Raw genomic sequence first — 144179 nt, 5'->3', positions numbered from 1 at the left:
CTCAGAACTGTAATATTGTTGAAGGTTTAGCTGTTTCACCTTCAGCAATGTCGGCTTTGGAAGTGCTGCAATCATGTCCAGCACAACGTAAATTACTATTGTCAGTTATAGGAGTTGTTGACGTTCAGGACTCGAACCTTATAATTTCGATCTAGAAAATAGTACACCACACTTACCTCATCAAATGGCTTTCCAGATCCCAGTGTTAGTAAAAAACAGACCTATTTATAGGATTGTGATTGATGAGGGAGCCTCAACGTGTATTATGTCGATACAGTGTTGGAGATCGCTTGGTTCTCCTTCGCTAAATCAATCCCCGACGATTCTAAAGGCCTTTGATGGCTGTGGGTTTCATCCTTTTGGCATTCTACAGGATTTACCTATAGGGGTAGAAGGCAAAACTGTTAATCTAGATGTGGAGGTGGTTGATGCCCCTCTAGATTACAACCTTCTCTTGGGTCGTAGTTGGTCTTACGCTATGACATCTGTCGTTTCATCGGTCTTTCAGCTTATAAAGTTCCCTCATAATGGAAAGATCATGACTATAGACTAGCTGACTTACTTTTCATCCGACCCAGCCTCTTCTGAAAGTATTCAGCATGTCGACAAAACGACTATCCCGTATAAGGACGTTGGAGTAGGACTAGTTAAAGATGTTGGTTTACTGGGAACTTTTCCTTTTCCTCCTATCAACGCATCATCTTCTACTGCAACCATTCATATGATTTCGTCAAACACCATTGTTTATGATGATCCTTTGATCGTACCTTTCGAATCTGAGATAGACTCATTTGGTGATGTTATGCCTTTGAGTCCATATGAAATTGCGTATCAGGCCGTGCAGTCGTTTTCTGACCCATCTTCAACCAAAATTGACTTAATGAATGTGGTCCATGAGGAATCATTTTCAACATCAAACTCGGATTCAACAACGTTTTCCAAACTTGTTCACACTGATGAGCAAATTCGTGAAATCCTATGTGTCGATGATTTACCATGGGAAGATCTTCATCATAGATCTTCGTTTTTACTTGAGAGTGATCGTTTTGAAAATGATTTTTCATCTATTTTTACGACTGAATATGTCAAGGAACCTCAGAATCCAATGAAAAATACTGATTCAGAGTTAAATTTGGGAAACATTTCTCGAACTATTCCTATTGATATTTCGGTTAAGCCTGGAATTGTTGAAAACATTCATATAGGTGCCTCGTGTACGGAAGATGAAATTCAAACATATAAGGCCCTATTTCAAGAATTCTGCGACGTGTTTGCCTGGTCATATGAGGAAATGCCAGGAATTGACCCCGCAATTGTTGTTCATGAAATCAAAACTTACCCGGATGCTAAACCCGTCCGGCAACGTTTGCGTCAGATCCACCCAAGAAAAGTTGCTGCTATTAAAGTAGAAGTTGAAAAATTACTCAAAGCAGGTTTCATTTATCCGATTTCGTTAACAGATTGGGTATCAAATATTGTTCCTGTTAACAAAAATCAAGGGACAATAAGAATATGTATCGATTATAGAGATATTAATTGAGCCTGTCCAAAAGACAATTACCCAACTCCCTATATCGATCAAATCATTGATGATTGTGCCGGCAGTGAAATATTTTCCTTCATGGATGGTTTTTTCGGATACAATCAAATCAATATTCTACCTGCTGATCAACCAAAAACAGCTTTCATTTGTCCATGGGGGACATTTGCTTATTGCAAATTACCTTTGGGCTCAAGAACGCCAGAGCAACTTTTCAAAGGGCCATGTCTTATGCTTTTCATGACATCAAGCACATTGTGCAACCCTATCTCGATGATTTACTTGCTCATTCATTACATCGAGCTGATCATCTCATCCATCTACGAGCAATCTTTATGAGGTGTAGGCATTATCGGATTAGGTTGAATCCACACAAGTGTGTTTTCTGTATAGAAACGGGTTGGTTACTGGGGTTTGTTGTTTCGAAAGCCGACATTCGCGTCGATCCCTCAAAGGTTGAAGCTATTGTCAAATTTCCTCCTCCTTCGAGTCTTCGCCAACTCCAAAGTTTGCAAGGGAAAGCAAACTTTTTACGTCGATTCATTCCTAACTACGCCGAGATTACAAAGGGTTTTACCCAGTTGCTGAAACAGAATACTCCATTCTTTTGGGATGAGATAGCTGAGAAATATTTTGATGCACTAAAACACGCGTTGACCCATTCACCGTTATTGCATCCTCCCAACTACAACCAGGACTACTTCTTGTATCTCGCCAACTCCCATTCCACCATCGGAATGGTGTTAGTTTAGGAAGATGAAATCGGTTCGGAACATGTGATATATTACCTAGTCGAACTTTAAATCCAACTGAGCTAAAATACTCACATGTGGAGAAATTGGCATTGGCAGCTGTTCAAGTTGTCCAACGTTTTCGTTATTACATTTTACTACGTAAAACTACAGTAATTTCTTATTGCAACCCTATGATCTATATTTTGACCAAGCAATTGCTAGGGGGCAAGTAATCCAAATGGATTGTGATCCTGCAGGAGTTCGACTTGGAATTTGAAAAGTCTAAGTCGAAGAAATCTTTACTTTTTGCGGAGTTAATGTGTGACTTCCCGCGTGCTGACACAGAAACTGTGGCGGAGGAGCCCATTGTGGACGAACCCTTGTTTCTAGTCAGCACTTTAGATCCATGGTGTGGGGATATCACTGTTCATCTCCAGACCCAATCCTTTCGGCCAGAAATTTCAAGGTCAGAACATCGAAAAATACGATTCCAGTCCCAACAATTCAGAATTATTGGAGATAATCTTTATCGCCGTGGGGCGGACTCTGTTTTTCGACGTTGTTTAACTCATGAGGAAGTTGAAAGGGTTCTAAATGACTGTCACTCTGGAGCGTGTGGCGGTCATATGTCTGGGTATGCCACGGCCCAAAAGATAGTGCGCGCTGGCTACTTCTAGCTGTCTTTGTTTAAAGATTGTATTAATGCGGTCCAAAAATGCCACAATTGCCAAATTTTTTATCGAAAGATGTGAGCTCCACCTGCTCCTCTCCACCCTATAATTGTCGTCGGTTCGTTTGCAAAATGGGGTATCGATTTTATTATATGTAACCCTCACTCGGACAGGGGGCATGCGTATATCATCCTTGCGGTAGATTATTTTACCAATTGGGCCGAGGCAATGCCTACACTTGAGGCAGATGGCAAAACAGCTGTGATTTTCATGTTCAATCGTATAATTGCTAGGTTTGCTGTTCCACAAGCGATTATCACTGATCATGGGCATCATTTTCGAAACGTTATGATGACTGAACTTACAGGCCAGCTTGGTTTGCGTCACGATAGTTCAACTCCATATTATCCACAAGCTAATGGTCTGGTTGAAGCCATCAAAAAAGTTCTAGTCGTCATGATCCAACGAATCATTGGGATTCACAGGTCGAATTGGCATAACATCCTATTTTTCAGTGCTTTGGGCGTATCGAACCTCAGTAAAAACGTCAACAGGGTTCACTCCTTTCCAACTAGTTTATGGTCTGGAAGCTGTGTTACCCATTGAATGCGAAATCCCGTCATTGCAAATGGCCATTGAGTTACTTCCAGCCACTTCTGAAGAGGAAAAACATTTGTTATACTTGGCTCAGCTAGATGAGAATCGACGTGATGCTGCATTGGTGATCGAAACTCATGCAAAACGTATTAAAGCTCAGTATGATCGAAATGTGACCCCTCGAAATTTTTCGGAAGGAGACCTAGTCTTATTGTACGATCAAGCAAATGATAAATTAGGCGCTGGAAAATTCGTACCTATGTGGCATGGTCCTTATGTTGTTAGGCGAAAGCTAGCAAAAGAGGCCTATGAATTGGTAGACTTTGACGGGGTATCTTTAAGTAAACCCAGAAATGGTCTTTACCTGAAGAGGTATTATTCTTAAAATCTAGGTGTGGAGATTTTTAGATAGGATAGTTTTCTTTCTAGCTGGTGTGTTTTAGTTTAAAAAGTGTGCTTAGCTTAGAGAGTGTTTTTCGTCATTATTCCTGCTTATCTTGGTTTTACTCTTGATATTGCAGATGTCGACGCCTCTCCAAACATACATTAGTTTCGCTGATGGTGCTTGTCGTAATACACGGAATATTTCTTCCGCAGCTTGGGTTATTTATTCGCCCTCTGACGAGTTGGTATCTATGCATGGGGTAAGCCTCGGTCAAACAACGAACAACATTGCCGAGTATAGTGCAGTGATTGAGTTATTATCTGAATCTATTTCATTTGGGATTCGGAGTTTGATAGTGAGGTTAGATTCTGAACTCGTTGTATTACAGCTTAATAGAGTATATGCCATTAGAAATCCAGTGTTATTGAGATTATTTTTGAGAGTGCGTCTCTTGGAACGTGAATTTGATTATATTGAATATCAACATATTCCGTGATATTTAAATACATTAGCAGATGCAATTGCTTCTCGAATGCTAAGTAGACATTTGCAATAATCATACAGGTAAATTTAAAAACATTCCATAACATGTTTTACAAGATAAGCCGGTAATAGTGATATAGTATAATATAGGAGTGTGTCAAAATATACATCGTCCTCGATCATAGGTTGAAAAACACCTTATGATCGGCAAAAATGATAAGTACAAAAAGCAAAAATGTCATATGTGTCTACAATAGGCGATCATCCTATCACTGGTGATGATCTCGATAAGAAACCACTGTACAGGCCACCTTACAAAGGAACCTCCTGAAAGGTCTTGGGACCCCAATCACATATCGCTGTAGTCGAAGAGGAATGTCATCTATCCCGGTCTCTGGAATGTCTCCTATCAAATCAAGGTTAATTTTAGGGGCGAATAATCGCCCAAAGGCGAAATTGAAGGCTTTTTATATTTTAATGGGGCGAATTTTTAATTAAAATAATATTTTTTTTTTATATAATTAGCCCATATTTTATTTAAAAATTAATTTATTTTTTTATTTTAGCCCAGGGCGGATAAACTAACCGAATTGTATTTGATCAAAATAGCCCCATTTTGATATTTGCGGAATCGTATTTGACCAAAATCGCCCCCATTTTGATTTACAGTTTGGATTTTCTGGTTTGGGAGTGGTTTGTGAGGGTCGATTTGGTCCCGGGAGTGGTCTGTGAGGGTCGATTTGGTCATGGGATGTTAGATTTATTTTGAAATGGAGGGCGGCTCCCTGTTTTGAGGGATTCAGCCCGCTGTTTTGGTGTATATGGCTCCCTGGGTTTTTGTATAAAAATGGTTTTGAAATAAGTTTTTTCATCCTAGTTCACAAATCTAGCAGCAGCAGTTTCGGTGGGATATTCTTGCATTTTCAGATTTCAATCCGCTTATTCTTCTCTGGTTTCAGTATCCATTGTTTCTTGGATTTGAATGGCTCATGCCACTGCAGCAGCAACAACAACAGTCGGTACGGAAAGTTATCAGTACTTACCCTAAATATTACAGCATTTGGATGTTTGCAGTCTGCCAGTATCCCAAGATGAATATTGTGATGGAGAAGGCAACTTCCTGCTTCTGATTCCCATGTATTGTTCGTGTTGGTTTAAATAATATTTCTGCACCATTTTTGCAGTAACTTTCTGGTCATTGCTGTTTTATCTGTTGCTTATATCACGCCTATTTCGTTAAATGTCCGTTTCTTTTTCCTTTGGTTTTCCCTTTCATTCTGTTAGCTTTCTTATAGCTGTAGATTGTGCTCATTTTTGTGCAATCCAGATGTGTTCTTGGGTGTTTTTGGTCAAAATACGCGGTCATTTTTATTTTCAGGGTTATTTTATCAGATGATAGGTTAATTTAAAATTTCAATTCGCTGAATATGTTGTGCTTCTTTGGCACAGTACGTCATATTGTTTATTGCGGTGATAAGGGCCAGAGCAGTTGGTGCCGGCAATGATTGTTGTATTGTTCATATTTTTCATTCAGGTTGATCTCGGTACAATTGTCTCAAATGTCTTTTATGGTGAGAGGGAGCGTTATAGTCATGTTGCCAAGTATGGGCTGGTTCATAGGGTTGAGTGGGGGAATTGGGCGTTTTCTTGCCTGAGTCATGGGTCAGTTAGCACTATTTATATCAAATGTGGCCTGAATGCTGTTTGAAACTGGAGATACTGATGACCTCAATGATGTGAAAAATTGGAGATACTGTATGGCCTTAATGGTGTTTGTAATCAAAATCTGGATTGAACACAGTGTCTGTATAGACTGTAGTTCAAGTTTTGTATAGACCTTTTGAAAAGTTTTCGAGGCAAGAAATCTGTTGTATTAATATTGTCTGATTTGTAATAGAGAAACTGCTATGAGGTGCTTTGGACTACTTGGGAATGAATTTTTGTCTCAGATGTCGATAGTCTGTACTGTGGTAGACAATAAGATGATTTCTTTTCTCAGGGATTGCAATTGCTTTCCGGAAGATGGGGTATACCTATTCATGGTACTTCTTTCGACATCAAGTTGATAAACCTTCCCTTAGACTTGAGTTTTGTTTGGTTCTTGTTCGTTGGGTGATGAATAAAAATGTAATATTCATTTGTATTTGTTGATTTTATACTCATGGAACTTGTTTCTTATTGTACTCAGTTCTTTTGATGCAAGAAAGAACAACAGACTAGTTTGAGCTTGAGGTACTTGAAGCGGCAGCAGCTCTCTTCTCAAGCGGTATGTGTTCTAGTTCTCAAGTGTAATATGAGTAAATTTAGAATGTACTGCCGTTTGACAATACTTGTAAGCACTTTGAAGCAAATGGGCCTGAATGCTGGAAGGAAGCAAATTATCTTGCCTAGTAAATAACTCGCTTCCTTGATCATAAACATGATTGGGACCAGGATATTTTCCACGATCAAAGGTTGTTGGAACCTTCAACATAGGAAATCGCAAACATATGCATCGAGTGGCCTTGTCACATAATTTTGGTGTATCATATTGTGAGCTCAAGTTAATATGCAATGATATTTCTATCCCTAATAATCTCTGATGGAAGAAATTCTACAGCGTACTATACTACTATTGTGGTTCTTGTGTTGATAAATCTCCTTTGCCCATTGAAATAACTACTTCAGCTAATTCTTAGTAACGATGGTCACACAATGCCCTATGAATAGTAGAATTTCCTTAAGAATCTGCAGTCCAATGAAAGAAAGTCCATCCATGTGCATATCGAAAGTTAATCCTAGTACCATCATCGATTGCACACTCAATTTGTTCCCACTGCTCTTCGCTTGCTGCTTTCAAACACAAAATAATATCTTTGACTATAACATCTTCATACATAGTATGATCAAAATTTGAACTTGGTTTTATTCCAGAGTGAAGCATGTGAGCAGATTGAGCATGCAACAAAATTTCCTCGTAGCCTTGCTTGGCATCCATAGACTCTAGAAGCGTTTCCATTCCCAATATTAGATTTCTCCTTATTATCCACAAAATTACCCTTACAGAATCAATTAAGACAATGTCATCTTTGTTGTTCGGGTCAGATTCACTAGAAGTATTTGAATATGGAAATTTTCCCATCTTTACAGAAGTATCTATATCCCACAATAATGCACAAGTCTCATCAAACCCTGAGGCATCAATGTTATCCAAGGAAAAATCCATAGCTTCTTTTATCTGATTTCTTTCCAGGGTGAAGGCTTTCAATGTGTCTTCAAATCCGCCTTTTTGTTTGTCAATTGAGGAGCGCTCTAGATCAACCCACCCACTCTTTCCAGCAGTATAAGTTGCACTACAACCTTTCTCCTTTTCTAGACTTCTCATGCCTTCCTGTTGGGATAAAAGTGGTGGTATCCATTGTCCACTTTCAGTTACCATGGTGAAAAGCCTTGTCTACGGTGTTTGAAGTAGTTTTTCTTGAGAAAATGAATAGGTCGGAAAAATGTAGTATGTATGCTCCTTTAATCTAAGGTCAACTAAGAAATTCATCAATTGAAGGTCACGTCCCCTTCCCATTATTTCTTGCTTATAAGCACAACTACAATCAACCACACACATTGCCATGGTGTCGATCATGTTCATTTGATGCTCATCGTCTTGGAAAGGAAGTGTAACCAATTCACCCTAGCTAAACTCTTGCATTTCATCCTCGGCTGCCTTACCATCTTCTTTGGTCATGAAAACAATGAAACTGATGTTCCATTGCCTTATTCGTTCTTCTTCCATTCTCGGCTGCCTCATTCTATTAATGGCATTAGGACTAGGCCAATCTAATGTCAGTGAAAGACAATTCTCATCCACCTGGCGCACTAGACTTTTTATATAAGGATTAGTTGTCTGAAGATCTTCATTATCAAGTATACTAATTGGCCTTCTACTTGAATTAATCTCATTGGCTAGTTCATCGAACCAACCTACCAGTTGTGAGACTACCTCAAAACTCAGATTTGCAAAATCCAGCTCTATGTCTGAAGATTCTTTTTGCACGATTGTTAACTTTGGATGTGAAATGACCAGGCTATGTTCCCTTGGAGTAGTATCTATAAGCACAGAATAGCTGGTGGAAATGAGTTCAACCATGGACTTGGAAGGACCTCCATTATCCCAAGGCAATTTTCTACTCCGACAAAAACAGATAATTGTGGTATTTTCTCAAACAAATGTGTAGCCTACTTTTGCAGGAGTCTTTCAATTCTCTCTTGCCTCATTAAGAATACAACAATGTCACCAAAATCCTCCCTTATAAAATTATGGAAGACAGTTACCAATGTTGTGTTAATATAATCTGGTTCTACGTTGTCAATATGTAGAATTTATACAACATATCGTTGTTCATTAGCCATGAAGTTTGCCAAAACATTCAGTGCATCTTCATCTGGAGCTATAAGAAGTTATCCTTTTGTTCTATTCTCAAGTGACTGCTTGTTATTGGAAAGCTTAATCCCATGACAATGTTCTTTGAAAACCATATGTGTGAACATGGATTCAGAATCCACATATTGGTTTTGTTCTTCAGAAATGCATGTACCTGCAATAGACCTCAATTTAGCCTCTGCAACATTTTTGAGCATGACCATGGCAATTCCCACCTCGTTTATTGTTTTCTTATCATTTGGAAAATTGAAGGAAACTGTTTGAGAACCTTTGACATCCCCTGCATTATATATCAGTTGGATCCCACAAAAAGGAGCAGCAACCAAATTTACCATATTCCATTCCATATAAATACCCCCAGAATTTGTCAGAGCCTGAGGATGATTTTCCTAAATTTGAAGGTAGTTCTGGTAACAAGCAATTTCTTCGTCCACTTTCCCCATAAATTTTCAATGCATCACCCAGGTTATTCTATACCTCCAAAAAGATGGAGTCCAGGATGATAAAATATTTCTAGAGTGGTAATGCCAACTCTTGTTCATAAAAAGCGTTGGATAAATACCCGAAGGCAAATAGATAGTCAATACACAATTGGATTGTTGGTTGGTAGCGCAAAATTACATCTTGAAGCTCTCTCATAGCCTTTAATACATTTCCTTGGCTCAATTGAACATCCAAATATAGGCTTCAACCTGATTGCCCCCTTATAATAAACAAGGGCCTTCTGTAAACCCCCTGCTTCCATTAATAGCCCAGCCAAGCACAAATACTCCAGTCCAAATGATGATGATGCTACGGGTCCCTCAAAAAGTATAAAAACTTCATTCACTAGGCAACGCAATTATTGCATAGTTCTAACTGGGGAAAAGGAAGCAAATTATCTTGCCTAGTAAATAACTCGCTTCCTTGATCATAAACATGATTGGGACCAGGATATTTTCCACGATCAAAGGTTATTGGAACCTTCAACATAGGAAATCGCAAACATATGCATCGAGTTGCCTTGTCACATAATTTTGGTGTATCATATTGTGAGCTCAAGTTAATATGCAATGATATTTCTGTCCCTAATAATCTCTGATGGAAGAAATTCTACAGTGTACTATACTACTATTGTGGTTCTTTCAGAATTGTGGTTCTTTGTCATAGTAGTATAGTACGCTGTTCCTGAGATTACCTTTGGTTCTGTTCTGAGATCTGTAGAGAATTGTTGAGCAAGGGGGAGGATAGCTTCATCTTAAAGCATCCCTCTACCCAACGTTAAGCTTGATGGGAAGAATTATCCTATCTTCAAGTGAAGGGTGCTAAACATATAATTGAAGAATTGATTGTTAAGACTTGTGGAGGGTAAGAAGACAAATTGCACTGTTGCTAAAGAATTAGTAAAGCTATAAGACAAATTGCACTGTTATATAGAGTGTCTATACAACAATCTATATATTACAACTAAGTACAATGAGTCTCTCTTTGTGGTTAATTGTACTATACCTTGGGTGCCAACATTCATAATTCTTGTTGTTGAACCAAGCTCTCCAGTTGCAGCAATAAGCTCGACACCTTTGTCTTATTGATTGCATTCTTTGAACAATGTTACTCAAGCCAATCCTTAAACCTTGGATTGATCAACCGATCTCTAAAGAACATTGCATCATGATGTTGTTCATCCCCTCTTCTACAATTTCTCTCTTATAGATGCATTCTTTGATTGTTCAAGGCCTCCTCCTTAATGACATTTGAGGGATAATTTTGCCTCCTTCCTTGTCTTAACATAAACTTGGTTTTGTTATCCATCTTTCACATGGCTGCTAGGATCCATGGTCACTTCTGAAAATTGCTTGCAAGGTTATCTTGGCTTCATTATGCATTGTTTTTTCCTTTTGGAAACTCATCCTTCCTTGAGGATTGTCTAGCATCTACTACCTCAATTTGGATTTCTTGGATCAATTTAGTGCTCTCGTTCTCCTTTTGGACCAGTTGTCCATTCTCCTCACATGCAAAGCATGCATTCACATAAAATTCACCAATTTTAAAAATAAAAGGTTACCTGGCCTCTTCTGATGCCTCCAACATCAAATTTTGTCTTCCTTCCATGCTTTAGGAAGGTACTCCTTCTCTTTCTTCTATTCTTATGACAACTATGAATGATTGTCCCTCTCGAAAATCCTTATCATCTGCATCTATACACATAGCATCAGTATCATAATCACCAAGCTCTTTAGCCCCATATGGTATATATGTTACGAGCACTTCTAGCTAACCTCCCATGAGACTTTCAGATCTTTACCTAAATCACCAGGCCTTTTCACAAACTTGTTAAAACTTGAACATCCAGATTACGACTGGATAGTGGCATCAAAACTATTTGTTTTCTTTTCTGAAGTTCGATATAAAGATTAAAGAGATTCTGGATGGGTAACTTTACCCTTAAATTCCTTTTCTGGCAGTGGCCCTTTCTGCATTGACAATTCTTACTTAGACAATATGTTCATTGAATTCTCCATAGGCATGAAAATAGATAATTTCTGCAAACTTCATTCTTACCTCTGAAATCCTGTTTATGGTTAGAATAAGCACCAGATTTTCAATATGGCTTCTTCCATTTGCCCAATCTATAATCAGTTTTGAATCCCCCATATCTTAGAGACCATCAATTCCTTTTTAAGTTGCACATTTCAGAAGTAACCATAAAGTGTAAAACTCAGCTCTATTATTAGTCCTCTGGTCTGTTGCATACTTGAAAGAAACATAACGTTTTTCTATTAAATACAAAATGCTACTAGTTTCACATTTCCTTGGAGTTCCTTGATAGGCACTGTAAAAAAAAACCAGCCTTATTTTTGTTGATCTGTGGAACCTTAAGAATTCTTGGACGTTTGACTTTTTCAGGTTTTCATGACCCTCCATAGGCATATCTAATTTGATGGCATACCTGAGTTGAAGGATTATCTATATCTTGGAATATCATGTGATAAAAGAAATTCTTGTATGTAGTGATTTGACCTTCGAAGTAATATATGCAACATATCTCAAATAAAAATTCATTTGTTGTCATTGGTGGCTTGCCAAGTCAATGAAAGCAAGGTGTTGTTATTACTCCCACTAAGGTTCAAGTCCTCCAATGACATGCTCATACCCATGATAATATGTGTGCCAATGCTTATGAGAAATGGGCAGATCCAGGTGTAAGTTTCATCTAATATTGGTAGAATAAACAACCCACACTCGTGGCATTTTAACCAAAGGGTTCTCTCATAGAATGGCAGTGTTTTTTATTTATTCACTATCCCCATGATAATGTGTGTGCCAATGCTTATGAGAAATAGGTAGGAAGTGTAAGTTTTATCTAATATTGGCAGAATAAACAACCCCCACTCTTGGCATTTTAACCAAAGGGTTCTCTCATAGAATGGCAGGGTTTTTTATTTATTCAATATCCCCATGATAATGTGTGTTCCAATGCTTATGAGAAATAGGTAGGCCCAAGTGTAAGTTTTATCTAATATTGGCAAAATAAACAACCCCCACTTCTGGGGTTTTAACCAAAGGTTTCTCTCATAGAATGGCAGGGTTTTTTATTTATTCAATATCCAAAATAAAGCAATTGAAGCTTCATTGTATTGATCGGAGGTACTAAGTCAACCAAAAAATATTTCCTTATCTATTTTGACCACTCATCAAACATTCAACAATCAAGTTCTAGATGAATAAGACCACCACCACCTCATGCATCATCCGCTATTGAGTACTGTTTCAGGAGTTCAATTTAGACATCCAAGATAATCTCAGAAAGATAACATAATTGCAGATCATCTATCATAGTCAGTGAATTGAGTAGAAGGGAACCCTGATATGGTCCTGGAGTGCACCTGTTTGCAATCAGCAAAAGGACACCATGGTTCGCTGATATAGATAACTTTGGTGTTGGTGGGGTGTTGCCACAACCTTTTTTGAAAATGATCACAGATCATTGGTGAAACAAAGTGCTGCCTTGAATTTCCAGGAGCTTGTACAAACAAGATATTGATTATGTTCTGCAGAGATGTGAAAGAGAGGATGAGATCTATCACATTTTGAGCATATGCCATGGAGACCTTTCTGAAAGACATTTTGCAGCCCAAAAGACTACACACAAAGTGCATACTGTTGGCCATCTGTTTTCAGAGCTATAGAAAAGTACGCATGGTCATGTGATTATGTCTAGAGAATGGGAAAATTTTCAAAAGACAGGTGCTACACCCTTGCAGCTAGTTCTAGCCAGACCCTTTTCAAGAAAGGGTATTGATTTTGTAGGCCCTATTTCACCTGCCTCAAGGAATATGAGCTGTTCTTGTTTTCCTTGATTATCTTCTAAGGAAACTGGTCTAGAAATGAAAGAAGCCCCATCAGAGGATGCTGGTCTCTAAGTATATTTTTTGCTACTGGTCTAGAAATGAAAAAAGCCCCATCAGAGGATGCCGATCTCTTCTAAGTATATTTCTTGCTACAAGCATAAGCAGTAGCATATGAAAAAACAATGAAAAAAATGCAGGCTGTCATTTCAAACAAAACACATAATTCAAAAAACAAATACAGAATACCCCTAACTACTTCAAAATGTTAACCAATTACAAGGGGATGGGAAAAAACAAGTTGACATCAATTTTCTGTCTAATGGGAATGAACATTTTTCATATCCACTAAATTTTTTAACGATATCGCCAATGCTTGCAAAATATAAATTAAATTATGATCGTGACTCATGCATGTATTCAACTTGTTAATTGGAAGAACATTAAAATTGATATAGGTTATGACTAGGTATATACCATATAATTAGGCAATTTTCCTTCTTTCGTGCTGTCCTTGAAACATTTCCAATCATAGACCTAAACATGCCAGATAGGTTTTTCAAATATCTTAGAATGAGCAAGTGAATTTTTGACCACCAGTTAACTGATTTTTTTACAACAAAAAAACTGTATGTTTGCTAGTTCAGAGACAAGTGCCATGAGAAAGTAGCCATAGAACAGAATTAGGAAGGTCGCCATAAAATAAAATTCACTATATATACCGTATAATTTGGGCAATTTTCCTTGTCTTTAGTGCTGTCCTTACTAGATTTTCCACAAGTTCTTACAACAGTCTATATATTACAACTAAGTACAATGTGGAGAATAGGAAATGGAGAGAAAGTGAGAATAGGTGAAGATCCCTAGGTGAGGTTTAAAAGGCTCTAGGAGATTAATGAAGAAACTATTGAGACCCTGCATAACAATGGCACACAATCAAGCTGATATTGTGGATCCAAATTTGACCACCATGCAGAAACAGCACTAGATATCAGCAAGGTCAACAGGTTTGGAAGGATATTCGTTTGACAATCGAGTTGGCTATGTTAACAACTTAACATATTGCAACTAAGTACAATCAAAATTAGAGATAAGGAGGATGAATTAAATTGGTCTAACAACCTTGATTCAGTCGGCTACACAGCAAAGCTTGGTTACAAAGCAGTGCTCACAGAGAAAACACAAGGGGAGCCAGTATGCTGGTAGAGAAGCATATGGAAAATCAAAGACGAAGTCAAAACTAAGTTGTTTAGAAAAAAGATATTGAAATTTAACTGAGGATATAAACCTAGGATACCTACCACAGTCCGGGTAGAATTTGAATATTTTTCTAAATTCTTAACCAGACCATATAAGGGTTCCCCTACATATTAGCATCACTAGTTGTACTTTGTAGTCCCATTTACCTATATGTCAGGCTTTATTTAGACTTAAATAAAATTATCTTGCCTTATCTACATTGTTTCTCAGCCTTATATCTTATGCTACAAAATTAGATAGAACTTTGTAATAAAGGCAGGACAACCTTTCAATCTGAGTCTTGACTTGCAGCATCCTACAAGTTGGTCAGGCTTAAATTTTTTTGTTGGCAGGTATTGAACGATGATACTATATCTATAAAATATATTTCTTCTATACTAACTGTATTGCCTAGAATATTTTGGTCATTGAAGTTGTGGGTTGGCAGGCTCTAATAGCCCACTTGGAGCACAACCCCTTGAAAAATTCGGCTTTAAGAAGAATTACATGAGAAAATTGCTGTCACTTAGATGTCAGTAAAAACAGGTAGGTCTTTAGACTTTTGATCATAGTTGAGAACATTCCTGAGATAACTTTCTTTGATACTCCAGACTATAAAATTTCTGAGAATGCTGCAAAATGGAAAAACTGGAACTAGACATGCTTAAACCTTCTGCACTCCTCAAAATAGTTCCGCTTACACTGTTTGATTTATAAAACAGAGAATGCCAAGCCAACTCAGCAATGGCATTCATCAACTCCTATATCTTCAGACTTGATTGTTTCTCTTGAAGTCTCATCTTCCGAAGGCTAGTGATTGGTCAGAAAGAAGCCTTGACTTTCAGTAGATGAGCTTTTCTCTAAACAAACCTCTTGATGTGGAAGTAATAGTGGCTTTCCTTGACCCTGTCAAGACTTCCAAATTAAGCTTTCCATCTTATTATATTTTAACCATTTATTTTTCACATGCTAAGGGATGGAGGCTCTACCCTTTCCATACTTAGATTTCTGGTTGTTCAAATTTCTTCCTCAGGTAGCAATACCCTTTCATTTGGCTTAGCATTAGCTTTTGAGTTTTGGGCATGGTAGACATACTGTAAGCTGGCTTGGGAGGAGGGGACCAGGTCCTGAATCCTATCAACCAACTTCTGTAGGAAATTAGGAATAATTCAAATAAAGTGATGTTGTTTCAATGTTATACAAATGAATTATTATATTTTATGTCTTAAAATTTAATAGTTTCCCATTATCATTGTTAAATAATTTTTGTGAAATTCCATTTTGCCTCAAAATTCAATTTCTGATATATGTTCTTTCAATGTTGACTCAACAATTATTTTGCAAAGTATAATTCTATTTTCTATGAACAAGTGAATTTATATGAAGCATATCTCAACGCTTGAAAACTGTTGATGCAGGTTTGCAGATCGATTGGAAATTTTACTTGTGGAATATTTAGTGAGATGTCAAAAGATAATCATGGGAAGAAACCATCAAGGCAAACAAATGTATTATCATACTTTCAAAAGGCTCCATCCAAAAATACACATCCTCTTCATGATTCAAGCTCCTTTGAACAATCTGTTACTGAGAGAGAGGTTAACTCTTGTGGAAATGCATTTGATATCCATACGATGGATGAAGAAATAGGTTCCTCAAGTGGTCAGGGTGAGATAAATGCAGTTTCAACAGAAATTGGTGATGAAAATGTTAAATATTTTTCCTTGGAAAGTGACACAATCCATTCGCGGAAAAGGAAAAGAGGCCAGTGGGCCATAGGAAGACGATTCCAAGAAAATTGGGTCTCAAGTTTTCCATTTATTGAAGAAATACCTCCTACAAATGAGAAAGAGCTTTTTCGACAAGTTAGATGTATTGCGTGTAGTTGGAAAACTCAAAAGGAAGTGAAATTTCAGATGAAGCTAGATACGGTACAAAAGCATGCAGGAAAGGTGTATGAAAAGAAAATTGTAAATGGTAAAGAGAAATCTATTGTTAGATGGAAATATTCCGAGGAATGTCGACATGTTGAATATGCAGAAGAATATAAAAAATATTTATTATGTAAGAGGAAACTTGAGGCGGACGGAGGAACCATCATATCTCTATTTGAAAAGACGATGGAAAGAAATTTGTTATCCAAGACGATACAATTGAGCACTGTATTTCACATCTTATCTAAAGGTCGTCCTATGACAGATTATCCAGATCACATGAAATTACTATCTTTTCTTCAAGTGCCAAACTTTCCATCTTCTCATTGGTCTGTAACTAGTGGTTGGGGATGGGCAGGATATCTAGCTCAAGTAGAAAAGGATGATTTGAAAGAGAAGATTGCAAATGCTAGGTTTTTGGCATTGTCTTTAGATGAGGTTACAGCTATAGATAATACTTCATGGATTTGCATGAGCATTTATATGGTTAATGACCATATTAGACATTCCTATCTACTTGGGATTAATAAGATGAGAGAGACTTCTACAGCTGAAAATATTTATGAACTTGTTCTTAATGGATTGAAGGAAAGTGGTATGGATGAATTAATGATTGCAAAAAAGTTGGTATGTGTTGGAGCAGATGGAGCAGCGGTAATGCAAGGACAAAGGAATGGCCTTTGTGTTAGGCTACAACTATCAGCTTCACCATATATGCTTAATATTCATTGTATGGCTCATAGGATGAATCTTGCATTTAAAATAGTAAGCAAGTTTCCATCAGTTTCAAAAGTTGAAGATCTTGTACGTGAGACTCATGCATACTTTTCTCGTAGTCCCAAACGATATTTAGAGTTTCAACAATTTGCAGATGGTATTATGGATGGAAAAAAACTACTGAAAGATGTTGATACAAGATGGATCTCAGTAAATGGACCAACTCAAAGACTATTTAGTGAGTTCAAATCTTTGGTAGGGTTGATGTATGAAAATCGCTATAATGTAGACAAAGCTCAAGATCTTCTTTCTCAACTAACTAATATAGAGACATTATTGACATTGGCTGGAATTCTTCCTATGCTACATGAAATGAATGTCCTCGTGAAAATGTCTCAGAATCGCACAATGTATATTGCGGAATACACAAATGCAAGAAAGTCAGCATGTCTTGCATTGGATAATTTGTATATGATGCCAGACTCTTTTACTGGTCCAGAGTTTAAAAGTTGGACTGAGATCATCAATATAGAAAATACTGAAAATTTTTTGACCTTTGATGAAAAAGGGATACTATGTATCGTAGTGCGTGGGTATATGGTTCCCTTTCATTATATTAGTAAGACAGGACGAATCACCAAAGATTGCCCCGTGTCAAGAGACCAATTTGATAATATTGTGATTTCAGTGAGACAAAATTTGATAGAAATTGCAAGATCACTATCATTAGAGATAAGAGAACGATTTCCTCGAGATGAATTGTTGGAGGCCATGTGTGTGGTATACCCTCAATATTGGAATAATTGTCAATGTCGAAGAACTTTAAAAGCTGATTTTCAAAAAAGATTAAAATGTTTAGTAGACCATTTTTGCAAGAAAGTCTGGATACATGGAGAACAAATTGAAGGTATTTTAGATTCATCAAAATTGTATCAACAAGGTGGACGCTTTGCTGAAACAATGTGGAAGCAATATCCTTTTTTGGAGAATCCTAATGAAAATGGTGCTATAACAAGATTATGGACTACTTTAAGTGCTAGCCAATACCTGCAAGAAAACATATCAGAATATTTCAAATTAGCAGATTTGTGTCAAACCATGATTTTGGGATCAGTGGAGGATGAGAGAATGTTTAGTGCATTATCATTCTTGAAGTCAAAGTTGAGGAACAAGCTTGATAAACATGTGGATACATGTTTAAGATTATATGTAACAAAGTATGACATTGACAATTTTCCATATGAAAGAGCGCTAACTCTTTGGCGATCAGATTGTGATAGAAGGGGAGAAAACAATATAATAAATCTATCTAATGAACTTGATATAGAACATAATGTTTTGGAGGCTCATAATGACAGTTCATTTAGAGAAGATCATGTTCACAATTTAGAAAATGAGGACCAAGATGAGAACTGGGAAATTGAAATACCCTAGGACTCTTATTTTGGTATACATGTTCCATTGATCATGCAAAATTACTATATGTCAACTTCAGGTAAAAATAGGTTCTATATTTGTATTTTTCATTGTAACATTGCAGCAACATTATTTTGATGTGTGTTATTTTAAGATTGATGTTTCATATTTAATCATTACATTGTTTGTTTCTTATCTGTGACAGGAAATAAAGCTGGATTTGGTGAGGTTGGGACCTATTTCTTTTCATTTGCTAGCCATTTCTTGTCAGTGATTTGTCAGCCATGTTTTCAAGTCTTTTAGGTACTAAGTTGTTCGGGTCCCCACATGTCCTTAGGACCATTAAGGGATGAGATAACATGAGTCAGTCCAACTCATGCCCCGAATTTACTTTTTACCTATTGATGTAAGTGTTTTGTTACCACTTATCACCAACAAAATTCTACCATAACATAAACCAACTTGAAGACGACACTTCTCATCTTCCTTTTACATAAATGCTCTATGGATCTCCCTACTATACTTTTCCGAGACCAACGTCCCTTCTTGGTAGGTCTCTCCACCATACCACTAATCACACAATAGTAACTACTGCCTTCTATAAATCTCTCTAGTCTCAGTTATTTGTGTCCCTGTCACACTCGACCAATATAATCTTGCAGGTCTACTTTTTTATCATATCTTTATTTTTTGTTATTTTGTGTATTTAACATTAGTACCATCCAAGAGTAACGAGTTAGTGTCCTTTGGATTTGATCTTTGATTTGAAATGAAGTTAGATTTGATGAAGCTGGGACCTATTTCTTTTCACATAGATAGTGTCCTAGTATTAAATGATAAATAACTAATTTAAGAAGTCTAACGCTAAGCAACAATGGGCTTATTCAAGTACATGAAATTGCGTTGATGTCTAGCTCTAATATCTTAGAAAATTTTAGCAGTTTGTTTGCTGCTTGTTTAGAGGATTTTGTCAAGTTTGAAATTTTTGGTTTATTTTGGTCATATTTTTTTAGTCGCTTGACTTATTTCATGCATAGATCGACAGATCTAGTTTTATTTTTATAATTATTGTTGTTTTCTTTATATATTTGGTGGTTTGAGGAAATATATTTGATTTCCTTTCACTTTGTGGCATGATTTCAACATCTTCACCTTTTAGAATATAGTAAAATATTATTCTTATTTTATGTTTTCTTGGAAAAGAATTATTGATATTTGGAAAGGGAAATAAGCCCTAGGTAGCTAAGTGAAGAGAAAAATGGTCTATGTACTAGGTTCCTGCGCATTCATCGTAGGAGACCTATTGGCATGAGACCGACATTCCTTTTATGCAATTACACTTTTTCAAGGCGGAGCTGAGTTTGCTGACTTGGGAAGAACACTGACAGCTGATCATAATGCTAAGGAGATTATAATGTTGGTTTCAAAAACAAGATTGTGAAAATTGTTTGCACTAGTTCTTCTTTTGGTCATATTTACTACCAAATTTGTGTCTTGCTGATTTTTTACATTTGTAATGACCTTGTGCAGAGATGGTTTGAAGAGCCCGATGTTAGAGTGTGAAGACTCTCTACAAACCACAAGGACTACATTTTCTTGGAGGGCACTCGATGTTCTTGGTGTTGCTGAGTCTCTTCGCTCGAAGCGTAAATGGATACAATGGTATGGCCATAACATCACTTAATTTGATCCTCTTTACTAATCTCCTAATATCATTTCAATACATCAAATTGCTTTGTTTTCATGGAATCCAAAGATACATCAGTAATGTTATTTTGTCTTGGAAATACTAAATTATTTTGTTTTGATATCACCCAGTTTGAGTTGTTCTTTGCAACTACCACTTGATCATTTAACAAGCATTTGAAATTCAAAGTGAAATAAAGCTCTTTTAGTTTTTTTCCAGAAGAAGATTAGATGTTGATTGATTTCATTTTCCAACAAATGTGGTATTTAAGTTACTTTCTTCTTGCAAGTCGATTTTACCGTTATTAGTACACTGCTAGTAGATTTGTTTGACGTGATCATTTTCTTCAATTTCAGGGTCGACTAGCTTAATGATAGTGTCCTTTTGCTTCAGCTCATGTTCATTCATCAGTTCTCAATTGATTCTCTCTGTGTTCAAAATGGATTCAAGTAGCTTAGGAATTACATCGATTTCCATGTTCATTCATCAGTTCTCAACTGATTCTCTCTGTGTTCAATGGATTCAAGTAGCTTGGAAATCACATCAATTTCCTTTTATATTGTATTAAAATGTACAGGAATGTCATAGTGGAATTGCTTTCCACAACAATACTTCTTTGTAACTATGGACTTTATCTCAACTCAACTGGATTTCATTTCTAACAAGAGATTTCCTTAATAAATTCCTCTTGACAAATTTTTCTGTTATAAAACTTTGCAAAAGCATACCCTTGGTATAGCTCACTACACAAGAAAATTCATTTTTGAAGCATAATTCTTATACTTGCAACTTTCATTTCTCTGTATAGACTTTCTAGAAAATAAATTGCGTGTAAAGAGTCTATATTCCACTCTTGGATTCATTTTGTTCGAGAGTTATGTGAAGGACTAACGAACCTAGTAGTCACAGGACGAAACAAACCCTGAGGCAGTAAAAATTTGTACATGGGTCCACATTTGCTCCCGTTATGGTCCTTACAGAGAGTGCATTGAAGGTAGGTATGTTGCAGTTGGTAGAATATGATGAATGTGCTCCCTTCATGTTCTCTAAGACGACAACTTACAATTATTTGACAATTTCCTCATCCAAATGATTTTGAATGAGTAATTTCATCTAAATTTAACTGATTTTCAAACTGGGATTTAGTCTTCTTAATTTAACTGATTTTCAAACTGAGATTTAGTCAGTGTTATTGAGGAGTGAAATAGAAACTGATTTTCTCTTGCAGAGAATAACAAGGATTGGTGTGAGCTTATACTCTGCCTTATAGACCTTCAAATACAAATAAGCTCTTGTATCCCTATTTCAATCACATAATTTAAATGAATATAATGTCATTTTATTAGAAAAATGCAATGAGTATGAAATAGATCATCAGAATGGCCACTGTAGCCCAGGCTGGTGAGAACTTGAGTATTTTATATCTGACTAAACACATGCACATGAAAAGAAACATCACCTGACACAGACATGAACAAGATAGAATCTAGATACTAGAATTTTGGGGAAAAACAATTGTGCCTTAACAGAGAACTTCTTATCCTACACCACACATTTCACTCTTTCAAGGTGGAGTTACAAACTGAACATGCAATGACTGAGCTGCATGGTCACCAAAGTTGTAACACACCCAAAAAAACAATGCTTCATATCGGCTTCTCAATTATGTGTGTTTAGCATTAGTGATATAGTCTCTTCTGAACTTTTATTTCAAGTAGAAATTTGATTAAATTTCAGAAGTGCAAGAAATCACAGAAAACCCTCCGACAGTAAATTGATAGGAGAAATCTTCAAAAAAACCTGGAAGCTGTCCTGTTCATATTGTCCTGGACTTTTCAGCCAAGTTAATATGTCTGTAAAGAATACTATTTTATCCTGAGAAAAGATTGACACTTTGTTTATCACCAGATGAAAATAAATTAGAAGCAAAACATCAGGTTGGTGACAAATCCAAAACAAGTTGCAAGACTGTAACCCAATCTGCAAAACATCAAAAAACTAATTGTCCCAGAGTGGGATGCACTATGGGAAGCTGTGCTGTCCCATCTTTTACTAGTGTCAGCTTCATAGCACCTGCTTCCATTTCCAACAGCTCTGTCTTTAAGAGAGCATCGGCCTCTATCTTGATAGTGTTGTCATCAAGAGATTTGTAGCTGATTTCCATTTTTAATCTTTATGGCAGCTGTTTATAGTCCTGTAGGACTGAACGTATGGATGTTGCAAAGCTTCATTAGCTGTTATTCTTTTGTTTCCATCCACTTGTAACATTTGTTTCAGCAAATCCACACCTTCTAGACACCCAACATTTTTAACAAATCTTGTGAGGGATGGGAAAGGCTTTCCCGGATTTGGAAATATGATATCCAACTACTCCTTTACAGATTTCCCACGAAATAGCGGCTCACCGATGAACAATTCTGCCGACATGTTATTTGTTGCTTTTTTCTAGACTAGCTCTCACAAAGCATTTGAGTTGTTCCTGTTCCTGGTTGGTTTTTTTATAATTTTATAGACAAGTTCCATGTCATGGAAATGTGAAAAAAGATAGTGATATTGCCACCATGTGGCTCTTATCATATATGGTTTTATACTTCTTCAAAAAATTCTCTAAGAGTTCACAATGCTAAAATTCACTAGGACTTTACAAAGTTTTATTATTTAGTGAAAGACTTGCCAAGTTCTTACAAGATTTTATAATTGAGTAAAATATTCGCCATGCCTGGTGAGAGATTCGCCAGAAAATTATATATACATATTATATTATTGATAAAATCGCCTTCCATTTTTCCTATATACCATGGAGATTCGCCCAATTATTATATTTATAAATTTGGGGGGGGTTCTTAAAATTTTCCCTGTATCAAATGCTCTAGATGGCTCTCCAATTCGGCCAAGGTCTCTGCTGATTCGCCCTATGGGGCTGGTGCCACTGCAGCTGGTTGTTTCCTCTCGTAAGGCCGGAGAGCGGCTGGTCGCTATGGACCCACATCTGCATTTGAAACTTTTACTATCAATTTTTGGACGAGAGAAAAAAAAATTTAAATTAGGAAAATGCTGAAAATGATTTTACCTGAGTCATCCCATTGCTCTCCTGGTGGAAGAGCCATGTCTGGGTCACCGTGAAAATCTACCCCAGCGTAAGGAAAGTCCTGAATAGAAAAAACTTGGTTTTCCAACCAATGGAAATACTCAGGTTTGAATCGAACGACCTCCGTCCCCTCATCAGGATGACGGGCCATAACTGCAACCCATCGCATCAGTTTGGGCTCTCGAGGAAGTCCAGCTCCAACAGTGAGGTGCTGTGGGACCAACATTGAGACCCTCTCCAGACCAAAGCTCACGACTAAAGCACCATATCCAAAGGTCTTCAGTTGTCCGTTCTTGGCTCTAGTAAGTTGGCCTTTTACATTAGCCAACACAGCATCGCACCAGTTGAAGATGGTGCCACGAAAGCAGTCAACTGCCATCTGCATCTGGGATCCAGTGGCTATATGTAGTGCTGCACTCCCGCAAAGCCTGGTAACAATAAACGTGATTACCATGAGTTCAGGAAGGGATATGGTTTTGATGTCTATCCCTTTGTCTCTAGTCTGGTTGTTACAGAACTCTAGCCGGAGGCTATCGATAGACTGGCCACCTGGCCTAGTCCCAAATAGAGTCAAGTGTTCACCTCTCTTAGGCAAACCAGTTAAAAAGTATATGTCTGCCGGCTCCATTTCGAGCTAGTGACCACCAATGAAGGAGCACTGGTCCTGTATGCTCCACCTGTCTACCAGCCACTGCAGAAAGTCCACCTGGGCCCTCATGCCAGGTATGGCCCAGAATTTGTACAAGCCGCATGCCTTCAATGCATCAATCGAAGGTTATTGATTTATCGTGGCAAGATCTATGTCCTCATGCTCTCGTTCTCGCCAATCAAGCATGGTGTATACTCTACATCCAACAAAAAGGCGAATTAGAATACAAAAAATTGAAAATTTTGGGTGAATTTTGAGAAATTTAGGGTTAAAAACCCTTGTTGCGGGGACCGCACCCTCTCTGTTAGAGACAATGTGTGGGTCTGCACCTTGCCTTCACGGCAGGTGCGGACCCCTGACTTTTTCCCCATTGCGAAAAAGTCGGTGTCCGCAGGCTACCTGTGTTGTGCCTGCGGGCCCCGCGCGCGGGTTTCTAGCCTAAAACTCGTCTAAAAAATGAAATTAAACCCTAAAAACAAATTTGAAACAGATAAAATTGAAGAGTAGGATGATGTGGATTACCTGGAGGAGACGGCACTCGATTCCGACGGACGGATTTTCCGAAATATTCACGGGAAGTTTCTGACCAAAAGCTCTATTTTCTCACCCAAAACTCAAACGGTAAAAATGAATTGACGAAAGCCCTTTTTATAAGTTCTTTGAATAAATGAGTTGTTAATTTGTATATGTTTCACTTTAGAAAGGTAACTTTTGCAACATTTTTATCCATTTTAAACAGGTATGAGTAATGTTTGAGTTTTTGTTCAGGATAACGGATTGTTCAGGCGAAATCGGTCATTTTCGACGAAAAAACATTAGAGTCACCTTTAAGCTCTTTTCTGACTCCTAAAACATGAAAAGGTCGCCGAGTTTTTCTTGTTAAACTCATTAAAACGAAACTAAAAAGACAGTCCACTTACAACCCTTTTTTGACCGTAAAAACATGAAACGATTGCCGGATTTTTGTCGTTTCAAATTCGATATTGGTTATAAAACGACGTGTCATTGATCGCTTTTTTACTTTTTCAGATTAGAGGCACTAATTATGAAAAGTACTCCTTGGTCGTAATGATCAAGCGATTCTCTCATGTATTATTTTATACTTTTTCGGGCTTGGGAGACACAAATTTACGAAAAAGGTCAACCATGGAGTCTTCTTAAGTTTTTTCAGACTCTCTAAAATTGAAAAACGCCGAGTTTCTCCTATACTGGACTCGTTAAAATTTAACAGTAAAGGACCTGTTCAATTGCAAACAGGAACGAACCACTCCTTCTTAGGCTTTGAATTTAAACTAAGTTGGACTCATCCGAAGGATGAGCTTATAATCAAGCAAATGTTATCCTCCTCAAGCTTGTCAAAAATAAAGAGGTACTTGCCAGAAATGGTGGGGGAAAAGAGAGAAAAATGAGCATGTTTGTCATACTTTGTAACCACTCTTGAACACGACACTTTTTCACCTGGGTTGGGAAATCCTTTGCCTAACAGTTGATCAAACCACATTGAAAGTCTTCAGCCGGTTTTTGGGTATTAACTTTGGGTCAATTGTCACCAAACCATCTGCTGTGTCGTTATGTGTTCAAGAGGTCAGTGCAAATAAGCCATTCATCTACAAAATATCTGTCATCCATCTTGACCATCCCCGAGTCAGTCCTTGCAACTAAATTTATTCAAACTTGATCTATGATTTCGTGTTGTCGGCTTGCTTACGACGGATCGCTTTCTATCGACTTCAGCTCATTATCTAGAAAGATGATCTAGAAATCGTCAGTACCTTGGGATCTGCATGCCTCAATGGCAGGTTTCTCGCCTTCGACGATAGGTTGCATCATTGACCTTCGATCAAAGGATTTCGTGGCATGTTTGACATCAACACATCTATTCACATCTCATGGATTGTATTGAGTACTTTGAGAGCCATTGACATTACTAGTGGTTTCTCTCACACTTGTTAACAGCTTACATCATTGACTGGTAATCAAGTGGTTTCTACCATTTTTGACTTCAACACATTCATTCGCATGGATAGAATCGTACTGTTTCAGGAAGTGGAAATGAAGACCCTGGATCTAGTTTCCGCCATCCAGGCTACGAGGAATTTTGTATTCATTATACTGTGGACTATTCATAAATATATGGCTGCATCCATACTGTGTCTACATGTGTCTATACTTGTGATGTATTACAAGATCATTCCTATATCAGAGCAGTAGTTAGTTTTCTAGTCAGTTTTGATCTGAGTATGGGAATGCCTACCTCAGCGATGATATGATCTCATATATATATTTTGCATTGAATGTTTTTACAGGTTCCAACCAGGCTCTCCACAAGATGATCCTCGAAATGATAAAGTACTTCACTCTTCCTAGATGATAAATGAAATCCTCATCTACTACAGACTTCGCACTTTAGGGGGCAATCTGTTACACAAAAATATCATCACCATGACTATTTGCAGTCAGTATGGGTCTATCATCACTTATACTGTCCTCCTAAGCAAGTCTCAGACCTCAGCTCTTCATGTCAAGCTTTGAAAATGAGAGAAAGACATTAAAAATCAACAAATCTCTGGTTCCGCACTTTCTCTCACTGTTGCCTACGGTCCCGCACCCCCTGTTCACATTACCTACGGACCTGCCCTCTCTGTCTTTAAAGGAGTGGGTGCGGATCCTTATGAAAGTCAAAAAGGCGCAAGTTTATTCTAAAAAACTCACTTTGGGTTAATTCTAGATGATTCTAGAAGGAATTTTGACGTGGATTGTTCGCTCTTAGGTGGTTCATGCATCCCAAAAGAGAAGGAGCTAATCCCTTTGAAGGAGGGCTTTATCCCTTTGAAGGAGGACCTAGTAACTTCCCTCCAATGCACTATAAATTAAGGCATTGGGCTGGTTGCTAGGGAGGTTAGAAGCTGAACATTTTTGAGGGTAAATGCTAGTGGAATTGAGACTTCCTAGTTAAGCTTGAGAGGAGAGATCACATACCTTTTGGCTTCAGTGGGAAGAGAGTGAAACTTGTCAAAGTAGAGGAGACTTCTTGTTGGACCCTGGGAGGAGCTTGTACAACATCAAGGCACAGGTTGTAAAGTTCTTCTTTGATTTGAATTAATACAATCAGATTCATTTTTCTCAACAAATTGTCTTATGTCATTTGTTTCATGAATTCCTTGATCATCATGATAAGTATGCTTTATGATATTGGCTTTTCAGGTGCTATTTAATTTGTTTGCTTATTTGTGTTTACAGATTTGCTACAAGGGAGCTCATTTGGATCAAAGGAGCGAGGCTTCCACAAACTTGCATTGGACCCAAGGTAGGCCTAAAACACTTGTTTGCCTTTGTTTATAAATTGCATATTTAGAGAAAGATAGTTTTTGATTGGCTTGCTTGTCACTAGATATCGTTTGATACTAGGGAGGTCGATCTTGTCCGCAAAATCGACTCATTCCGTGTGACAAACCTGATGATATCCTTATCTCAGATCAATATTTGAGAATATTGTTTCTCCCTTCACTTGATAAATCAAATCATCAATCCTAGGCAATGGATACTTGTTCTTGATGGTCACCTTGTTCAACTACCTATAATCAATGCACAAACTGAGAGTACCATACTTATTCTTTACAAACAACATTGGTGCACCCCAAGGTGACACACTTGGCCTTATGTATCCTTTATCAAGCATTTCCTTTAATTGAAACTTCAATTCCACCAACTATGGAGTGCTCATCCTGTAAGGTGTTTGTATGCTGGTGTTTCTCCTGATACCAACTCAAAAGACAAATCTACTTCCCTGTGAGGTGATAAATATGAAATCCCTGTAGGAAACATATCATGAAATTGCTGCAAAACCAGGTACCTCTTTAGGATTTCATCATCCTCCACATTCTTCCCTTTTTCACTGGAAATATGGACTGCAAACAATACACACCCCTTCCTGCTACTGTGCTTCGCTTGTATAGTTGTAACCATTCTCACTAACGTAGGCTTCTTCTTTCCCTATAATATTCTCCTTTCCATCATCATCTAGGCACTCAATAACTTTCTCATAACAATCTACCTTGGTCTTGTGAGTGAATAGCCAATCCACGCCAAAAAGAATGCTATATGATCCCAAAGGAAGCACATTTAGATGTGTTGATGTAGGCCATTCAGCTCAAATGCACAAGCTCTCACCCAATGATGAACTCTTCTCTAGGTCCTTATAACCAACTACACCAAACAATATTCTGCATGCACTTATTTACTCAAGCCACACTTATCCACTAGGTCAAGATTAACATAACTATAATTAGATCTAAGATCAATCAAAATGGAAACAACTCGATAAAAAAGCTTACCTTCCATCTCAATAATGGATGCCTGATGATCTGCCTGCCTGTTATCAAGTGCTGCATAGATCCGAGGAATTTTTTAACCAACATCCCCAACTGTTTACGCTTCATGATCACTGTATATATGAGGTCTGCCACCCTGATACAATGGAAAATCCTTCTTTAGATGGTATTTTCCAAAAGTTCAACACTATAATGTTCCCCTACCATTACCTTTATTATGCTGCTTTCCAGGCTAGGGCCCATATTCTTTCTCAACTCCATTAAACTTCTTGTAAGGAGCCACATTTTCTTTCTTACCTGCATCTTGAGGTCTTCCTCACTTATGAAGCCATTTTCCTATAGTCTTCTCATTCCATTTACAAGCTGTGCTTTTCCTCAGGCTTGTGATTTGACTTATCATAACAATGATTCAGTTTCCTGATGGCTTCCTCTAATGACCGAGGCTCATCGAAGTCAATCCAATCTCTAAATGCTACTGGAAAGCTATTGATGAACCTTTGAATGTTTTATTTCTCTTCCTTAATGTAAGGCACATACCTAAACAACTCCAAGAATTTTCTTGTATACTCATCATCTGTCATGGAACACATCTTCAACTCATATAACTCATTAGCCATGTCATCATAGTATCTCTTAGACAAGTATTTCTCCTTGAAAAGTCTCTCAAACTCATCCCAAATCAACTCCTATTCTCTTATGATTTTGACATTCTCCACATATTCCCACCATATATATGATTTCCCAATGAGACTAAAGGTATCTATATTGTCTTTCATGTTCTCTGAGTAGCTATGCAATCTAAAGAACACTTCATCTCAAGTAGCCATGCTTCTGTATCTTTTGACTTCTTCATCTCTCCATCAAAAGTAGGAGGCTTGACTTTCTTGAATTCCTCTATAAAGTACTCATTCCTCCTATGGTGTTGGCAATGGTGACGATGATGTCTCCTAGAACAAGAACTAGAATAAAACCCATGCATAGTAGTCCTCTTGTTAGGTGTATCCAAGAATCTATCACTCTTCACTGTATCCTCCCTATCCAACTTGTGTCTCCTCTGAGACCTGCTACCATTTTCCCCTTTAATATTCCCCTCTTGTCTATGACTGATCCCTATTAGTCCTTGCTTCTGCAAATATGAAAGACTCTGAAGGATCACTGCATTAACCTCAACTTTATTTTCTTGAGCTCTGGCAAGCCTTTCATATGCCTCAATCAACCTATTATTCTTTACCTTGCAACTTATGATCTATACCTTCATACTCTTCAATGTATCTGCATGATAACCATAACCATCCCAATGCGTGCATATTAAGCACATATTTAATTAACATGCATGCATAACCATATGAATTTAGCCCATCCAATCTAATTGCTTGAACCTAGAAGCTTTGATACCACCATGTAACCCCTCCTACCACATTTACCCGCTTCCACATGCTCTCTAGGGTAAACATGAGTTGAGTGATTCTATGGCACGACCTAACCTCCAAGTTCTAATTAAGGAAGTGTGGCATAAAAATGTAAAACTTACTAACATCGCTCAAGGACTATAGATCACTCAAGATCCTAACAACCATCCCAGGTGATCAATCCCTGAGATGGAACTCTTTTTTCACGAGGTTTACTCCTCAACCACACCCATAACATTGCATGCATGCGGTTGGGAGGCTATAACTGCACCCATAATCATGTCTCCATGCGATTATGACCCAATTCCCTCAGTTTAGTGCATGCAGTCACAAGATCTATGCCACTTTTTCAGTCTAGCCTCTAGACGACTACTTAGAACTGCCTGTAACTTTCCATAATCATGACAATGATGATGACAAGGCTAACCATTCAAAACTTGAACAAGATTTTGACCTATACATGCCTAATACGTGATACTCATTTCGTCAAACATATGATAGACATATAAGCTACAAGTCATGAATGCATATCTGATTATAAACTTTTGAACTTCATATGAGAATCACCAAAAGGATCAATGCCCTCTCAAACTAGATGCAACAACACTTGTTAGCCCATGTATTCATCAACCATTCAATAAATTATAGAATCATGAACAAGAGACATAGTTAGAGCACATCATAGAACCATGCATATGGAAACATATAACTAGAATAAAAAGCATGACAAATCTACCATAAAATCATCATAATTACAAGTACATGTGCTCATGAATCACATTAGGAAAATAGCTCATGTTAGCATATACAAAAGCCAACCAATTTAGGGACTTCCACGTACCACTCGACCATAGATTGGGCTGAACCAAATCTCTCTTTTAGCCAATCACCCTCGTGGAATATTCCAAGCATGAATGTGTGATCTCATGGGATAAACCAAGACATAATCAAATGGTGAATCTGGATGTTAAACCACCTCCACCCTTAAGCCATCGTGATATCACCTAAACTGGTCCCGAGATCACAAAACTAGAACAAGCTTAGATGGTTCAGAATTCCTTCACCATACGTTGAGGAATTTTCCTGTATCCACCCACCTATCTAGGGCTTCCCAAAGAAAACCATCTCCACCCCCAACCCTTGGGATTTTTTCAAGACCACCTCACCTAGTTCCAAAAGCTTATGGCAACCCAAATCTCAACCAAGAATTAACTCCATCAACCATGTATATCCACAAAATGGAGAGGAAAGGCTGAAACCATTGTCAAACCAGGTAAAACCCATGCCAATGACAACAAATGCACCAAGTTAATAAATGCATGTACCATGCATTCACACTCCAGCAAGGAAATTACACATGCAACCTGTTACATGCAAGATATTCCTACTGAAGTTGTTAATCCACCCTTTTCCTTGTGCTCCCTTACTTTCATTTACTTTCCCTTTGCTTCTTTTTTTCAATCCAAGTGAATACTAGAGTGCTCCAAGAATTCTCTAAGTGTGCAAGAGTGTGAGAGAATGAACTAGAGCTCCACCCAAAACTGTCAAAAAGTTGTGAACTATTTCTCTAATGCCTTTTTATCGTTTATGCCTCTATTTTCTTCATTTTCCTCTAATTTCCTATACATGCAAATTTGTGTCTCTTCACCTTCCTTTTCTCCTATTTTCCTTTATTTCTCATAATTAAATGCCATTTAGTTCCTCTTTTCCTTTTCTAATTTCCATAGTCATTATTAAACTGCAAGTGATGCCCACTATAATGTTTTGCCCAACATTCAACTTGGAATGTGTGTCCCATGACCTTAGTTTTACTTTTGCCTTTAATATCCTTTATTACATGAAAATTTAACACATGGTTGTTACATAGACTTTATTTTTAATGCTCTGATACTCAATTTTCTCAATTTTTAATTTTCTAATTTGTTCTAGCAAATTTGATTATGGCTCTTCAGGTGAGATTTTTCTTCATCTTGTTTTGATAGGACTTTCTTGAGTTTCTTCTCAAGAACTTCCTTTTCTTGTTATAATTTTTCATTTTATTGTTTTGTAACCTTTGTCTTCTTGATTTGTGTAAGCAATTTTTTATTATGGTCCTTTGAACAATAAATTTCTTCATTTTTATTTGTGATAACTTCTACAAACTCTTTTTTCATCCTTAATATTGGTTTTTGATTTTTATTAAATGACCACCTTCGAAATATATTTAAAATATTTTAATGATGGTATTATCGAATTTTACCCCATTGCAATTTCATGGAATGCCATCATCTTCTTCTTATTGGGAAACACCAAAAACATTTTCTACATGTTTCAAATGAAAATACCCATTTTTTCAAACCAGGATCAACCAAGAGTTATGTCAATTTTTTTTTTTTAATAACTAGTTGTAACATTGAACTAAGATATATATATTCATAATCATCACTTGTTACTTACAAGTCTTTAAATTCATATTGTCTCTTGAAATAAGAAGCATTTTTATGTTTAATTATATTTTTGTCTAGAATTAATAATTAATTTACCAAAGTGATTTTAAAATAATTTTCCTCATGGTTCTTATAGATAGTGATGTTAATCTCTTTTCCTTGAATACTTCCTTTTAATGTAAATAATTTGCAACATCCAATTGAGTAAACTTCATAAGAGAATATTCCTTCTTCATTTCAAACTATCCCTTTCTTTCCTAACTTACCTTTTGAATGTAAGGGTATATAAAAGAAGCATGTAATGATATATATAAGGCTTCTTGGTTAATTAAAACTTTGAATATACTTAAAATATTTAAACATGCTTTAATTAATGACGTCTTTACTTTTATTTCTTTATTATACATTTTAAAATTTCCATATATGTATAATTGAATTATCTTAAAAGTCCTCATTTAATTATGCCCTTTAGTCATTTTTTTAATTTCTTATACTTTTTAAATATTTCTCTTCCCCCACCCTTGCCTCCACACACACATTGGTCCTTAATATTTTTTTTCCCTTTTTCTTCTTTTCCTTTATGTGTATTTATATCTTTTAATTGGATCTTTTAAATATTTTATCTTTTATACACACTATATGTTCCTTCAACTTCAGTGCTTAAACCTATAATTAATATAGTTAAATTGTCAAACCTTTAACACATGGAAAGTCATATCTTAAAAATTTTAGGTGGCAATTGTAAAAATAGTTTGGATTTTTAATCAATCGGTATTTTGATTTCTATGGTAGGGAACCAATTTGACAGCTACAATGTGGATCGTTAGTTGTGCAATATGAAAATTAATTAAGACCATATGCATTTTTCATTGAATTATAAAAAACAAATAGGATGGTTCATAATGAAATTTGGTGGTTGACACAATTCCAATTGCATGTGGGAATTATAGGAACAAATTATTCAAATGTGTGGGGATAAGATAACATTCTATGTGTATAAGATTCAAATATCTGCTAAAAGGAAGCCTCACATACCTAAAATCCTTTAGGAAACCATTTAGTGATGATCCATTAATGTCGATCCCTACGAGATACAAGGTAAATGACCAATAATAAAAATGGTCCCTAACGTGAGATTATAATACTATCAATATGAATGAAAGTGTTAGAAGTCAAACACTAAAATTAATCATTTAATTATAACCCTATAATGAAAATTTAGGCTGAATGCAAGGTAAACCACCAATGAAAATCCATGTTAAGGTAAGGTGGGCCATGGACCACCAATAAGGCTTAAAGACTCCAGGGTACTCAATATCTAAATCAACCACTTAAGCAAATGTGTTGGAGTCAACCAAGGGGGAATATATTAGAATGAAAGTAATGAAAATTTATTTCAACTAACACAAAGAAAACAAAATATAAGTAGAGTAAAAATAAGGTAACAAATATGACAAGACTCCAAAGTACAAATTATTAGACTAATAATTCACTCTTCTAAATTACAATTTAAATTATGATCAACACAATAGAAGGATTGAATATAAAGGGCCTTCAAATGAAAACCAAGCTACCTTCATATCAAATACTTCAATGAAAACATATCATAATTCAACTCAAAGATTTCTGAGACCAAATAGTGCCCTGAGTTAGCAGGACACTTTATTTGAGTCGATATAAAACACATATATGATTAAATGACTTTGAAAAATAATCATCCAAAACAAACCCTAATGGCCCAAAAAATCACCTCAAAAAAATATCAACATAATAAGAATTAAAGACAAATAAACAATCCTAAAAGATTAATGAAGAAGGAAAAAATTGAATTGATTGATCTAAGGAAAAGATAAATGAAACTGCGACATAATAATTGAACCTACCTATGAGCTAAAAAATAGAATGAATTGAACTTATTGACTTATTGAAAAGACTTGGACTTCCTTTTCCTTTTTCTATTTTTCTAGAAATAGATTATACCTGCTGTGATTAATCAATTTATTTGAATTATCAATACAACTATTTTTTTTTGTAAGCTTGGTAGGACTACATCTTCATCATGTCCAACTTCTCACCACAATCGGGGGGATAACACAAGATTTGATCCCAAGACTTCTGGTTCAGTGAGATTTCATTTCCACGACAATTGCCAATTGAGCTACCCCAAGAGGACAATTATTAATGCAACTATGAAATTGATCTATTTGATATATACATTTTTGTGGATATTTCATTGCATAGTTCATCACGACAAATATGATAAAAAAACCAAAATCAATACAATTATGAAGGTTAAATTCCTTTAGGTATTTGTTGAAGCCCCGAAAATCGGGTCGACAACAAGGGGGATACCCGCCCAGTCCTTACCTTGGTTGGCAGCTCCTTATCTGTTTGGTATAGCGGGTCCGACTGGGGATAATGGGACCAGTTTCCCAATCTATGGGTGTGTGTGTGTAGAATTGGATGTTGCTGATCTAACAATCCCTATCTAAGCTATTCTAATTCTAATTTTAATCTAATTCTGTGCTATTGTAATCTAATAAACATCACATCTAAATCTATGCTAACTCGGGATGTAATTCTTCTATTATGCGATCTAAAGAGATTTCAAATAACAACTGGTAATAAAGATCATTCAATGATTATAAGAAAGGAAATCAATTAAGATGAACCACTTCGCATAAAAAGTTAGGCGAAACAGTTGTGAACAACATATCGCATAATAAGCTATTCATACATTAAACATAAATAAATAGCTACCACCGTACAAAAGTGCCAAATGATAACTCAAGCATTCATGCAATAATATATAAACAACTAAAAACTGTATATCACTTTAACATATAAGCAAAAATGGTCAAGAGATAAAAGTACCATTTATGACTGGTCCTACTCATAAGCTTCAAGAAACAATGATTTATCTCTCCTTGCTCTAACATCTACTATGAGTACAAAAGTGCAACATCAGTAGCAGATATCAAATGCAAACATCAACAAACCTTGATCCATTCATTCACCAAAACCTCCTCTGAGGGTGCAAAAGTGCATGTTTTGAGGACAAGTTTTTGATAAATTTATGGACCCTTCTCTAAATGCATGAGAAGGGTTTAAATACTACTAACTAAATAACTTAATTACACAGATTCAGGATACGGTTTAAATGACCGCCCTTTTTCTAAGCAAAACTATTTCTAAAAATTAAATCTAATATCTAACTATTTCTGCATTTGCTCCTTAATGTTGCGAGCATTCAATATTTGCCTAGGTAGAGTCGGCTGAATGTCTTCCGCTTTTGGTTGAGCTAAGCAAACAGAAATGGTAAGAGTTAGCACCATCTTTTCAGCAAAATAGAAGATATACTTGAGAATCATCCTCTGGCTATGTGGATTTACTGTGTATGCCCAGTAATAATCCAAGTTCCACTTGGTTAATCCTCGAATTGCTTCTGCCTTTGCTTTCTTGCGTTTTCCGGGCTTACGAGTGACTGAGCAGTTAGAGACTTTGCTTTTTGAGAAATTTTCTCAACAATGCGCGATTAACGCTATCGGAAACTGCCTCCGTTATTTGATCCGGGCCTTTCTGATGCGTTTTTCGCCTTTAGCGCCTTTTCCTTCACCGGGTATAAGCTTCAAAATTTTGTAAACACACTGCTTTCGTGAGCTTCTGACCTTGAGCATTAAACTACCTGTTGATATCAGCATTGTTCAACTACTCACTCAACCATGGCTGTGAATGAAAGATCTGTAATGAATAGCTCAGCAGTGCTCTATGAATTTGCAGCTCTGTTGCATGCGATATCCGCTCATGAGGGCGTCTCTTCCCTGTTTTTGAGCATTTGGAGCTTTACCCTTTTCCTTTATTGCTTCCTGCACATTGCTTCATGTTGTTTCTGTTTTTCATTCCTGTAGTTCACACATGAGGAGAGAGTAATGATAATAAAAATCGACAAGAAAGCTCTAAGCTCTATGGATGTACAAAAACATGCCACCTGACGTGAACTAACTCTTCGAAAAACACAAAACTGTCTTTCATTAACACTTGGCGTATCATTCATTAATTTTCATTAAAGCGCATATCCAATTTTTAGTTTATGGACAACTTTTCTTGAATGTTGAGCTGGGGAAAATCTGCGATGGAAAGTTTTTGCGATTCGCATCGCAGCATCGCATCATCGCAGTATCGCATTTTTCATTAAGATGTGTTATCGTAGGGTCGCTCGATCGCGCTTATCGCAGAATCGCAGATCGTTGTATCGCGCGATCGCAAGATCGCAGATCGCAGTATCGCGCTATCGCAAGATTGTTATAATCGTTAAATGGTTATGTGTTTTTTATGCGATATTGCGATATGCGATATCACATATCGGCTATTGGCGATTTTTTAAGGTTTTCGAATATGAGCGTTTCTTAATGCATGCGATGCGATGGAATTCGCGTCGCATTCTCGCAGTTTATCATTTTTAAGGGAATGCCCTATCAGTCTTTCCGCGATGCGATGTTTTCTTAAGGAGTAAAATACATGAGTTTTAATTGAATTTTTGAATTTTTACTAAGGGTCCCCACTTACTTAGTGTTATTGCTAATACTAAATAAGGAGGGGGGTTGTTGGTGGCCACAACAATTGGCGATTCACTTGGAAGAACCAGTTATCTCTGTTTTCCTATTGAATTTTTCAAACTTCAAAAACAGAAAATTTTTCAGAAAATTAAACTTTGTTATGGAAAGATAGAGTACATTATGCTCTAAACTGTCAATGATATTTTGTTTCAACCTCTTTCTACTCTAATTATTTGCTTCCTCAGGCTAGTCCTTGTATTTACATCAGCCATTACTTGGTCTTGTAAAGATAAAATAAAGTCTCCTCTGTAAACCAGTTTTAAATATGCTCATTTGTCGTAGGTAGAGCCTCTGCTACCAGCAGGCGTTTATAGGCTCGACAGGGTTACCTGTTACCAACAATGATCCTGTATCCTACTTAAGGTGACCTACAACTTCCAAAGAAAAATCCATATCCACACTTATTGCTTTGATTTTCTTTTTTATTCTTAAAGAACAATGTCTTGGTTTGGTAGCCAAATTATGACACAGTCACTCACTTGATTTATAACTTTGCTGAACAAGCTGGCTCGTGATGAGACCCCTTGTCTTTTGATTGCAACAATCTTGAGTCATTTCCCTGTTGTGGTGGACAGTATTGGCAAAGTCAGCAAGTTATAATATCTGTGATAATGATAAGCGGGCTCGTGATGAGACCTCTCATTCTTCAAGATAAAGTGTATCCTTGGATTATTCCTCTGAAGGCTGCGATTTTCTTAGCAGGGAGGAAGTCATTGTTTCCTTAAGATAGCTCTGGATGACAATAATAGAGTTTTTGGAAACAACTGTTCTACAGAGAATCTTCATTTTGTTATTGATACCTTTCATTGTACTGAGATAAAACAATTTCTTCACTAAAGGTTGCTTTCATCAAATTCTTTGAAGTTGAAACTAGTATCATATCTAGGCTAAAGTTTTTAATTGTATCTGTCAATAATAAAGATCAGTTTTCCAAAAGATTTACTATTTATACAAGCGAAAAGTTCAAAATTTGAAAGAGAATTGGTGTCTTTTTCGTAAATGCCTAATGTAACCATTCACAACGGGTTTTATTATGAAAAGAAAAACTATTCTACAAAAATAAAAGAATAATCTTCTATGGAAAATATTTCTTGAGAATTTGTCCATTAACAGGCAAAGGATCCCTCTTACCTGCTAAATCCTGTAACAAAAAAGTTGATGGACCTATGATTTCAACAATCTGAAAAGGACCAAGCCACATCCTTTGAAATTTTGTATGTTTTCCCTTTTCTTCATGAGCCTTGGCCCACTTTAAAACTAAATCTCCCATCTGAAAATATTTTCTGGTAATTATGTTTGAATCAAAAGAGGATTTTACTAGTGCTTGATGATGAGCATGCGTTTTCTTAGCTTGTTCTCGTTGTTCTTCTAATTTAATTATTTCCATTTGTCTTAGCTGTAAGGAGGAAGTGGGTACTTCATCAATGTATTGTACTAAAGACAAAGAGGGAATGGCTAAGTGAGTCGGAAGAACCACTTCTTTCCCATAAACTAAATTAAAGGGAGAAGTGCCGATAGAAGCTTTTTGCGTTATCCTATCTGCCCATAAAGCATATATCAAAGCCTTGTGCCAATTCTTTTGATTTTGGTCAACTGTTCTTTTAATAATCCTGATTAGGTTTTTATTTGTTGATTCAGCTAACCCATTACCTTGCGGGTAGTAATTGGCCGAATATTTAAGTTTTAATCCTCTTTTAAGTGCAAATTCAGTCATTGCATTTCCAGAAAAGTATGATGCATTATCAAACATTAAAGCGGATGGCAATCCAAATTTGGTGATTATAAATTGATCTATGAACTCAATGATATTTTCAGAATTAGCCGTCTTGAGCGGAACTGCTTCTACCCATTTAGTAAAATAATCTGTTGCCGTGAGGATGTATCTATGCTGCTTAGAAGAGTGAGGAACGATCTCTCCTATTATGTCCAAGCCCCACTGACTGAAAGGTTGCTCGATGTTTACCGACTGTAGTGGCAGGGACGACTTCTTTTGTCTTCCAGCAGTGGTTTGGCAGACTTGACATCTTCTCACGTAACTGTGCAAGTCTTTGAACATCGTGGGCCAGTAATATCCTGCGCGTAAGATTTTATGTGCAGTAGCATCTCCAGCATAGTGTCCACCTGCTGGCCCATCGTGGAGTTCCTGCAAAACTTTTTCAGCTTCAGCTTTCTCAAGACACCTAAGAAGAAAAAAATCATAATTTTTTCTAAAAAGAATATCATTTATGAGCTGATATTGTTTAGCTTTCAACCTTAGGGCTATTTTCTTAGTATGATCAAGGTGTGAAGGAGCATACCCGTTCTTAAGATAATAAATGATATCAGCATATAGTGATTCTACATCGTTTAGGCTTACCTCACACATTTGTACCTCTTCAGATGGAATTTCAGAAATTTGCGATGCTCCGGCCAGCATTTTGCAGAAGCCTTGACCTCTTACAATGTTTGCTGGTTTGATCTCAATGTCATATTCCTGTAAGGCAGTAACCCAATTGGCCCTTTTCTCACCCACCTCCTTATGTACTAGAATATTCCTTACCGCTGGAAACAGTACTATGATCTTAGTATGGGTTTTAAGTAAGAAAGGTCTGAAGTATTTGACCGCTTTGAAAACAGCATAACCCTGTTTCTCCACGTCTGAATAATTTAGTTCAGCACCCTGTAAATTTGAGCTAAAAAATGCAATTGGAGCTTCTGCTTTTTCTTGATTTGCTTGAGTTAGAATCGCAGCATATGACTTATCTGAGGCAAATGTGTATAAAATAAAAGGTTCTGAAAAATTCGGAGTCGCTAAAGATGGAGCATTAATAACTGCTTGCTTGATCAGGTTGAATGCTTCATGTTCATCTTGACCCCATTTAAAATTTGAATTCTTTTTAATCATGGTTTACAAAGGAGACACGATTCGTGAAAAATCTGGAACGAATCTCTTTACAAAATTGATTTGACCAAGGAAAGATTGCATGGCTTTTTTGTTATGAGGTAGGGATATTTCAGAAATTTCTTTGATTCTGTCGCGATCAATGTGAATACCAGATTTTGACACTATGAATCCTAGAAGCTTCCCTTCACTTAGTGCGAAAAAAGATTTCTTTGGGTTAAGTGAAATTCCATACCTTAAACATCGTTGAAAGATTTGTTTCAGGTCTTTGAGATGGTCGCTTCGCTTCTTCGAGTACACTGTTATATCATCCAAATAAATTACTATAGATTTATTGACTAAACCTTTGAATGCGATGTCCATGGCTCTATGAAATGTGGTACCAGCATTAATCAAACCAAATGGCATCTTCCAATATGCGTATGTGCCCCATTTAGTTCTGAATGTGGTTTTCAACTGATCATCAGGATGTACCAAGACTTGATTGTATCCTGAAAATCCATCCAATAAAGACATTAATTCTGAGCCCGCCACTGCCTGCAGTATCTGCTCCATAGGTGGAAGAGGAAAATTGTCTTTTTGACAGACTTTGTTAAGGTTCCGAAAGTCAATGCAAATCCTAATATCTCCATTTTTCTTTCTAACGGGTACCATATTGGAGACCCATTTGGAATGTCTGATGGAAAATATTATCTTGGCTTTTAGTAACTTATTAAGCTCAGTTTTTATCTGATTTTCTAAATTGGGGTGGATCTTTCTCAACTTTTGTTGGACAGGTTTTTCGTTATCGATCATGGGAATAGTATGCTGGATGATGGAAGTGTCGTATGTTTTCAGCTCATCATAATTCCAGGAAAAAACATTTTTATATTGTCTCAAAAGACGAATATACGCTAGTTTCTCTTCAGGGGCTAGGCCAAGGCCTATATTAATGTTTTTTGGTTTAGCATCGGTCCCTAGGTTTACTAATTCGTAGTTCAAGGTTGAACTGTAGAGTTTTGAATTGGTAGACCTCTTAAACCGATATTTCAAATCGTACAAGTCTTCTAACTTGACCACCGACCTAGGTATAACATTATTAGTGCTATTTTGTTGCAATTGTCGATCGTGCTGGTCTTCGTCAATTATTTGATTGGAGTAGGTTCCTTCAGACGTAAGGAAATTTACGATATCAAGATCGTCATTGAATACTCTCCAATTTGTGATGTTGTCAGGAATGGACGGTCTAAAGATTAATTCTATTGAGAATCTATCTGGACTAAAATCTTCGGAGGGAATAAGCTTAGAAGCTACATTAGCCAAAAGGTCTGCACTTGCGTTTTGGAGTCTGGGGATTGAAGAAATATTAAACGCTATGAAATGCTCAGTCAGATCTTGTACTAAAGATTGATAGTGTTTTAAGTGACCTGATAAGCAATGTATAGTGTTACGTACCTGTTTAACCACAATCTCAGAGTCTCCAAAAACTTGAAGATACTTGACATCTAACCCGATTGCTTTGTACAGGCCTTGAACCAAAGCCTCGTATTCTGCTGTATTGTTTGTGCAATCGAATTCGAGTCTGCATGTGAGCATGATCTTATCTCCTTCTGGACTAATCAGAACGCATCCTGCTCCTGCTCCTTCGTTAGATCTAGAGCCATCAAAAAATAATTTCCAAAACAAAGATTTATTTACAGGTTTATCTAAAAAATTGATACATTTCGAACTATCAGTTCGAGAAAAATTTTCGACTTGGGACAAAACAGAGTGTTCTAAATAGGGTGACGCATGAGCATTGAAATTGCCGAGGAAAGAATCTACCGAGTAATTCCCAATAATGCTACTATTATACACTACTGGTTCATTTTCTCCCTCTAACTCCGTTACTATGTACTTCTGGTGTAGCTCTCATTCAACTTTTATTTGATTCGGTTTACTGTTGTAGGGCAGCCACATGTGCGACTAGTCAGTTGCGAAGTATCCATGGAGTTTTTCTGACCAATCCCTGCTAAGAATTAAGCCATAGAATTCTGGGATATCAGCAACTAGAATGTCAATAACCTGACATACCTTCGGGTTGGATGACAATCTTATGGTTACTTGATTTAGTTCGCCAATCACTTCGACTTGAGATCGATCTAGCTGAACTATGCACACTACGGATTTCTGTGGTTGAACATTTAACTTGGCACATATAGATTTGGGTAAAATATTTGATGAAGCACCGAAATCTACCAAACAATTGTGCACATTTTTATTGAAGATTTCATAAGTAAGGAGAAACGGGGGAGTGTGAGATCTTGATCTTCCTCCAATTAAGGCGATGTCATTTGGATCAATCTTATTGATCACGTTAGTTGGAGGTCTTCCCATGTTGTGGGAAGCTTGAGAAAGTACAGTGGCAGGCAAAGGTGCAACTGGCACGGCATGTAATTCTTTCATCATTATCTTCTGTTGATGTTTTAACTTGCTCAGTTCGTAAAGGGTGATATTAGCCCTAGTCTTCTTCATGTCATCAATAATATTGTACTCCATTTCATTCGACACTATCAGTGTTTTAGATGGAGTCGTTTCATCTTCTTGGACTGGGCTAGTTTGAGTCGCTTTAGATGGCGTTTTCTTTGTTGCGACTTTATCCTTTGTTGCAGATCTTGCGCTCTTCAGCTTAGGGGCAGTTTGGGGAGGATCAAGCTGATTTTTGCTTCGTGTGCTAACCGGAAATACTTCTTGATCTTCTTCTTGTGGGAGGATGAAATCCCACGTTCCTTGTAATTCCACAACTTCTTCGTCATCAGTCTGCCCTTTAGTGACAATTTCCTCTTCCTCTTCCTCGGATTCAGCATTTGAAATGGCATTGGGTGGCTTTGCATCCGTTGAAGGACCTCTTTTAAAAGCTTTGTAGGGCTTTTTCGAAGAAGTTTCTGCTACTTGCTTTTTTATGTCGACCATCTCATTGGACATGGTCTTTAGAACTTTCTGCAATCCTTCCAAATCAAAAGGATCTTTTGCTTGCTTCTTCTTGGAGTCTTCCTTGAAGGTGACTTTTTTGGACTTACGTTCCTCTATCGCGGATCTCTTTTCCAGGGCTATTATTCGTTTCTCTACTGCTATCGCCTCTTTCATGTTATCAGCTAAGGTTATTTTATTTTCCCTGTCCATGAAGATTGATATATTCGATGGCAGAGCGGTAATATACCATTCACATCGTACTTCTTTGCTGGGCTGGGAAGCAGTAGGAATTTTGTTGAAAATTTTGTTGAACCGTAAATTGAAATCCTTGATAGGCTCTCTAGCTTCGGCTTTAAGATTGGACAGGTCATTGATTAGCATTGCCATTGATCTGTCATCACCAAACTTGGTTAGGAATTGGTCCTGGAAGATGTCCTAGCTTGTGATGGATCCGGAGGGTAATGAAAAGTACCATGACCCGGCTGTTCCTTGCAGTGTATAGGGAAAAAGCCGAACAACAACATCTTCATTAGTAACTCCATTGAGATTGATGGAAAGCATGAAGTTGTTTATGTGCTCTTCTGCTAGCATGCCTGCCTCGGGATTGAATTTAGGTAGCCATTTCTCAGGATGGGCCAGTATTTGACTCAAGGGTGCAGGCGTTAAGACTGCCCCAGTGTTATTCCATGGAGACTGGGCCATTGTTGAACTGCTAACAGAGGAAAGTGCAGAAGATGATCCTTGTGGCTGGGAGGATGAGGATACTACGATTGTAGATGATTGAAGAGGGGTTGTGGGGGTTCCAGTGGAAGGATGGATGATGATCTGGAGTGGAGGTGTGGATGGTTGACTTCGCGGTGAAGTAGTTGAGATGGACGATGCTGACGAAAGAGCCTCACTGTCAGACTCTTGCGGTGATTTCCTTGCTCTTTTCCTGGTGGGAAGAGGTAATTCGGTTGGCTGGATGCCAAACTTTTCACTCTTTAGCCTGGTCAGGGGATGAGCAGGGTTGTACTGCGAAGTCACGTTGCCTTGAGATTTATCAGACTTCTGAGGAGAAATGGAAAATCGCTGAAGTTTGTGAATCAGGGATTCGACTTCAGGAAGTTCAACGGTAGATTGTTCTGAAATATCAGGGTGTGGAGCAGTGATTGTTACTCGAGTGAATTCTGACTCTGGATTTAAATGTAATGGGGAAGTCAGGGGAGATAATGAGGGCGATTTACTCTCAGAATGGTATTCAGATTTGGATTTACTTGCCATTCATAGTTCGTGCCCTCCTTCTAGCGCCAAATATGTTGAAGCCCCGAAAATTGGGTCGACAACAAGGGGGATACCCGCCCGGTCCAGACCTTGGTTAGCAGCTCCTTATCCGTTTGGTATAGCGGGTCCGACTGGGGATAATGGGATCAGTTTCCCAATCTATGGGTGTGTGTGTGTAGAATTGGATGTTGCTGATCTAACAATCCCTATCTAAGCTATTCTAATTCTAATTTTAATCTAATTCTATGCTATTGTAATCTAATAAACAACACATCTAAATCTATGCTAACCTGGGATGTAATTCTTCTATTATGTGATCTAAAGAGATTTCAAATAACAACTGGTAATAAAGATCATTCAGTGATTATAAGAAAGGAAATCAATTGAGATGAACCACTTCGCATAAAAATTTAGGCGAAACAGTTGTGAACAACATATCGCATAATAATCTATTCATACATTAAACATAAATAAATAGCTACCACCGTACAAAAGTGCCAAATGATAACTCAAGCATTCATGCAATAATATATAAACAACTAAAAACTGTATATCACTTTAACATATAAGCAGAAATGGTCAAGAGATAAAAGTACCATTTATGACTGGTCCTACTCATAAGCTTCAAGCAACAATGATTTATCTCTCCTTGCTCTAACATCTACTAAGAGTACAAAAGTGCAACATCAGTAGCAGATATCAAATGCAAACATCAACAAATCTTGATCCATTCATTCACCAAAACCTCCTCTGAGGGTGCAAAAGTGCATGTTTTGAGGACAAGTTTTTGATAAATTTCTGGACCCTTCTCTAAATGCATGAGAAGGGTTTAAATACTACTAACTAAATAACTTAATTACACAGATTCAGGATACGATTTAAATGACCGCCATTTTTCTAAGCAAAACTATTTCTAAAAATTAAGTCTAATATCTAACTATTTCTGCATTTTCTCCTTAATGTTGCGAGCATTCAATATTTGCCTGGGTAGAGTCAGCTGACTGTCTTCCGCTTTTGGTTGAGCTAAGCAAACAGAAATGGTAAGAGCTGGCACCATCTTTTCAGCAAAATAGAAGATATACTTGAGAATCATCCTCTGGCTATGTGGATTTACTGTGTATGCCCAGTAATAATCCAAGTTCCACTTGGTTAATCCTCGAATTGCTTCCGCCTTTGCTTTCTGGCGTTTTCCGGGCTTACGAGTGACTTAGCAGTTAGAGACTTTGCTTTTCGAGCAATTTTCTCAACGATGCGCGATTAGCGCTATCGGAAACTGCGTCCGTTCTTTGATCCGGGCCTTTCTGATGCGTTTTTCGCCTTTAGTGCCTTTTCCTTCACTGGGTATAAGCTTCAAAATTTTGTAAACACACTTCTTTCATGAGCTTCTGACCTTGAGCATTAAACTGCCTGTTGATATCAACATTGTTCAACTACTCACTCAACCATGGATGTGAATGAAAGATCTGTAATGAATAGCTCAGCAATGCTCTGTGAATTTGCGGCTCTGTTGCATGCGATATCCGCTCATGAGGGCGTCTCTTCCCTGTTTCTGAGCATTTGGAGCTTTACCCTTTTCCTTTATTGCTTCCTGCACATTGCTTCATGTTGTTTCTATTTTTTCATTCCTGCAGTTGACACATGAGGAGAGAGTAATGATAATAAAAATCGACAAGAAAGCTCTAAGCTCTACGGATGTACAAAAACATGCCACCTGACGTGAACTAACTCTTCGAAAAACACAAAACTGTCTTTCATTAACACTTGGCATATCATTCATTAATTTTCATTAAAGCGCATATCCAATTTTTGGTTTATGGACAGCTTTTCTTGAATGTTGAGCCGAGGAAAATCTGCAATGGAAAGTTTCTGTGATTCGCATCGCAGCATCGCATCATCACAGTATCGCATTTTTCATTAAGATGTGTTATCGCAGGGTCGCTCGATCGTGCTTATCGCAGAATCGTAGATCGTTGTATCGCGCGATCGCAGATCGCAGTATCGTGCTATCGCAAGATTGTTATAATCGTTAAATGGTTATGTGTTTTTAATGTGATATTGCAATATGTGATATCGCATATCGGCTATCGGCGATTTTTTAAGGTTTTCGAATATGAGTGTTTCTTAATGCATGCGATGCGATGGAATTCGCGTCGCATTCTCGCAGTTTATCATTTTTACTCATAAGGGAATGCCCTATCAGTCTTTGCGCGATGCGATGTTTTCTTAAGGAGTAAAATACAGGAGTTTTAATTGAATTTTTGAATTTTTACTAAGGGTCCCCACTTACTTAGTGTTATTGCTAATACTAAATAAGGAGGGGGGTTGTTGGTGGCCACAACAGTATTATATTTGTTAATTATTAATTTTGTGCTTATGCATGAAATTGATAAAATGCAAAAAAATATGGAATAACAAATATAATAAAACACTATCCATAATGAATACACATATTTTCTATAAGAAACTCTTATGGGAGAAAACCTAACTAGAAGATGAGGTTGTTTTGCTCTCTTTTCTTTGGAATGGAAATAATGCAAGTAGAAAGGAGAAGGCAATCTCTATGGAGTTAGTAAGACAGTCAAGTGATGGTTAGCCCTACCAAGCTTTATTGGAAGGCGGAAAATCATGTAGTGAGATACCTCAGGGGCACTTCTCAGTGTGGATTATGGTACAGACAGACAGTGCAAGTGAAGCTTCAAGGCTTCACCAATGCAGATTGGGCAGGGACTTCATCTGACTAGAAGAGCACATCAGGAGGGATCTTCAGTATTGATTCACTGACAGTTTCTTGGTACAACTGGAAACAAAGATCGATTGCACCCAATTCGGTAGAGGCAGAGTACATGGTTGCGATTCAGGCAGCATGTTAGGCCATCTGGATGAGGAAGATATTGGTTGATTTGTTTGGTCAGCAGATGGATTGGTCCAAGCATATTGATATCCAATATCATCATCTCAGAGATTGTGTATTGAGGCAGATTATGTTGTTAGAGTACATTCCCATGGAGGAGCAAGATGCTGACATTTTGACAAAGGCATTGTCAATATGTAAATTTGAATTTCATAGAGACAAGATTGGGGTAGATGATAATCCCTTTCTTGTTGAGAGGCAGTGTTGAGAATTAGCAACAAGAAATTCCAGTTTAATTTGTCCTTGAATTAAACTAAGAATCAAAATTGAATTCTATTCTCATAAAAACTTGTAAATAGTTAATTAAGTTTAATTAACTTAATTAACTTAGGAATTTTGAGTTGGAAGTAATTCTGTAGTCATGTATATGTTCTCGCTAAGTTTTAGGGGTCTAGTATGAGTTTAAATTGAGTTGGAAATTAGATCACTCAGATTACTGAGTTAAGTTAAGTTAAATTAGTTCCACACTATTTGTGGAACTAATAGAGGACTAACAGTGAGTTGGTGCACTAGTGATACTCCAGTTAACTAAAGATTCCCTCATGAGAAAATCATGCATGTCATTTCAAAGAAAGACCCAGTTGAGACTAGAGTGGAGGGATAATGTACTATCAGTTGTGTGATTTACTGAGTTGTAAATATCATGCATGAAATCAGAGAAGGACCTATGTTTGGATTCCACACTTTTGGAAGCCATGATCAGAAAGTTCAAGATCGCAAACATAGGCATCCTTATGATCTGAGGAATTGTAAAGAGGGGATGATTGAAAACAAGAAATTTCAACCTCCATATTCTTAGAAAGATGAGATAAGTGATTTCGGAAATTAAGAGTAAAATATTTGTCCTCTCTGCCTTCAGATGAAAAACTGACATTCCATGTCTTTTAAGAATGATCATAAACTAATTCCTCACAAGATTTAATAGGGATGATAGGATCGTGGAAGATGTCAAGATAATGAGGGAGAGGTACAGAAGGATAAGAATCATCCTTCATCGCAAATTATTATTCAACTATGGGCTCCCACACGTAATCATCGTAAATGATATCACAAGTTGGGTGCTCAACATGAAATCCATCCAAAACCCACCCTTCAGGAAAGGTCTCCATGCTCTACTAACTAAGGATCCTGCAAGCAAAGATGACGAAGAGCTGTTAGGCATTCCTGAGAGGATTTTTCTTGTATAAATGGGTGGTTGTTTGTCAAAACTTTGATGTCTCTTTCACCCAACCTTTAACAATATCTCTTGTGGTCACATAGCTATTGGTGGCATAAAAATTATGAGCCAATGAGTCTTACTGGCTTGGGAAAATGATACATATGCTGATAATATTCTGCCAAAAAGGTAGAAAGCTTTTGTCCACTGGTATTTCTCAATGCCATGGCCTTCTCTTCAATGTGTGAAACAATCGATCTGATGAAATATGAACATGGGAAGGTTGGGTATCTACAATCAACCCTGTGTAGTCCTAACTTCCAGATACTAAGATACCTGTCGGTCCTCTAGATCTCCCTCAAGGATCTTTCCTGAAAGAGCTTCATTCACTTGCTTCCATGTTATTGTTGACTCCTTTTCTATAAATAGTTTAGTGTTCGCATACACTTGCAAGTCTACAGGGGTTTGCTCAATTGATTCCCCAATACTTATTTTAGTGGTCTCTTTTGAAGAAGCTCTCTTTGGTGCCATGGTAACACTGAATACTGGAGAGAATTGCTCAACAACTATGGTACCTCTATGACAGAAAAGGCAGTCATGGCAAGCAAACATTAGATTTTGAAAATCTACCTTCAAAGACGATTAAGCTCCAAGCGAGAAACTAGTGAGAGGGATTGCACAATTTACATGAACAACTGAGGAGGAATGGTTGTGGGAAATGTGTATTGCATTGTCCCAGTAGCCAAGGGTGAAACCTGAGGCTTAAGATTGTGCAATGTGTAGTTCATCCTAGGAAGTGACTGGGAGAGACTGCGCATTGTGCAGTTTCAATGGCCAAGGTGATAGGACGAGCCTTGGAACTGCACAATGGAAGTTGGGCCATCTTTTACTACACAATGCATAGTTCTAGATGCCATGATCTCGGCTTGAGCCTTAGGATTGCGTAGTGCCTAGATGGGCATGAAAAAATATGGCCAAAGAAAGTGCATCTCTCCCCGGAGGAAGTGTGGAAAATGAGCAGAACTAAGTGATGATGTGAGATTGAGTGAAATACTAACTAAGTGTGAATGGATAATTGTGAATCAAGTGTAGAAGATGAACAAATAGAAGGAAAATCAAGTATGTGAGGAGATTCGCCGCAACGACGACCATTGGTGCAAAGAAAAAAATCAATGCGATAACGGTGAAAGGAAAATGGCAACTTAGAAAAAAATTCTACAAGCTAAAATAATTTGAAACGAAATCAACCATGAATAGAAATAAGCAAAGAAACACTCAACATAAGCGAAACGACAAAAATCAAAGAAAAAGCGGCAAAAGATGATAAAAGTGAAACTCACATGGAAAAGCAACAACGACCACATCGAAGGTTCCTTGATCTCCTCAAGAATGCTAGAACTCCAATATTGATTGTGAAAATAATATCTTGAGGAGTCAATTAAATAGATTTGAGCAAATTAGGGTTTATGACGCGCATGCCTAAAATCAAGGAAAAACTAACACTTGGTAGAAACTTCTAAAAATAGAAAGTGTGCCAACTTCGGGAAGCTAATAATAGATCTTTATTTTCTAGGGATGAATTTTTTTCTTTTTTAGGAAATTTTCCAAGCACACTATCGGGAAAGATTGCGCAATTCTGGGGAACTGGGCAACTTTTGAGCCTAGTGCACTACGTAGTTTATGAGCTCAATGAGGGATTGCACAGTTTCTGGGCTCGGTATTGGGCTGCTTTCCATGACTGTGTAGTTTTTGAGCTCAAGGTTGACTTCCTGTATAGACTACACAAATCCAATCATCCAAGCTTACTGCCCTCGAGGATTGCGCAGTTTCTGGAGGCAAGCCCATAATTTTGTGTGACCAAGTCGGGAGGTTAGCTTGTGACTTAGAATGATCAACCTAAGTGTAAAACGAGCAAACACAAGCACAAATGAAAAGGATAAGTCTCAATCAATGAATGAATACCTGAATCAGTGTAAGATAGGCTCCCGTGGATAGGAAGGAAGGCTCCAAAATCAAAGCATAGGAAAAATTTTGGAGGGTGGTTATAGCTGTTTCCATTCTCTTTATCAGAAGCACACATACAAAGCTAAGTTAGAATAAGTTGTTTTGATTGGGGATGAAGAGTATATAAATGCACAAGTAAAATAAAATGTTAGAGTCTTAGTTTTCATCTCTGGTGTTTCTTCGTTGCTAGCAAGCCTGAACAACACCCTGACGAGTCACTTCAGGAACAAAAACATTACTCTGCTACCAGTGAGCCTAGAAAATACCACGACAGAGTTGCTTGCTTCACCTCTCTGCGTAGGAAGCCTTTCTCTTCTTTCACCCTTTATTTCATTTTCATTTTTTTCATTTTATTTGTTCAAAGAACTGTGCATATGAACTTATTTATTTCATGGGGGTGGAAGAGGGATCCCTACTTATTGAGAGTAGAAGAGGTTGCCCTTTAGAGAAGGACATTTATATACACCTTTACCATACTTGTTAAGGCTTTCCTCCCCTCCTTACTCTACTCGACTTAGTTGACAAGGATTAACAGAAAATAGAAGACCGATTAGAGTAGGCGGTACTACTTAAAAGTGCAAGCATCGTGATTTCAGTGTGACCTTCTCCGAAAAGGAACGTATTTTCCATCAGAGTATCATTGACTAAAATAAATGAAAGACTCATGTAAAAAGAAGGAATATTCAAATAACCAAGTGTTGATAGCAATAAAAATTCCTCTTGGACTTCATCCTGCTTGTTAGAGAATCCAAACATGGTCTCATGTGAAAGCTATCCTATAAGTGAAAGAAAAAAAATAGAAGAAAAGTACAGAGAGGAAACTAAATGAAATAAAATCCAAGAAAACAAACAAGAAAAGAAAACAACTACATCTACTCCTAACCTAACAGTGAATAGGCCAGACTCACGTGAAATGATACTTCCAGTGTAGCCACCAACGCATTAGATGGGAATGTTAGCGATGGAACGCATGTCAAGAAAGATATTCAAACATGACAACAAACAAAAAAGATAGTACAACACAAACCACAATGTTTGAAGTTTAAAAGTGACATGCGCAAAAAAGTAGGAAAGAAACGCACGTGGTAGACATTCTGCGGATGCTTTGTGGTGTTTAGACACACTGCAAATCGAAGACATGCAAGAACAAACTTTCAAACCATGAAAAGGGGAGAACATAATGAAAGAAGAAAAAATTAGTTTCACAACAGTGCTTGCCAAATATGACTCATCCAATGACTGAGCGACAGGATCATATAATACAGATGGAGGATAAGAAAATTGTAAAACAGATTTATTTTCAATGTGCGCAGTAGAGTGATGAGGATCCTTGAAAGATTCAACACATTTATTATTGGAAGTGGAACTGACGGTAAGACTACGAGAACCTAACATAACCATCAACTCAAGATGAAGTGCCTAGAAAACTTGGGGAAGTTCCAACACCTCAGAAGATGGATCATCAAAGATCAGTGGCTTGGAAAGATCAAGAGCAGAAGAATCAGTATTGTGACCAAATGAATCAATGAAAATGTCACGAAAACCACTATCAAAAAGTTAAAGAATGAAAATAGAGGCATCCTCATGATCTGATGAATGATAAAGAGGTGAATATTGAAAACAAGAAATTTCACCCTCCATATTTTCAGAAAGATGAGATAAGAGATTTGGGAAATCAAGAGAAGAAGATTCATCCTCTCCGCCTTCAGATGAAAAACTGACATTCCACGTGTTCTGAGAATGATAAAAAACTAATTCCTCACAATATTTAATAGGGATGACAAGATCATGGAAGATTTCAAGATAATGAGGGAGAGGTGTGGAAGGAGAAGAATTATCCTTCATCGTAGATTCTTGTTTAGGTATGGGCTCCCACACATAATCATCGTAAATGATACCACAAATTGGTTGTTCACCACTAACTCCATCCAAAACTTGATCCTCATGAACATCAAAAGAAGGATTTAAAATAGGTGAACACAACAACTCACAATTCAGAGGATCAAAGGAACCAAAGGATAGAGGACGAGGAGAAAACAGTTCATCGTAACCATCAAATTCGCAGTCCAAAACTACGATGAAATTCTGAGTATGTGGGGTGGGAGAAGATGGTGGCATATCGGCGGATGAATTCTCAAATTATACCACCTCAACCTGTGGAACCAGCGTTATTTGATGACAAGGCGCTGGAGGGTCACTTGGAACAACAACTTTTTGCATCACAGATTTAGAAGCTCTAATACTGAGGTTCGTTGGGAGGGCTTAAAAAGATGAAAGCTCATGTGGATTATTTGAAATGTGAACAAGATATAGAAATATTTCTACCAAGAAAGTCCAATCAACTTCATCTTCGAGAAATTCAAAGAAAAAATGAATAAAACGATCGTGAAAATCCAGGGTAGATTCATACATATCAAAAGCAAAAAACAACTGTGTGACAAGGTGTTTGAAAGAGTGAATGGAGGATTTAGGCAATGTGTTACACCATTCCCTTAAACACCCTTTGAACATGAGAATGAACAACCTACAACCAACATCATCGTAGTGGACGTTGTGCTTCGTGCAAAAATCAAGAAAATGAGTGGTGTGATCAAATAAGGTTGTTTCACCCTGGCCATTGAATTTAAAATTTGACAAGTCATCAATAATTCTAGCCGACACTTTCAGATTTGTGTTTCTAGAAAAACATGTCGGGGTTATGATTTGGGGAAAAGTCATTAAATGAGTTATGTAATTCAAAACATACTTCAAGTGCTCAACTTATCATATGGCCCATCCTAGCGCCAGAAATGTTGACGGTGTTGGACCCGCCAACATTTAGGGGATATCCCCGATATGAAGTCCCAACTAGACCTCACATCATTTGGAGTAGGAGTCCTAACAGTGGGCGGTAATGTTATGCGTTGACTGAGAAAATGCGCAGAGTGAAGTACAGTAACTTTGGTGAGAGAAAGTGTGTGACCCTGTGAAAAGTCAAGTGTGATGCATGAAGGTTCCAACAAACAAAGGGAAAACTAAGTTCGCCCCTTGGAATCCTATAATAGTACACAGCTTGAAAGGAACACATGAGCATAATGACATCACAAGATAATTTGCGGAATATTCCACAAGTTAACAGTGACGAATTAATATAACAACATGCATTCAACAAGATTCATACAATTGCTCATTATCGACCGTAAAGTAGTGAATGTTTGATCATGTTACACTTTCAAAGGCCAAGTTGGCTTTGGCAATGAAATTTGGATTCTTCCTGGTGTCCGTTACTATCACCTTTTCTCTCAAAAATGTAGGTGACGCGTGATCATCTGGAAAAGGATTTCTCCATGCTTGTACAATCTTCTTTGGAACTCATCATACGGATAATTATAGAATTCCATTACCAAATCATCATCAAGAGGAACAAAATCCCCTTCCTCACTCGGACCTAGCTCTGTTTTTGGAGGTGGTGGAGACTGAACGGTGTTCTGTGGTGTGCTTGGCATTATGTCGACATCTTCATTTTGCTGCTCCTGTTCCAACTCCATGTCTGCAACTTCAATCAAGTCTTCAATATGTTGAGCAAGCTCCTGATCTTGCATCTATTCACTCTCTTCCTTAGCCACTGGCTGGTTATGTTCCTGCTCTTCAACCTGTATTGGCATTGTTTCTTTTGCTATGGTTCCTTTCCTTTCTTCTTCTTCCTGCTTCTACTTCTCTTCTTGTTCTTTCCTCCTCAACCCTTGTTCTTCCTTCAATTCTTGTTTTTCTTGCTTCAATCTTAGTCTTGCTTCCTGCAAGCTCTACTTTTCTCTCTTCCTCCACTCTGCTCTCTGTATCCTCTATTTCCTCTTCTCTTTTTTTGCTAAAGCTGATTTCATAAGGATTAGATTCACCTTCATCTTGCAACTTTGGTCTCCCCATGGACTATTAGCAACCTTTCTCTTTCCCTTATCTTGTACGAGATTGTTGCTTTCTAGTGGTTCTACTTAGGGAATTGTTGCCTTTTATAGAGTGGCATGTGAAGTCCCTTCTAAACTGGTCGACTCATGGGGTTTGGAGGCATTGTAGCAATTCCTCCATGGATCCTCCTCCGGCCAATGAAATGTCCCGTTGAGCTGCTGAAATTAAATTCTTGCACAATGGTCTTCACAAATTTTATTGGGATCATACTGATTAAAGTCTCGAGTACTGAATGCAAAATTAATTATCTCTTTTTCCTCGGTATCCACAAATTTCAAGTTCTTTATCTTGTATAATCCAATTTACAAAGGAAGAGTGGGCCATGGTGATTTCTTTTTCCTATGCAAAGCCGCTGACAACCCTGTGGCGAGATGATATGACACTTATTGCATGGCAAGCTTGTTGGTGACATACCTTGGCAAAACATGCAGCGACTTTGCTCATCGAACACTCTAAGGAAGGTGCCACCTGGTGAGGCAAAAAAATCTTCGATCTTTGCTATTGCCTCCATTTCTCTTCGTGACAAGCAAGGTGGTTCTTCTTCAAAGATGAGATTGTAAAGCGAGATGATGAAATAGTCAGTTAGTTGTTCCATTAATCCTCAGTGACTATAATCTGAAAGCAATTTGCAATAGATATACACAACGGTTTCTCGTGGTGTCCAAGTCCAGTTCATGTTAGGAAATTGATTTTGTGCACAGATTGCATTGAGTAAATATGCATACATATAAAAACTTGATTTCTCACCCTTGCGAGGATTCTGGTACTGTGCTACATGGGGTATCAACTATCAAGCCAACAGATTTGACTAGTTGAACAACTTCCCCTTGCTCACAACCTATTTCAATAAGACTTCCCACCATTTAGGAAAGGTCTCCATGCTCTGCTAACCATGGATCCTGCAAGCTAAGATAACCAAGAGATGGTAGGCCTTCTTGAGATACTTTGTCTTATATAAATGGGTGGGTATCTATCGAAACTTCGATGGCTATTTCACCCAGACTTTAACAATATCTCTTTGTAGGTTTTAACCCTGTACAAAAATTACCTGCATAGAATTCTAAAACACAGAAAATCAACAATGCGAGATCATAACACGTAAAACACATATACACAGAGATTTTCCCCTGGATCCCAAAACCGAGACTACAGCTTGATTTTTCATTATGTTCCTTTCAATGTTACAATACATATTTATACATGCCGAAGCATCCAATACAATGGACCGAAAACCATCACGTCCAATACCATGGACTGAAAACCATCACGTCCAAAAAACATGTGCGAAAATCATGCACAAAACCATAGGTGGGTCCGCCCAACCTAACATAGGTTCAAAAACTTACGGGTGCCCCTCAAACCCCCTTTGACCTCCCCCCCTCTAACCCTCGGTTAACTACGTGGACTAGTCGTGGAAAGAATATAACACAACCCAACATTCTCCCACTTGTTGTTTTCTTTCCATAAGGGACCACAAGAGAGCTTAGTCATTTATCCAGCCCTGCAATGCCCATTGTTTCTCTACACCAAGAGAACTTCTCAGAGCTCACAGATTTTGTCAATGCATCTGCAGTATTCTTCAAAGTGTCCACCTTTACCAGCAACACCTTTATGTCTTCTATCATATCCCTCACAAAGTGATACTGAACATCAATGTGCTTTGTCTTTGAATGATATGCAGGGCTTTTTTCCAAGAAAATTGCACTTTGGCTGTCACAGTCTATCCTTATAGCTTCCTGTACTAACCCCATACTTGAACACAATCTCTGCAACCAAACTACTTCCTTGATTGCATGAGTGGCTGCCATGTATTCTGCCTCTGTAGTTGATAGTGCCACTACAGATTGTTTCTTACTCATCCAACTGACTGCACCTCCAAATAGGTTAAACACATACCCACTTGTAGATCTTCTCTGATCCAGATCTCCAGCCTAGTCTGCATCAACAAAGCCACGAATATCCAATACTCTGTCCAATCTTGGTCTTCCTTGGTAGCACAAACCATAATCACTAGTACCATGCAAATACCTGAAAACCCGCTTCACTACTGTCCAATGCTCCTTCCCTAGTTTTGACATAAAAACCTGCTCAATACTCCCACAGCATGTGCAATGTCTGGTCTAGTACAGACCATTGCATACATCAGGCTACCGACTGCACTTGCATATGGAACACGGGACATGTCCTCTTCCTTTTCTTGTGTCTTGGGACACTATTCAGCAGATAACCTCACACCTACAGGAATAGGAACCTTCACCGGTTTACTATCCTGCATATTAAACCTCTGCAGTATTGTCTCGACATACTTCCTCTGGTTTAACCAGAGCTTCCTCTTTTCCCGATCTCTTTGAATTTCCATGCCCAAAATATAGTTTGCAGCACTAAGATCTTTCATGTCAAATTTGGAGGACAATTGGGTCTTCAAATCCTGGATAATTTCTTTGTCATTTCCAACCAGCAACATATCATCCACATACAAGACTAGATAAATAACACGGTCACCAATTAATTTAAAATACACACAGTAATCTACTTTGCTTCTGGTGAAGCCAAGTCCCCGTATAAATGTATCAAATTTCTGATACCACATCCTTGGTGACTGTTTTAACCCATACAGGGACTTCTTTAACTTGCATACTAGTTATTTCTTACCCTTCACCACAAAGCCTTCAGGTTGCTTCATGTAGATCTCCTCTTCCAAATCCTCGTGAAGAAATGTTGTCTTCACATCCATCTGTTCTACCTCAAAATAAAAAGCAACAACAACAGATAAAAGTAATCTAATAGAAGTTACCTTGGCAACAGGAGAAAAAATATCACCAAAATCAATTCCCGACACCTGGGAATAACCTTTTGGTACCAATTGAGCTTTGTATTTCTCCACTTTTCCTTCTGCATTTGTCTTCCTTTTGGACACCCATTTACTTCCAATGGGTTTCCTCCCAGCCGGCAACTCCACCAGATCCCATGCCTCATTTTTGTGCAAAGATGCCATTTCATCAACCATGGCCTCTTTCCAGAGTTTTCCATCCTCTGAATCCACTGCTTCCTTCACAGTTCTGGGATCATCATCAGTAACAGACAAAGCAAAATTTGAAAAGAAAGTAGATGGACTATACCTCTCTGGCTGCCTTCTTTCTTGAACTGATCTTCTCAGAACCGGAGTTTGTGGCTCTTCATCTTCTGATTCCTCCTCTGTTGTAGAGTCTGATTCTTCCTCCTTTAGCTCAAACTCTATCTTCTCAGGTTCCTTTGGTTGGACTTCATGTTTAATAACATCTTTCACCTCTCTGAACACCACATCTCGACTATACACAACCTTCCTTGTTACTGGGTTCCAAAGTTTATAACCCTTTAAACCATCCTTATACCCAATAAAGATGCACTTTTCAGATTTACTATCCAACTTGGTTCATTTATCCTTTGGAACATGTACATATGCATCACATCCAAATACCCTTAGATGTGAAAGAGAGGGTTTCTTACCAGTCCATATCTCTTGTGGAGTCTTATCCTCCAATGTTGATGAAGGTGATCTGTTGACCAGGTAACATGCTGTCTCCACTGCCTCTGCCCAGAATTCCTGTCCTAACCCGACACCACTGAGCATGCTTCTTGCCCTTTCCATCAACGTCTTGTTCATTATTTCTGCAACTCCATTTTGCTGAGGTGTATATGGAGTAGTCTTCTGTTGTGCTATACCACACTTCTTACAGAATTCTTCAAATTCCTTACTGCAAAACTCTCCACCATTATCTGTCCTCAACACCTTTATCTTCTTCTCTGTCTGGTTTTCCACCAGATCCTTAAATTCTTTAAACCTGTCAAAGACTTCAGATTTCTTCTTAAGGAAATATATCCATGTATTCCTTGAGAAGTCATCTATAAATGATACATAGTACACAGACTTACCCAGTGATGGAACCTTCACAGGTCCAAACACATCACTATGCACAAGCTTTAATATCTATTTCACCCTCTTACCACCAGAGGGGAAACTCACCTGATTCTGCTTCCCATATACACAATTTTCACAGAAATCAAAATCCAGAGAGCTATTACTCATACCTTCTACCATACCTTTACCATGAAGTATTCGAAGGACTTTCTCTCCAATATGTCCAAGCCTTTGATGCCACATCATGGTCTTCTCTCCAGAGACCACTAGATTTTCCGCTCCACTTTCAGGAACCATAGAACTATTGAACCCATCAATAACAGTGCTACCTTGCAACTTGTACAGATTTCCAATCCGAACTCCCCGCATCAATACTAATGCTCCCTGAACCATTTTGCAGGTATTCTTCTTGAACACTGTTTTTACACCTGCATCATCCAGCTTGCTTACAGAAATCAAATTTCTAGCTAATGCGGGAATATGTAGAACACCTAGAAGCGTTCTAACCCTTCCACCTTGCAACTTCAACTTTACTTTTCCGCGACCAATGATTCTAGCCTTCCTGTCATCCCCCAAGAAGACATCACCACCATCATATTTCTCATACTCGCAGAACCACTCTCTATGGGGAGTGAAGTGAAAGGATGCACCTAAGTCAATCAACCATGCCTCATGATCTACATGTGTACTTGAAGAAGCCAAGTACACATCACCACTTTCATCTGAGGTGGTTTTCGCCTCTACAGAAGGAGCCTCATCAGATCCCTTTCATTTGTCAGGAGCTTTAGATCTACAGTCCCTTTTAAAGTGGCCTTCCTTTCAACATTTCCAGCACACCACCTTTATAGGTTTTCCTGGAGATTTAGATCTCCCTTTAGATTAGATCTCCCACTCGATGACTTATTTTTGTTTCTGTTCTAGGACCATCCTCGTACAGACAAGGCATCACCATTCCGGCTCTCGATATTTTTCTGTCTCATCTCCTTCATCAGCAAGGCTGAGACTATTTCATCAAACTGCAAAGTAGTTGCATTGCTACCTATTGCAATAACCAGACTATCCCACGAATCTGGTAGAGAACACAACAAACTGATGCACTTATCTTCATCTGAAATTTTAATATCAATAGATGCTAACTGACTTACCATAGTATTAAATGCATTCAGATGCTCTGTCACCGAGTCTCCATCTTTAATCCTCAGGTTATAAAGCTTTTTCCACAGGAACAGTTTATTCACCAGAGACTTAGATTGGTACAAAGTACCTAACTTGTCCCACAAAGCCTTCGTTGTAGCTTCCCCTGATACATTCAACAATACTGAATCTGAGACACACAATCATATTGTGCTCTTTGCCTTCCGATCCAACTTCTTCCATTCTTCATCAGACACTCCCATTGGTTTAGTACCTAGATCTACTGCGATCCACTGATATTTATCCACCAACATATCCTCCATCTTTAGTTTCCACAACTCAAAACTCTGACCATTAAATTTCTCGATCTCTATCTTTCCACTGCTCACCATCTTCTTTCACCGCCAAAATCGATCTTGCAGATCTCCCACTGAACAGGGTCTACCACAGGCCCAAGCGAAACCCCTCAGCAACAAAGGCGTCCCCTTGAAGCCAAAACAACTCTGATACCAAATGTAGGTTTTAAACCTGTACAGAAATTACCTGCATACGAATTCTAAAACACAAAAAATAAACAATGCGAGATCATAACACGTAAAACACATATACACAGAGATTTTCCCCTGGATCCCAAAATCAGGACTACCAGCTTGATTTTTCATTATGTTCCTTTCAATGTTACAATACATATTTATACATGCCGAAGCATCCAATACCATGGACCGAAAACCATCACCTCCAAAAAACATGTGTGAAAATCATGCACAAAACCATAGGTGGGTCCACCCAACCTAACATAGGTTCCAAAACAAAAATTTTCCGGGGCACTGCACTGGACCCCATAAAGTGGGGTTACGGGTGCCCCTCAAACCCCATGTGACCTCCCCCCCTCTAACCCTCGGTTAACTACGTGGACTAGTCGTGGAAAGAATATAACACAACCCAACACTCTTGTGTTCACATAGTTATTGGTGGCATAGAAGTATGCTTCCATGAGCCTTACTGGCTTGGGAAAATGATACCTGCACTGATAATATTCTACCAGAAAGGTAGCAACCTTCTGTTTATTGATATTTCTCAATGTCATGGTCTTCTCATCAATTTGTGAAACAATCTAGCTGATGACATATTCACATGGGAAGGATGGATATCTGCATGCAATCCTGTGTAGTCTTGACTGTCGAATAATGAGATTAACCGTTCGGTCCTCTAAATATGCCTCAATGATCTTTCCTAAAAGAGCTTCATTCATTTGCTACCATGTTAGTGTTGACTCCTTTTCTATAAACAGTTGAGTGTTCACATACACTAGCAAGTCTACTAGTGTTTTCTCAACTTCTTCCCCATTACTACTTTCAGTGGTCTCTTTTGAAGCAATTGTCTTTGGTTCCATGGCAACAATGAATGATGGAGAGAAGTGCTCAACAACTGTGGTACCCATGGGATAGAAAAGGCACTCATGGAAAGAAAACATTAGTTTTTTCAAATCTACCTTCAAAGCATGATTAAGCAGCAAAACGAGCAACTAGTGAGAGGTATTGTGCAGTTTCCATGAAAAACTAAGGGAGGCTGGATGTTGGAATTGTTCATTGCATAGTCCCAGCATCCAAGGGTGCATCTTGAGGCTTGAGACTGCACAATGCGTAGTTCAGCCTGAACAATGATTGGGAGAGATTGCACATTGCGCAGTCTCAATGGCCAAGGTGACAGGATGAGCCCTGGAACTACACAATGTGTATTTTTGGCAGCCTTTACTTCACACCGTATAGTTTCAGAGGCTAAGCTCTCAGCTTGAGCCTTGATATTGTGCAATACCCAGCTAGGAATGTAAAAATATCGCTAAGGAAAGTGCATATCTACCTAGTGGAAGTGTGGAAAATGAGAAAAATTAAGTGATGATGTGATATGGAGGGCAATACTAACTAAGTATGAATGATTCAATGTGAATCAAGTGAAATAATTGAACAAATAGAAGGAAATCAAGTATGTGAGGTGAGTCATCGCAACGACGACCATCGGTGAAAAATAAGAAAACCGATGTGACACTTGTGAAAGGAAAACGACAACTTAGAACAAAAATTCTACAAGCTAAAATAAGTTGAAACACCATCAAACATGAAGAGAAATAAGCAAAACACCACTCACACAAGCGAAATGACAAAAAACGACAAAAGACGATAAACGCGAAACTCGCTCGGAAAAGCGGCGATGACCGCACCGAAGGTTCCTTGATCTCCTTGGGAATGCTAGAGCTCCAATATCGAATGTGAAAATGAGATCTAGAGGCATCAATTAATTAGATTTGAGAAAATTAGGGTTTATGACACGCATGCCTAAAATGAAGGAAAAAGTGACACTTGGAAGAAACTTTTAAAAATAGAAAGTGTGCCAACTTCGAGAAGCTAAAAATAGATTCCTATTTTCTATGGTTGATTTTTCTCGTTTTCTCTTTTTTGCTTTTTTGTTTTTTTGGGAAACTTGTGAAGCACATTGTCGGGAAAAGTTGCGCGATTCCGGGGAACTGGGCAACTTTCAGGCTCGGTGCACTATGTAGTTTCTGAGCTCAGTGAGGGATTGTGCAGTTTCTGGGATCAATATTGGGTTTCCTTCCATGAATAACCAGTTTTTGAGCTTAAGGCTGATTTCCAGTCTAGAATGTGCAAATCCAATCATCAAGGATGACTACACTCAAGGATTGTGCAGTTTCTAGAGGCAAGCCCAGAACTATTGTGTGACCAAGTTAGGAGGTTAGCTTGTGACTTAGAAAGATCAACTAACTGTAAAACAAGAAAACACAAGCACACATGAAAATTATAAGTCTCAATCAAAGCATGAATACCTGAATTAGTGTAAGATAAGCTCCTATGAATATGAAGGAAGGCTCCAAAATCAAAGCATAGGAAAAATTTTGGAAGGTGGGTGTAGCAGCTACAATAGTGCCATTATGTATTTTATATAAAAATCAAAAGAAAAGAAAAATAAAAAGAATTGTTATTTTTCTAGTTAAGTGTGTTCTTCATGCTTCTAGGTTTTTGAATCAAAGAGTCAAAGTCTTATTTGGACTTATTGTAAAGAAAAAGTTTTTTTTTTTTTTTTTAAATATGTATTTTTGGGTAAAAAACCCCTCTAGATGCCAAGTCGACCCTTCCCCAATTGACATGTCTATTCTCACCCCTCTGGATAGTATAAATATAGGGAATATCAAGCTCATTTGCACACACACTTGATGAATTATGGTTTGAAATATTGCATAAAAGACAAAGAAGAAGCGGAGGGATGAAGTATGAAAGAGAGGTTTTCTTCTTGAGCTAGAATTTGTGGGATTTCTTCCTTGGTACATCTCTTGTTGTTGGTCTCTTGCTGATGGATTTTATGGAAAGAAGGAAAGTTTGAATTGGCATATAGAGGTTTGGAATTTTTCAGTGGTCATGGGTCTTGGATATCTCAATTTTGATAGGATTCTATAAGAATAAAAATTTTCCCGGTTTTTCCCTTGGAGGGAGTTTTCATTGGCTTGGAGCCTAAATATTTTGCTCACTATTTTCTTTTGATCTTCATGTTTATATGTTTGTGATTGTTTTATGAAAGAAACATAATAAATATTAATAATCTGAATCCAACATAATTCACAAACAATTACGAATGAAAAGAAAAATCTAATGTTTATTGCCAACCTCCCGATTTCTAACATGGTATCAGAGCTGAGGTTTGAAGTTGGAAGCTTGAAGATAACATTCCTATTGGTATTCCTAAAAAGGACTCTATGGAAGCCATAGAAGATCAAATCCTATGGTTCTCTAGCTTGCATGACTTTGTGGTAGTTGGACATACATCTTAGAATCTTGCACTATATCTCTGTGATGAGTATGGAAACTCAATACTTATCTATGGTTCAATATATGACCACTCTGTGATAAATTTCACTTATAATTCTAAGGTTATGGCTTGTATAACCCAGTGGTTTTTTTCATACATTGTGATCATATATATAACACTCTAATACCTATGACAATGAAGGATGGTTCTTAACTACTCTCTGTGATGATTCATACACTATGGCTTCTTTGTTGGAGACTAAATGAAGTTATGTGCATTAAAAATGATCCCTGGGATATTCTAGTAGCTCATTACCTTGCTTTCTTTATATACCATATCACAGAAGATTGTTTATGAGACATTTAAGATTCACAGAGGCTCGCATAAGTTCACATTAGTCAAAAGTGGTTCGTATAATCTGAACAAAGGATCAATGTATGTGTTATTTGGATCAAAAGGAGCTCGATGAGGCTTAGACTTGAGGCTCATGGCATCACATTCCTTTCATATCATGGTGTCATCATGTTCTAACATGGCTCACACATCTAACAATAGATTTGGTTTGTATTATACTATGGTAACAAATTTATCTATGACATCACATCTCAAAGCGACATGTTCTATGCTCATATCGGTTGGATAAATACAAAGATGTATGAATTGTTTTATAGAACACATTATTGACTCGCTTAACATTTCATATATAAGTGATGTAGTTCCTTCGCTCACACTATAACATCACATTATTATAATAAAGGTTCACTACATTTTCTATTGTGGCTCATGTACAATTCTGTTATATCAGTGATCTACTTGTGTGACTCATATTTGATGGCTCATTATTATTAGTATCACTCATCCAGGTGGATATTGGTGGCCACCTGCCAATTCCACTTGGACCCCCACCATTGTTTCTTTCAGTTTTTCAGTTTCCTTAATTGTAGGACATTTTACTATTTTTAGTAGTTTTTCGGGTCCTGAACTTCCAAAGCCATTTTGAGGCCCTAAACGACGTTTTTGGGAAAACGGGAAGCAACATGGGTCCATGGACGGATGTTGCTCAGTCAAAAGTTGTATTCCTTGGATAGATATTTCTAACGAGGTATTGTGCATGTCAAATGGAGATCGTATGCCAAAGTTACGACCGCAGGAAGTTGATGTATCGATTTACCCAAACGGGGCCCATTGTTTGGCGCTTCATCTCCTAGGGTTAGGTTTTTGGATGTTTAGGGTTTTCCATTGTTTCTCAATAATAAATAGGCCTTCGAACCTCATTGTAAGATGATTCAGAGGCATGTAGCTGCCACATCTCTTCTCAGGGATAAGCTACCATCGCCCGAGCTAGTTTATTTCCATTTCTATTGCTAGGCATATTTCAATATTTTACATTAACGAAATGAAGTATTATTTCTACTGCATCTCTGTATTTATGGTTATATCTGTAATTTTTTGTGTTCCTACTTAAATCTAGATCAGTGGTATCAAAGCGGTCTGCTCTTTTTCTATTTTCTTTGCATGTCCCCAACGAGGTCGGGATATAAGGAGTTAGGGCTTGAACTGGTCGAACCTTTGCGAGACCAGCCTCGCAAATCTTGACGGCCTCCCTTGGTGAATGAAAAGAAAGATGAGGGGGCAGGGGATCCTATCAAAATCTTGCTCGAAGAGGCCCTCGAGTGACAAAGGAATGCGATGATGGATAACTTTACCCAGATCCTTCACCGGCTACCTAGGGGCGACACATCTACTTCCAGCAGCTACTCTAGAAGTGCCACACCCTTTAAGGTACAAGTTAACTTTGAAATTCCCACATTAGAGGGTCAAATAGATGCAGACACTATAGATGAAAGGTTAAATATGCTAAAAGGGTATTTTTTGTTCATGATTTTTTCCGGACGGCAAAAGATTACTTTTGCTCTGCTCAAAGCCACCCCCCATGTCAAGGACTAGTGGGAAACCTACTACGAGTAGAAGGATGAAAGTACAACCTCACTTTTTTCAACCACACCCATTTGGAATTCATTCTGAGATGCCATTCAAGGAGCAGTACTACCCTGTCGGAAGCTATGAGGATAAATACATAAAGTGGACCACGCTGCGGCAAGGAAGGGACCAAGATGTGCCAGAGTTTACCAATATTTTTCATACCCTTTGCACAAAGTTGGGTATCAAGGATACTGGGTAGCATTTGGTACTCAAATACCGTGGCTACCTACATAGGTACATCCAAGACGAAATGGAGTTCTAGGACATCTCCTTGCTCGGCATGACATACCGATACACTGTCAAGATCAAGCAGAAGGTTAAACAGAAGAAGCGAGACTTTGGATCTGCGAATCTGAAGCAAGGAAAAGGTGCCCCCAAACCACGGAACAACAACGCAAAGCCAAAGGAGGACACAGGAAATTGGTGTGAGTTCCATACGAGCTCCACTCACAACACAAGTGAGTTTCGGTCCAAGCAGTCACTGGTGGCCGAGCTAAAAGATTTAGAATCAGATGCATGTTCCGACTCTGATTCAGAACCCGAAAAGGGGAATGAAAAACGGAAGCAGATTATCGATGTAGAGCCCAACGCCACTGTTGCCACCACAAAGACCCAGAAGGAGGAACCCAAAGATCCAGAGGAGGAGGAGCGCCTCTTCCACTCCCAGATGTGGGTAAAGGGTTTCCCGTTACAGTTCATTGTCGACAACGGGAGCCAAAAGAACCTCATTTCCGTAGAGTTCATGAAGTGGCTAGGCTTACCGACCACAACACATCCCCAACTGTACACCATCGGGTGGCTTCACCAAGGACGGGATCTTCGCGCAAGCCAGTAGTGTCATCTTCCATACAACATCAAGCCCTTCACGGATGAGGTATTATGTGATGTTTCTCCCCTTGATGTTTGTGATGTATTGTTAGGCCAACCATACTTGTAGAAACGACATGTTGTGTATGAATCAAGGCCTCATGCTGTTATTGTTACTTTAGGAAATAAGTTGTACAGGATACCAGAGGTAGCACGACCTACTGCCATCTCTTTGGTTACTACAAAACAATGCAATAAGCTCATTTCCAAAATAGGGAAATTTGTTTTCTTGATGATACGCCCTTAGGGAAAGAAGAAGATAGTGGCCACGACCTCTAGACAGGGCCCCTCTGCACGACAACTACAAATGGACAAGGTCGTGGAGGAGTACGAGGACATCTTCACCTCCCCCGCAGGGGTTCCTCTGCACTGTCAGGTCAAGAACTCCATCGATCTAACCCCAGGTGCACCGCTGCCCAATGGACCATGAGGCAAATTTAGGAGTTGCTGTAGAAAGCTCACATCCGACCGAGTTCATCACCTTGTGGGATCCCGATCGTGTTGGTATAGAATAAGGATGCGACTTGGAGACTTTGTATTGACTATCGGGCGTTGAACAAGATCACTGTTCGGAATAGGTACCCAATCCCATGGATTGATGACCTTATGGACCAATTTAAGGGGGGAAAATATTTCAACAAGATCGATTTGAAGTCAGGATATCACCAAGTACCAATCGAACCCTCTGATGTGTGGAAGACTGCCTTCAAATCCAAGGAGGGCCTTTTTGAATGGTTGGTTATGCCATTCGGGTTGACGAATGCTCCTAAAACCTTCATGAGGCTAATGGATGACATGTTGTGGCTATTCACCAACTCATTTGTAGTGGTATACTTGGATGGCATCCTGATCTTTAGCCAGAGTTAGGAAGAGAACCTCCACCACATATGACAGGTTCTCCAAACACTACGACAACACAAGTTATGTGCCAACTTGGAGAAATGCAATTTTTGCATGAACCAAGTTCAGTATCTGGGATACATTATTGATGAACGGGGGGTGCATGTGGATCCAGCCAAGATCTAAGTCATTCGGGATTGACCATCTCCAACCACTCTGATAGAGCTCCACAGCTTTCTGGGTCTTGCCAACTTCTACCGCAGGTTTGTGTTGGGATTTTCTTATATCACTTGGCCCTTGAGTCAAGTCACCAAGGGAGGAGTGAAAGAAAAATTCTTTTGGTGTGAATCTCAACAGAAGACATTCATAGAGTTGAAACATCACCTCTGCTCGGTACCCATGCTCGCATTACCAGACTTGCAACAACCATTTGAGATTGAGACAAATGCCTCTAACTATGCTATTGGGGTAGTCCTTACTCAACACGGGCATCCAGTGGCATATCACAGTGAGACACTTTCAGGCACAATCTGGAAGTATCCCACTTATGACAAAGAGATGTATTCCATTATGCAGGCCTGCCGACAATGGAAGCATTACATTTTTGGGAAGGAAACGATCATCCACACAGACCACCAGCCCCTGCAGTTCATATAGACATAAGGGAAGTTGCAGAATGATTGCCATCAGAAGTGGTCCACATACTTGCAACAGTTCCATTTGAATATCAAGTATAAGAAGGGCAGCACCAATAATGTTGTTGATTGCCTAAGTTGACCACTGATCATGGCGTTAACCATCGTGCTCAACTCTTGTGGGAACGAGACTTCTGATTGGCCACTTCTCTACAAAAGTGACCCAGAATTCGGCCACACATACCAAACACTCTTGGAGGGTCAGTATGTTCCAGATTTTCACCTCCAAGATGCCCTGTTATTCCACCTGGGTCACCTTTTTGTTCCTTCAAGCGAGCATGCCAAGATGATTTGGGAAGAACACTACAGTCGGGCTGCTGGGAATTTCAGGGTTGATAAAATGGTGGCAGTACTACAGAAGTATTTATATTGGCCGAATCTTCGACAAGATGTCAGGAAGTACATCAAATCCTGCACTGTCTATGCCATTTCCAAACCGACCATCAAGGAGCAAGGCCTCTATACTTCGCTGCCTACCCCTACTCAACCTTGGGAATCCATCTCCATGGATTACATGTCGGGCCTTCCTTATACTAAGCATGGAAACGACTGTGTTTTTGTGGTCGTCGACAGGTTCTCGAAGATGGCCATTATGGTAGCCTGCAAGAAGAATATCACAACAGAAGCCACTACTAAAATCTTCTTTGAATGAGTGTGGGTACAATTTGGGATCCCATAGTCTATCATCTCAGATCGGGATAGCAGGTTCCTCAATACATTTTAGTCCAGTCTCTGGTCGATGCTGGACACCAAACTCACTAAGTCCACAACCTTCCATCCCCAAACTGATGGCCAGACAGAGGTTGTCAATAGGATGATCGTACACATTCTGCGCATGTACAACTCAAAGCATCCACACACATGGGATGAGAGCCTCCCCTATGTTCAGCACAGCTATAACCAGGCTCTCCACAGCTCGACTGCCCATAGCCCTTTTCAGGTGGGCTTGGGATTCCAACCACTATGTCCCATTTATGTGGTCATGCCATTTACAGCTACTCAGGTAGATTCAGCTCATGTCCAGTCCAAAAGAGATAAGGTAAACAACTTCATTGAGCACATCCAACATATTTTCCAGCACGTCAACGACATTCTAGAGAAATCAAATGCCAAGTACAAGCAGTGACATGATCAACATTGGGTGCCACACAAGTTTCAGGTGGGCGACAAAGTCTAGTTGCATTTGCAAAAGGAACGCCTTAACGGAGCCTATCGGAAACTAAGACCACTCTGATATGGTTCTTACACCATTACCAAGGATGGGGGAGACAATGCATTTGAGCTCAGCATTCCCCCATTCCTTGGCCTGCACCCAGTGTTCAATGTGGACCGCCTTCGGCCATACTTTCCACCATTACTAGACACATCCGACATTGCAGGACAACTCACACCAAAAGATTTAAATCCAGATTGCATGGAACAAGCTACAACTGATCGAATCATGGACACGCAAATCAAGCACACTCACTAGCAGAAGATCCAACTTTATCGAGTTGTCAAAGCAGGCCAACTCCTTCACCAAGGCAAGTGGCTCACCAGGGACCAAGCTCAACAGAAGTTTCCTCATCTCATGGAGGAAATCAACGCAATGGGGACCATTGCTTCCTAAGGAGGGAGGAATGATCCAGGTGGATATTGGTGGCCACCCGCCAATTCCACTTGGACCCCCACCATTGTTTCTTTTAGTTTTCTAGTTTCCTTAATTGTAGCACAGTTTACTATTTTTAGCAGCTTTTGGGTCCTCAACTTCTGGAGCCGTTTTGAGGCTCTAAATGACATTTTTTGGGAAAACTGGGCACAACATGGGTCTATGGATTGATGTTTCTCATTCAAAAGTTGTAGCCCTCGGATAGATCTTTCTAACGAGGTATTGTGCGCATCAAACAAAGATCGTATGCCAAATTTATGACCCTGGGAAGTTGATGTACCAATTTACCCAAACAGGGCCCATAGTTTGGCGCTTCATCTCCTAGGGTTATCTTTTTGGATGTTTAGGGTTTTCCATTGTTTCTCAACAATAAATAGGCCTTCGAGCCTCATTTTAAGACAATTTAGAGGCATGTAGCCACCACATCTCTTCTCAGGGATAAGATACCATCACCCGAGCTAGTTTATTTCCATCGCTGTTACTAGGCATATTTTAGTATTTTACATTAATGAAATGAAGTATTATTTCTGCTACATCTCTGTATTTATAGTTATATCTGTATTTTTTTGTGTTTCTGTTTAAATCCAAATCAATCACATTCTAAAGTGGCACATCTTTGAGGTCCAAATTATGACTCGCTCTCCTGAGATCACATTTCTCTATATGAACAAATTATCTATGGCTATATTTTTGCTAGCTCACTATGCCTTGTAATATTTGTGATTTGTGGCCTTCGATTTTATAGAAGTTTTTCTATACTCTATAGTGGTAATAAAATAGTGGAAATGGTCTAATACAATGACAATAATGACATGGTTTTATATGTCATCTCGAGTTTTCCAAGAATACACCTCACACCGAACCTTAATATGTGGTTCAGTGGCTCTATCTCTACAGTGAATTATGGATCGACATTAGTTTGATGATATTCCTTATGGTATGGTGATGATGAAGAAAATTCAAACATTTAATTTAGAAGCATGATTAAGTTCTAAGTATGCGACTAAGGGTTCACGAACTATGGAATCTTGTTTTGAAGTTGATCACATTTACTACCGGAGAATTGGAATGTATGTTAGAGGCATCAATTTAGTGGTTAAAGGCATAAGTTGTGTCTTGGTTGTGTTTTAGCAAGGTAAAGAATGAAAGATGAAAATATGGAAGAGGACACCATACATAGCTATGACAAGATTTTTTCAATGATATCTATTCTCATATCATTAATAGAAGTGAATGTAATATGGAAATACTTATACAATGCTTTGGACTATGAGATCAAGACTTTGAGAAGCCTTATCCTTCAGAATTTTTCTTTCTTGAAGAAGGCTTTTTAGGCATGAATCTATGATAAAAGGTGAGGGACAAAATGTTTTGAGTTCAAATGTCTCTTTGAAGAAACTCCATGTAATAGTCAGAGGGTATGAAGGTGACATTTTGCATATCCTAAAAATCTAGGGTTTGTGGAATTTGAAAAAACAAATGAGTCTTGAAGATTCTTGGTAATTACCGTTTATAAATCTTATTTTAGATTGAATTAACCCTAGGATAAAAAACCCTAACCCTAATTGGTGGTTCCCTCTTAGGAAATCCTAGCTCTTGGAAAATTATATCTAGGGTTTGCAAATCTAAATTTTAAAGGATAATCTAGGGTATGTGATAAAATCCTAGTAAGGGTTGAATTGAATATAATTCCTAGGACTGAAGGCCTAAACCATAGGGATGATGTTTCCGCTAAAACCCTAATAATGGTTAGATCAATAAATATAGGGTTTGTAACTATAACACTAGAAGTACACCTTCTGAGAGACCATGGAAACTCTAGATTGATGGAATTGACATCATGCTCTTGTTTTTGTATATTTTTTCTTAGTTGTACTTATCGGGATTGTAGGAAAAAAATTATGGAAGTAAGAAAAGAAGGATGGAAGAACAAGCAAAGCAACACTCATGCTTGTTGATGACTCCTTGAAAATGATGATCATGATGGAAAGAGGGAACTGTAAAGACCCTAATGGACATGATGTTGTAGCTTCCAGCTGATAAAAACACATTGATGATTGAAAGATGAAGCATAACCTTGTTGCAATATGAACATAAAGCATGCAAAGGAGTGTCAACTTGAGACAGAACAAGTAGGAGGATTTGTTATGACACTCTGACTAAATGATATTATAATTTGACAACTCTGATATTGATGATCTGCTTGGGATATGACTTGGATCCTTGGTAGGACATATTGCAAAAGCATGTGAAGAGACTCAAAGAAGAGTTCACTTGATGATGTTATACCTACAACTATGTGGTTTGATCATAGAACACATGGATTATGTGGATAGATCTAGTGATGGCTTGGATAAGCATGAGAGAAGAATTGATATTGGAAAGTTGACATGACTCTTTGAAGAATATGAGGTAGAACTTTGTAGAAGGCATATGCTAGTAGTTATGAGGAAGTTTGGATCCTTAAAGAAGACAAATGAACTAGTTGATGATAAAGTTGATTCTTGATTTGCTAGATCTAGAAAGATCGTATCCTAATATGTTATGGTGAGGCGAGGAGTCAAAAATCCCTATCATGAAGATAGTTTGATAAAGTATTTGGCTTCACAAAATAATTGAATTCCAGAAAATTGAAGCCTTGGTATAATGAGCCTTGTAGCTACTATTGAATATCTACACGGAAGGACAATTACTTAATGTATTGATGATGTATGAGACCAACTACGGTTTTTGATTAAGTCTCCCTAGTTGAGAGGGAGCTAGGATCTATTCCCCGATTAAGAGGGAAAAATTATATCCTCTTTAGTTGAGAGGGAGTGATGATGGATATCATATTCTCCTCTATCATGTGTCATGCACTAGGTTAAGACTAACAATTATAAGTCTAGTGAAGGCCATAGCAGCGAGAATGGAGCATTGGATAAGCATCAGGGACAGGTACTCCTTGAGGATTGGGAACCAAAGATAGGAAGTAATCCCATGGACCGACACTCTTTGAGGATAAGATAGGGTATCCAAGATAAGAGTGGTCAAAGAGGACCAATATTCTTTGAGGATTGGGAATCCAAGATAAACATAGTCCTAGAAGGACATACCTAGTGAACATCCAGATAGGGTATGTTCCTTGAGAGGTAGTGTGGTGTCTCACGTAAAGCCTCCCAACATTGTGCTCTAATGTTGTGGAGAGTTATAGCTTGTTAGTCAAGGCCTTTCTATGTTGATATGTGAAAATGTTGGTTGTGATGTTGATGTTTAAAGATGGCTTATCAATCCAACTCTTCTTATGAGAATATTTCAATTTGAGAATATCCTTGTACAGGTTGTACAATTATGAATACCTCGCTAATTAAGAGGGAGTCTTGGAAAATGTAACTAGTTTCAGTCTTCGTAATTTGTACCATTATGTAATTTATGTAAAAAGAAAAAGAAAAGAAAAATACAAATTATTATTATTTTTCTAGACAAGCATGTTATTCATGCTTCTAGGTTTTTGAATCAAAGAGTCAAAGTCCTATTTGGACTTATTGTAAAGAAAAAGGAAAAATAATTTTAAATATGTATGTTTAGGTCAAAAACCCCTCTAGATGCCAAGTTGGCCCTACCCCAATGGACATGTCTATTCGCACCCCTCTGGACAATATAAATAGAGGGAATATGGAGCTCATTTGCACACACACTTGATGAATTGTTGTTTGAAATATCACAAAAAAGGCAAAGAAGAAGTGGAGGGCTGAAGTCTGAAAGAGAGGTTTTCTTCTTAAGCTAGAATTTGTGAAAGTTTTGCCTTGATACATCTCTTGTTTCTGGTCTCTTGTTGATGGATTTGATGGAAAGAAGGAAAGCTTGTCTTGGCATTTAGATGGCTGGAATTTTTTTATGGTCACGGGTCTTGGATATATCAATTTTGATGTGATTCTATAAGAAGAGAATTTTCCTGGGTTTTCCCCTTGGAGGGGGTTTTCCCTGGCTTAGAGCCTATATCTTGTGTTTATTGTTTTCTTGTGAGATTCATGTTTATATTTTGGTAATTGTTTGATGAAATAAAGAAAACAAAAAAATTATAAGCGGTGAACATAATTCAAAAGAAATTACTAATGAAAAGAGAAATCTAATGTTTAATGTCAACCTCTTGATTTCTAACATCAGGTAGTACACTGTTATCAACGTCCACATTCATGGCCTCTTCAATGCTCCTTGTTTTAGGTGGACTCTTGGATATATCTTATTCAACTGTGTGTGCTCTTTCTGGAGTTACTCTACAAAGATGCTCTTTGTCATCCCCGCCACCTGATAAAACATTGCTAATCATTTTTTCACTTGCTATAGTCTTTTTTTCTTTTTGGTCTGTAGATGAAGTCAGATCAACATTGTGTGTGCAATATTGAGGTTGTCCCATAGAATTTGTGCCTCTTTGCTTGTATCTTCCTCCTGCACCGATGATATCTTTTTCAATGATCTTTTTAGCATCTACTAGCATTTTTTTATCGTTTTTTGATACACTGTGACTTTCCTCGCTATTCTCTCTAGTTCTTGGAAATAAGTTCACGTACCTAATAGACTCTAGGTGTTCTATAAAAATTATTCCTCTAGCAAATCCTTCAATAGCTTCAAATTCACCTAAGTTAAAAGATTCTAAAGACTTTGCAAGAATGTTAGCATGAGTCATATTCTTCACAATGACTTTTCCAACAGTACGGTTTTTTTTAATGTTTTTTATTTTTTCTATTTAAATGTAAGTGGCCAATGATGATATATCCTATAGACTTCAATAAAAAAATACCTATCTAGAACAAACTTCAGAAACAACAATGGCCTATCTTCGAAACCATAAGTTCGAATAATTGTATTGATTTCTCTTTCCTCATGTTCCCCTTTGCCAGATAGGAAAACCTTAGCCTCTGCAGATATTCGAGGAGCATCTTGTCTAGTTACCATGAAATAGGCTTTCCTTACAAACACATCTTGAATTAAACACAAATTTAAACAAGCTTTGTGCTTCCACAATATAGGATACTAGAATTGCATTGGTTCCTTGCCAAAATTGAATTTAGGATTATAGGGTAAACCGTCAAACACATGCCTTAACATGAGGGTTTTTATCAGAGACACCATCATAAAGAATCTCTTTTTATTGGAAAATATATCGAACTAAACAACTAATTCACTGGAAATGGCATTAGCCCAATCAAGATACAATTATTTTTGTATGTCTCATAAAGCACATAAAAATTGCATTTCGAAACATTTGTTATACATTCTTAGCCTATTACGCAAGAATCAAGCCAACATAAATCCAAAAACGCTTGCCTAAACAAAGAAATATCTACCAGATAAAGATCAGAAGGAACCTCAGAGGTTGGGGAAATGAATTCTCGCACAATGACAATCTTCCCTACTTCTAGCTTTAGGAAGCTATTCGCAATAGAAAATTCTTAATGCTTATTTGGTTTTGGTAACTTGAGTAACCATATGAATGCCTTGGGATTTAGAGGAACCTTCGTTGCTCCTAGATTAATTATTCTCATTCTTAAATCAAAATTATTTGAACAAAAATAAACAATTTCTCTAAAATCAAAGACCTTCAGAACACACCTAGCTTTCACTAATCTGGTACTCCAAATCTTGTTGCTTGTTTTCTCTTCTGCTGACAAATTCACGCACTGGTCATACATTTTCAACCAGTCAAATCTATCATCGATGTTAGCAAGTGAATTAATTGTATCACTACAAATAACCTCTTTCCTTCGTTTGCTACCCATTTTTGCTTTGCACCAAAAAATACTCTAACAATGAATATCGTTTTCAAATCTCGTTTAACTTTAAAATTATCCATTCTCTTCACAAACACATATTTTTACTATTATCGGTGTGAAAAAAATTACACACAACACTCTAAATACATAGCAATTAAGGATACCAAAGCCGACTTTTACGGAAAATAATGGAAAAAAATTGAAATTCCAAAAGCATTTTGTCCATTTACTTTGCACTTTGCTCCTGATTCAAGATCATTTATATACATGCCATAAGAATCATAAATTACTATATACAATAATAGGCATTGTCTATCGAGGAGACAAATTTTCTTGCACAACCAAAATTCGCTAGAATCTAGCATTTGTTTTCAACAAAAACCTTGCAATACGAGTGTTTGAATCATGTTTTTGATAGTTGAAATGGATTCATCATCATAAAAAACCCCATCAGCACTCAAGATCTTGAAAGTTCATAGTTGTAACCCAGAGTTACAAAAAAATTCTATCAAATTTTATCACGAACATGCCAGAATTTCCATTGTTTTTACGGATTTGTTTAAAGTCTTGTTAGACTATGGCTGCTACTATGAAAGGAAATTCATAAATTAATATTATGTGGACACTTATTCAGTTACCTTATACGACGAATCAACTTAGCGACTAGTCCCCGCTACTACGTAAAACCGAACCAAATTTGATTTACAAATGATTTGACACATTGTTTTGAGCATTACAGCACAAATCTAACTATCAAGACGTGTTCGAGCTAGCTGGACGGAATCACATACATTCCCCAATACATTCCTTCCACACACCTATCTCTCACACTCACTCACTGAGACAAATCCCAAAGCAGATAGGAAAGTTGGGGCAAGATCGAAAGTAGGACATACCGAGAAGAGATTTGAAGCAAAAAAAATCCTTTATTGTGGCCTAGGCCCCAGAGAAAGAAAACAGTACGAGGGAGGCATGCATGGCACACCATCTATATTGACTGTGAGGGTGGCGGCTCGAACCTAAAAATATATCCAAGTGGATTCATTATGTGTGGAATAATTTCCAATACGAAGCTGAGATATGTGGATGACGAGGTATGTGCGGGAGAAGGGGTGCATAGATGAGTTTATTCTGGAGAGACATAATTAATTTTAAATTGTTTTCCATTTAAAACTTTTACAGATGTAGTTGTGTGGAAGAGCACTTACATAGAGCTATGAATATGTGTGGAATGAAGGATGTGTGGAGGACCGAATGCACATGGTACTTTATTCCGTAGACGTGAAATTAATTTAATTACTAGACACATGAACTTTAATTCGTAATGTAACAAGCATAAGTGGAAAAATAAATTTGTAAACTAGAAATAACGAATATTTTGTGGATTAAATACTTATTATTATTATGAAATATTAGATTAAGCATATTTTTAACGTATGCAAACTAGTATTGTTCTGCAGGGGAACGTATGTGTGCAACAAAGACAGGAAACATTGATACATTGCGTGCATTAATATATTGAATAAATAATTGCGCACGTACATACTCAATAAATTGAATGCCAAAAGAATTAATATTTACCCGCAGTGGTGTTTTTTGTTAATAAGAGAACAAACATGAAACAATAAAAAAATTGAATGACAACTTTATCTTCGATACTAAAAAAAAATCATAACATGTTTTAGATGCAAAATAGTAGTAGGTAGTGATTTTTAGGGAAACGAATCAACAAGAATTTGAAATCACTACTATAGTGAGGGAAAATGCCATTAACATTAGAATTCATTCGAAATAAAAAAAATGAACTACTTCGAGTAAACTGCACAAGTCAAGGAACAAAAACTAACACTATGTATATCTGAATACACTACGCTAATTAATTATCCATCATTTACCATATATCCAAACCCCACATAGGTACTTTCATTATAAGATCTGAACAAGGAAAAGCTCCTATCAGTATTATGTTTACAAATTTGTTAAAAAACCTAATGTTTCAAGTCTTCGAATGTTTACCTCTAATAACATCCTCTTGATATAAAATTAAATAATATTAAATGCACACACATATATGAAACATTGCAATGAAAAAGTTTATGTTCCTTGCTTTGCACACCTATTCTCCCACAACTATTACTATTACCCGTGTCAATTTTTTTTACACATGACACGCTCAATAATTAGAAAATGAATATATGAATTCTAATCACCATTGCATACATTTACTCCCCACTTTTCCAATTCTTTAATATCATGGTTATTCGTGTCATAAGAAATACCAATTTTCCATCTAAAATAAGTTCAAATTAGTTGTGATCATGATAATCAACTAATAAACTGTCAAATGAAAATAGAAAACCAACAAAGGTGAATCAGTTTATAAGCCTGCAGTATTGTAGATTTCCTATATTTCTGCACTACTGCTACCAACCACAAATTAATAAAAATGCCATTGAGACACTATTGAAGCTACAACCTCAACTTCAAAGATAACAGTTTATGTAAGGCAATAGAAGCTCGCATGATACTCCAAGCTTTTAAACGAAATTTGCAAAGAGTAAATGTTACACGATTCGCTATTCAAAATACATAATCGATTATAAAAGGCTCCTATTGATATGAGAAAATAACTTATTTCCTTTCGCTAATGATTTCAAATGCTTGTAGACTCGTTTCCCTATAAATGACCACCTATTATGTTTTTGCGTCCAACATATGTCATGAAATCTTTGTATTAGAGATAAAGCTGACATCCAAATATTTCAATCATCCTAATGTCTATCATGTCATTGGTAATTAATTCACAAATGTAAGAAGCAAGAACGTGTATGTGAAAGAAATTTTTTGACGAGAAATTTATGTGCAAGACTACAACATTGTGAATGAAATATACTACAAAGAGAAAACATTACACATTCTACTATTTCAAAAACGTAATCAGGATGAAATGAGTTATTTGTATCACTACAAATAGTGTTTTTTCCTCACTATAATAGCTATTTCAAATGCTTGCAAACTCATTTCCCTAGAAATCACCACCTGCTACTATTTTGCATCTGAAACATGTTACAAAGATAAAGTTGCCATCTAGATTTTTTATCGTCCCAATGTCTATCCTTTGATTAATATAAATACTGCTACGGGTAAATACCAATCCTCTCAATGATTCAATTCACCAAATACGCACCTGCATACGTCTTCAATCAATGTACCGACACGTAGAAGGAACAAGAAAACCACACAAGCATTAAAATATCAAATCTACAAACATGATTTTCAAAGCATTAAAAAATTAATATTAATGTATACTTTCGAAATAACACAAATGCATATGTGCGGGACTGCAGAGGAAAACCATTTGTGCGGAAGAAGCTCTCAAGCTTTAATTGTGCGGACCTATGCACTCCGCACAATCTACTAATAAAAAAATGAAGCATGCCTAATTACATAGAAATAACCGTAATAATAAACGTGGCAGGTCAGATTGCACGTGTACTAACTCCAAAAGAATTAAAAAACATTACAATTAAAATATTTTTCCGCACATCCTTCATTATGCACATATTCATAGCTCTATGCAACTATTCTTCCACACAACTACATCAATAAGAGTTTTAAATGAAAAGCAATTTAAAATTAATATCGTCTTTGTGAAATAAACTCATCTTTGCACCCCCTTTCTCCCGCACATACCCCATCCTCCGCATATCTCAACTTCGTATTCTGGCCTCGTCCTTTGTACATATTTCATTCTACACATATTCATAGCTCTATGCAATTGTTGTTGCGCACATCTAGATTTGTAAATATTTTAACTAGAAAAGAGTTTAAAATTAATTTTGTCTCTATAGAATAAAGTAATCTCTGCACCCCCGTTCTCCAACACATTCTCCATCCTTCACATAATAAAAGCTTCTCACAAGGAAACGTGTTTCATATATTGTTTATTTTTGCACACATAGACCAAACTTTTCATGACACAATTTGCTACTCAATTGACTTACTTGTAGTATGGTTCACATATTCGTTTTATCGCACAACATTTTTCCTTGCCTGGATTGAAAATATAGTTTATTTATTTATTGCATAATATGAGTATCTTTTATAGCCCAATAGTGATCCATAATCTGCTATGAATATTCCACTGGACAGTTTGTCACAACATATCTGATAATATTATATTAAAAATATGAGATTCTACATTATTACAATTTTATTTACTTTCTAGATCTACAAAATTAACTATAATCAGTGGATGCATGTAAAATTAAATCAATCAGAAAATTAGAGAATCACTAAATAAGCTCACACACACATAATACACAAGATACGCTCTCTGGGAAACCCTTTCGGGAGAAAACCTAGCTGGAAGGTGAGGTCGCTTCGCTCTCTTTCTCTGTTTGGAAATATGGCTGCAGATACAAAGAAGTAATGTTTGTGACCTGTGGGCTGCTACAGTGCACAAATTATCTCTGTGTGCTCTACCTCCTATCTCTCCTGGATATTTTTTTCTCAATTATGGAACAAAATTCTCTCGAAAGAATGGAATGCCTCTTCCTCCTAGTGACCCGGTTATAACACAATTCGATAGCCTACTAGTGGTTAAGTTTGACTACATCAACTCTTAACTAGAGTTACAAAATAGACTCTTCTAGAGTCTTTTACATCACAAACACATGGCTAGCCCCTTTTCCATGAATAATGGGGGCTGACGCAGCATCCTCCTGAACTATAGGTGTGAAAATAGGAAGGTCAACTTCTGAGTGGCATAAGTTTTGCATAAGGACTTTGATTGACGTGATTCTTGCGCTGTTGGAAATATTTTTGTGTGTAGAATAACATGAAAAGGTGCTACATTAAAGAGGAAAATCTTTACCCCCAAAAAACATCGTTTGATGCCTAAAAATGCTCCTGGAAGGTTTCGGACCCCGTTTTGCCAAACTGGGTCCCGCCAGTGAAAAAGGTCCTGTGAGTTAATTCCTCCACTTTTTCCACTCCAAATGCATCGAGATGGATGAAAAACAATATAATGATCCAATTTGGATCAAACGGTGAGGATAATTGTTACAACAAGATAATTTGTAGCCCGACAGTTAAAGTAATAGTTTGCTGGCTTCAGAAGTTGTTCTTCTCACATACACCTTTTTAACGAGCTATCGTATGCACCAAACAAAGATCATATGCAAAAGTTCTGATCACATATTTAGTAACATGAAAGGAAAACTTAGAGGAAAAAATATCAATGTAAAGAGTAACATTAACAAATTGCTTTCACAGCCAATGGACCTACATATAATGCGTTAAAAGTGATAACGCATCTAAGTAAGAAATTGTCGTTTAAGATTTGAAATCACTTTGTCCTCCACACAGTAAAAACTTCGCTTTCATTCACAATGTCAGTGTCAGAGCACCTTTTCTTATGCAAATGAGCCCATTCCCCCGCACATAGTTCGTTCTGCTACACTTATTTAGTCCTCCACATAGTAAAAGCTCCACAAAAGGAAACCTAATAATATTTATTCAAAATTTGTTCAGCCCCTCCCCCTCGCCTATGTAAAGGACCTACAACCACATCAATTTTGGCATCATCAAGCAGAGCAGTAACAAAATAGTGTCGGTTTCAGAGCACCCCCACCTATGCAAAGGACCCTGTTCTCTCGCACATACTCCGTCCTCAGCATTGTAAAAGCTCTGCACAAGGAAACATAATAATATTAATTGGAAATTTGTTCAACACCCCACAGACCTATGCAAAGAACTAGCAACCACATCAATACTCACATCATTGAGAAAAGCACTAACATAATGGTGTCAGTGTTAGAGCACTCACCCACAAAATGACCACTCACAAAATTACTTTTATTTTAATTTAAAAATGAATTGTTAGGCATTGACAAAAACATAAAATAAAATTCCCTCCACCAAGGGAATTATGTCCCATTAGAGATTCCTCAACCATTAGAAAATTAGAAATAAGATTTGCTGAAAATTAGAAAATTATTTTTGAGTTTATGCTAAAATAGAAATATTAAGTATTTTCCTGAAACTTTGATTAAAATTACAAAAATACAATCAAATTATCCAAAGTCAATGCACTTTGATCATGAAGTGAATGCTATAATCCCTAACATAACAAAAACTTAGTGTACTTCAAATTAATAATGTATTTTTTATTATAAATAAAATATATCAATAAATAACATGCAAAACTCACCATAATCACTCTAAAGTCAATATTAAAAATACCATATAATGTTGACATGCAATCTTATGCAAAACCAAAAAATTATATTCTTTCACTAAGTAAAATGGAAAGGGCCAACAAAATTATATTCTTCCTTGTTTCTTAGGTGAGAAATTACTAATTAAATATTATTTTGTATTTCAGATGTTTATACATATGTAAAAGTTAAATTTCTCGTTTTTAAAAATAAAAAATTAAGAACATATTAAAATAAATTAACTTATGAGCCGTATACATAAGAATGGATAGAAATTGAGCAAAAAAAAATGTACTTTGATTTATTATATGGGCGCTTAAGAATGCATGGAAATTGAGAAAAAAATGCAGTGTTCTTTCAATTATAGTAAAGAGGCAACTGCGTAGCCGCAGTGCCTGCCGTATTGACATGAAATATTATTGTCCGTAAATAGTAAATAATTATAGTAACAATTATAAAATGAGTTTTGGGAAGTTTGGACCTGTTTTGTGTTTTGTTTGGACAATATTGACATAATAATTAAGTTTTTATAAAATTACAATCATTGGAATTGCTTGAAGTGTAAAGTATTTTTGTATCTTTGATACTAGATGCACTTGTACATAAAAATCTGAAGACACAGTACCATTATCATATGGTTTTTTAATGCACCGAATATTATTGTGAATAACAATAAATAAATATTACTGTGAGTAACAGTAAATAAATAGAAATATGAATAGCAATAAATAAATAAATTATATACATTTGATGTAATTTTGAAACAGGGTAAAAAAACATTAACCTATTATGTTTTGCGCATAATCATTTAAGCTACATTTTACAATAATGTCAAAAAGTGCTTCTATTTTTTGGTATCAATGTTTTATTGATACAGGGATCTCATATTTTTTTCCTTGATACAAGGATCCCGATCTGGTTAAAAGAATTGGAGCTTATTTTGTATCAATGTATTATTTATACATGGATCATGATCAGATTAAAAGAATTCAGAACGAAAAAGCATCATAATATTATATTGAGAGAATATAAGGTTCCAGATTGTACAAATAACAGTATTCAGGAGCTGTAGGATCTTGATTTTGAAGATACATCTTGATGACAAAAAATTCCAAAAAGAGCATCAGTCATAAACAAAACCATGTATATATGCGACACATACAAGACCAATTCAGATATGAAAAACTAGATCAGAGATACCGTTGGGCATCCATATATCACGACATGTTCAGACTTTAGAAGCAAGAGATGAAAAGGAAGAAAAAACCATAGAAAAGTCAGCATCCAGGAATAGAGAAATCCTGGATGAGCCAGGAATTCTCGTCGAAAATAACCTTCATGGACCAGGTCTCTGTCCCAAGAAGCAGACCCTCCTTTGACAGGCAGTCCGCTTGCTGATTTTGAGCACGGCAGATGTGTTGAATTGAGCTATCTTTCATGAGTCCCCAGTAGAACATGATCCTGTCCAACCATCCTGCTAGGTGGGGGGATCTGATGTGACTCAATCCCATGACATGATCAATCACAGATTTGGAATCACCAAAAATAGAAATAGTCTGGATATAAAAAAAGATACAAAAAGCGAGTAAACCTGCTAGGGCCCGCACCTCAGCCAAGCTATTGGTACCGCTCCCTCCATTCCATGAAAAAAAGTATTGCAGGTTCTTGTCCATTATGATGTGAACCCCACATCCACAGATATTTTGTTGTTCAGCACCATCAAAAAACGCCTTTGGAAACTCTGAGTGGAAGCATACATCCTCTGTTCTGTTGCCTTTCTTCATTTTGGGCTGCTTTTTTGGAATAGTATCATAGACATATATGATTTGCTGCAGGATAGAACTGAGGGGGATCTTTGATTCCTCGAAAATCTTGTTGTTCCTCCATTTCCAAACACACCAAAGGACAATAATAATCATGGGCCTCCATGAGTCTTTTTGCGCACTCCACCAATCAAAAGCTGCCTGTGTAGAAACAAAAACAATGAGAGGGAAACCATATAGATTTGCCAAGACCTGCCAGATTTGCATCGAAGATTGACATTGGAAAAACATGTGGAAATTGGATTCCTCGTGAGAATCGCACATCACACATCTGCTCGGCCCGTGCCAATTCCTTTTCCTCAGATTCTCCCATGTCAAATTTTTATTGTGGAAGACAAGCCATGAAAAGAAAATTAATTTGGGAGGGCAACCTGTCTTCCATAAGAGCGGAGGAAAAATCGAACTAAAACGAGGGGACTTTGGGCCAAACAGATCAGCGTAAATGTCTTTTACTTGAACCACCATGTTTGCATTTGGAACCGTCCATATCAGATAGTCAACTACCCTTGTACGATGAAAGCCACAGCCTTTCAGAGATACCATGACGGATTTCCAAAGCCCAACCAGAGAAGTTGGCATGCTGAAATCATTTGCCTCTTTCCAAAGGGGGATAGGACCTTGCCAAGCTGAAATGAGCTTGTCCCAAGTAAAATTACCAATTCTGTGGAAAAAACTAAGAAGATCCTCAGGAATGGAAATGCCCTCCCGGCCACCCATGATGGGGTCTATGCCAATAAGAATTTTGCTGCCAGATTATAATTTCCACTTTAAATTTTTTAGCAAATATTGCTCTATTTTTCGAAAACTAAGCCAAATAGCTGACCCATATTTTGTACCAATCCTACCTTTCCTGTACCAGAATTCTATATCCCTTCCTTTCATATATTTCTTTTTGATAGAGTTGCTCCACGGCCCTTCCCCGAAGATCCCCCTCCACAAAGACTTACAAAGGAGAGCTTTACCAAAGACCCTCAGATCAAGTAATCCCCAACCTCCTAAACTCTTGGGCGAAGCTATCTTTTCCATCCTAGAAAGGTGATATTTCTTCTGATGAGATTTACCGCCCCATATAAAATTTGCAGAGATCTTGTTCATTTTGTGTATTATACTTGCAGGGAGGAAGAAAATATGAGCCCAGTAAACAGCCAGTTGCGATAAGACAGCTTGAGTTAAAATAACTCTACCCGCCAAGGATAGACACTTGAATTCCCAAGCCGAGATCTTTTTGTAGTACCTGTCAATCATCCACTGCCAGTCCGCACTAGAGTAATTGTTGGCCTTTAACTGAAAGCCCAGGTACTTTACACCATCCTTGATCGGCCTCGACTCTATTCCAAATAACTCAGAGACCCAATTCACCATTTCCATATTGGTGTCGTTGTGGAAAAGAACAGACTTAGCCTTGTTTATATGTAACCCTGTTGCGCTTTGAAATCTATTAAGGATATCATAGAGGCATGTCCACGATGCCCTGCAGAGCATAGCAAAAATAAGCACATCGTCAACAAAAAGATTGTGAGAGATGAAGTTTTTCCTGCATATCTTTACGGGCCTGCACCTATTTTTTGAGACCGCCTTGTTAATGTGAAGGCTCAGGGAGTTCATTGCTAGGATAAACAGAAGAGGAGATAGGGGGCACCCTAAAGATTAAAAGAATTCAAGATACACAACGTTCGATTATTGACATTCAATAATACAGATTTGTTACATGTGTTGCTGTAAGAAGCTGGTACCGACGTGCTTGATTGAAACAAATTTTCTTGAAATTTGTAAGAAGCTGCAGAAAACATATATAGAATACTCATAAGAATATGTACTTGGTTTTGTTTGGTTTATTTTAATGGCTAGAATCAATAATGAGGGTATAGTATTTATAATCACTAAGTGTGAAGAAAACACTTTATCATCCATAAATAAATGTAAATAAAGTTAATTAACGGTTTAAATTATAAATTTCAGAAAATTACTTTAAAGAAGCTCTGCCTGCATGCACAGGTGCCCCAAATTTCAGAAAATTAATTTAAAAAAGCTTTGCATGCATGCACCACGTGACCCAAATTTCAAAAAATTACTTTAAAAAAGCTCTGCATGCATGCACGTCTAGTCTATCGCATGCAACCCACGTTGCATTTGTATAATTACTCTTCCTCTGGGTCTTAACAGGATGAATCAATGGGTGAGAAGAGGATGAAGACCCCATCGATCCATAAGAACGAGGACATCGGAAGCCTAAACAGGGACAACAGAGGTAACTATAAGCCTGTAACCTTTTGACAGGAGCCTTAACTAATTGATTTTGAGATTGATTTATTGATTGAGGAGTTGGAGGATTGATATTATGATAACTCGGAGTCTGTCTTTTGCATATCTCTCGGCTGCTAAGGGGGATGATCAATGGGTGTTTCTACATCAAATGTTATGAGCGGTGAGCATTACTAAATGCTTCAATAGCAAATACTTTCTGAAAGTTCCCACCATTAGATTGTTGGCTACAGTTCGTTCCATAGTCTGTCTTTTGCATATCTCTCAGCTGCTAACGGGGATGATCAACGGGTGTTTCTGTATCAAATGTTATGAGCGGTGAGCATTGCGAAATGCTTCAATAGCAAATACTTTTTGAAAGTTCCCACCATTAGATTGTTTGCTACAGTTCGTTATAATCCTCGCCACAGAATTGTATAGGTCTAAATTCCCCACCAAGTAATTGACTTTAAAATGAAAAAAATGTTATTTTTTCTACAATATTGTATAGCTCTAAATTCCCCATCAAGTAATTTATTTTAAAATGTAAAAAATGTCATTTGTTCTACAATATTGCAATTTTTTTTTATTAATTTTAAAATGTAAAAAATGTTATTTGTTTTGCAAGTAAAATTTTGATATTGCAACTTTTTTTTATTAATTGTTTTTGAACTATTTGGCTGCATAATTAATCATTGTGGATTCCTCACAAAATTTTTACTAATATTACTGGAGTTATACTCAAACAAAGCATGGCAACATAAATTGTTAAGCATATAAATTGGAAATCAAAAAAGTACAACAAAGAAAAAGAATACGTCAATTAGGTACTCACCTAGGAACTCACATAGGAGTTAGGTACTCACATAGGAGTGAGCATAATAATGATGAACTTGTTTTAAGTTAACACGAATAAAAATCATCTTGTACTCCAGAAGAATTTGACTTTGAATTCCAATCTTGTACTCCATAAGGCTTTGAATTCCACTGCATATTGTTGAAGATAATGGAGAATATCCTAGAATAGGTAGAGTTGGTTCAGGTAGCCTCAGGATAGGAATTAGTTTCTATTTTTTAGGATGTTGTTCTAACTTCCCTAAAACCATGTATTCTATTTAATGTGTAATATTGATGAACAATGTAGAGCGTTCTGCAGAGCCAGACTCTCCTGGTTCAGACTCTCTTTCGTAGAGTTGACCAGTGGGTTTTATTTTCATTAATACAAACATTACCATTTTTATCATGGTATCAAAGCATCAAGGATGAGGAACTTGCATACTGGCTGGTGGGTGGTTCTTTGAACCGAAATCGTCGCAGGTTTTGAGTGGATAGCCATGACGATAGCACTACTACACTTCCCACAAATTTTATTTTTCGGTTTTTCAGTGTACAGCTGTGACGGTCTCAGAAAATTGGTGTATTTTTGTGACAGTCTCGGATATTGGGCGTATATCTGCGACTAGTCTCAGAAAATTGATGTATATCTACGACAGTCTCGAATATTGGGCAAATATCTGCGACGATCGTGTAAATCAAAAAAATTGCAAAGGGAGCCAAGAACAAGGTTGTCGCTGTCAGAGAAGCTGAGTGGGAAAGCCAAGAACAAGGCTATAGCTGACAACAGGAGGTTGTTTGGAGGCTGAGAAGAAAGCCACGGTGATCTGCGCGTGCGCTGCGAGATCAAGCAATAGTGATCTGTCTCTATCACAGATCTGGGGTAAATTTAACATCTTTAACCTGTCAATTTTTTTCTAAATCACCAAGATAAATAACAACATATTTGAAGCATGCATGAATGAGCATAACAAGCTCGATGGTTCCAATTATTTAAATTGGAAGTTTAAGATGCAGACTCTGCTAGAAGCGCAGAGTGCTTGGACAATTGTGAATGGGGATGAGCCGATGCCCGCGACTGGATCAACATCGATCCCAGATTGGGAGAAACGATAAAGCAGATCAAGGAAAATGTTAAAGATGTCAGTGAAAGACTGTATTATACCGCACATCAGAGAAGGTAAGTCAGCTAACAAGATCTGGGGAATTCTGAAGGAATTGTATGAGATCAGAAATTCAAATCGTCTTTTGTTCCTCAAGAGTAAGATTCTGTCCATGAAGATGGAGGAGAATGAAATGATTGCTTCATTCGTAGCAAGGATCAAGGATCTGAAAACCAAATTATCAGATATTGGTCATACAATGGACGATACAGATCTTGTGACCATTACAATGAATGGTGTCACTGATGATTATCAGATGTTCATCACTGGGATTAATGCCAGAGAAAAGATCCCGCATTTTGAAGAGCTAACAGGTATATTGATGCAGGAAGAAGAGAGGAGATCAACTCTGAAGCCCCAGAGTGTCGATCATGCATTGGTGGCGAGGAAGAACTTCTACAAAGGGAAAGGAGGTCCACAACAGCAAAACGGAGCAAGTTCGCATAAATGGCCAAATCTGACCCAAGGTGTGCATCCGAATAAAAACTACTCTGAAACTAAATGTTTTTATTGCGGAAAATTGGGTCATATTTCTAGGGAATGTAAGAAAAAGAAGTATCGCGAAGAACAACAGAAGCCAAAGAGACATGCAGGTCATCTTGCGAATGGTGATCAAGTGAAGAATTTGAGGTTATTCATGGCAGATCGTGATGAAAATGTTGATGCAGACATTTGGTATGTAGATTCAGGAGCGTCAACACAGATGACAAGGAACAAGCATTGGCTGGAGGATTTTAAGGAGATCAATGAAGCGCACAGATTTACCTAGGAGATGACAGAAGTCATCAAATCAAAGGATGTGGGAAAGTTTATGTCATTCAACCTGATGGTAATATCAAACAAATTTATAGTGTAATGTATGTGCCTGGCATTACAAAGAACTTGATTTATGTATCAATGATTACAGATCAAGATTTGAAAGTTGAATTTTTAAAATCTAACTGTTACATTAAGGATCTGCTAGATGGAATGAAGACAATTACTACAGGGATCTGAACAGGAGGACTATACAAGTTGGATGTGAGACCTGCACTGGTTCGAGCATTGACAACAGTGAGCCTGACTACAGAAGAGCTTTGGCACCAGAGATTCGGTCACATCAATTACAATAATTTGTTGTTACTACAGAGGAAAGAAATGGTAAGAGATATTCCTATGTTAAAGCAAGTACATAATGATTGCGATGCTTGTACTTTAGGAAAAATGCATAGAGAAGAATTCCCTGTTAGAGTAGAAAAGAAACAAAGGGGTATATTGGAGTTAGTGCACACAGACCTTAGTGGTCCCATGCAGACAAAATCATTAGGAGGTGCAGTGTATTTCCTACTGTTTATTGATGACTGTACGAAGTTTTCTTGGGTGTATTTCTTAAGTAAGAAGAGTCATACATTCGAATACTTTAAGCAGCTTAAAAATATGATTGAAAGACAAACAGGGAAACAGATAAAAATTCTTCGTTCTGATCAAGAGGGAGAATACAGGAAAGATGAGCTGATAAGATATTGTAAATATCATAGAATTTTGCAGCAGTTCATAGTACCCCATACTTCACAGAAGAATGGAGTGACAGAAAGGAAGAATAGAAGTCTGGTGGAATGTGCTAGAAGTATGCTTAAAGGTAAGAATCTTTCAAATGGTTTTTGGGCTGAAGCAGTGAGTACTGTGGTTTATTTAAAAAATAGGAGTCCTACAAGAATTATTGAGTTTAAAGCTCCTTTTGAAGCTTTATATGGATATAAGCCTGCAATAAAACACTTAAGAATATTTGGATGTAAAGCATTCGCCCACATACCCAAGGAAGATAGAAAGAAATTAGACTCAAAAGCCATCATATGTACTTTTATAGGGTATTGTTCGTCATATAAAGCATACAAATTATTTAATCCCTCTACTCACAAGATCTTTGTTAGTAGAGATGTTAAATTCCATGAGCAGGATAATGAAGAAACTGATGAGCACTATGACGGATGGGACATTCCGTACTTTGAGGAAGAATAAGTAGAGAACAATTAGGGTCAGCAGCAAACAAAGGCAGAGGATGAACAACAACAACAACAACAGCAACAGCAACAACAACAAAAACAACATCATCAACAACAACAGCAGCAGTAGGAAGAAATAAGGTTTGAAACCACCACCCCACCACTTAGGAGATTAGGTAGGAAATCTCAAATGCCTGCAAAATATAGGGAAAATGCATTTATAACTAGTATAATGAATGTTGTTGAACCGTCTAGTTATAAAGAAACAAATGAAAGTAATGAATGGAAAATAGCCATGGAACAGGAATATGATTCAATAATCAGAAACAACACTTGGGAATTGGTAGAACTCCCTAGAGGAAAATAGGTCATAGGTTGCAAATGGTTATATAAACCAAAAATTAATGTAGATGGAACTATAAAAAAACTGAAAGCTAGGTTGGTTGCAAAGGGGTACACACAAAAAGAAGGGATAGATTATGAGGAAACCTTCGCCCCTGTAGCTAAATTGAACACTATCAGAATGTTAATTTCTTTAGCTACTAAGAAACATTGGATAATGCACCAACTAGATGTAAAGTTTGCATTTCTAAATGGAGAACTGAAAGAAGAGGTTTATTTAGAGCAACCAGAAGGTTTTGTCCAGAAGGGAAAATAACATTTAGTCTATAGGTTGAAGAAAGCACTCTATGGAATAAAACAAGCTCCCAGGTCGTGGTATGAGAAAATTGATTCATTTTTTCTACACGCTGGCTACAATAGAAGTAAGAATGACCCTAATCTTTACACCATGAAAGATGAACAAGGGTGCGTAGTGATGATTTCATTATATGTAGATGATTTGATAATTATAGGTGATGCTATATATCTAATTGATGAAATCAAGTAGCAGATGTCACAAATGTTTGAGATGAAGCATCTCAGTGAACTCAGATACTGTTTAGGTCTCGAGATCTGGAGAGATTCAGGTCAAACATTTCTGTCTCAAGCAACGTATGTCAAAGGCATGTTAGAAAAGTTTAGAATGGATTAGTGTAAGCCGACACCGGTACCATTGTAGCAGAACATCAAATTGCAGTGTGAGGATGGCTCAAAAGTGGTGGATGCAACACTTTACAGACAGATGGTTGGGAGTTTGATCTACCTAACCACCACTAGACCTAATTTGGCTTATGCAATCAGCGTGTTAAGCCAATTTATGTCTAAGCCACTTGAAAGCCATTGGAATACAACGAAGAATGTTTTGAGGTATCTAAAAGGTACTGTAGATTATGGAATTATTTGCACTGACTCTTCTGATGTTATATTGGCAGGATTTGAAGATTCAGATTGGGCAGGAAATGTAGATGATCGCAGATCTACAACAGGTTATGCATTCAGTCTTGGATCTGGGGTGATCACTTGGAGCAGTAAGAAACAGAACATGGTCTCCTTGTCCTCAAAAAAAGCAGAGTATCAAGCCATGTGTACAGCAATGTGCAAGGTAGTTTGGTTGCGGAGACTTCTCTAGGATGTTGGGTAAGAGCAGACAGTCGCAACAACAATCAAATGTGACAATGAAAGTTCAATCAAGTTGGTCAACAATCTCGTGTTTCATAAAAACACTAAACATATTGATAATCAATTCCATTTTGTTAGGGAGAAAGTGCAATCTAAAGAAATTCATCTAGAATATTGTAATACATGTGATAATGTTGCAGACATTTGCACTAAGCCCCTTGGAAAAGTAAAATTTCAAATGTTGAGGGAGATGTTAGGCATCTATGTGAACCCATTCTCCATTAAGGGGGAGTGTTGAAAATAATGGAGAATATCCTAGAATAGGTAGAGTTGGTTCACGTAGCCTCAGGATAGGAATTAGTTTCTATTTCTTAGGATGTTGTTCTAACTTCCCTAAAACCATGTATTCTATTTAATGTGTAATGTTGATGAACAATGTAGAGCGTTCTGCAGAGCCATACCCTCTTTCGTAGAGCTGACCAGTGGGTTTTATTTTCATTAATACAAACATTGCCATTTTTATCATAGATATAGTGTAAACAATGTCATTGAAGAAAAACCCCAAGGAAAAAAGGAGGAAAAAAGAAAAATAGGAAAAAAAAAAAGGTTAGGAATGATTAATTATAAGGAGGAAAAAAAGAAAAATAAGTTAGGAATAATTGCTTTTATATTTTGGTTAAACTGAGCATTATGGGATTATTGTTTACGCCAATGTAATTCTGTTGTGTGTTTTCAATGGTGTCTTGTATACAAAGTACTGATAAAACAACAAATGAAAATGCATTGAAACAAAATAAGATGATATCCATACAAACCATGGCTTCAATGGGGACTCTAGTGTCAATACAGTGCTGATAATAAAGATCAATGTACTCAACATCAAGTATCTTCAAGCTTGCCTCGTAGCACGCTGGAACGTATGCGAGATCTGGTTGAAGAACCAACACAAACATATACCCGATCCGGTTGAATAACCAACACTAACATACCACCAATTTGAAGAACAATGTATTTTTGATTTACAATATAGAGGTGAGAGGAATGAAGAGGAGGTAGGATGATATTGCATGGAACGAAAAGGGGACATGAGATAGACTAGGTGACAAGTGGCGAGAAAAAAGCTACAGGTGGCCTACAAAAACTTTGCATAAAATAATTTATTTGTCTTAACTTTCTTAAATTTGCATAAGATAACTTGCTTCGACATTTGTTTGAGCATTTGATTGGGAAAACTTTAAGATAAAATAACTAGTTCCTATTTTGAAAAACTTTAAGATAAAATAACTTGTTCCTATTTTGAAAAACTTTAAGATAGAATAACTTGTTTCTACCTTTGTTTTGGAAAACTTAGGATAAAATATTTGTCCCCCACTGAAATAGCATCAGGAAAGCGTCCCTGCGCTGCCTAATAAGCAAGGAATTGAATTTGGTTAAAATTTTATTGCACCCAAATTATCAACGATAAACTTACTTTGGTTAAAGGCTAAAAATTTATGTTGAACGGATAATTTAATAGCTGGTCAACGACAAAGCGAACGCTACTGTGACGCCCTCGAGTCTCGGGCAGGCGTGCACGATGGGCGGGCGCCCTCGTGCACGACAGCGGGCGCGTTTTGACACGGTGACGAGCGATGGGAAAACCACCTCCGACACTTGGACGACGGGCGGGCGACCCATGGGCGACCCGTGCATGATGGGCGGACAACCCATGGGCGACCCGTGCTCGATGGGCGGACGGCCCGAGCGGCAAACAATGTAATGGACGACATGGTTGGACGCGGGCACGGTTCGACAAGGCGGGCGAAATGCAACAAAGTTGATGGGCGCAGGTTCTACGGTTCTACAGGCGAACACGGCACGACCACCCGACGAGCGGGTGCGGCCACCCGACAAATGCAACGAGCTGCAGGGCGGTGCGACGAACAAAAGTTGCGGTGCGACGAAGATATATGGCGGAGACACTTAGGCCAGAATGTGGCCAAGTGTCAAGCGTATATATTAAGAGCGCACAAAACATATGTAATAAAGCTTATACGTATGTTGGAGGGCATATAAAAATAAGCGAATAATAAAAGAAGATTAAAATATAATATAACAAATATATACGTGGGCTATATATGAAATGGCATGGCATGTCGGCCATGAAACATATGGAAAGCATGTATATCGATGGAGAATGGATAAAATGAAGCCGACGTGTTAAAGATGCATTCGTGGGCATATGGTGAGAAAAAGGGTGTCGGCCTTAAGGCCAAGACACCCTTCCATAATCCTACGTTGGAAGCATATAAGTAACACATGATGAGACTTCATTTAGGCCATCATCTTTCGCTCTTGTCTTCGCATCTCAAGTGAGAAATGCGCAGTTCTTATGCGCATAACTCATGCGCATGACAAAGTGAGCATGTGAGGATTTCTACTTGGAGTTTGGGAGAACGAAGAGGTTACGAGCTACGGTTGAAGCAGAAATTTGGTACACGGTATTGCGCAGATTTGTATGAGCGTTTTGGGTGACCCGTGTGGGTACCCGCTCCGGGACAAGGTGCATTATTGTGTATGGTTAAGGCTTCTTATGCCTTGTTGTATTATTTCTAAGTGTTGGTCGTGGGATTGGCCCGACACACTTGTACATTTGTATTATTGAAAAGATCATAATATATTCGGGCAGACTTTCGGGAGTTGCCCCTCCCATTCTTCTCGGTTGTTTTGCAATTGTTATTCGGTTAAATTGCATATGATAATGTTAAGAATGGTTTATGAAGATTGATGAAGATTAATGCTTATGATTATAAGTGAAGACATGTTTATATCGGTTTAAAGCTGATTATATTGGTTAAGGCGTAGTCCATAAATGTTAACTTGTTAAAAGGGGAGCGTTCGGTGGTGCCGCACCCCGCCGGGCACGGGAAAAAAAATTACCGTAGACTTGGGGGCGTGACAGCTATAGTCCCTGCGCTGCAGTAAGCGGGGACTAATAAGCAACGAATTGACGTGTTTCATATGGAGTCCGAAAATGAAAAAAATTGAGTAAGCAATCAAGTAATTGACATATGCCTCATGTCAAGTCAAAAAAGTGAATAAATGAATAAGGTAGGGAAACCTCACTAGTCTTTTTTTTTTTAATTAAGCATGTAATAAAGGAAAATAAAATTAAAAGTCCATGTATTATATCTTTTCTATACTTTAAATGTCATAAAGAATATTGGGTTAATAGAGAAAAACATTTTTTTTTGAATAAGTGAGATATAATAATTTTAAATAGCATGAAAAAAAATCCAATTTCTCCATTTTACATAAATAAAAAAAACAAAATCAAATAATCGACATATGCCTCATATGAAGTCAAAGAATTGAATAAATGAATGCAGTAAAGAAAGTACATAAATTAAAAAAAACAAAAAATCAAATAATCGACATATGCCTCATATGAAGTCAAAGAATTGAATAAATGAATGCAGTAAAGAAAGTACGGAAACGCCACTAGATTTTTTTAATTATGCATGTAATAAAGGAAAGTAAAAGGGTCCATGTATTATATTTTTTATACCATTTAAATATGAATAAATGTCATAAAGAATGTTGGGTTTTTATTGAAAAATAATTTTTTGAATAAGTGATATATTAATTTTAATTTTTATACCATTTAAATATGAATAAATGTGATAAAGAATGTTGGGTTAATAGAGAAAAATATTTTTTTTTGAATAAGTGGATATATTAATTTTAATAATATGAGAAAACAAATATTCAATTTCTTTATTTTACATAAATAAAAAAATCAAAACAATAGTTTAGGGGTTATTCAAATGATATCTACAATCCACTACTAGCTTTCGAAATGAAGTGAGAAGGGAAAGGAAAGCATTCATTTTTCTTAAAATTATTTATAAAGAAAACGAAAGTGTAAGAATAGAAATGAATTATAAAAATTTAGAAGTGACTACAATTAATAATATGTTTGATTATTTTGGATGGAATTTTAGAAATATTCTAAGTGAATAACTATAAATAATACGAATTAAATGATTTTTATACAGTAATTAAATGGTCTTTAAAGATGCGTTAAATTTTTTGAATGACTATTGGAGATAGGTTTAGTTGGAGGAAATAAATTTATTGCGGTCCAATATGCTTTTCTCTTCCAAACTTTTTTACGTTTTTTTTCCCTGAATTTAGAAGTACGGTTTTTTGGAAATGTCATAAGAAACAATGGGTTTAATTCATGTATTGTGATTTGAAATACATCCTAGATTCAAATAGGTGGTGTGTTGAAGATACAATCAAGATATGGTGTTATAGACATTTTTGGGCACTGCAACCCCAATCATATATGTCCATAAACCAAGGGCTCCGGAGTCCTTAAAAGTGTTGTTTCATGGCCTAAAGGAACAAGGTCAGCTGATTACATCATCTCCCAGAAGTTCTCCACAGGAAACTGCTCAGAACTGGTCAAAACTGGACCATACAGGTTGCTCAGTGCTAAGGGTGCGATGCATCTCACCTGCCTAGTGTAAAAAGGTGTGATGCATACTGAAAAGCCCTTCTGTAGGGTGCGATGGGCGAGAATGGAAAAATGGCAGAGACAGTTTGCGAGGTGGATGATCATAGAATCTTCCAAAAACTTCTCCCGTGACACTTGCCTCTCTGAATTCGCCCAGGGATGAGTAAGAGACCATCAATCTCCAAGTGGAACCAAGAACTATCAGAGAGAAGACACTAATCAAAATCCCAGATGTTGACTCACCTCCCTGCAATCATCTATATATGGATCCCTCATCCCAGAGATCCAGAGGTTGGAATTTGGTATCTTGTAAGGAAGTGTTGTTGGTTTCCTGGTGGAATATCATAGTGTTGGGTGATCTAAGCTTTTCATGAGGTGAAGAAGGGCTTTCATGCTAGGATGATGATGTTGGGTAAAAAAAATGGGTTGTAATCCTCTCTTCTAATCTTCATATTAATAAAGCTATTCATGTTTTCCTCTACATTCTTGTATGTCTGATAGTATATGCATTTGTGTGGTCAATATATATCTGGTCCTATATTGTTTATGATTGTAGATCTCTGCACTTTGAAGGTATTATGCTGCTTTGACTTTACAGGTACTCTTTGAAGCAGAGTGGTCAAGGGAGAAGCGGCAAAGACCAGTCAGTGAGGAGAAGGAACAAGCAAAGAACCGAGCGAAGGATTGAGGTTGGTATTCTTTGATCTTCTCCTATCTACTTCTCATAAAGGAAAACGAGAGTAACTTTAATCTGTTTGTTTCTAAGATAGCTACCCGTCTTAGTGGGACTAGCAGCTCTGCATAGACACTAGATTTCCCGATAACAAAATGGCGACTCCACTGGGGAGCGAATAGATTGTTTGCTTGTCTATATTTGTTTGTTTTATAAACTTACAGACGGAGCCTGAAGTTAAGCCAGCTAGCCTTCGAACTGCATTTGCTATGCAAGTGCAAAGTAGATCAATGCTGCTTCAGTCTATCTCCGGGTTTTGTTTATAAACTGAACAATTGATTTGCAAACATCCTGATTGCCCTAGCGGTGGCTCTAGTAACCTCATTAGATCAACCCCTGTGATTTCTATTTACTGACTATCATTAGCTCGGCCTAAATCCCTGAACTAAGCTGCAAAATGTGACCCATAACCAAGTTGAAGTCTCGTCCCTGGACCATCGCACTTTCTCCTCTTGGGAATCTGGATGCATCGCACCTCCCGTGTGCAGTAGGTGCACTGCATCGCACTTTCCCTGTGTTGCAGGTGCGCTGATCAGATAAGACCTCTTCTGCTCTCAGATTTTGGTTTTGTGTTCACTCTCTTCAACTTTATTCAGGAGATTTTTTGTCTGTGATCAGTATACCACTATGGAAACTCCCTTCCTTTGAATGATTCCGCCTCCATAGTACAAAGAATTGTGAATGTTTTTATGTATTGTGCACCATTTACAGTTCTCTTTTACAAAAAGTAACGTAATCAAACTGTCGTCTTTTGATTTGGAAGTGTCGCAAGTGTCGTTTTCAGTCAAAGAAAAGAATTCTATTGTTCTTGATGGTTGATTATACAGTTACTCTTGTATTTGATTTGAATTAGTAGTTTTTCAAGTGTCGAAAGCAGTTTTCAAATCAAAATAGCAAAGTGTCGTCATTATCTTCCTTTCGTTTTTGAAGAGAAATTTGTTAGTACCGTCGCTTTGAAAAGATAATTTAGATTTGTACTTAGCATTCTTCTTGTCATTCACACATTAAGAAAGCTGAAAACAAATACATGCATGTGCATTTGCATTTAGACTGCTAGTTGGTTTCATTTAGGATAGTGCATCTAGTGTGTGCTCTCTGCTCTATGTTGAAAGAATATCATCTCTCTTTCTTTAGTAGCTAGGATTGTCATTGCAAAAAGAAGATTAAATGATTGTTTATCATCTTAGATTGCATTTTAGGAATTGTATATCTACATCACGCGGTGAACCTAAAAGGAAAATTTCTTAAGAAAGATCAATTGTAAAAGAAATTCAATGAACATAAAAACGCTTTGGAACATAACGCACAACATTTAGAAGTCTAGGCTAGAGACGTATTCCGGCGTCGTAAAGCCTGGTAACTATCGCTTTCATTGTTGGTTGGGTGATTCCTCCTCTTTGAGACGACAAGTGCCAGTACGGACTTGTGCTCCCACGTTGATCCAGATTTAAGCAGGAACGCAACAAATTACAGAGATAACCATATACACAAAGATGCAGCGGAAATAATACTTCATTTCATTAATGGAAAATACTGACATATGCTTACAAACAGAAATGGCAATAAACTAGCTAGGGCGATGGTAGCTTATCTCTGAGAAGAGATGTGATGGCTACATGCCTCTGAACTGTTCTGAACTGTATTACAATGAGGCTCGAAGGCCTATTTATTGTTGAGAAACAATGGAAAACCCTTCACATACCGAAACCTAACCCTAGAAGATGAAACGCCAAATTGTGGGCCCCGTTTGGGTAAATTGGTACATCAATTTCCCGGGGTCGTAACTTTGGCATACGATCTCCGTTTGACGCGTACGATAGCTCGTTAGAAAGATCTATCCGAGTACTACCACTTTGGGAGGCAACACAGGGCTCGGTCGCCCCAGAATTCCAAAAAAACGTCGTTTAGGGCCTCAAAACGGCTCCGGAAGTTCAGGACCCGAAATACTGCTAAAAATAGTAAACTGTGCTACAATTAAGGAAACTGAAAATGCTGAGAAAGACAATGGTGGGGGTCCAGGTGGACCTGGCAGGTGGCCACCAATATCCACCTGGATCACACGTACCATCGACTATATATTGGGAGACCACAATAAGCTATATCCTTTATCCATAGGAAGTCGTGTCTGTCGCCCTATCGATTGCAATGCACTGAACACAGCATTCGGGAAGATTGACTGCCGTACCATAAAAAGTATTATGCAGTTTTGCGACTGGTTTGGTAATCCCTCTGTCTAGATTTCTAGAGTAGTCTCTTTCATTCCTTTTCAGACTCCTTAAAGGAAAAGGTCCATCTAAGCACTTGTCACTTCAAGCTCATTAAAAGTCGAAGGCGACTAGAGTCATCTTTTGTTTTTTCTCGACTCTTAAAAATTGAAAAAACAAGTTGTGTCAAAGCGTCTAAAATTCATTTAATTTGGAATCATTTTCCTCTTTATTTTTAGTTGATCGAGTAATCCGCAATCATGGAGGAAAGTCAATTGAAACCCCGTCGTTCACGGAGGCTTACGAGTCAACCGTCTTTTTCTCCGGAAACAAAACTATTCCGAACAAAGCGGACTTGTTTAACCGGATCAAAGTTCCCTGGTTTGGTTGGAACAAGTGTTCCGACACCTTCAGAGACTCCGGTCACTCCAAACAATTCTGGTATCCCTGCCTTTATAGAAGAAGTTCAGCAACCACTAGAGGACAGTAGAATTGATCCTTGTGTGAAGGTAAACACTTCTATTCCTGAACCGGCTCCACCCACAGCTGATTCGGAAGGTGTTATTACCCAAACAACTGTCGCTGTAGAATCTATACCTTCTTCGACACCGGAAATATTTTATGGACCTGACGGTCTACCTCTTCCACCTGGGTTGATTGCAATAGAAGAGATTGTGGAGGATCCCCCATCTAGCACTCCATCGCATTTTGGAGTTGGGATCACCCTATATCCTTCTTCGTCAGAAATTAGTCTACCGTTATTAGAAGTTCCTGTAGAATCGCTAGGAAATCTTTTGGATAGACTAGATATGTTTGAACAATCGTCAACATCTAGGACTGTGTCATCTGACACAACAGCGGCAAAACTTCCTGTTGTCACTCCAACAATGTTCGCCGGTGTATCATCTGTCGCAACTAGCTCTCAATCGCTGGATGGAATCCATCCAGGGGTTGTTTCGACAGTATGGTATGTTCCCGTTTGTTCGTCCAGAATAATATCTGGAATCTCTTATGTTGAGTCTCAGCAAATTGATCCTTCGCAATGTCAATTTGGGCAGTCTGGTCCTCAAAGGCAAATCATTCCCTTAAGCACTAGATTACCACCGTATGGGGGGCAATATGCCCTTTCATTATCTCCTCCGGGAGAACAAACATACGAGAGTTCACAACAGAATTCAGGTTATGCTGGAATTACATCCAGTGGTTGGATACCAATACTGCCTCAACAACCAAGAGTTGTATACTCAATGCAACAAAGTCTGCCTATGTCAAATATCCCCACTACACCGGCTATTGTGACGGTGTCGCAAGTACAAGAATTTCCTGTTGTATGCCAACCCCAAGTCTCTTAGGTCGCAATCCAACAACCCCTTGTCTCTACGATGCCACCACAATCATCGATTAGTGGCTCCTTAACTAGAGTGACCCAGGCTCAAACGGGTACCATTACCCCTCATCTTGGTCAAACAGCCAGTATTGGACAATAGCAAATGGTTTCACAACCATGGCTGGTGCAATATCAACAATCGCAATTCCAGCAAGTCTACCAAGGATCTGAGCACCAAATCTTTGCAAGTAATGGGTAGCCGTATATTCAAAATGGTCAAAATCAACCATTTCATAATGGTTATGCCCATCAACCTTACCAAAGTTATCAGCATCAAATTCATTATGTTGGTATGCAAAGACCCACTGCTCAGGCAATCCCATCTTATCCTGGGCATGCTTCGCCGAACCTGAATCAATAATTTCCCTTTGTGGCAACTTTAGAGTTACCAGATCTAAATCGACTGACAAACGATCCAATTGCTTACGCCTCTTGGTGGCCAGCAATTCCTCATAAACTTCCGTAAGATATTCCTAAATTTAATGGAAATCCGGGTGAAGATCCGTCGAATCATGTGATGACCTTTCATCTGTGGTGTTCATCTAACACTCTAAATGATGATTCGATTAGGCTTCGCCTTTTTCAAAGAATGTTAACTGGTCCAGCAGCAAAATGGTATATCGAATTGCCTAGAGCTTCATTCGATAACTTCAGCACCCTAGCCACAACCTTTTTAACCCATTTTCAGTTACCCATAAGGTATGAAATAGGAACAGAGCTTCTTACCAATTTCAAACAGACAACGACCACTCACATATCTGATCATATTCATAAGTGGCGACGTCGTCGTAGAATGGTGAAAACATATGTTCCTGATCAGTTGCTAGCTGAATGGTTTATTAAGTCATTATTACCTTCTATTATGGAAGATGTGGCAAAGGGAGGGGTCGTCCCCGAAGAGCAAGTAATTTCTCCTGCGCAATATCTAGACTTGATATATACTCAGTCTGGCATGCTCTACGATAAAATCCTTGATGCTCCTAGACCGGAATTCTCTGTTCCTCCCCCTCCTAAATCAAGCAAAGACTCTCATGCCAGAGATGGCGTGATAGGTGCAACTAGCACAAAAACCGTAAAAGCTACATCAAAGAAAGCTCGTATAGTTCCGAGTCAAAATGCAAATGAAGAACTTCTCGCCTTAGAGGTAAATGTTGTTTCAACTGACAAAGGAAAAGAACCAAAGCAACCAGGGGGCAAGAAGAAAAAGAAAGGGAAGAAGAAAAAACAGGAGGAGTCGTCTCCTGAAAAATCTTTTCCAAACCCTTTTGGAGATAGGAAACCAAGTCATCCATGCTTTATATGTGATGAGGATCATTGGACGAAAGATTGTCCATACAAAGCCGAGCTTAGAAAATTCTTAAAGAGTTCAAAAACTTCGGCAGTATTGACTGATCCGTTTCTGAATCCAGGAACAAATATGGTTGCTAGTGAAAATGCTTCCCCGTCCCAAGTGCTAATGTTGTCGGTATCGAAGCAGCAAAATGATGCTTTGATATCGACAAGGAATAAAGATTATGGAAATCCACAACTGTCGGACAACAAGGCTAACAATCAACCTAGTAGTTCGACAACAACTTCGACTGAAGTTGTGCCACCCATCATTCCTAAGCTAACGATAAAGCCGCCAAGGGGATTAGTACACAAATCGACATTTAATCCTTGTGCCAGAGCAGCACAACATTATAATATAGTGGAGGATCTGGCCCAATCGATGTCCGCTATGTCAACACTTGAGGTACTGCAAAATTGCCCCTCCCAAAATCAGGCTTTATTATCAGTGATAGGTGGGATTGACCCAACGGATTCCAATCTTGTGTCCTTTAATAAAAAAGGATATGACCCTTAGTTACTAGTTCAGCTAGCTTTCCTTATACAAGTGAAAGCCCTCAACAAAACTGTTCATCGAACAATTATTGATGAGGGAGCATCTACATGTATTATGTCGATGAGTTGCTGGAAAACTTTAGGATCTCCACCCTTGTCGCGATCTTCGTCGACATTAAAAGCATTTGATGGACGAACATACACCCCATATGGGATTTTAAGTAACTTGCAAGTCGAACTGGGGGGGAAAACAGTAGAAATAGATGTTGAAGTAATCGACGGAAACCTCGATTACAACATCCTACTGGGAAGGCCCTGGATATATGCTATGGCTGCCGTTGTGTCGACCTACTTCAGGAAGATTGAATTTCCCTTCCAAGGGGGTATTATAATCGTCAACCAGCAAACGTTTCTCCCCAACAGTTCACAAGTTACGGGAAGCATTCCGATGATCCATGGAAACCCCCATTCGCTTCAAAATATTGGAGTAGGCCTACTAAAAGACCCTATATTAATGGGGACTTTTTCCCTACCACCTCCAATAAATCTGGCGGAAGTGGCAACGGTGGGAACTTGTTGTGGAGTACTAAAAAGGTATGTTTTTAATGATCATTTCAATGGCTTTTAAGTGGGACTTGTGAATCTTTTACATCATGAATGTGGAAAACAATAGAGAATTATGATAAAATATGTGGAATTAGTATGCAAGACTTAACCGCTGATAGTTTTCATTCTCCTGTGCAGGAAAGGGTAAAAACGAGGAGCTGCTATTCCAAAGAAAAAGACAAGAACAGGGTAACTGTTGTCCCTTTGACGAAGGACCGAGTGCAAATGAGGCTAAGCAGGTTGAAGCAAACCGGTCCGGAAAAGGAGGAGAAGGCACCAGCTCGGCGGAGGAGAAAAGAAGTGATTAAGGATTAACAGTTTGGCGAATCCCTCAGGATATTCGATCCTGAGGGATCGCTGCTTTATTTATCTTATTGCTTAGACATCTCCACCGTTACCCTTATATAAAGGGACGACACTGTTAGTTTTAGGGACGATGCTTTTATGTAACTTTTTGTTAAAGATTGAACTTTGATCATCGAGTCTCGTTGAACTTGACTCATTGTACTTTCTGTTTCATGCATTAATATAAACTTGGTGATTATCTTATCTCTGTGTTTGGATTAACTTAAAGCGGTGTACCCTTGAGGCTAAGGGCTCGGCCCCGGAGGACACTTGCTTCTGTATCACTACGATTTGATTTCTGCGTGCTTTGCTTATTGTCATTAGTTGGTAACCTGATACGCTTTATAAGTTACATCATATGCTCTGTTAAGATTCGTTCATTAAGGTTCTTTATATTGAATCTGCATTATATCATCAATACTTTCAGATTTGATTCAATACTATTAGACTTAATTGAACATTGTTATCATTTTGTTACGGAGCTTTTATGCTGTGTATTTGTGTTAAGGAAATTATCTGAAAAATGTGTTCTTTATGATTCAGGATTCATGCTGTTCCATCTTGAAACACAGTTGTAATTCTTGTTGATGATTGGTGTTAAATCAGATTACTTTTCCAGAGTATTGTGTGTGTATGATTTCCACATGCTATTCCATAATTAGTAATTAATGTTGTTCCATTAGTTGGTTGCGTGATTTGCTTGGAGAATGAAAGATTGGATTTTTGATTACAATGAGTGCATTTGAGTTGACAGGATAAAGTTTGATTATTTCTCGTGAGGTTTAGTTATACGATTGCTGTTCCATTTCAGAATTGCTGTTCCATTTTAAGCATTTCTATTCCATTCTAGATTTGTTGTTCAATTTCCTATTTGTCGTTCCATTTTTATCTGCTGTTTCATTTACTCGCATTTGGTGTGAGAGACGATCTGTGGTTGTAGCGAGCCTCGGCATTTACTGCCTCGCTCCCAGACACGTGGTCCATGCTCTAATTTCCTTTCCATCAGTTTCCAAAGGGATGGGCTATTGTTGTCGCACCCTTGACTGATAAAGTTGCCTTAAGAGTGTGTGCTTTAGTCATTTGAAGTAACTTAGTCATAGACAAGCATCAGTTTACTCTTGTATTTTTGTAGGACGCTGTACTACTAGCATTACTCTGACAAATAGCCTCAGATTGAGTCACTCTTTGAAATAACCAAACGCTCCCAGATTGACATATTAATGTGAGGTAATTAGAGGTGAAAGAGACCCTTTTTATAGCTCTACCTTTTGGCGCCGTTGCCAGGGAAAGAGTGTAGCCATTTGTCTTTTTCAGAGTAGTGTACGAACCTGCTAGGGAAGAATTGGATCTTAAAAACGAAAGGTAAGAACCTGCGTGCGGAGCATGTAAAAGCCCTGCTCCACTGTCCACTTTCCTAACAGATTTTCTCTTGCTTTGTTTGAATAGAATTTAGTAGTTCATTTGAGTGCATGACTAAGCAGAAAAAACCAGAAAAGAATATTAAGCTTCCATCCAAACCCGAAAAATCTAAGGGGCCGGTGACCCTTGGCCGAACAACTTTCATAGACGAAATCTATAAGAAAACAGAATCTCAGCCATCAGTAGGTCCCAGGAAAATCATTTCTAAACAACCTACTAGTTCCCTTCAGGCCACAGGATCACCATCTGTAGCCTTTGCTGAGGTGCATAGTCAAACTGAAGAGCAGGACTTTCAGGAAATTGAAAATTCTACTCCAGAACTATTGCAGGAAGGGAATTTTAGCAACTTTTGTGAAGGAGAAGGAGAAACAGGGGAAACCGAGGAACCAAAATCTCCCATTGGAACAGATCAGCCATTAAACAACCCAGATAAGGGGAGTGCTGCGAAAATCATTGTTGAAGGAATCCAATCTCCTCAGACATCAGGTATTCCTCTTATCCCAGATAAAGGAAGTGCCATTAAAACTATCCCTGCTAAAATCGTTCCCTCTCAACCTAGGAATACCCTCCTAGATATCCCAGAAGGTTATTGGCATATATTCGACCCTATGGCTCAGAACCAGCCAAATACTCAAACCTCTACATTACAATATCCTATAGTGGATTCTGCAGCAAATGCGCCCATGAAAGCTATCCCTCTTCAACATATCCCTACATTTCATGGTCTCACATCAGAAGATCTGGATGCATTTTTATTCGAATTTGATGTGTTGTGTAGGGGATATGATTACACCACCGATCCCCAGAAATTGAAATTATTACCCTCTACATTAAAGGGGGCTTCTTTAAGATGGTTTATGGGACTAGGTGGTGGGGTCATCAATAATTGGGATCAAATGAAACAATCCTTCTTAAAAAAATATCAGGATTATTGTAGGTCTAGAGAATTGAAAGACGAAATATTCGAAATGACAGCCAAACCAAACGAAACATTAGAAGAATATGTGGAACGTTTTCAATACAATTTACAAAGATCTCCTTATGCATCACTACCTTTACCTGATAATGTGTTAAAAATTGCATTGATAAGGGGCATGAAGGAACAGTGGATTGAAACATTAAACATCATGGGAAAAGGGGATATTTATCAAGAGAATTTTGCTGACATTATTGATTTATGCATCAGGAGTTCGAGAGGCAGCACAAGAATAAAACCGGCATAATATGATCGGTTTGCAAGAGACAATAAAATATCAACAGAAGGAGTAACACGTGTGGAGATTGGAAATTTATTAGAAAATTTTAAAACTGATATTCTAGGGACACTAACTACACAACTTGATATTATGCAGGCCAAACAGTAGCAGATGGAGGCAGAATAGAATTTGGCAATCTTCTGCCCCCGATGCAGAAAAAAACATAGTCACAAGGAGTGTCCACTGGATACAGTCCAAACATGTGCCATCTGTACAAATGATCATCTTACGGAAAGTTGCCCCTCACTTCCTGGATTAAAAGCAGTATACAAGGAAGCAGAGGAAGAACCAGAATCGGTGTACTTGATCAACCAGCGCCGCCAGTGGCAGCTAAGACAATCTGGTATGTTTTCAGACCCAACCTCTTGTTTTCAGCCTCCATAATATAATGCTGAACAATATAATATGTGGCAAAATCAGCCCCCACCCCCATTTTCAAACTGGTCACCACCATCGTTTCCTTCTTCAAACCCGTGGTTGAATCAGCCAAACCAATCTGGTTGGCCGAATTTCCCTTATACTCCACCATATTGGCAAAATAGCCCATATCCTCCGCAATGGACTCCCCCTACTTCACAAGGTTCACCCTGGCAGACAAACTGGAAAAGACCGATGCAACAGCCAGTAGGAACTATTCCGCTCCCTCAACCTACTCTGCCAGCTCTACAACAAAATCCCCAGTCTAATCTGAGACCGCAACTCCCAGCCCAACCCAACCCCAATCCAAATAACAGACCGGTCCAATCTCTTCAAATCATAGAATCACCAGAAATAGGACCCGACCTACGGGAGTGTAACGATCTTCAATTACGATCTAGACGTATCATTGAAAATGAGGGAGATAAAACAGTTCATATTGAAGATCAGTTAGTAAGAGAACATCAGTTGCAACAAGAGGATGTAAATAAGCAGCAGTCTCATAATCAAGCAACCACATCCTCTCCCCCGTTCCCAGAACGATTAGTCATACCTCAACCTTTACAGTATCCTGACTTTGACATTCTGGGGGAATTACAAAATTTGTATATAAAAATCTCGTTCCTCCAAGCCATTCAAGATATTCCTATATACGCAAAAACTATTAAAGAATTGTGCATAAAGAAACCAAGGAGGAATATAACAACTAATCCAAGAGTCCAAGTAGTCGGTACTTTATCTGATCTATTATCTGGGAAAGAAACACCCATTAAATATGAAGACCCAGGAAATCCAATTTACGGTCAGACCTTGTCTAATACCTTAGTTGATCTAGGAGCTGCAATCAATATTTTAACAACCACCACCTGTCAAAAACTTGGCATTACATCTGTAGAACCTACCTCTACTTTGTTAGAATTGTCCGACCAATCTGTGGTTAGACCAGAAGGTACTCTACACGATGTCATGGTCTTTGTAGATTCCTGGGAATATCCGACCAATTTCCTGATAATTAATCCAAAAACCCGACTTGATGGACACCAGCTAATCCTAGGTAGGCCTTGGCTTGCCACCGCCGATGCTTACATTGGTTGCCGGCAAGGAAATATGACCATAACCAAAGGACCTGATATCAAGAATTTGGTTCTATACCCTCCAGCGCAGCCAAGTCTCACAATAATTAAAAGTAACAAGTATCTTGTATCATACCTTACTGATAACATTAGATCTCCATTGACTATACAAGAGGCACTTGATTTTAAAGATCAAACAGAAGATGATGCCATTAACAATTCAATTAGTCAAACTGAAGCCGGATCCCGCACACAATGTCACATGATAGAAGCAGCATTTGATAATGAATTAGAAGAAGATCCTCTGAAAGACACACATGATCAAACAATACCTGTTACTTTTGTCGCAAATAGTAAAATTGTGGAAATTGAACAGGGAAAAAATTTAAATATCAATGCCAACCTCACATCTGAACAAGAAACTAAGCTCATCCATCTGTTAAGAAAATATCAACAGGCATTTGCATGGGATTACCCTGATATGAAAGGAATCGACCCACAATTGTGTACACATCACATTTATATAGAAAAAGATGCTAGACCTGTCCGTCAACCTCAAAGAAGACTTAATCCTCATCTAAAGGATGTGGTGAAAGCGGAACTTCAGAAATTTTTAGATGTCAATTTTATCTATCCTATTTCTGACAGTAAATGGGTCTCTCCGCTCGTGGTAGTACCAAAAAAGAATGGGAAATGGAGAATTTGTGTGGATTACAGGGAACTCAATAAAGCAACACAAAAAGACCACTTTCCTCTCCCATTCATAGACCAAGTGCTAGATACTTTGGCAGGGAAAAAATTATTTTCCTTCTTGGATGGCTTCAGTGGATACAGTCAGATTCAGATTGCCCCTGAAGACCAGGACAAAACAACTTTCACTTGTCCTTGGGGAACATTTGCCTACCGAGTTCTACCTTTTGGCCTATGTAATGCTCCCGCCACATTCCAAAGGGCTATCCTTAGCATTTTTGCAGATTTAATAAATGATGGACTTGAAGTATATATGGATGACTTTACACCCTATGGAGATGATTTTGATCCAGCACTAAATACCCTAGAAAAAGTCCTACAATGCTGCATAGCTACCAGGCTTTGCTTAAGCCACGAAAAATGTTATATGATGATGACTGAAGGAATTATTCTAGGACACTATGTTTCAGCAGCCGACATTCAGGTAGACCCGGCCAAAATCCAAATACTTTTGCTTATTCCCACTCCTACTACTCAAACAGAGGTACGCAGCTTTCTTGGATTTTCTGGATATTATAGACGATTTATAGAACATTATTCACACATTGCTGCACCTTTATATGCATTAACTGGTAACGTTGATTTTCTTTGGACAGAAAAATGTGAACGTGCTTTCAAGGATTTAAATAACCTCGTATCCACAGCCCTATTCCTTCGAGGACCCAACTGGGACTTGCCATTTCAGATATCAGCTGATGCCTCAGATACAGCCATTAGCGCAGTCCTTGGGCAGGAAGAGGATAAAAAACCATATGCTATCTATTACATCAGCAAAAATTTATCCCCTGCTGAATTAAATTACACTGTTACTGAAAAAGAATTCCTAGCTGTAATACATGTTGTCAATAAGTTTAGACATTATATTACAGGCTATCCTGTTATTTTGTATACGGATCATTCCGCCATAAAATATTTAGCAAATAATCCTGTCACAAATGCCAGAATAACTAGATGGTTGATCTTATTGCAGGAATTTGATATCACAATCAAGGACCGGCCTGGCAAAGAGAATCCTGTAGCCGATTTTCTCTCGAGAATGCCAAAGCCAATTGATGCAGCAGCAGTTGAAGATCAATTTCCAGACGAACATCTGTTTGTTGTTGCCGTTCGAACACCCTGGTATGCTGATGTTGCTAATTACCTTGCAGTAGGTAAACTACCAAAACACTTAACCCCTAATGAGTGAAAACAGATTGTTCAGAAGAGTACTTGATTCTCCTGGATTGGGGGCTATTTGTTCCACACAAGGGCAGACATGCATATCAGGATATGTGTTCGAGAAGATGAAATCTTTGACATCCTAAAAGCCTGTCACGACGGACCATGTGGGGGACACTTCGCTAAGCATAGAACTAGACACAAAGTATTACATACAGGATATTATTGGCCCACGATTTTCAAAGATGCAAAGAAATTTGTCCAAGCCTGTGACAGCTGCCAGCGAGCAGGACATCCTGGTCAAGCTGACGAGATGCCTCTCAAACCACAGTTAGTCATCGAACCATTCGAGCGATGGGCTCTTGATTTCGTTGGACCCATCAACCCCTCATCAAATCAGAGAACATATATCTTGGTGGCAATAGAATATGTCACCAAGTGGGTTGAAGCATAATAATTGCCAAGAGCCACAGAGGACTCTGTCATACAATTCCTGTTCCATCTATTTGTACGTTATGGCCTTCCAAGGGAAATAATTACAGACGGAGGACCACAATTTGCTGGCAATAGATTAGCTGCAACACTTAATAATTATCATGTCCAGCACAAAATCACTACTCCATATCACCCACATGCGAATGGACAAGTAGAAAGCAGCAATAAGGTAATAGAATCAATCCTAATGAAAACCATTGTGTCACATAGGCGTGATTGGGCTGCCCGACTACCTGAAGCACTCTGGGCCTATAGAACAACATGGAGAAGCACCACTGGTTACTCACCTTATCAATTAGTGTTTGGAAAACAACTCATTTTTCCTATAGAATTTGAAATCCAAACATTACGAACAGCACAGGAAGTTGGCTTAGATCTAACCGAGGCACAGATTAATCGACTACAACAGATCAATGAATTGGACGAAATTAGGCTCTCTGCACTACAAAATATAGCATTGATTCAACAACAGCGAGCTAAATGGCATGATGCCCTCATCAAAAACAAAGTCTTCCACGAGGGAGACTGGGCTCTGTTATATGACTCTCGGTTTCAGGATTTCCCTGGAAAACACCAGACTCGTTGGTTGGGACCATACGAAATCCAAAAAGTCCATGACAATGGGACCATCACTTTAATCACCATTGACAGTTCTGGATATACCTTCAAAGTGAATGGCCACCGAGTTCGTCTCTATCGTAAACCACTCACTCGGGAATCCTTCTGCCAACAGCTACGCAGAGACACTGATATGGAGATTTTAGGAGAGGAAGAGAAGTCTTCCTCACCTGTAATTCATTAAGGAATTCATTTCTTTTCACAATTTGTACATAATTTCTTTTCTTCAAACTCGTTTGTGTACATATGTTTGAACTAAATGTGTTCTTTTGCTCAAAGATTTCAATTTTTGCCGTTCCTGAAACGAATGGCATTTGCATGTTTCTGCTGTTCCTTTTCAAAAGGAACAACATTTTTGATTTCTCGATTTTTTCTGCTGTTCCTTTTCTAAAGGAACAACACTTTCGATTTTTCTGCTGTTCCTTTTCAAAAGGAACAACACTTTCGATTTTTCTGCTGTTCCTTTTCAAAAGGAACAACACTTTCGATTTTTCTGCTGTTCCTTTTCAAAAGGAACAACACTTTTGATTTTTCTGCTGTTCCTTTTCAAAAGGAACGACACTTTTGATTTTTCTGCTGTTCCTTTTCAAAAGGAACGACACTTTTGATTTTTCTGCTGTTCCTTTTCAAAAGGAACAACACTCTTGATTTTTGCTGTTCCTTTTTCAAAGGAACGACGTTCGCTTGTCTTGCTGTTCCTTTTCTAAAAGGAACAACATTTTGATTTTTGTTGTTCCTTTCTCAAAAGGAATGGCATTGGTGTGTTCTGCTGTTCCTTTTTCAAAAGGAACGGCATTTGCACTTTTGAGACCTATGCTCCTTTATTGTTCTAGCATACTTTTTCTCTCTTTGTGAAACAGCTTATCCCTTTTGCTGGTCCAAGTTTGAGGATGCTTCTTGCCCTTGTTCTTTCAAAGTCTTTTAGAGACAGCTATGCACTTATGCAATGAATACAAAATCACAACATACTGAAATCAAGAAATTATAAATCGCTATCTTTATAAGGCTATGTATTGGTAAGAGGACAAAAGGAAGGACATACTTATCTTTTGTTGTCATTGTTTTACTAATTTTGCCCTGATTAGTTATCTTTATCATGCCATTCTTTTTTTTTAATTCCCTTTGATTTTTGTTCAGGAATAAGAGCAAAGGGTTTATATCCTCCTATTGAGATGGTAAGACTTCTTCCACCATTCCTACTCTTAAGGAGTGTTGAACCACCCTTTGTGGATATATAAGGAAAAGTGCTTTATGAAAAAAACGAAAGAAAAAAAAATCAAATGAATTATAAATTGTCAAATGCAGGATAGGGGGTCTCATCAAGAGCCAGCCTACCATGATCATGAGGATGGAAGTGAAGTGGCATTCCCACTATGGCCACCACACCAGGGATATGGTCCAAAAGGTATATCAAATAAACAAACCTTGGAACAGGAGGTCTCATCACGAGCCGGCTTGCCCACTCTTCGCCCCCTCCTCGTGAATGGCATTATGGCTAACTGGTTACCAAGCCAACATAATGGCCTACACTTTGACATCACATTCCTTAATATGCACATAAAGGATCATGGTTCCAGCGGTGAAATAAACAACTCTGCCAAGGTTATGGACACCTGTCGGCAGCAGAGCACTGTTAATGGTATCAAAGTCACATTAATTACACCAATAGGTAGGATATTAATACTCTTTTGTTTCTTATATCCTAGGCACTAATCATACATTATTTCCCGACTTATATATCGCATGAACATTTATTACACCAATCATGGCAAAGGAGGTGACAATGACCACTTGAGATTTCGCAAGTACGACAGACGTCCTATCCCCCGACCTCGCATCATATCACAACAGCCTCTTACGTAATACGCGATCCAACATTACGCCTCGATTTCGGCAATCCGTTGTTTTTCTAAACCTGGAATATTTTCATACGTTGTTCCTTTATGACTTGGTTACAGATCAGGTGTCGCTCCTTTCTTTGACGGCTGGGGCAGCCTATCGCATTGTGGAGGGGGGAGGTTAACCTCATTATTCCCCGGGTTATGTGTCAGCTCACTATTCGGAAAGATAGTGTACCAGGAAATGGCACGGTTTAACGGCATGATATTTCTATTTTTTCTACACAAGTTGCTGTTCATAAGTCATTTCTGTTGCATACTCTGTGTTTTCTCTAAATTCGACGATTACTACCCTCTCTGTGTTTCAAACAACACAAGCAATTGTTGTTCCATTGAGAATCCACAGTGAAACCATGGGAGGCAGGGCAATTCGAAGTGAACAACAGGAGTTGACAGTCTCCGCTGCTACTCGGGAGATCCTGGAAAGAGCAGGATGGCTGACTTATCTCAGTCGCTTGCAGGAGTCCAATGAAACAGTGGCCATGGAATTTCTGCAGAACCTGCAGGAGGATCACTCCATAGTGAGGGGGAAGCGAATAGCGGTCACCGACGATATAATCGCAGAAGTCTCGAGACTACCAGCCATCGGACTTATATGGACATTAAAGAAAGAAAGACTCCAGAAGATCATGGAAATTTTCCAAGACGAAGGCTAGAGCTTAACGATTAAAGGGAAGGTAGTTCTGTCGGCAACGCTAGGAGAACCCTGGGCAGAATTAGCAAGAACAGTGCAAAGCTACATCACATGCGAGGGAAGAAAAGACGTGGTAAGGCCACGACATCTCAAACTCTTAGCTGTTCTAAAGCAGAAATGCTCTGTAAATCCTCCTGCACTTTTGAATTCTTTACTTCATGACGTCGCACAAAGCCTGAAAAAGGCACAGCATGTAGAGTTAGTTGTCAGCCACCATGGATTAATCCGACTAATAGTTAGTCATAGTCTCACCTAGCAGCACAGCAGCTAAAAGAATTAATTGCAATAATTGAAGGGAGAGCGACAACACCTTCCCCAAAACATAAACAGACTACAAGCACACCAGAACGTCTGGAAAAACGTAGAGAATTAAGAAAACAAAAACATTTTGCGAGCACATCCGAACGACCAGAAACACGCCAGGAATCAGCAAAGCGTAAGCATGACACTGATACACCGAAACAGCTAGAGAAATGCAGGAAATCAGTCCGGTTAGCCCGGATAAGAGGAAGGCTGGAAAAACTCCAGGAAAGCACCAGCCAGCCAGTGGTAATTGAGGACGAGCAAACCTCACGGCCAGAAGTAGAAGAAGATCAAGTCGAAGGAGAAAAGGAAGGGGAGGCCGAGGAGGCTGAGCAATCCGAAGAGGAAAATGATGAAGCAGCTGAGCATTCGGAAACAGAAGCTGAGCCTCCTGAGACAGAAGCTGAGCCCCCTGAGACAGAAGCTGAGCCTCCTGAGACAGAAGTTGAGCCTCCTGAAACGGAAGCTGAGCATTCTGAGGCAGAAGCTGGAAAATCCAGGCAGGAGGAGGAAATGGGACAACAGGTAGGTAGCCCACCATAGGACCCAGTGGGAGAAGAGGAATTGGCCGCAATCTTGGCCAATATGGGTGAGTATGGCCAACCTTCCACTCCATCATACCTCCACGACAAACCCCAGGAAGAAGATACACCCGAAAAACCACATGCAGAAGAGGCAGAAGAAGGAAATCTGCCTGTTCATGATGAAAAGGAGATAGGAGACACTGAACGGGAACAATCTGTTCCCACGGCACCAGAGGAAATTCCAGAGGAAGTAAGGATAGAAAACGAAGCCACGGAACCAGTTAGGGTTCCTACCCCAGAACAGCCAGCACAAAACAGTGAAGAAGCACCCCAGGAGAAAGATCCAGGGACTAGTCACGGCCCAGAACGCAGCAGAAAGCCTGTTGTTCCTTCTAATAAAACATTGGAAATTAGAGAATTACGAAAGGAACAACGGAGGTTATTGAGCATAATAGCCCAGCTCCACCAGCAGATCAGGATCCTGAAAGCGAGGCAGAGGACAAGGAAGACCGTCGGGAAGAAAAAGATGACCACTGCAGTAAGAATCCGCAGGATAAAAAGGCGGAGGACCAAAAATCGCTCTGCTGATCAAAACCCTGTTGAAGATCCAACTGCTGTTCCAAATGAAGCTGAAGGTCCAGCTGCTGTTCCAAATGGCGTTGAGGGACATACTGCTGTTCCATTTGAAAAGGAACAACTGCAAGCTGGTATTCGTGTTAAAAAAGAAAAGGACAACAAGGAAATTCAAACAGAGGCACCACCCTCAGGGGTGATAAGGGTTCTGAACTCGAAACAATGCAATAAGAAAGTTCAGGTAAAACTCCCGGCCTCCACTGATGCATGGAAAAGAGATCCAAAGACAAGGACCTTGCACAAGGGACTGAAATAGGCTCAGCAAGAAATGGAGAGGCTTAGAGAGCAAACAGTCCCTCATGAGAAGTATGAAGAACTCCAACAGCAACTAAGGAACGTCAACCAATCCGAAAACCAGGCCTTTGAAGGGTGGCGAAAGGAACAAGAGAAAGTTGCAAAGGTAACCCGTAGGTTAGATACTGTTATCAAACAGATGGATACCTTGTGTTCTTTAGTGTTCTTTATACAATGACGTTTTAGCATGTAGGGCCCCTGCCAAAAACTATGCTATTTTTTTATTGGAACGGTACTTACAATTAAAAATAAAAGTTGCTAAAGCAGGCGCCCCGATACAAATTAACACTATCAATGACTTTATAGACTGTTGTAAGCATTATGGGGTGAAGGTCCAGAGGTTGCTATGTGAATTTTATTTGCATAACCTCGTGCTAGATCAGGAGACTGAGTTGAACCCTGACCCTTTTGTTGGGGACATTCAATTGCAAGCATTCATCTCATTCGTGGTTAATAAGATTAAATGGCTCAAAGCCTATAACACTTTCCAGAGGCAGGAAAATGGCCTAGACTTGTGGGTAAGGGCTGAGCCTAGGGACCCAGTACAGTTATGGAAAGCACATAGAAACCTTATGAGAACTCTGGGTGTCATCGAAACGTTAGGACCCATGCACGAGGCACTCATTCGACAAAGTTTAGAATATTTTCTTTCTATCAAAGACCTCGCCATTGATGCAGCCAAATTCTGGTATCGAATCTCTAATCCAAACATCCAGCTCAGGGTGCCATTTAAGTATGAGAATTTTCAATTAGCAGCCAACCATTTGAACCTCTATGGCGAAAGCATTTTGAGGGCAGGGCCATCCTGGTTAGGATATAGATTCCGCAGTCCAATTATCTGGCACCCTGCACCCGGATATCAAGCCCTATATGAGATGCCTGAGGGTCAAATAGGCTAGTTCTTTGACTACTTAGTCACTCACCATGGTTGTAGGCCTCCACATGAGATTCCTTCTCCAGCCTATTCTCTCACTGCTTTGCATGTCAACTACAACGTTTTCATGAGGGCATGAAACAGGGTAAGCAGGGGGGTGTGTGGAGTACTAAAAAGGTATGTTTTTAATGATCATTTCAATGGCTTTTCAGTGGGACTTGTGAATCTTTTACATCATGAATGTGGAAAACAATAGAGAATTATGATAAAATATGTGGAATTAGTATGCAAGACTTAACCGCTGATAGTTGTCATTCTCCTGTGCAGGAAAGGGTAAAAACGAGGAGCTGTTGTTCCAAAGAAAAAGACAAGAACAGGGTAATTGTTGTCCCTTTGACGAAGGACCGAGTGCAAACGAGGCTAAGCAGGTTGAAGCAAACCGGTCCGGAAAAGGAGGAGAAGGCACCAGCTCGGTGGAGGAGAAAAGAAGTGATTAAGGATTAACAGTTTGGATAGACAGGTCTAAGGAATATGGCACCCCTCCAGATCCTTGGTAGCAAGTACATTCTACAGACGAAGGAATTGTTCAACCAATGATGATTGACGGGGCACCATGGGAAGATTACCCCCAACATTCCCATCTTCCGGATTACAAGGAAGATAGTTCCAGTGACCTTCATCATCCCTTATTTTTTGATTTTCTATCAAATACTATAAACACGGTGGATTCTGAACGAAACTCGTCCAATATTGAAGAGACTATCGCCATAAATATCTCGACCAAAATAGATGTTGTAGAGAATATTCATGTCGGCAAATATTGTTCTCCTTTAGAACTAGAAATATATTACGCTCTTTTTCGCGAGTTCAGAGATGTCTTTGCTTGGTCGTATGATGAAATGCCAGGCATTGACTCGAGCATAGTTGAACACGAAATTAAGATGTATCCAGATGTCAAACCGGTACGACAAAGGCTACGGCAGGTGCACCCCAAGAAAGCCGCCGCCATCAAGTCAAAAGTTGAAAAAATTCTCCATGCTGGTTTTATTTACCTGGTTCCTCTAACCGATTGGGTATCGAATATTGTTCCTGTAATGAAAAAACAAGGAACGATTAGAGTGTGCGTCGATTATAGGGATGTAAATCAAGCTTGTCCAAAAGACAACTACCCTACACCCTTCATTGACCAGATAATTGATGAATGTGTTGGATGTGAAATCTTTTCATGTATGGATGGATTTTCCGGGTATAATCAAATTAACATCCGCCCACAGGACCAGTCAAAGACTGCATTTATTTGTCTGTGGGGCACATTCGCATATCGCAAGCTACCCTTTGGTTTAAAGAATGCAGGGGCAACATTTTAGAGGGCAATGAAATATGCCTTCCATGACATAAAGAACATCGTTCAACCATATCTCGACAATCTTCCGACTCATTCGCGAAAGCGGACTGATCATCCGCAGCATTTGAGAGCGATATTTCTACGTTGCCAACACTACAAGATACGGCTCAATCCACACAAATGTGTGTTTTGTGTCAGCTCTGGTCGTTTACTTGGCTTTGTGGTCTCAAAGGATGGGATTCGTCTCGACCCATGTAAGGTTCAGGCAATCATTGATTTGCCTCCACCTTCAAATCTGCTTCAGATTTAGAAACTCCAAGGGAAAGAAAACTTTCTGAGGAGGTTCATTCCAAATTACGTCGAACTTGCTAAAGGTTATACTCGTCTATTGAAAAAAGAAGTACCCTTCATCTGGGATCAGGTCGCGCAAGCTTCCTTTGATGCTTTAAAACATCATTAATGTATGCTCCTAATTATAAAAAATACTTTAACCTATATCTAGCTGCAGCAGATACGACCATCGCAATGGTTTTAGTCCAAGAAGATAATGGAATTGAACACCCTATATATTATTGAGTAGAAACTTAAATGATACGGAAGTCAAGTACTCATACATTGAAAAGCTAGCTCTTGCAGCTGTTCAAGCGATACAAAGATTTCGACACTATGTCCTCTTTCGAAAAACTACCATTTTGTCAGATTGCAACCCCATGACTTATATATTGTCACGACAGTTACTGGGGGGCAAATATTCAAAATGGATAGCAATTTTGCAAGAGTTTGATCTAGAATTCAAAAAATCCAAATCAAAGAAAGCCTTGGTTTTCACGGAGTTACTATGCGATCTCCCATCATCGTCCAACGATGCAACATCAGAAGAAGTGATCGTGGACGAATCTTTGTTTCTAATATCTTCAAGCAATCACTGGTATGGAGACATAATAATCTATCTCCAAACCCAAACATATATGTCTAATACCTCCCGCTTGGAACAACGATGCATTCGATACCAAGCAAAAGACTACATGATCGTCGGTGATACACTTTACTGTCGTGGTGTCGATACAGTTCTGAGGAGGTGCCTCACCCACGAGGAGGCCGAAAAAGTCCTGAATGATTGCCATTCAAGTGCGTGTGGGGGGCATCAATCTGGTTACGCTACCCTGCAAAAGATTTTACGAGCAGGATACTTCTAGCCAACAATGTTCAAAGATTGCATAACTGCAGTCAGAAGTTGCCATGCATGTCAAATCTTCGATCGAAAAACCAGAATACCACCCGAACCTCTGCAACCAGTACTTGTTGTTGGGCCATTTGCAAAATGGGGCATATATTTCATGACATGTAACCCCACCTTGGCCGAGGGGCATGGGTATATCATAGTCGCAGTAGACTATTTTACCAAATGGGTTGAGGCAATGCCTACATTAAACAACAGCGGCGAAACGACTGCCCTCTTCTTTTTCAATCATGTAGTCTCCAGGTTCGGCGTTCCACAGGCCATAGTAACAGATCATGGATCGCATTTTCGCAATCACATGATGGTTGAGTTGGCTGCCAAATTAGGGCTGTCCCACGACAGCTCTACTCCGTATTATCCACAGGCTAACGGACAAGTTGTGGCAATCAACAAGTTCCTGAAGCGGATGCTGCAAAGGATGATTGGAGTTCATAAAAGGAGTTGGCACCTGATCCTGTACTCAGCCTTGTTGGCATACCAGACATCGGTGAGGAATGCAACCGGGTTGACACCCTTTCAACTGGTGTATGGCCTGGAAGCGATCTTACCAGTTCAGTGTGAAATCTTGTACCTCAAACCCGCAGTCGACCTTCTCCTCGGAACTTCAGAAGAGGAGGCTCGTTTCTTAGAACTAATCCAATTGGATGAAACCCGTCGTGATGCCGCTTTGGCTAATGAAGCCCATAAGAAATGAGTCAAGGCGTAGTTCGACAAGAATGTCAAACCCCATGTCTTCTCAGAAGGTGACCTGGTCTTACTTTACGACCAGGAGTCCGATAAATTGGGAGCAGGTAAGTTCAAGTCTTTATGGATGGGCCCCTATATTGTTAAGCGTGTATTAGCAAAAGGAGCCTACGAGTTAGTGGATTATGATGGGATTCCACTGGCGCAACCCCGCAATGGGTTGTACCTTAAGTGTTACTATGCTTGAATCAAGATAGTAACCCCTATGCTTTTGTTACATTTTTGTTTTTGCTAAGGGTAATCATTTTGGTTAAGTGATCCGCTTTCACATTTGTTGTAGATGTCGGACCTATTGGAATCATTTTTTGGATATGCCGACGGAGCGAGTCGTAGTTCGCGGAACCTATCTTCTGTGGCCTGGGCCATCTTCGATCCAAGCGGCGAGTTAGTGAGTTTCAGAGGGGTATGTATTGGTCGGTCAACGAACAATATTGCTGAATACAACGCGTTGATAGAGCTCCTCTCTGATGCCATCACACATGGCATACGCCGACTCGTCGTCAGGCTAGACTCACAACTCGTCATCCTATAGCTCACCGGTATCTACTCCGTACGGAATCCAGCTATCTATCGCATGTTCCTAAGGGTTAAGATTTTGGAGAGGTAGTTTGATTCTATTCAATATCAGCATATTTCCATAAACTTAAACACATTAACGGACTCATTGGCAAATTATGTGTTAGATAGACATTTGCAACATTTATAAAAGAAGCATTTCATCAATATTTGCATCAAGATCATGTAACTTAACCAAAATAAAGCTCCGAAAATCAAAAATATATATATATAACTGTTTATGGTTTATACATAATGTTCTGTAACCAAGACAAAATCGGTCAAATGACCCAAAACTCAAAATGCTAGGGGGCACCCTAGTCTAATGATGCTGGTGATAACAAGTCACCGCCTGTGTAATCATGCGTAAAATCCTAGTCCATCGACTTGGCACGCCAGTAGTATGTCGCTACAACCTCAGAGGCAGCTCGTCGGTCCTCACGTCCGGAATACCAAGAGTGAGACCCTCGACCTGATCCTGCAATGCTGAAAGAGTCTCGACCACATCAAGGTCACGAAGGATAGCCCTCCCCATAGCCTCTCCTACTGGAACGACAGCTGGTGCTCTCAGACGTACTGCTGGCCGAACTGGTCCAATATCTGCATGAGCACATGAGTTTTGATTAGTCTTGATAGAAGAAAGCATGAGAACATTATAAAAAATGATAAACAGAGATATGGTCAGAGAATTTACCGATAGCACCCCACTGCTCACCAGCCGGCAGCACCAAATCTGGGTCACCCCGGAAATCCATACCAGCATATGGACACTCAGAAAAAACCATCTCTTGACGGTTGAACCACTCGAAGAAGGTATCAAAGAAGGAAACCTGGGACTGACCAGCATGTCGGGCCATGAGGTCGACCCATCTCTGCATCCGTGGCTCAGTCGGTGGAGGTAAACTAAGTGAAATGTACTGCGGCTGCATCAGTGGGATCTTTTCCAAGGCGAAAGCGGTCAAAATAGAACCATAGCCGAAGTTCTTGGATTTTCCGTTTTTTACCTTGGTCAGTTGTTCTTTCATCACAAGGAGTACTGCGTCACACCAATTGAACATCTTTGGTTTAAGGCATTCCAAGGCGTACTGCATATAGGACCTGTTAGCCACGTGAAGCGCTGCACTACCAGCCAGTCTAACAAAAGTGAATAGAATGGCCCTCAAGGACCGGCCAGTGACATCTCGGATGTTGATCTTGCTGTCCCTACTCGGCTGAGTTCCCTCTCTGCAATACCGGAGAATATAATCTCTCACGGATTCGGCCCCACGAGCGGAACCTAATAATGAGAGAGGGGCACCACGCCTCGATAAACCGGTCAAAAAATAGATGTCCACGACACTCAAGGGGATGGATTTGCCTCTGATCTGAAACACTTGGTTGGTAGGATCCCATGCATTGAGAAAATATTGCAACAAGTTGATTTGTTGCCTCATGCTAGAGATGCAGAAAAACTTGAGCAGGCCACAGTTCCACAGTGCAGTTACTGTACCCGGATCATGTAAAGCAACCATGTCCTCTTCTTCATGCTCGCATTCTCGCCATGTAACAACCATTTTGCTCCGATGAATCTTTGCAAAACAAGAAAGAGAAGAATCAGGGTCCTGATTTGGCAAAAAACAGGCAAAAATTCCATGAGAAAACAGTGCAAAAGTTTCCCTTCTCGCGCCCATCGCACCCCAGCAGTGTACTGGGTGAGATGCATACTGACTGGCCAATGGCTAGGCCAGTATGCATCGCACCTTTCAATATAGGAAGGGTGCGATGGAGCCAGGGCGAATTTTTCAAACCCCAGGGGCTCAGAAAAACAGGGAAACATGCTCAGAATTCAAAAAGGAAGGAATGCAACTGAAGAGCTCAGGTTTAGCTCCTACCTGGTCCAGACAGCGCCAAGAATCGTCCACAGAATCTCTCGGAATCAGCTAGTGAAAATCAAGGGGGAAAGGCACCTCCAGAGCTCCAACAAACCAAAGTTCAAATGAAATGGTAAAATGAGGGGTAAAAACCACTTTTAAATTACTTTTCACGTAATTCAAGTAAGGTATTAGTGTTTTAACTCATTTTTCAAACATTTATTATTCATTTCTAATCGGTTTGATGAAGCAATTGAACAGGTAGTACAACCATCAAAGGAACAAAGTGGTTAGCAGTGAAATCAAATAATCAATGACCATTATCACGAGCAGTTTTTATGTGAAGTTCAAGCTTGTTAAAAATTAAACCTAAGCAATGAGCAAATGTTTCCCCAGAGTTTAAGCTCATTAAAAAATGAACCAATCTCCAGTAAATAACCATTGTGAATGCATTATCATCAGCTCCTGAGCCTTGGTCGTGTTCTCATCATCACCTCCACTCTATTTTAGCCGATCATTCACCTCCACTTGATTGTTTACCCCTTTTTGAGGAACAACTGCGAAGAGTGATCCTGTTAGCCATCCTTGTGACACTGCCGTGATTGGAAAATTCCAAACCTTACCTGGAATTAGCTGCTACCTGAAATTATCACTTGTTCCTCAAAAAACGAGTCTCCTTTAAGCTCTTTTCGTCTGACTCGTAAAATATGAAAATATTGCCGAGCAGTTGGCCTCTCCAGCTCGTTAAAGCTACCGGGAGTGCTATCCCTCTAGATTTTAATCTTTTTGGACCTGAGGGATTATCACACAAAAAGATTGAGCGCTTGTTTTGTCCGGCTCGTTAAAATTATCGAAAATTCATCCCTTTTGTATTATTTTATACTTTTTCAGACTTAAGGGATTAGATGACGAAAAAGGATTATTGGAGTTTCCTTTACGTCCCTTTCAGACTCTCTAAAATTGAAAAGGGCCGAGTTATCTTTGTCGTTAAACTTGTTAAAACCAATAGCGACAAACTTGTCCATATAGACAAGAACGAGTCTCACTGTCGCTAGGCTCGTTAAAACATAACGACAGGTTTTCCCGGAGGGAAAATTATAGAACAAGCATATGTTATCCTCCTCAAGTTTGATAAAAATAAAGAGGCACTGGTCAGCAATGACTGGGGAAAAATTGGGAAGAAAACTTGAAAAAACTTTATTGGTAGCAAAGTCACTCTTGAACATGACACTTTCACTCCATGTCTGAGTCGGGTTGGGTTATTCCATTCATCAGTCACATTACCATTGGTCCATCGTACCATCCATCTTTGGGGTTAACGCTACCAATCCATTCCAAGTGTCGCTGATATGTTCAAGAGAAGTTGATCAGAGAATTCACCAACCCATCTTGTGTCTCATCCACTGCAATACCTTTACGCTTCATTCTTTCATGACGGCCACCCTGAACCCTGTATCATCAGATCGTTTTCACCTCCAAAAGTCATTTGCTCCGTTCCGTGTCATAGACGTGGGATTCATTAAGGCCCTCCTACGACGGGTCACTTCTTATCGACGTCAGCTCATTATCCAAGAAGTCGACCTAGGAACAACCCTTCCAGTACTTTGAAGCTTGCATGCCTCAATGGCAAGTTTCTCACTTTCGGTGACAGGTTTACATCAATGGCCTTCGACCGAGAGATTTTGCGTGGTGTTCGATGCCAAGTCCCATTCTCACACCACGCGAATTGTACTGTTATACCTTGAGGGTCATCATCATTATCGGTGATTCCTCTCGTGCCTGTTAACAGCTTACATCATTAGCTGGTAATCAGGCGATGTCTTTCCATGTTCGACTCCAGAACATTTTTCACATGGATCGACTTGTACTTCGGGCGAAGATTGGATGAGTTTGAAGACCCCGGATCTAGTTTCATCCATTTGGGCTGCGATATATTCAGGAAAATAAAGACATCAAATGTACATCATTGCTGCACAGATGATCATCCGAATCAAAGGATGATGGCTCTACCAGAATCATCAGTCTGCTACACAGACGGTTGTCTGTCCTATGTACATGAAAATGAATTTATAAAGCTGAGCATGGGAATGCCTGCCTCAGCTAGATCATGAAAATATTATGAAGATAATGTGTTGTATTGTATCTTATTACAGGTCGCCTTCCAGTTCGAAAAACCTCGGATCCTCATGATAAAGCATTTCACCCGACATCAAAAGATTAACGACCTCATGCTTTAAGGGGCAATTGTTATAGACATTTTTTAGCACTGCAACACCAATCATATATGTCCATAAACCAAGGGCTCCGGAGTCCTTAAAAGTGTTCTTTCATACCCTAAAGGAACAAGGTCAGCTGATTACATCATCTCCCAGAAGTTCTCCACAGGAAACTGCTCAGAACTAGTCAAAACTGGACCATACATGTTTCTCAGTGCTAAGGGTGTGATGCATCTCACTTGCCTAGTGTAAAAGGTGCGATGCATACTGAAAAACCCTTCTGTAGGGTGCGATGGGCGAGAATGGACAAATGTCAGAGACAATTTGCGAGGTGGATGATCATAGAATCTTCCAGAAACTTCTCCTATGACACTTGCCTCTCTGAATTTGCCCAGGGATGAGTAAGAGATCATCAATCTCCAAGTGGAACCAAGAACTATCAGAGAGAAGACACTAATCAAAATCCCAGAAGCTAAGTCACCTCCATGCAATCATCTATATATGGATCCCTCACCCCAGAGATCCAGAGGCTGGAATTTGGTATCTTGTAAGGAAGTGCAGTTGGTTTCCTAGTGGAATATCATAGTGTTGGGTGATATAAGCTTTTCATGAGGTGAAGAAGGGCTTTCATGCTAGGAGGATGACGTTGGGTCAGAACAATGGGTTGTAATCCTCTCTTCTGATCTTCATATTAATAAAGCTATTCAATTTTTCCACTACATTCTTGTATTGTTTATGATTGTGAATCTCTGCACTTTGAAGGTATTATGCTGCTTTGACTTTACAGGTACTCTTTGAAGCGGAGTGGTCAAGGGAGAAGCGGAAAAGACTAGTCGGTGAGGAGAAGGAACAAGCAAAGAACCGAGCGAAGGATTGAGGTTGGTATTCTTTGATCTTCTCCTATCTACTTCTCATAAAGGAAAACGAGAGTAGCTTTAATCTGTTTGTTTCTAAGATAGCTACCTGTCTTAGTGGGACTAACAACTCTGCATAGACACTAGATTTCCTGATAACATATGGCAAACATATTCAACCTAGTACCCCTCCATTTCTAGTATAGGTCCCATATTAACCATAAAATCTTCATTACCAACAATGGTTCCAAAAAGAGAACTCTATGAAAGGTGGAAGCAAAAATAAATAATCAAATATAAATAGGGAAAAACCATATTGGAAAGAATAGGTTGTGTATTTAAGGACTGAAATACCTCCAAACATGGCATAGATATGAAGCATAAATAGCGTATCATAAGCACTAAATAGAAATGTGGCCAAGTCCCACAATAGGAGATACTAAATAACCTATGTTTCCTCTCAAAGAAGGTGCATCAATCCAAGCCATGATTAGCAACAACAAGACACCCTCATATGCTTAGGAGGATTCCGCAATGAGGTGCACTCTTGCTCTAAATCTAGTAACTCTTCCACATATCAAAGGTTTCCTTAAATAGTGGGCCACCTTAAACTAAAATGAAATCTCAATCCTCAACAATTTAGCAATAAATACTTCAAACCATTTACCAATTTGACTAACACTCATGAAACATTGTTGCATAAAGATGTGTCAACTAACCAATCCATCCTGCAACGTACTAATGAAACATCTTATTGAATGCTTAAGATGGATTTTGGGAGAAATTTATTTTGAGTGCCAATATTTCTAGTACTATTTCCCTTTACTGATAATCAACTTATCCCTTCTAATTTTAAAAATCAAGATGATCCACCCTCTATATGAGATATGAAAAATGGGTGAATACCATATTGTTTTCTTCCAAACCCTAGGGATCGATTGGCATGTGGATTCATCAACAATTTCTCTCCCATGGGACTTCCCTATTAGTACATCTTCCTAATGAAAAAATGGATCTACATAAGTAACATATGAACTCATTGACATTTTAGATTGGGGAGGTTAGGATATGGGACATTTCATAAATAAGCTTGAATTTGTCAAAAATTGAGAGTTTAACTTTCAATGCATTTTTGGGGCGCCAAATAATATTTTTAGGGCCTAATCATAATTAATGTTTGTCATGGCCTTGTCTCCACTAATTTGGAAAGTGTTCTTCTCATTCAGATGTTTTCAATTAGCTATAATGCACCTAAAATTGGAGTTCAATGCAGAATATATGACCCTAGAAAATAATGATCTAAATATCCCCCACATGTTCAAGTGGCTACCATGTAAGCTCACCATAATTAAAATATGGGGAGTTAGTAACATGGTGGATTCCATGAGAAACTTCTAGCACCATGTAGGTTCTAATATGGTTTTTGCAACGCAAAACCTAACCTTAATTATAGATATCAATAACCTAACAAAAAGAGGGAAAATGGTTCAATCGTTTTGTAATTTGAGGAAGAGTGTGGAGGAGATGCTAATAGAGAAAGAGAGAAAATCATAGTGTATTAGATTGTTGAAGACCATAATCTCTCATATATTCAAAATAAGCTTGTAAAGCTTTGTAATATGGGTTTTGATATCTATAATATAAGAAAACAAAGGGCACATACCTTCATTTGTATGTTGGTTTTCCCCTATCGATTTCTAGGGAAAATATTTGTGTTCCTCTGATTGCATTTTCCATTGTAGCATACTTCATATGTGTAATGTCCCCTTTTCTGGGTATTGGGAACAAATACTAACTCAGTAGCCTAGTCGTTCCCATAGGCTATAGATTAAAAATAACTATGAAATATTTGGGAATTAATTGATTGAAAAGTGACTAAGGAAAAAGAATAGTGCAAATCACTTTGATAAAAGAAGGAAAAAACCCATGATATTTGAATGACCCATGGTATTCTGATAGTCCATGACTATAAAAGGAGGTGATAGCTCACTCTTTAAGCATGCATATTTGGATGATTGTTTTGTTATTGAGTTGAGCTCTTGGAGCATTTTTGGGTAAGAGCCCATATGAAAGAGTGTTAGTTTCGGAGGTAAGTAATCCACCCTAGTTGATTCAGTCAAGGGGCTTCGATATCGAGATCATATAACCTATCCACTCAAAGAGGGATCAAATCAGATCCACTCACTGGGGCTTAAAGTGGAGACCACGAGGACATGTGAATTAGATCTATCCCAGGAGCATAACGTTGGAAAAGTTGTTGTCATCCATACATATTTCTTGCTAGTGTTTAGCAAGTTCTTAGAATCGTATTTGGCATGTATTTCCCATATCCATATTTAATATAATAAGGCTAGTTTTTTTTCTACTTTGGAATATTTTTTATGCTTGTTTTCAAACAAGGGTTTCGTGATTAACTATATACAATATGTTTGATGAAATGTACTTGCGTTGATAATTAGCAGAAATTTGTTTGTTGTATCATATTTATAAAAAGTTTGTTAAATGTTTCAATGAATGTGTTTTAGATTACTGCAAAAACTAGATTGAAATATTACAATATGTCATGGTAGTTAAATAATATATATGGTGTTTTTATATTGATGTTAAAGCTTTAAAAATACAAAAATATAGTTGCATAGTTGATCATGAGATCACAATGGTCATTTTATGTTTAGATTTTTTTTTGGTAAGCCAATCATCAAAATACCCAAGGTGGTTTAAAAATATTCTCCTAATATGAATGATCCTAATGTATGACAACATCCTCCCCTATAACAAGCTTCATATTCCAAGCTTAAAGATTCACACAATATGAATTCTTCCTCCTTCCATGCACCGCATATTTATTATTCCTCTCTGTCCAAACTAAATCACTTTCCATTAGATATGAAATGCATCCCAACCCAACATTAGCAAACAAACTTTATCATGCCAACAAACTAGTTCCCTAGCCATGCTTTCCCCACTGCTTTACTTAGACCTACCCCCTACTATTAGAAGTGGTCTATCAATCTCTTGATCCAAAGTGACCAAACCTTCTCTCCATGAGAAATGAATTTGAACCCATGATGTCTACATCATCCTTCTAAACTCCATACAGTGAGATATGATAAAGAAATATGCGATGTTGAGAGCACCATAATTTAGGGTGGAGGTTAGTCATTCCATTGGATAACATTGACTAAGAGAATATATCCCATACACTAATAAATGACCTCCTTCACTTCATGACAACCTTAAGAATATTTTCTAAAAATCAACTAGGCATCACTAAAATATCTCACCAAGTGGGTGATCTCCAGGAGATTAGGGTTCCACCATTTCCTTTCTAGATATCATCATAACCATCATGGTTCCTATTTCTCAAACAACACTAGAAATATTGCTCATGTTGTTAGGTTTTGTATATACCTTTTATCCAAATAGTTCTTCCTCCTAAAACCTCAAATTTGATCTCTTTCTTTGCATATGCTCCTCCTCTTCTTTCCTTCTTGTTTCCAATATGTGTGTGTGTGTGTGTGTGTGTCTGGATCCTTAAGGGTTAGATAAATCATTTGGTTCCACTATTAAAAAGATGTTGTAAGTAACCCAACAAATTATGTAGGTGCTTGGTTCAATCCTCACAGGATTGAGCACACTAAGTCTACATTATTTTCTTTACAATGGGTACCATCCTTGGATTGGGAAAAGTTCCCTAGAGTTTCTTGGGAAGTAATTTCCATGGAAATGTGTGTATGTGTAGCCAATAATGGCTTACTTCATGACTAAATTGAGGTGATAATATAGCCTTCACTAAGGTTCAAATCTCACCAATGACACAATGTAAATCCTTCAAGTAGAATTTGGGCCTTTTGGTATATTATGTAGCCTTCACACATGATGTAATAAATCTTTAGAATGAAATAACTTGAATATCCTGAGTAGTTATCATAGATTTGATGTCCATTAGGTGATTTCCCTTTGTGTGTGTGTGCATGTGTTTGTGCATGCATGTGTGGAACACACACATATATATTCAATTTATAGAAATGATTATCCTTACCATCTACATGAAGTACAACAAATAATCTCAAGCATATTTACAATTGAATAAGCCAATTCCCATTAAATATTAAATATTTCATAATATCTAGGGTTATATATGTAGTCGGGTAACAAATGATCTTAATTTAAGGATTTAATGAAAATAATAAATGTTTAGATAAGAGATAATAACCATTAAGTATTCCACATGATTAGTCACAACGCCACACTCATAAAAGGAGTCAGATAATTTTGTATAAAGTGGATTTCAACTACTAGTAAAATGGATTTTAATCAGCATAAAGTCGCATTGAATATTTTATTAAACTACATCAATTATGGGATATATTGATCCTACAACAATTCAAGTGGGGTTTAATATTAAGTACATGCCTTTGCTTATTAAAATATAAGGATATGTCTTCATATCCCCTTCTTATAATTCTTAATATCATCATATCCTTTGCACTCTTAGACTTTGAAACAACCTTTTCCTTGTATTTCCTCAATCTTATAAGAATTTAGATAATGACAAGGAGTTTTCACTTTTCTATATCTTTACATAACAACACATTAAATGCTGTATTGTACTAGCATATAGTCATCTTCCTAAACCATCCAACACCCATTGGAATTGGAAAAGGATAATTAAAATATTCAACTAAATTAACCCAAGAAAATTGATTAGTCATTGTCATGATTCCTACAAGTTAACACCTTAGGGCTAGAAAGACTAGTAAATATGTACTAACATGTGTTAATCAACTACCATAGAAATAAATAAGTACCAACATAGGGACTAAGTGCCATCATAACTCTAGAAAATGACAATTGATCGTTATGTGTTTATGTGAAGAGTTTAATTCTATGTCCTTTAATTTGGACTAAGTGTCGTGATATCTTTAAAAATGGTAGTTAATCATTATTTATTTTGGTGAAGAGTTTAGTTTTAAGTCTTTAATCTCTTAAATAAGTTTTACATAATATATGCATCTATTATTTCTAACTAAAAAGATTGAACCATAATTGGATTATAGATACATGACTACTCTTTTTAATGATGAAAAAAAATGTTAAGAGGATAAAAAAATTATTGCACTAATTTTTTTCCCTAGGCACTACAATCAATATAACTGAAGTAGCTAAATTTTTCCTAAATCAAAGTGTAATCCACCATGCATATATGAAACTCTTTGAATGAACCATTATTGACTTGATTATATCCCATTATAAAAATCCGCGTGTGTTGTTAGGTAAACTTGACTCGGGACAGAGTCAAAGTTGACCAGGTTAAATAGTGATGGTTTTGGGGCACATGGTATTGTGCACTCATAGTATTCTGCCCGTGGTATTATATGTAATGGAACTTATAAAAGGGCCTGGAGGTGAGCGGTGAAGGCTCACTTGGTCGGATTGGCCAGGGTTTTGGCCAAGGATAATGAAATTTCATTATGATTGGATTTTTCCCCGGATTTGGGGTTTTCCCAGATAAATATGTGTGTTTATGGTTGTTGCTGGTTATTTTTTATATTTGTTTCTCTCAGTAATTCTCCATAATTAATTTGTGTTCTCGGGTAAATTTCTTAACAATTGGTATCAGAGCCAGATATTGGCTTCAAAGGGATTCTTTGATGCCAGGCATTTATAGTGCCTGATGAGATCAATGCAGTGTTTTTACAGATCTGGGTCTGAAAATAATGGTGGAACAATCGTACGCAGAAGAACCTCAAGGAGAATGTGCGGAAGATAGTGCTGTAACTGCCAGGGATCGCTGTGCATTTGCGATATTTATCGGTTTGGAACATGCTGATGAATTGTTCGGGATTCATGCGGCTATTTAAAAAAGGTCAACAAAAGAAAATTGTTCATGCGGCTTCAAAATTGTTCGTTTTCTGCTACGTAAGGCCACCGGTGCTGGAATCTACAAGGTTCTCATCGGGCTTGCAGTTGGAGCGGTTTGATAGAAGTTTTTGAGCAAATCAAATTGAGAAATGATGGATCAGAATCGCCGCAGAAAAAAAATAAAAATAAATAAATAAATAAAAAAATTAATGAAGTCAAAATTATTGCGTGTAAATGGGCATACTACTGGAAGACCTGGTAAGGCATGTGTACCCCTCGGTGATCACCGGTAAAGTCTGGGTTAGACGTAGGTGATAGGGGATGTCGGGTTAACAATACCCTGGGTAAAAGCTCTGAGGGGGGTAAGAGCTAAAGTGAGCGGGATTGTCTCACTTAGTAGGTTTGGCTGGAGTTAATCAAGGAACCCCAAGTCAAGTTTAAGGGGGGAATTGTTAGGTAAACTTGACTCGGGACAGAGTCAAAGTTGACGATGTTAAACAGTGATGGTTTTTGGGCACATGGTATTGTGCACTCATAGTATTATGCCCGTGGTATTATATGTAATGGAACTTATAAAAGGGCCTGGAGGTGAGTGATGAAGGCTCACTTGGCCGGATTGGACAGGGTTTTGGCCAAGGATAATGAAATTTCATTATGATTGGGTTTTTCCCCGGATTTGGGGTTTTCCCTGATAAACATGTGTGTTTATGTGTTTATGGTTGTTGCTGGTTATTTTTATATATAGTCCTCGCAGTAATTATTTATGTTATGCAGTAAATTTTTTAACATCTGGTATCAGAGCGAGATATTGGCTTCAAAGGGATTCTTTGATGCCAGGCGTTTATAGTGCCTGATGAGATCAATGCAGTGCTTTTACAGATCTGGGTCTGAAAATAATGGTGGAACATCGTACGCAGAAGAACCTCGAGGAGGATGTGCAGAAGATAGTGCCGTAACTGCTAGGGATCGCAATGCATTTGCGATATTTATCGGTTTGGAACATGCTAATGATAAAGACTCTTGACACCACATATCTCCACAATGGTATGATATTGTCCACTTTGGGCCTAAGCCCTCATGGATTTGTTTTTGGGCTTTACCCCAAAAGGCCTCATACCAATGGAGATATTTGTCCATCCTTATATACCCATGATCCTCCCCACTTCTAGTCAATGTGGGACTTTGGTTGTATACCCAACATGTGTGTATCTTTATCAGTTTAGGTTAATTTTATTTAAGTCAATTCATCATATTTGTGTAGTTTTCCCCCATGATTTTTGAATCTTTCATAAATCAATGGCACAATAAATAAGTCCTAAATGTTGTTTTCCTTGATTTGTTGATGAATACATTATATACTAGTAGAAAACAATACTACTCTAGCTTAAAAATTTGATCTATGTGAAGTGTTATCTTGTGTCAGGAATGAAGGATCTAGGCGGCAAATTATGAAGACCCCCTCTACACATCCCAAGTTGGAAGGTAGAATAACAATGAATATTTTGTATACCCCTCTAATATGGGACCCACAATCAATTATATCCAACATTCTTTGTGTTAGGCTAGCTTTGGAATAATCCAAGTCTAATGCAATCTTAGAATCAATCAACAAACCCACAAAAGGTTCTAGAACTATATTCAAGACGTCACTTTACTCCATCATGGAATCACTCCACACATGTTCTATAAAAGTGGAAATCTCACTATTGAAAAAAGTTAATGAAACATGTTTAACAAATCTCTTAGGGGGAATATTTGTTCTAATTGATGTTTTAGGCAATTCTAAATGCTCTTATGCACCTTGCAATGTCTAAGTGAGCCATATTAACTTTTGGCACACTAAAGTAAAGGATAAGAAAACATGTTTCCCTTGTCTCTCTTCACCCAAAACCAAATTTACTTGCAACACATATATATTGCAAACTTGAACTCCTTTGGTCATGGGTTAAATCTCTAACAATGACACTTTGAGCATCAAACTTTGCCACACAATGCATATCCAACATACAAGAAATTTAAAAAAGTTTTGTTATCGAACCATGAAGAAATAAAACTTCATTCAACTCAATAAAATCACTTAAAGGCATCTCGCAAGAGATACGTACCAATCCCCTTCACAAGATAAGTGGTGTCATCACCCAACGCCATTCACCTTCCTCCTCCTTACTATCAAGACTTCCTTGATATCTTCCGATCATAAATCGTATGTCTTGAAGAACCATTTTCCGCATACCATCTAGCTTTGAGCACATTGTTGGTTGAAAGATAAAGAAACATGGAAAAGGTGATCTCAAGGGTGTGATAAAATGACTAACTTAAGCAATGGAAGCTAGATATCACTGGGGAACATTTAATATTAAGAAAAGTGATGCAATCAAAATTAATTGTGGATGTATTTCCATGAATGTATATTTTGAAAACATGTTGAAAAGCACTATATAGATGTACGTCTAAACACCATGAGGGCTTGAGTTAGTTAGTTTGATGAAGATTAGCTCATGGTGATTTTAACTACTAGATATAATTCACATGAAATACTTGGGTAGATTTGAATTAGACTATTTATTCAACTACTTTCTTATAGGTATATGAGGTGCATGTCACCAATTTGAACTACTAGCTTAGACTAATTGGAACTACCTACAAGGTAGGGATGATCACTTCACTAGTAGCATGGATTTTGTTAAATATATATATTCCACTCAATATCAATTTACTTTATAATTTTTAGTTCTTATATGTGGCTTAATTTATTTTCATTCATCATTAATCACTTCACTGTATGCGTGTGCGTGCGCGCACGTGCGTGTGTGCATTTCATCATTCTTTGTTTTGAGAATATCACAAACAATAAACTTTCAAAGAAGTTATGAAAAACAATAGCAATAGCAGAGCAAATGATTTTCATACAATTTGCACCAGGCATCTTCTGAATAAGTTTGATATAAATAGAGGACTTCTGAATTAATGTTATCCATTTTGAAAGGGATATATTTCAAGGGTTCTTTCACTGTCGAAATTGAAAGAAGACATTGCGAAGAAATATATTGATTTTAATACACAACCAATTTCATCTTTAAATTCTAAATAAAATGTATTAATATATGACAATATGAAATATGCAATGAAACATGAATCAAAATAATGATTAGCTAAATATGGTCTAAGTGCTCCTATGGACAAGACTATCAAAAGGAGTAAAAATAAAGTCAAAACATTCTTGGCATTAAGAAAAGGAAAAGTAGAGACAAACCACAGGAAAGCCTAAGAGTGAATGTTTTCACATTTTTAACTCAAACATAATATATTATTTCCCTACATTTTGTTAAATGCAATGTATTCAATTGAAATCCATTATTAAAATATATTAATGACATATATAAAATCATAATATTTATTTTTTCATAATTTCTATTAGAATATAATATTTAAAGAAACTATTTTAGATGATTATAGTGCTTAGATTACAATATGCAATATAATTCATCAATTAATCATAAATATATTGAAATTGAAATTTTCATGCAATTATTGCAACATAAAAATAAGGTCGAGGTATTTTAAAGTGAGTTTGCTAAATGATTTTGGCCTATAAGAGACTTGTAAAATATATCAACAATAAAACATGTTGTAGATGTGTTATATTCATTGCATATGGATTTGTCAACTCATGCTAATGCATTAGTTGTAGCATGTGGGTAATGTACTCATATGTGATTAGGTGGTGTTAAAGGCAACACTCCAAAAATTTTGCATTTTTTTTCCTTTTCTATATTTTCAACCCATCGTAATTTAATCTCAATGAAGGAATTATGGTTGCAATCTAATATGGATTAGGAAATTAAAGTTTTGGATGTTGTGGAATACCTAATGTTGTGTTGTGAGTGGTTAAAGCAACACAATAAGAAAGATAGAGGTGTGACTTCGAGCTAGATTGGTTTTCTTGGTTTCCAAAGTTAATTTCTATGATTTATAATTATAATTGTTGTTCTTTCTATTTTAGTTAAACATTTGTATTCATTGCTTCACTTACAAATGTTTAAAAACTTATAAAAAATAATATTTGGAAGATCAAACATACAAAATGCCTAATCTCCCACTCTAAAATATCATAATTTATAGGTTTTGACAATAGATACAAACTTTTTGTTTTTAACAATCAATACTATAATAAATCTATTCAATACTATAATTTTATAATTAAAATTACATGCAAAAAATCTAATAAGCTTTTCTTTTTGTGTATCTCTATTCAATACTATAATTTTATAATTAAAATTACATGCAAACAATCTAATAATCTTTTTTATCCAATTTCATATAATAGGAAATTAAATATAAACTCAACCTTTTTTTATAGCAAAATAACCAATAATATTTAAATTATGCCTTTCATATTATTTTATTTAATAGCTTTCATTTATATTATTATTCATTTTTATAATACAAATTCTAAAATCTTCCCCAAAAAACCATTTTAAAATTATAAACTTTTAAATATATATAGCTCAATACCTTAATGCATTTTATTACAATGATATTATTATTAAGATGTTACAAATATTGTAAACATAACAAGGTTAATGCGGGTTAATGCTTTAAGGATTACAATTATATAATAATATCATTATTATTAAGATGTTACAAATATTGTAAACATAACAAGGTTAATGCGGGTTAATGCTTTAAGGATTACAATTATATAATAATATCATTTTTAAAATTTTATTATGAACACATTTATACCTTTCTTTTCCTAAGTGGATCACATGTATTTAAAATTTTCTCGTTTAATTAGTTGCATATAAAATTAAATAGAAATATATATTATTGAGTTCAGTGTAATTAGTTGCATATAAAATTAAATAGAAATATATATTATTGAGTTCAGTGTAATGTATTAAATTTGTATTTATTTTAATTTTGATTGGTATCTATTATATTATATAGATTTTGCATGGTATATTAATATGGAATATTTTTATATAGATTTTGCATGGTATATTAATATGGAATATTTTTATATAGATTTTACATGGTATATTAATATGGAATATTTTTCTATTGTTGTTGTTTTTTTTAATCTTTCAAAGAAGAATGTTTTATAAGCCATAATTCAATGTTATTGTAACAAGTTCATTATAAAGATTGGAATGGGGAGGTAGTCTGTAGGCTTATTTTATAAATTATGGAATTTACAAAGCTTATTTTTGATGGAAATGATACATTACAAAGTTTCTTTACATTAATTCATACCAACCATTTCACATATGCTAAATTCAAAATGGATCATTAGTTCAACTAATAAACACATTTGTCCAAACAACAAATATGTATCCAAGCTTCTCAGGGCTCACATCTTGAAATTAGTTTCATTACATTTAATCCTTCCTATACCATACCATAATCCAAATCACATACTCAACATATTTTACACTACCCAATCCACGACCAATGACATTATTGCTAACTAGAATGATTTTGATTATTTTAAAGGGTTCTTATAGTTCATGATATGCAAGTGCAAACTTTGAAATCAACGATTATAGGTGACCCAACTCAAAGAAAAAGTATAAGTGATCCTAATAGGGACCCAATATAAAAAATTGAATCACCTCTAAAATATATTCTTTTCAAATCTTTGAATACATACACAATATCATTGACAATGAAAGCAAAAGCCATTTCAAAAACTAATCTATGCACTTTCATCATTGCCAAAGGTTTTAAGTGTTTCTTAAACTTTTATTTTATTGACACAAAATTATACATATCACATGTTTCAATATCCAAGCTACATAGTGCCATCATCTCATATAGTATGGAAACATTTACATACTCTAATAGGGTACATCAAACTTACAACAATAAAACACAACCTTTTAAAATATTATTAAGAGAAAAATATAGATAATATCTCAAAAATAGAATTTTGATTCAACAATGAACATTTATTCAAGCAAACCACTACTTCAAGTTCATTCTTATTAATGAACTACTAACTCTAATAATCCAACAACTTTGTAGTTGATATCCTCAGAGTTGCTATAACCATAGCCCTTTCTACAACATCATGAGAAAGAATGGAATAGAGGTGCAGAAGAGAGCCCTTCAACTACAAGGGAGGTGTGGTATTAAGGTCACATTATGGAGGGTCTTCTATAGTAAGGGGATCAAGAACAATATGCTACGTCAAACAAATTTCCAGTAAACATTAGTAAGGAAACAAAAACCGTTGTTTTAAATAGGATATTGATTGCTACAATCTAAATCCCATAGTTACATAAATATAAATTCAAAGAATCATAAAAATTGATCAATTATTTGAGAATTAACAATATACCTCTAATCTCACTCAATACATACACATGGTGTTTAAGGAGGGCTCCCTTTTGTTGAAAGCACTTAGATGAAATCATAAAGGAAAAGATCGATTGGATGACATCAAAAAGAAAGTGATAGGTCAAGGTTTACATCCTTTATTCATTTTGATTGATGAAAATATTGCTTCTATGAATACAAAACACTATTGGTACATTTATTACAAGTTGACATTTCAAGTCTAGTAGCTAAAAGGAAGCTCACACCTACTAAAGAGGGAATTTAGATTGCCATAGGTGAAATCAAACAATGGACGAATGTGAACATGCATATTTTCTAGTTAAGGATTGAATATTAAACTATTGAAATCATTGTTAATACAATTTAAGAACTTGAAAATCAACTTATAAGCATGCCTTCCGAGGAGTTGCAAAATAATGTCTAGGCATATCTTCCAAGAAGTTGTTTGCGTATGCTTACAAGGTAGATGCTAATGATATATTCGGCATGTTTCCATTCCACACTTAATATTCAAACTATTAATATATGAAGAAACATTTGCCAATCAAATCAATTCAAATCTCTTATTATTACATGTAGCAAAATGGACTCCATAAAAAAGAAAAGAAAAAAAAGAGATACTTAGCTATGAAATGTTGTTTATAGGGTAGATAAATGTAATATGTTTCTATTTTTGAATAGAAAGTCATTATATATACTTTTCTATATACACAATTACATGAAACTTGAATATTTTTAAAACATTGTTGTTATTCATATCTATTTTGTACCCAAAAACATGTATTAATTCATTATATTCCATGTAATTAAAATATTTTAATATCGTCCCAAGGGGGCAACTCAATTGGTGATTGAAGTAATGTGAAATGTACGAAAACTAAGAGATCCAAGGTTCAAATCCCCTGGTTGTGACCCTGTTTACGGAGAGGAGGATAGGTCGTAGACCCCCAAAGGTTTACTAGTAGTTACATGTCAGGCAAGCTATTGGGTTCCTATATATATATATATCCCCATGGTGGTTGTTTTCATATGGAGCCACCCTCCTAAACTCGTTATGAGAACCATTAACATAAATGAGGGTGGCAGTCGCCCTCAAAATGGTAGCTTGCACGGATGCACTTACAATGAACTTTGGGAATTATGATGGCCAACCCGTGAGAGGTTTTAGTGCAATTGAACTTGATCGTATGGGAGTCAGGTGGAGGATGATCTATCTAGCACTAGTCTTGTAAGGGAATTTTAGAGGCCATAATGAAAATTAATGGGAGAAGTCTTCAGTATCATGACACAGGATGGATGGAAATAGATTTAGACACCCTCCTTGTTGTCTCTCGCATGAAGAACGTCTACCATATATGGGTTTTGGGGAGCTTTTATGGGGTTTCTATTCTTGGAATGTAACCAACAAATTAGAAAGGAAGTCAATGTCTGAGTTCCTATGGATACTCTTATGCATGCGGAGCTAATAGTGATAATCAGTTGGAAATTCATATGCAGAGGAGATGCTACCTCCGATACGCTATGGAGAAGCCTCAGACATCTCGGGTTTGGATTACAAATTTTCTGGTTGCAACTCTAAATTTAGGAAATTTGGTTAATGTTTTTCTAGTTATACATCCCCTCCCTTAGGATGTTGATTCTGGGAGGTATGTTTTCTCTCCCTTAGTGATCACTCTTCCTTTCTCTCTTTCCCCCATTTGTTACCTCCCCTTCCTAACTTCTATGTTTAATCCCTTGATGGATTTGTCTCTACTCTCTATGTTTTCTTATCTTAGTTGCATGCTCTTTGAGTTTCTTCCTAATGCATCTTTCGTTTTTCTACCCTGCCCTCCCAAAAAATTTTGTTCCTCCCCTATGCTCGATATTTTCACACCTAACTATCCACCTTACTTAGGAACTGACTCTATGACTAGATGTCATGTCTTTGCCTCTTTTCCAGGAAAAAGGAGATAATGCCCTGGACATTCTCCTACCTCTAACCATATCCCTTCCTCTGCCCATAAAACCTAGGCCTAAGAAACGACTCAAGAAACCATGGAACAATACAAGTATATCACCCCTATAGAGGTCCACAGGGAAATTTCAAATGTTGAAGAGCAAGTTAGATAATCTTGACAATATATTCCTGATATATAGGTTGATCGAGAGACGAAGGATTGGATACTAGACGTGGAGAAATCTTCCAAAGAAAGAACCTCCTCATACATGCAAACCACCATTTTATATTGGCATATTAAGACTCTCATGGGAAGAGTTCTCACTAACACAATTGATGCCTAGCAAGAAATGATTATTTGCATGATAGAAGTAATGGACAAAGTTGACAAGTTTAATAAGAAGGTAACAACTCGAATCGATAATTTGACAAAGCTTGACTTTTCCTCCTCAAACAATGACAACAAACCACAACCATTGGTTTAGGTGGACTCTCCAATGGAATGAAGTTCAAGGAGTCAACTATGTTAAGCAGAGTTCTTACAATGCCAATGTCATTAGCATCTCTATTAATTTTTGGTTTGGTTTTCTAGCAAGTTTTATCTTTATTTTGATAGACAATTATATAACATACAAAATCAATTTTCATTAAACTTTGAACTCATACTACTCGTTAGGTTTCCCAATCGCAAGACCAATATCAACTATCTGTATGAATCCTTTTGAAAATAATATAAATAGACTTACTTTATTGTATATATAACATTTAATATTATATGATTTTATAATCCTTTCACACCACCAACAAAAATAATAATAATAAAAAAACTACCCTAATAAATCAATAAACATATAACCTATAAAATATAAATATATCAATAACCTATAAAATATAAATATATCAATGTAATTTCAATATTATATTTATATCATAATATAAATAGCAATATTAAATATTTCCAAATATTGTAAATATTTTCCAAATTTCAAAAATATCAAATTTCTTCATTTTAAAAATATTACATGTATATATTTAAGAGAATACATATCATAACAACATTAAAGTGGGGCAGTTTCATTGGCAAAGTCGTATCACAATATATATTTAAAAAGAATATATATTATAACACCATTAAATTGGGCAGTTTAATCGCAAAGTCGTATCACAAAATGTCATGTAAATATAATATTTAAAGTCCAAATCTTCTTGATTAACCCCTATGAAACGAACTAACCCAATTACTAATTACTCTAATTAATAAAATTAAGCTCTTATTACAATTATATTTTCTTAATATTAAAATTTTTAAATATTTAAAGTCCTGTTAATGGTCTTGGAACGGTATTATAGCATGATCTATTTTCTAATTATCTCATATTTGCATTCCAGTGCACACAAGCTTTATTGTGGATATGCAGGGACGAACTCACTGGTTATATGCAACGGGGATCTCAGTGACGTCTCCTCTGAGACCTCATCTTCACAGGATTATATAGTTCTGGTTTTGATTTTTGAGTTGATTAAGATTTTTAGGGCGATTTTTGAGTTGATTAAGAGTTTTAGGTGGAAGGTGTATTCTACAATTTACTAAAAGGGATATGTAAATATATCATTTTTCAATAAAATTAATTTGAGGGAAAAAAAATCATATAAATATTAATATTAAATTTAATATTAATATTATGAGATTTATAATTTTGGATTAAATATTAATATTAAATTTAATATTAATATTATGAGATTTATAACTTTGGATTAATGATTTAGGAAAAAGGAAAATTTGCAGATCAAAGTTTTAATTTATTCTATCTCAATAATATTGAGATAATTAATTTTATAATTTTTTTAGTAGCATGATACTTTAACTAAAAGAACTTGACCAATTAAACTAAAGCTTGAGGGTAACATCAAAACTCTTATTTACTATTTTTTCCAGAAGAAAAAACAACAGTTCATATATTAATATAATCTGTTACAAATACACAGTGAACAAAAACTATAATATTTGCAAATGACAAGGATGGTCACTAATTGCAAATTAGAGATTTGTAGCAGGAAAAAAAAACAGAGCATTTGCGCTGCAAAAACAGAAGAGCAGCCAGAGTAGCCTGAAATGACCAATGTTCAGAAAGAAAAGGACCAGAAACACTTCCCAGGAAAATGAAAAAAGAACCTCAAGCATAGGGGAAGGCACCAGAGCCAACAATAGAATCCTGAGCCAAGCATTCAAAGTGGATCAGTCCAGGCTGGGTAGCTAAGCCACGATGCGAGAGCTGATCTGCCCGGAAATTCTGCTCCCTGTAAATATGGCAAAAGGAGATGGAGAGAAAACATGTCCGCATAGAGGAGATCTGATCCAACTAGTGGTTGAGAGACAAGACAACCAGAGAGGATGTCCCCAAGGGCCAATCGATAGTTGCCTTTGAATCTCCAGTGACAAAGATTTCCTCGAACGCGAGCCACAACACACATCTGACTTTACCTCATAAAGCCAATACTTCAGCCCTGGTGTCAGTCCCTAAACCTGTAGACCAATAAAAATTATAGCTCGAGGAAGATGAAATGGATATCACTGCACCACAGCCACAAGACCCATCCACCCAGGCCCGGTCGAAGGAACCAATGGGGACGGTCTACCCGACATTTGTATAGGACCGAACACGTCTATGATTCCGGGGTTTAATGGGGCCAAAGGCTCTGAGAAATGTACAACAATTTTGAGGGCAATACCAAGTAGATCAAGGACAACATTGTCAAAGATATAGGCATTCCATCCAAGTTTGACATTCCATCCAAGTTTTTATTTACTAGTCATAGTGCTGACAGTCATTCACCAGCTCCAGGAGGGAGCTCGGCCGGTTAGATATAAATAAAAACTAATTTTATTTAATTAATTAAAAAAATATGTTATTTGGGAAATAAAAACTAATTTTAATACGTTCCCATGCAAAGAAATTCAAGGTGATGCTAAGATTCAACTGACATGAAAATATTGATTATACATCGTGCAAAGAAGGCTCTGTTTGAATCCCTAACCTTGCAGGGCCCTTCTTCAAACCTGCAAGGTATTGGAATAACTTCGGGGTTATTTTGTATGTAGAGAAAACCAGATTCATTATATGCATTCAGAGTGGAGAATTTATTGAAATCCTTGCAGTGTTGGAGGTAACCATCTTCTAATGAAAATAGAGCCCCTCTTGCAGAGATACAATGCCAAAATTCTTAGAGTTCATCAGTAGTATCATGCATCAGATGGGATTGAAGATTTGTTTAAACTTTAAAGACAAACAACTAAATTTTTGACAATAATGCCAAGCACCCACCCTCTGTTTTGTACAGGATACGAAATTCAGTGGAATTTACCTTGTTCTTACAGTCTTTAAAATGAAAGAAAGTGAATAAATCCCTGGATTTCCTGCATTCAAGATTAGATAAATAGAACAATAAGTAGTTTTTTCACTGTTGAGATGGAAATCAAGGTAAAACGAGTGGGATTTGCCTTCATAGAGGCAGGTTCACAACATTTTCTCCAGAATTTTAGGGTCAAGATCATTGTCTACCACCAGAACTCCAACACCGTTGGGCACTGATCCAAGACACCCCCCATAAAAGGACTGTTGGACGAGACGTTATTGCTGTGGTCACACTCGAATAACTTTGTTTCTTTCTTCGTGAAATCATTATTATATTTGTCTGGGTCCAATTTCATCGATTCCTATTTAAAATGGACTGCATTCATTGATCCCTTCTGTCTAACTGACATTGCAAAACATCAGCGAAAAGCTGACAAAAGAGAACCATTCCATTTATTGTCCATGTATGGTCTTGTTTCATATATCTCACAACGATTCTAAGGTGTTAGACTGAACTGCATTGGTATAAACTCTTTCATTATTTCCCCACAAATATAGGACAAAAGAGGTTATTGTTAAAATGGGAGAACATAAAAAAAAATACCTCGTATTCATGGCATGCTTGAGCATTAAAAAAATTCACAACCTGATTGACAATCATTAGGACATCATTATTATAATCATACATCACAACATATAGGCAAATGAAGGCCAAAGAATTATTGAGATTGATACCCACATGTAATATGCAGTTTAATGAATTTGAAATGCAAATGAATATCAAAGAATGATATTCACATGTAATATGCAATTTAATGAATTTGAGATGCATGGCTTTCAAAAGTTAGAAACCAAACATATATGAACCTATGAATCCAAAATTTCAGAAGCTACTTTGAATATGACATTGCTTCTAATTAAATATACTAGAACAACTGTTGAAATCATACATAACATGCAGTGGCCGGTTCAACATAATTAACCACCAGCATTCAACATGACACTACAACATTATTATGCAAGAGAAGAGAAAAGAACAAAAAAGAAGCCCTTGAAGATGATCATCCAAGAAATCTTTGAAGATCATTATTCAAGAAATTGTTAGTATAGGTAAAATCTTATCTTATGATCAGCATCAAAGAAGTACCATCTTCTCAAACACCTTAACATAGTCCAATACTACCACTACCATTAGTGGAGTTGAAATATTTAATATACATGCAACCGGACATCCCTTAAAATCCCTATAAAGGACATGAAGTCATTACATGGAGAATCATTAACAATGTTTCAAGGAGATATGAAGCATATTCAATACATTTTCATTGATAAGATGGACTCATTTTGAGACCTAAATATTGTTTCCAAATTGAGAGTTCCTTTGCATGAGCAATTAAAAAAAAAAGGCTACAGAGCAATAATTCTTAGAGACCTAGAGAAAATATTGCTAACAATGGAGAAATATTTGTATGCAAAAGCAACTCCAAGATGGTCATTATGGGCAATCTTCATCATTATTGTCGATTTGGAAGAAACCTTTTATCGATAAGACAATGTTGTTGGCACCCAATTCTGCTTCCATGAAAGGTTGACAAACAATTAGAATACAACTTCAACAATAAAGGATTCAAACCTCATTCCATCTAGCACTGATAGATTCTTATGCATGGGAATACATTAAATATTTAATACAACCAAACAACTTTTTTTACAACAAATAAAATTCCCTAGAATGATAAAAATAACACACTACAATAATTGAATATGCATACAAGAGAATGACCATCAACTAGAAAATCAAATATTAATTTGTATAAGTCATCTAGTTATGTTTCCTTGCAATTTGTGGGTCTAACCAAGATTGATGAACATACTATCGTCATAAAAATAACACACTACAATCATTGAATATCTCTTCAAGAGAATGACCAACTTGAAAAACAAATATTAATTTGTGTAAGTCAACAAGTTATGTTACCTTGTGATTTGTGGGTCTAATCAAGATTGGTGAATGATCATGTAAATTGCATACCCATCCAGATCAAGCCCTCATTTTTTTCTAGTGTATGTTGTTATACATGTGATACTTACATTGGTACACAATGGGGCCAAACCCAACTAAAGAATGTGCACATAAAATGATCTAACAAGAAACAAATCCACCTCACAATGACTTGGACATTAAATATACATAAATCCCATGGGTTGACAATAGTAGGGATAAGCATTGACATTGGAAATTCTAAACATTAGCACTTGAACTTCATAACAATGTCATGAACAAAATTTATAGCAAGAATGTAACTGCACCAATGTTCTCACTTTAACATTAAGAAAAAATGAAAGATAGTGCTAATATATCTCTCTAAAAGAAAGAAGATTCCCATTTATTTTTTTGTTGCTTACACACAAAATCAATAAATTTTCAACCACCCCCCTCTATCATTTTATTTTCATTAGGGGAGGTCAAGTGTGAATCTTCTTGTATGTTGTTGACATGCTTCTGCACTTTTATTCATTTTATTTTGAAAGTTCTTGTCTTGTTTACATAATATTTTATCAATTTTACAGTATACATTAAGTCTATAACTAATACTTCTCAACATTATCCATATTGTTAACATCCAAAATGAAATTCTTCAATATTCATATTAAGAATTTGTTACCCCGAATGTCAGTCGGGGTATAAAAACTTCGCAGCATTTTATCACCACCATTGTACGCCTAAGGTTAGAAGCCAAAGCATTGTAACAACCATGTGAGGTTTTGTATTAGGTATCTTAGGCCTATATCTTGTTCTTAGAGTCTATATCTTGTTGTTTTTGTCGGACCATTGTTGGTTCCTTGTAGTTCACTTTGGGTGCATCTTGTCATGTATAAGATTGGAAATTCTTTGGTGATCTTACTTGATGACTCATGGTTTTATGGGAATTTGTGTTTGTAGGCATGATCATCAATGTATGGGACTATCCAAATCATGTCAAGGTGTATTGATGTAGGGGTCCCCAACATATACCCATACTTAGCCAAACTGATGCCATGTTACCCAGCATATACCCACAGTATGCATATCACAATGCATCCACAACTGTCCTAGGTATTTAACTCTATAATGGAGTCAAATATTCAAACCATAAATGGTCGCAACCCATTTATCAGTTCCTGTGCATAGGAACTTCAATCAACCCGCCTGAAACCTCCTATCGGGAATCAAAACCCTTCAGAACCTTTATATAAACCACAATCCATATATATATAACCATACTCCTTTCATATGCCTTGGTTACATATATATTAACACAAAACAATATCGGCGCTAATTTCCTTGTGTAATCCTTACACAAAGGAATTCCACGCAATACACCTTTTCCTCCTTTATATGGACTTTGCACAGTCCCCGAGGTTAAACCTCATCACAATCGACCATCTCTCCGGTTGGGGTTTATACATACATATATGCATCCTCTCTTTTCCAACTCTGATATTTTCATATCGGAACATATTATATATGTTTTAGTCTTGGCAGACTCAGCACACACTTTCCGCCAATACATAGGAAAACCACTCTAAAACACATATAACAGATCTCAAATTCTATATAGCCACGTTCACAATTTTATCGCGTCCGCTCCTCTGTTTCAATTCTTCCACTGCTTTGATTGCCAACCTCCGATTCAATCTCCACCATCCATCTCATTGCCGATCCAACGGCTATCGACGTTC

This window comes from Pinus tabuliformis, chromosome 8, assembly GCF_031772625.1.
Source record: "Pinus tabuliformis cultivar Carrire ecotype Pingquan chromosome 8, CPIR1, whole genome shotgun sequence".
Taxonomy (NCBI): Eukaryota; Viridiplantae; Streptophyta; class Pinopsida; order Pinales; family Pinaceae; genus Pinus; species Pinus tabuliformis.
The sequence above is the reverse complement of the archived record's forward strand: the minus strand, read 5'-3'. Positions refer to the sequence as shown.